The 103657-nt window shown below is 38.1% G+C and overlaps 5 protein-coding genes across 11 annotated transcripts; 1 reads left to right on the top strand and 4 right to left on the bottom strand.

The window, feature by feature from the left end:
• The first annotated feature begins 12369 nt into the window (after positions 1 to 12369).
• Positions 12370 to 17750, top strand: prlhr2b (prolactin releasing hormone receptor 2b). Of its 2 annotated transcripts, none has more exons than XM_079861771.1 (3): positions 12370 to 12641; positions 14198 to 14653; positions 16976 to 17750. In XM_079861771.1, the coding sequence occupies exons 2-3, from the start codon at positions 14226 to 14228 to the stop codon at positions 17610 to 17612; spliced, it is 1065 nt and encodes a 354-aa protein (XP_079717897.1). In that variant the 5' UTR covers positions 12370 to 12641; positions 14198 to 14225; the 3' UTR covers positions 17613 to 17750. The 2 variants fall into 2 exon arrangements, with proteins under 2 accessions (XP_079717897.1, XP_079717898.1); XM_079861772.1 differs by having other exon boundaries at positions 14195 to 14653.
• Positions 17751 to 20339: 2589 nt separating this feature from the next.
• brf2 (BRF2 general transcription factor IIIB subunit) lies at positions 20340 to 25773 on the bottom strand. Of its 4 annotated transcripts, none has more exons than XM_079861760.1 (6): positions 25619 to 25767; positions 25223 to 25372; positions 25073 to 25132; positions 23808 to 24129; positions 23550 to 23727; positions 20340 to 21638 (listed from the first exon to the last, which is right to left on the bottom strand). In XM_079861760.1, exons 2-6 carry the CDS (start codon positions 25368 to 25370, stop codon positions 21042 to 21044), a joined length of 1305 nt encoding a protein of 434 aa, XP_079717886.1. In that variant the 5' UTR covers positions 25371 to 25372; positions 25619 to 25767; the 3' UTR covers positions 20340 to 21041. The 4 variants fall into 4 exon arrangements, with proteins under 4 accessions (XP_079717886.1, XP_079717885.1, XP_079717888.1 ...); XM_079861759.1 differs by having other exon boundaries at positions 20905 to 21638; positions 25695 to 25773; XM_079861762.1 differs by having other exon boundaries at positions 20905 to 21638; positions 25560 to 25688.
• A 546-nt stretch (positions 25774 to 26319) lies between these two features.
• On the bottom strand, positions 26320 to 45802 carry rab11fip1b (RAB11 family interacting protein 1 (class I) b). Of its 2 annotated transcripts, XM_079861741.1 has the most exons (6): positions 45154 to 45802; positions 34543 to 34970; positions 32106 to 33705; positions 28832 to 30196; positions 27327 to 27438; positions 26320 to 27172 (listed from the first exon to the last, which is right to left on the bottom strand). In XM_079861741.1, the coding sequence occupies exons 1-6, from the start codon at positions 45501 to 45503 to the stop codon at positions 26966 to 26968; spliced, it is 4062 nt and encodes a 1353-aa protein (XP_079717867.1). In that variant the 5' UTR covers positions 45504 to 45802; the 3' UTR covers positions 26320 to 26965. The 2 variants fall into 2 exon arrangements, with proteins under 2 accessions (XP_079717867.1, XP_079717868.1); XM_079861742.1 differs by lacking the exon at positions 28832 to 30196 and having other exon boundaries at positions 45154 to 45687.
• A 5652-nt stretch (positions 45803 to 51454) lies between these two features.
• gpat4 (glycerol-3-phosphate acyltransferase 4) lies at positions 51455 to 62533 on the bottom strand. Its single transcript, XM_079860868.1, has 13 exons — positions 62368 to 62533; positions 60308 to 60845; positions 57096 to 57165; positions 56720 to 57002; positions 56127 to 56201; positions 54760 to 54849; positions 54514 to 54607; positions 54265 to 54380; positions 54112 to 54167; positions 53935 to 54020; positions 53721 to 53849; positions 53271 to 53350; positions 51455 to 53173 (listed from the first exon to the last, which is right to left on the bottom strand). Exons 2-13 carry the CDS (start codon positions 60473 to 60475, stop codon positions 53065 to 53067), a joined length of 1356 nt encoding a protein of 451 aa, XP_079716994.1. The 5' UTR covers positions 60476 to 60845; positions 62368 to 62533; the 3' UTR covers positions 51455 to 53064.
• A 1287-nt stretch (positions 62534 to 63820) lies between these two features.
• cabp1b (calcium binding protein 1b) lies at positions 63821 to 94138 on the bottom strand. Of its 2 annotated transcripts, XM_079861767.1 has the most exons (8): positions 90626 to 94138; positions 71232 to 71390; positions 69383 to 69413; positions 68526 to 68669; positions 68338 to 68447; positions 67039 to 67113; positions 66876 to 66948; positions 63821 to 65014 (listed from the first exon to the last, which is right to left on the bottom strand). In XM_079861767.1, exons 1-8 carry the CDS (start codon positions 91172 to 91174, stop codon positions 64989 to 64991), a joined length of 1167 nt encoding a protein of 388 aa, XP_079717893.1. In that variant the 5' UTR covers positions 91175 to 94138; the 3' UTR covers positions 63821 to 64988. The 2 variants fall into 2 exon arrangements, with proteins under 2 accessions (XP_079717893.1, XP_079717894.1); XM_079861768.1 differs by lacking the exon at positions 71232 to 71390.
• Positions 94139 to 103657: the final 9519 nt, after the last annotated feature.

Below are 103657 nucleotides of genomic sequence, written 5' to 3'. Positions count from 1 at the left end.
GCACTGAGTGGCGCGCTTCCCTGATTCTCTCGATGACCTGAGGCAGCAGAGAGACCGGGGGAAAAGCGTACAACGGGCCGCTGGGCCAGGTCTGGGCCAGCGCGTCCTCGTTCTTCGAGAAGAACTCTGGGCAATGAGCGTTGTCTTTTGACGCAAAAAGGTCGACTTTCGCTTTGCCGAAACGGCGCCACAGTAACTGGACTGTTTGGGGGTGTAGAGACCACTCCCCAGGGGGAACGTTGTCCCTGGACAGTCTGTCGGGACCCTCGTTCAGGTGGCCAGGCACATGCGCGGCTCTCAGCGAGCGCAGAGAGTGCTGAGCCCACACGAGGAGGCGTTCCGCCAGGGTGCAGAGCGTCTTTGATCTGACACCGCCCTGGCGATTCACATAGGCCACTACCGATGTATTGTCCGTGCGGACTAGAACATGGTGACCGTGGAGGAATGGGAGGAAGTGTTTGAGCGCTTTCTCGACCGCGAGCATCTCTAGACAGTTTATGTGTAGGAGATTCTCCTGGTCTGACCAGCGGCCATAGACCGGTCTGCCTTCGAAGAGCGCTCCCCAACCTAGGTTGGAAGCGTCTGTCGAGACAACTTTCCGGTGTGAAATCACTCCCATAGTCACTCCCGTGAGATACCATTCGGCTGCCAGCCAGGGCTGCAGGGCTGAAATGCAGCCCTGATTCACTCTGACTCGCAAGCCGCCGGCCGCCCAGGCTCGGTGGGGCACGCGCGCTTTCAGCCAGCGTTGAAGCGGGCGCATGCGCAGTAAGCCCAGCTGGAGCGCTGCTGCAGCTGAGGCCATATGCCCCAAGATACGCTGGAATGTCCTCAGCGGAACCCGGCTGCCTATTTGGAGGGATGCGGCGAGGAGGCGGATGCGGCGCGCGCGCTGCTCCGACAGTCTGGCCGTCATAGCCACCGAGTCCAGTTCTATTCCAAGAAAGGAAATTGACTGACGGGGCGATAGCGAGCTCTTGGTCCAGTTGACCGAGAGACCCAGCTCCTCCAAATGGCTGAGAAGCGCTGTTCTGTGAGACACAAGTTCCGTCTCTGACTGCGCTAGAATAAGCCAATCGTCCAGATAATTCAGTATTCGCATTCCCTGTTTTCTCAGGGGAGCGAGGGCCGTGTCCATGCATTTCGTAAATGTACGGGGTGCCAAAGACAGGCCGAAGGGCAGGACTGTGTACTGATATACTCGACCGTTGAAGGCGAATCTCAAGAATGGCCTGTGACGGGGAGTTATCTGGATCTGAAAGTATGCGTCTTTTAGATCGAGAGAGATAAACCAGTCTCCTGGGCGAATCTGCGCGAGGATTTTTCTGGTTGTGATCATTTTGAACGGCCGTCTCATGAGGGCTTTGTTCAGATGTCTCAGATCTAAAATAGGTCTTAACGCTCCGTCCTTCTTGGGTACGAGGAAGTAGCGGCTGTAAAAGCCCGACTCGCTCAGAGAAGGATGAACCTGTTCTATAGCCCCTTTGCGCAGCAGCTTCGCTATTTCTGCTTGAAGCAGGTGCGCAGCTTCTGAACTCACTCTCGTCTCCGTCTGTGCTGTAAAGCGCGGAGGGCGACGAGCGAATTGAAGCGAATAGCCGTGTTTTATAGTATTCAGCACCCATTCTGACGCGCCCTGAATCGCTTCCCATGCTTTCGCATGCATAGCTAGGGGTCGAATGGTCTCTGGGTTCAGATCGCCGCGCTGCGCGGGATGGGGAACCTGTATCAGAGAGGATGGAGCGGCGTGCGCGCCGCTGGTGCTCGAACACGGGGGCTGGTAAACAGTATTGGCCGACTGAACAGCATTCAGTAGCTCGGTCCCATCGGATGGAGCGTGATTTGCTGTCAAACATCCCAGGCGCGAGAGTGGCGTGGGGATTATAATGTCTAAAAGTGAGTGCGCGTGCTCGTGAGCGGGCGCAGAGTTTACACTTATGACATGGCCAGTGTTTGGGAGCTTTAGAGGGTCTGTGACCCAAGGTAACTGACTGGCAGAGCGAACAGCGGGTAGGTGTGAGCACAAGGCTGTGGGCACATTTTCTACACTTAATACTCGAGCGGCTTGCGTCCGCTTCATGAGAGAGCGCTCTGTGCGCGTTACCATGGGGACCCTGTTTGTGTGAAGCAGTGAGCACATGGGAGTGGGCACATTTTCTACACTTATAATACTCTCGGCCTGAGCCGTTGTTGCCCGGGGTAACCGAGTGACAGAGCGAGTTACGGGTAGATGTGAGCACAGAGTTGTGGGCACATTTACTACACTTAGTACTCGAGCGGTGTGTGACCGCTTTATGAGAGAGCGCTCTGAGCGCGTTACCATGGGGACCGTGTTTGTGTGAAGCAGTGAGCACGTGGGAGTGGGCACATTTTCTGCACTTACAACACCTTCGGCCGGAGCCGGAAAACCCGAATTTACACTCTTTCTGAGATTTATTTGGGCCGCCGTAAAAACGGCGTTTGTGTGCAGGCGAGCGAGTGGTATTACTGGCTCGTTGGCTGCGGTGTAAGCTGCTGCAGTAGCCTGTACTGAGGGGACTGACAGAGCTGGGCGTTTTGATGGCGGTCCGGCCGCAGCGGAACTCAGCCATCTTTTCCTCCCTGCGGGTGCTAGGAGGACTTCGCGGGCTCAGACTTCAGCGTTATCTTGGGACGCGGACCCCGGGGGGGCGGCGGTCTGTGACGGCTGGTTGAGCGCGACCTAGGGCGGCCGCCCTGGCGTCGCTGCGAAGCAGTTGGTGGCCGAGACGAGCGCTGTGTGGAGCTGCGCGCAGGAGGCTGAGCTTGAGAGCGGCCTGCGGCTGGGCTCGAGCGGCGGGGCAGGAAGAGATTCATAGCCTGCGACGCCTTCTGTACTTCAGAGAAGCGGTCCACAATCCCGCTGACCGCAGGGCCGAAGAGGCCAGTGGGCGAGAGCGGGGCGTTGAGGAAAACAGCGCGTTCTGACTCACTCATATCCGCCAGCGTCAACCATAAGTGTCTGTCGATGACGGTGAGCGCGGCCATGGATCTGCCGATGGCTTGTGCAGCGGTTTTGGTAGCGCGGAGCGAAAGGTCCGTCGCGCTGCGCAGATCTGTTAAGGCTGTGTGATCCGAGCCCTTCTCGTCCAATTCACGGAGGAGGTCGGCTTGCAGGATCTGGAGAACAGCCATCGAGTGCAGGGCGGAAGCAGCTTGGCCGGAGGCGGCGAATGCGCGGCCGGCGAGAGCTGATGTGGTCCTGCAGGCTTTGGACGGCAGGGCAGACTTTGAGCGCCATCTAGCAGACGGCGGGCAAAGGTGCGTTGCCACCGCTTCCTCAACGGAAGGGATGCCGGTATATCCTTTCTCGGCGGCCCCGTCCACCTGGGAGAGGGCCGAGGAGACAGATGAGCGGAGTCTAGCGGAGAAGGGCGCGTTCCACGACTTCGATAGCTCCGCATGGAGCTCGGGCAGGAAGGGTGCTGACCTAGAGGCTGGCGCTTGGCGGCGGCTAGGCAGAAAACACCCGTCGAGTCGGTTCGGCGCGGGCTCCTTGGGTGGGGACCAGTCCAATCCCAGTCGGTCGACCGCTTTGGTGAGGAGGCGGATAAGCTCCGCGTCAACACTGGAGCGGGACCTGCCAGACTCTGGAGTCGAGGAGGCGGAGCGGTGAGAGCCCGACCATTCCTCGCTGTCCGAAGCAAGCAGAGAGCAGCTGTCAGCGGCGTCATCTGCTTCATCCCCAAAGGCGACGGCAGTGCAGGCAGTGGCCGGCCGCTGCGCGTCGGTGAAGGGCGGGGGAGAAGGAGAGAGCGAGGCTCGCGGGAGGGGCTCCGGCGAGCGCTCAGCTATAACCACCGGCTCGGGAGGCCTTTGAGAGCGGCGTTTCTTCTTTCGCGGCCCTGAAGAGGCAGCCGGGGAAGGTGGAGGATCATCAAACATGGCGAGTCGAGCCCGCAGGGTCGACATCGGCAAGTCCTCACACTGTTCGCAGCCGCCCGTGGAGAGGGCGCGGGCTGCGTGGTCGAGGCCCAGGCAGAGAGCGCAGACCACGTGGCGGTCTCCGTCGCTGAGCGAGGCTCTGCACGAGCCACAGGATGAGCGAGGCATTTGCAACAACGCCTCGCGCTCTTTTAGATGCAAAGTGTGTCGCGGGGCGAACACACACACACATACAACACAGAGCAGTAAAGGATATATTCGCCGGATAGCGAAGCAGGCAGGGAAGGCTGAAGGCGGCGAAGGCGGCCGGCGTCCTCAGGCTGAGATCCTCGGCGTGCTGGTCGCTTGATTCAACGGCGGCTTCCTCGGAGAGCAGCGATGCGAAGAGCTTCGCTGAAAAGACAGAAATCAGAGAAGCAGCCTCCGAGCCCTGTTTATATACGCTAAGCCACACCCCCCTTTTCGCGGGCTGTGACGCAGTAAGCGCGCCAAGCGCGCTCATTGGTCGTGACGTCACGCCAAGGGCTCAGCGGTAGGCTGCTGCAGTTGCCGCAGGGCAGCCAATGGGCACGCTAGTAGCTCGCCCTAGGTCTGCAGGCTGCCGCACTGCGTTGACAAGATTATAAAAATTAAGGATAATTTTTGGCTTCAGTATCTCGAGAAAGAAAGGCTTTCCCGTAGCGTAGCAACTACGCAATACGAGAGAACCTCTCGTAAGAGAACAAAACTTTTCTTTAATTAAAAACAAGTCGCTGATCTGTTACCCAATACATTGCTTCACTTTTTAAAAAGTTTAAAGCACATCGTTTTTAACGTTTTAACATTTTACAAATGTATTTTCAACTTATACAACGTTTTAATGCCTTTAAACACTATGTAATCGTGAAAGTACAACTTTTCTTCAAATGTATGTTAGAAAATAGAACTATTTGCTTGATATAATTTTAATACATGTTGTTTTAGATGTTTTAATTCTAGAACATGTTTGCAATTCAAACTTTTTTAACATTTTACAAATGTGTGTTTACCACCCTTTGTATTTTAGTGATAAACATTGTTTTAATGTCTTTTTTGTATGTGATTGTGAAAAGTACAACTTTAAATGTGGACCATGGGAATTTTCCCACATTGGAGGGCTCAGTCCAAAAGTGAGGTGGGTGTGGGGTGGGTGTTTGAGTGTACAGAGTTGTAAATTAAATATAATTTCTCCTGTGACATAGACGAAGCAAAGCATAGCAAATTTATTTATATAACACAATTTATACACTGGCAATTCAAAGTAGAAAGGATTAAATAATCACAAAAATGTATTCAGCCAATCGATGCTTTTCTTTGGGTATCCATTCGCTGCAGCCGTTAATCCTATTGGTGCGTATATCCATCAACAGATCCAAATGTGTCGCTCCATTTAAAAAACCTACGTGATTTTAGAAAAATCTGTTCCAACACAGGTAAACCTTCCATTGAAACATGAATTTTAAATCGTAGTAGGCTATTTTAAGTGCTCATCCTCAGAAATAGACCACGAACATTCGGGTACATCCATTCCAAAAAAGTATGTAAACGTAATCCACGAGAAGTCGGTTTCGTGTGGCCGTGGTTAATCCAGCCCACTCGCCAATAAAGAGATGCATATCCATTCCGTCATCTCTCCATACTCCTGTATAAAATAAAATCCAATTCCTTTCCGTAAAAAAACCCAAATTGGCTTCTCTATTGATTTAGTCATAAACATACGTAGCCTACACGCACGTCCTCCAGACAAGTGAAAAGTATTTCACTTGCGCTCCGCCGGCTCGAGGAGAAATCGCGTTAAACAAGGTCCATGTGCATCTTTTTTTTTCGCGGCGCTATTGAGAGTGAGGAGTTGTCGTCACGGTATAGAGCCCCTCCCCTCGATCCGCCATGTTGGCAGGATTCCAGCGGCAAAACATCATTGTTTACGTGTGTTGTTAACTCGGTAGTAGAGGAGGTTTTCGCAATTCCGCACTGTTTTACCATGTCTGGAAGTAAAAACTGCTCCAGTGTTTGTCACAAGAAGCCAAGCGCCGACATTAGGCATTTCTCAATAGCAAGTACGCAAAGTTCGGACTTAAATGCCAAGTCCAGCTCAGGAGAATGACTCCCGAGGACGCGCGTCACTCAGCTCGCTCTGCTACTCCGGTTATCTCACTCTGTATGTACATTTTAGGCAACAATAAAACGAAATATGTTATAAAACACTACACTGCCTCTTTTCGTTTTCATTTAAAAAAATCTTAAACATTACACAAATGTGGTTCAGGCAACGCATATTTATTATATTCACTACATGTAACGTTAGCATATTTATAACAAAACTTTTTTTTTAAATTGTTATATTTAAATTGTTCTTTTCGTTTAAATTTTAAAAATATTAAACTTATTAATATGGTTCAGGCAATATATTATGTGCATTTGTACTCTGATCATCACTGTAATAAAATTTAAAAAAAATACAAAACTAAACCCTGTCTCTTTTTGTTGAATTTCAGTTTTATCAATAATAGCCATTATAAAAGTAAGTAGCCTATAAGTAAAAAGTACAAGAAGCTATACAATAAGAAATAAAGCAAACGATTCAGTCAAACATACAAAGTCAGCGCTCTAGTCTAACATTACAACAACGGTAAAGTTAAATAGCCTAAATATAAAGTTATGAAATTTCACTTAGCCCTCAGTTTGGCCAGGGAACAAGATTCACAAGACCAAAGATCGCCCGTTAGGTCTACACAAGACGAATTATATCTCATGTTATCTTCTCTAAATACCGCTGTTTTGCGCTTGGTGTGAGCTTGTTCCTGTAAGGTCCCTTTTCTTTCGCTTTATCTTTTTGCATTGCTTTACTTTCTTCCTTTTCTTTTTCGTATTCGTAGATCAGTCTGTGTCCCGCTGAAATAATAAATAGCCTAATAATAATAGCCTAATAAATGCGCAAAAATGAAAGAGCTCTGGAATGTTTAGTCGCGCTTCTGTGTAGTTCTGAAGGCGTTGCCCCTGGCAACCGATAGCGTCTCCTTCCATCATGGCCGACAGGCTCAGACCCCGCCCAAATCAACCCAAGTCGGCACGTGACTCCTCACTCTCAATAAGGTCGAATCCTCCATAGGTTGTCTCATCGTCTGACGTAGCCATAGTGTTCTACTTGAATAAAACCACAAGTAGCCTATCTCGGGTCATGTTTGCGCTCCTTTTTAAACACCTCATGTCATGTGACTGTGACGCTGTGGGAGGGGGATTCCCGTGAGTGATGTCATTTTAGGGATGTTCTTAAATCTAAAATAACCTCTCAGCTTTGAGAGGGGTGTGTTAGGGGGTGTGGTCTCTTTGAGCCGCAACACCGGTTTTCTATGGCCATTCAAGTCCGACCAAGGAGCTGCGCGGTCGCTTTTTGTATTTGGGAGCTCGAAGGGGGGCGTGGGAAATTCCCACGGTGACTTCTGAGGAAACACTTTTATATCTTTTAAACTCTGAGTCTTTAACAATTGGTTATGTAAAAACGTAAAGCTTTTTAAACTAGTTTTATGTAAAAGTTTTACAAATAGCCTACTGTATGGAAGTTAGATCTTTTTTTTTTTTTTTTTTTTTTTTTTTTTTCTTATTTCACTGTTGTTTTAACGTTTAATATGTAATGAGTGTAATTAATGCACATATGTCTTCTTAAATGAAAACACTGTGATGTCACGTCACATCTGTGTCATCCGGAGGCCTCCAATGAGACATAAGTAAAAAGATCTAATACTGAATTAATAACTAAATTAAATAAAACGTACAAAATTTAAAACAATGTTTTGATTAAGTATTTTTTCTTCTTGGCTTCACAGACCGGATTTCTCATTCATGTTTTGCTTTCCGAGCGCATGGATGCTTTTGTGAGACAGTGAAAGATATATATATTATAGCTAAAAACTAAACAAAAGTTTATAGTGAATTTTAATGTTTAAAAGTTTTGCTTAAAAACTATTCACTTCATGTATTATTTTTTAACTGTTGTTGTTTGATATGTCTGATATAATGTTCACGTTTAAAACATAATTTACCATTTTTCTGCTTAGTGAAAGACATTCTATAACTTGTTTTAAATGATTTAACGTTGACTTTTTGTTTTTAACAGTGTTTTAAAATCTGTATATGTAAGAAGACATTGTTTACATTTTTCTGATAGGCCTAACGTTTTAAATACTAGCCTACACCTATGTATTTTTAACTAAAATCTAGCTATTAATTCTAGCTTTTTCAGATAACGTTGTAAACGTACGAATACTAAACCATTGTATTTTAACTTTATACATACATTGTTTTTAAAAAGTTTTTAAATGATTGCGGAAAACAAAACTCTTTTTTAATTAAAGCAAAACATAGTTGGCTTGGGAGGGATCTTGATGTAGGAGGGGGTCTAGGTGTGGGAGGGGTCTAGGGGTGGGAGGTCTCTAGGGGTGGGTGGTCTCTAGGGGTGGGAGGGGTCTAGGGTGGGAGTGGTCTACCTGTGGCTACAGGGCAGATGTCACAGAGGTCAGTCTAACTTTTGGGATGTAACCGTGTGGACGCTTTTTGCTGAACTCCTCACGAGACTTTGTAACTTTTGTAAATAAAATCTCTAAACCTATGGTTCCGGATATACCCTTAATGTTGGATAAACCTCTGGTCTTGGATATACCTTTTGGATATATATTTGGATATACCTCTGGTCATGGATATATCCTTGTTGTTGGATAAACCTTTGGTCTTGGATATACCTTCTGGATATACATTTGATGTGGTAAATACCATCGGATATACCTTTTGGCTCTCTTTCAACAAACGGATTTACAAAAACGTAAGGATTAGTATTTTTAGATACTGTGATTTTTAACATGGTGTGGTTTTAATATTATGTGTTTGAGACACTTTTTAAACTAGTTTGTGTTTTATGTAACAGTTTTACAAATACTGTATGGATGGATGCACTTACTTTTCTGTAAATTATTGATTTTTAACATCAACTCATTTTTAATAACTCTTTTAGAGAAAAATGCAATTTTAACTTATTTCATTAATGTTTTAAAAGTGATGGACACTTCATGTAATGAAATTACATCTGCCTTCTTTAATAAATAAAAAACACTGATCTCATCCCTGATCATGTCTTTATTGTACATTTCTTAAAAAAGTTTTAATATATATTGCCATAATGTTATTTGTTAAACAATATGATGTTTAAACATTATTGTAACTGAATATATCTTTGGAGATAATGAGACTTTTCTACTTCTTTCAACAAGTGAAATTGTAAAAACGTAAGTCAGTTTTTAAATGTACGTATGTGTTTACGCATTTGATATGTTTTAATATTTGTTTAATGTTGTTTTAGATGTTTTAATTCTAACACATTTTGCTATCTTTAAGAAAATGCAATTTAAACTTTTAAAGATACTTTATGTAAAATGTAACATTTTATAAATAATGTGTGAAAGTTAAATGCTTATGGATCAACATTTTTAAAAAATGTGGGGAGGGGTAGGGGTGTTTGTAGGGAAAGGGATCATGGGAAAATTCCCACGGTCCGGAGCTGAACATTGATTTTTCAATGTTTTAACATTTATGTTTTAACATAAAATGCTGTTTTAGATGTTTTAATGCTAACACATTTTTTTTTTTATATCTTTAAGAAAATATACACTTTTAAAGATACTTTATGTAAAATGTAACATTTTATAAATAATGCATGAAAGTTAAATGCTTATGGATCAACATTTTTAAAAAAAATATCTTTTTGTAATGAAAAACTCTCTTAACTTGTTATACTCTCCTGTAAATGACTGAACCATGATTTATTTTCAATGTCTTTAAGCGCAATGTAATTGTGAAAGTACAACTTTTTCTTGTAATTGTGAATGTACAACTTTTCTTCAAATGTATTAGAAAATAGAACTATTTGCTCGGCATAATTTTAATACATGTTGTTTTAAATGTTTTAATGTGGATCGTGGGAAAATTTCCCACGGTTTATGTTTTAACATAAAATGTTGTTTTAGATGTTTTTCATTGACATTTTAAAGTTTTTAATGTGCAACTAATGTGTTTTACAAATGTGTGAGAACACATGTGTATTTTAACTTTTATACAACGTTTTATATTATTAAATATATTATTTAATATATCATTTAATTTATAATATCTCCCTGGTTCTGTTCACGCCCATATGGGAGGAGCAAGCGTGGGAAAATTCTCACGGTCACGTGACCTGTCCGGAGGTGGGAGGGAGGGGGTAGAAAGGGGCGGGGCTAGCGTGGGAATTTCCCACGGTCAAAAAGGGGGCGGGGCTTAAGGGCAATAAATCACTCAAAGTGACATATGTTGCCCTATAACCTCTCTCTAATGTCGTTCCAAAACTGTTTTCATACACTAAAGGAGACGAAGAGATTAGTCATGGTGCTCTATCCATATTGATCACTATCAATCAGTGTTAGACAGTTTCATGTGAAAGCTCTTTTATATGTGTTAATCGACTGCAGCTCCATGGCTTACTGACACATGACGTCAGATGTAAAACTTGAGATCCACAAAAGCTATGCAGAAGAGATGACAGTTTTAGATTAACAGCAGACAGAAGGGCAGTGTATGAAGTAGGCAATTCAATGACTTTCATTTCGGCGACTTTTTATATGTCTGTCAGTAAATTTCTGTTCATGGTTTTTGAGGTTCGTCTCGCGCAACCGAATTGTCTTTTGGCACCACTAGCGGAGGTAGCTTGACTTATAGAGCTGGTAAGTCCCGCCCATCCGTAAAACCCCAAGTGGACCTCTAGGTTGAAAAATCGTCAATGCAAGTGAATGGGAGAAAATAATTATTTTCTGGTCCCGTTTGAATTGTGCCATGAATGTGAACATATGTTGTCTGTGAATTTTTTATATAATTTTTCATGTTACGAGTTTGACAGTATATGGTATGATTCTTCGGCTAGCAGTTGTGGAAAAGACATAACGAGAAAGACTACATGTCGCCTATGTGACGTCACCCCATAAAGTTGACTTACCCGTGGTTTTCGCCAACCTCAACGATTTTGTCCTCTCCCTGAAATAAGGCGGTGAAGTGCACCAAAGACACAGCCATGTTTAGCGGGATCCGTGAGCTAGTGTCCGTGTGTGAGTGGTGGTGACGTTTCAAACGCGTCGAAAGCAGCGAAGAGTTGTAGTCCACAAAGTGCTCTCACACAAAGTCTAACCGTATCAAACTTCTACACGCTAAATTGTAGCATTCTTTACACGAAAAGTTATATAACAAAATTCACAGACAACATATGTTCACATTCATGGCACAATTCAAACGGGACCAGAAAATAATTATTTTCTCCCATTCACTTGCATTGACGATTTTTCAACCTAGAGGTCCAGTGGGGTTAGCGGAAGGGGCAGGACTTACCATTTCTATAGTCGGCATGAAGAGAGGTCGTCTTGAGGAGGGAGGGAAGGGTAGTGTATTTGATTAAAGATTATAAGGGTACATGAATTTTAAAAAAAATAATGAAGTGCACAGATAAATCATTTATAATAAACACTACAATATTACATATAAAAAGAAGATTTGTCAAATTTGATTTCATGCCGACTTTAAACTGTTTTAGATGTTTTAAACAAAACAATAACATCCTTAAAACAAAACAAAAACTGTCCACATTTGTGATGTGTAAATTTATAATGTAGCCTAATCAATTTTGTCAAGGAGCGAGCTGTTTGTTGCCTCCTCAGTGAATAGGCCTACCTTAAAGAAAAGTGCATTTAGGCCTATTTTGTGGAAGAAACTGTGTTGTGACTGTAAAGATAAATAGGCTATTACCCTTAGAGAAGCCTGTTAGAGAGCCACATGTCAATTTATCTGTTAAATAAAATACCTTACTCACCTGTTTAGTAGGCTAATAAAAACACCATCTCCATGTCCTTTTTCAACGTTTCAAATCCCAGTTCTCGCCATCTCCGAAAAGCCAAGCCAATGTTGATTCTCGTTTTATTAATGTTCAGTCACATTCTCATTTTCCCAGCAGACTTTTTTTTAAAAAAAAGGTGATTCCCTGGAAGTTATCTGCTCATTAGCTGCTCCATGTCTTTCTCTGTCAGTATGCCCTCAACTTTTCTCTGTTTACTGATACAAGGAGACATAACGTTACCGGGCGAATGACGGAAGTATGCAATTTCTCGCGAAAGAAGGATGATGACGCATTGACTCATTATTTAAATATTGTTTACTTGGGGGGTAGTCTAAAAACTGTAGGTAGTCTATATTCTAATTGATAAAATAATCGTAACCAAAACCGTTTCCTTGAACTCCTTTGATGAATTTCGCGCCTTACAATTATAACCCTTTTGTGGATACAGCGTTGTTTAAAAACGTTGTCGAGTATCCTATATATTATTATTAAAAAAATTAACCAAAACCTTTTTCTTTTCTTTTTTTTACCTCTTTTGACGAAGTTCGAGCTTTAATTAGACCCCTCCTAACCCTTCCATTCGCACCCGCAACGGTCTTCACTGGCAGGGGGACAGAAGTTGCTGGGCTTCAGGTTTGCTTGAGTAAACGAGTGGCAGTTGTGGAGCACTTGTTCCTGCAGCACATTCAGTCTCTCTCATTTGTGTGGTTTGTTTCTCGGAGCAGAAGCTGCGCATCAGATGCTGAGAGACACTCGGAGAACCACACCAGAGAAACGCTGCTTTCACACACTTCTCAGAAACAGTATTGAGTCTCAGGTAATGTATTGTTTTTTATTCTAACGCAAATATCCTGAAGTCTCGTTGATCTAGGCTACTGCTAATTTGACTCTACTTCGTATGTTCTTATACATTTTAGTCAAATGATATTTAAAGTATGCAAAGGCTATATATTTAGAAGATCCAGGGGCTAGTTGTCACTCTCCCCGTCACACAACACAAGGGCTATATCTCAGTAACTAAGGTTTTGATAAAAAAAAAACAGCACTGGCTCTGCATGTTCGTTTCAAGCATGAGGACACGAGAATATATTTTTAGTTCAGCCCTGAAATAAAAATAAAAAACATAATAAAAAACAACCCTGCAAAACCTAACAATAGATATGTATTTGTGATAGCTGTATTATTGATTGATGGACTGATAGATTGATTGATTTTTTTTTAGAATTTCATCATCAAATCTATATTTTGGCTACAGGTATCAAGGGTGGATCAAAGCTGTGCATCTGTTTAATTTAGCAGTTTGTGTGTGCTAGAATGATTAAATGTAAAAAATAAAATACCGTAAATAAAAAAACACTCTATGGATGTAACCGAGAACAGAAGACTTTATTTCTGACTGGTGAAGAAAGTTCTATTATCAGCATTATTACACTGACAGTAAGAGAATTATGGTATTGCAGATTCTCACCCATAAATAACATAATTGCCCTGTCTGGTACTAATTCCTTCTCAGACCATATAGATCCATATGACATGACCTTTATTCTCATGTATAGTCTATATTTATTCAAGTAGCTCTTTATCTGCTGTCCTCATTAGATGATTGCATGTGATAAGAGGCTGTCCTGGTGAATATGATGAAATTCTGCGATTCAAAATGTCTTTAGAGATGTTAATGAACTCCAAATGTATGAATTTTGAAAAGTACAAATATTCCATGCAACCTCTCAATTAACATGATCACACAACCTGCATGCAAATGAATGATAGAGGAATAGTAAAATTCAGTTTAAAACAGTTTAGCCTGTTGCACTGCAAGAGATCTCAACTTTATAAAATAATTTAATGTCAACTTAATAGACATATCTCATAATTCTTCCCATATCCACCATGGATGTTTGAAAGGGGCTATTTTATGAAACTGCAAATGTTTCATTTTTGCAAAACTGAACTCAGCAAGAACAGAGAACACAATGCCAATTCATCAAAATGACTGGCATTCGAGTTTAAACTAAACCAATTTAGCATTTACACAGATGACGTGAGCGCAACATTTGGATTTAAGCAGCGTTTACCTGCTACGTTTTGACATTCATCATTCTTGTTTTGTCTGACTGTGAAAGTAGATTAATGTAGGACGATTACAAAGACTCTTTAGAAAAATACATCACTGCAGGCACACTGTTGTGCTTTAAAATGCTGGGATGCTGGAACAAAATAAACGAGAAGCTTTTTTACGACCTTCATTTTCTATAGTCGCTTTCAAACAGGTACATTAAAGCACTTTGATTCATAAATGAGCAGCCAGTTAAGTAACAAAATATTCAAGACTGAGTGAGACCTTTGAAAAACCCTTGTGTTTTCATCCAGCAGGTGGAGACAGAAGTGTTTTGACTGAAGGATGGAGGGTTCTGGTTGGCAAGGTGGAGAAGAGCCTCCTGGAAGCCACGTGTACGAGGTGACGGTGGTCCAAAACGCCACGGCCCCTCACAACTTTCCCTTCGCAGACGTAGCCCTGCTGCGGACCTTCAAGCCGCTTATCATCCCCTGTTACGTTCTTGTGCTGCTGGTGGGCGTCTTTGGCAACTACCTTCTGATCTACGTCATCTGCCGCACGAGGAAGATGCACAACGTCACCAACTTCTTCATCGGTAACCTGGCCTTCTCGGACATGTTGATGTGCGTGACCTGCGTCCCCTTCACGCTGGCCTACGCCTTCAGCGCTCACGGGTGGACGTTCGGACGCTTCATGTGCTACCTGGTGTTCTTGATCCAGCCCGTCACTGTATACGTGTCCGTCTTCACTCTCACGGCCATTGCCGTCGACAGGTGAGTGAGGCCACCGGACCTTCTAATGATCTCACTAATGACTCGGACGCTAGATATCAGAGCTGAGTGGGGTTAAAGTGGGTCAGATCACTTGAGATGAAAGGATGTCCAAAGGATGTGCACTGAATGATGGCTCTTTTGAAAAGGGTTTTGCGTCTTTGGAGACCATTAGAGGTCTCTAAAGTGAAGTCTGCAGTTTGAGAGAAGGTCACTATCCGTGCTGTTTCCCCACTACTGCTTTGATGTTTGTTGACAAAATTGAATTGTTTCTTGCTTTCTTACCTCACAAAATGTCATATTTCACTCAATAAATCGAATACTGAAAGAAATAATTATATTTTATTGTAGAAAAATTAAGCCTATTTTAAGATCTTTGAATTGACATTATTTCACATTTTCTCATTACCATAATTAATTTGTTTTACTATAATCTCAATTAAAAAATAATAATAATAATATGAATTTTACTGTTTTTATATTAAAATGAATTAAGAAAAATTATTTAAAATTTTGTAGTGAATTAATTTATGTTGATTTAAATACATAAAAAACAATCTATTACTGCTTTTTCACCATAGTAAAAATATAACTATTGATTTTAAATGTACAACAGCATACAATTATAAGTATTTGAGGGTTAAAAAGCTTTATATATATATATATATATTAGAGGTGGGCATAGATTATTTTTTTTAATCTAGATTAATCTAGATTAATTTTGAAATTAATCTAGATTAATCTAGATTAAAATGGCTCATTTGAATTCTGCCGAAGGCATTCAGAGTATGTGTGCTACCCAAATAATGACTATAAAAGTAAGTCTTTGAGAACGGGTTTCTCAAGCCAGGTGGTGCATTAGACCAGGTGCTCATCTCCTGTTTCCAAAATGCATCACAAACTGCTTGAGAAAGCTGTTCTACTCATAGACTGTAAAAGGTTACTACTGTACTGTTACCGTCCGTAGGCAACATTAGGTAGGCCTATGTTATTATCAACTACTATAGGCTATCAATTAGGGATGGGCGATATGGCCTAAAATCCATATTGCGATATACATTGCAGCCTCTTGCGATAACGATATTATAATTAAACCATTTCAGAACAGGTTACACAGACCCAGCTAAACAACTGCTAAATGGAATTTTTTTTTTTTTGTTGTTGTTTTTTTTTGAAAGGGTGTATGTAGTTTTGAGAACATATATTGTGCAAAACTGTAAGTATACAACATAATTTTGCAGATAAATAAAATTTAAGTACACTAGCTGCAGAGACTTAAGTAGGTCTAATGTTTATTATGGCTTGGAGCTTATGAAACCCCAAATTTAAAATTAGAATATTGTCTAACTGATGTCTTTTCAGTTAAAAAGAAACACAACAACGATTCTTAAAATCGGGCGCTTTTAATAAAAAGAGATTATGTGCTACACCACTCACTGCACTAAGATATATTGGGAATAATACGCGCGCTGGTATTCAGTGATATGTTTCGTTTTGAATTTGAGGTGGTAGAACGGATTAGTCGTGTGTTAATTTACCGAACTGTTACACCACACAGTCTACGTCGGACGGCTTAAATACAAACCAAGTCCAAATAATGGATGTTGCACCGATCTTTTACACCAGCTTTCACTTTCAGCCGTGTTTACTTAAGATGACGACGAATATGATGCGTTGCAGCCGGGTGTTCCTCGCGGCCGCGGGTAGATTGCGTCATCATAGCTTGTGTAGCTTGAGCCAGCTCCCAACGCTCCCAACCCAACTTGGAGAATAGATTAACGGCGATATTTTTTTTAATCGCGCGATAAGAGTCTCGCGTTAACGCAGCGCGTTAACGCCGATAACGGCCCACCACTAATATATATATATATATATAAACAAACATATTAATGGTTCTGAAGACAGGCTTCATTGTCTTCATATGAAACATGTCTTTTAATTTAATTTAATTTTGGGGTAATATCTGAAAGAAAAAAATTATAAAAAAAAACTTTGCTGCATTTTTTACTGTAGTAAAAATAACTATATTGATTATTTTGAGAATTAAAATGATATTTTAATATAAATTATGATTATGAGAATTATTTATGCATTATTCTTTTAATGAGATTAACAGGAATTAAACGTAAAATGTCCAGAGGAATGACAGAATTTGAGTTTAAAAGTGCTTAATGGTACAAAAAAACAGGCTTCATTTTCTTTATACAAAACATAATACGTTTTTTTCTTTTGGGGGGGGGGGGGTAATTTTTGAAAGAAAAAGACTTAATAAAATAATGAAATATATTTTATAATATGATATAAAATCTCTGTGTGTTGTAACAGGTACTACGCTACAGTTCACCCTTTGAAGAAGCGAATCTCAATGGCGGCTTGCGGTTACGTTCTGTCTGGGATCTGGCTGCTGTCGTGTGTGCTAGTCGCTCCCGCTGTGGCCCACACGTATCACGTGGAGTTCAGAGAAGAGGGTCTGACCATCTGTGAGGAGTTCTGGTTGGGCCAGGAGACCCAGCGGTTGGTGTACGCCTACAGCACACTGCTACTGACCTACATCCTTCCTTTATCCGCAGTCTGCGTCTCTTACTTCTGCATCTCCGTCAAACTCCGGAACTGCGTGGCCCCCGGACACCGCACGCGGGACCAGGCCGAGGCCCAGCGGGCACGCAAGCGGAAGATCTTCAGGCTGGTGTCTCTAGTGGTGGCGGCGTTCGCCGTCTGCTGGCTGCCCATCCACGTGTTCAACGTCCTGCGCGACATCGACATCCGCCTCATCAACAAGCGCCATTTCCTGTTGATCCAGTTGTTGTGTCATCTGTGCGCCATGAGCTCGTCCTGCTGCAACCCGTTCCTGTACGCGTGGCTGCACGACCGTTTCCGCGCAGAACTGCGCAAGATGTTCACCTGCCACCGTCGCATTGGCATTCCCGCCAACCACTGCGCGACGGCGAGCGTCGTACTATGACGTCACTGTGGGCTTCAGAAAAGATGAAAACTCGTGAAGTGCCATTTAATAAAGGCCAACAAAATGTAAATACAAGAAAAGACATGATGGATGGAAACACTTGAGGCCCCTCACAGCGAAACCCTTTTTCATTCTTCACTTAGGCAGCGGTATTCAGTTAGCGAACATCCCAAATGAACTGGAGAGTATTTCCACATCAAAGACGGTGGAGCAGCAGAGCCACACCTACCTATTATGATGTCACCACGGACCAATGGAAGTTCAAAGGTGTTTACTGGCCGGAACAAACTTTTCTGGAAAGTTCACTGTTCTGAACTCCCAAAACTAACTTTGTTTTAGCGTTTGTTCACAATAATGTCACACCAGTTCGTTCTTCAATTTTGCTTGTGGTCTTAAAGGAATAGTTCACCCAAAAATGAAAATTAGCCCTTGATTTACTCACCTTCAAGTCATCCTAGGTGTATATGACATTCTTCTTTCAGACGAATACAATCGGAGTTATATTAAAAAATGTCCTGGCTCTTCCAAGCTTTATAATGGCCGTGAATGGCCGTTTCTGTTTTGAAGTCCATAAAAGTGCATCCATCCATCATAAAAGTAATCCACACGGCTCCGGGGCTTAATAAAGGCCTTCTGAAGCGAAGCGAAGCGTTTGTGTAAGAAAAATATCCATATTTAAAACTTTATAAAGTAAAATAACTAGCTAAAAATATGTATATATATTGGACCACTGGTGCGTCACTATTCCATGAATGGTCTAAAACGCAGTTGCCCTCATGTTTTGCCACAGGGCAGCAATCTTTTGTCATCTTTGCAGGAATGTATGAAGATTGTACAAAGTAAAACATTTATTTTAACAATACTATGAAAATGAAACAGCAGGCACAACAGTGCCGTAATAACCATAGTTTTGTGTTCATGCGTGAATTGTATTAATATTGACTACTATTTTGAAGTGTTGTGTAATGTTCTCTAACTTGTGTGAGGTTCGCTACTCATGTCTTGTGTGCTTTCTTGCTGCTTACTAAGGGGCTGTTTACACAAAACCATTTTCAACTAAAAACAGAAAACTTTTAATGCGTTTTGGCCGTTCATTTACATGACAACAGCGTTTTGGTGACCTGAAAACTCAAACTTTTGAAAACGGATGTCTAAAGTACGTTTATACGACAACGATGTACTAAAAACGGAAAAGTTTTTCCTTTACGTTTTTTCACGTACAGTCAACAACGTTGTCGAAACGATCCCCAGTCACACAGATCCACGAAAACGATTTAAAAGGCTGCATTATTCATTCCAGGCCAGTAGTTGGCGATGTCACTTTGTAAAGAAACACTAGGTGCCTATAGACTGAACAAATAATAAGCATGTCACAGTTTTCACAAATTCACATTTTTGTAGTTTGCACGGAGATGATAACGGTATCGCTTTCAAAAACTTGCATTTGAATCCTGTTTCCAAAAGTTTGTGTTTTCAGGCCCCCAAAACGATGTTGTCGTGTAAATGAACGGCCAAAACGCATTAAAAGTTTTCTTTTTTTGTTGAAAATGGTGAGTAAACAGCCCCAAAATGCAAGTTTTTGAAAACCATACCATTATCATCTCTGTATAAACTACAGAAATGTGCATTTGTGAAAACAGTGACTTCCTGCTCGTTTTTAGTCGTTCTCGCGGATCTGTGTGAATGGTTATCGTTTTGAGAGCATTGTCATCCTTAACGCAAAAAAACGTTTCCGTTTTTTGTACATCGTTGTCGAGTAAACGTACTACTCCTAGATATCTACTGTATGGGTACAATATGCGTCACATGACTAAACATGCGTCATCGTGTTCAAATACCTGTTTTCACATCACTACAACGTGAAAACGGCATTTTCAAATGGATGGACTTGATTAGTGTGGACATAGTCTTAATGTAATTGAAGGATGCTCCATTAGGACGGCTGTGTTAACTCGACTGATTCATTACTGCTATTTATTGACATTGTAACAAATGATTCTAACATTGTTAGGCCGTTTTCAAAGGATCCACAAGGGTGAAATCAACATGAAATAGCATTCACAACCAATTTTTCTTCTGCAATGTTATGTTTTTATGAGCGGAACAGGAAATTCAATGGATATTCATCAGGGAAAGTGTCTCTGGTGACTTCAGCTATTACATTTCACTGCGAGATGACATTGCAAAAAAAAAAAAAAGCTCTTTCTTTGAAATAATGCACAATAAAACCAGATACCTTTCATGTTGACTTTGAGAGTCCAGACTACTTTTTTGCCATTCACTTTTCCATTAGCAATTTCCTGCTTAAGGATTTGTAATCATTCAATGCACTAGAGCTCTGTGTATGTGCAGTGCATAACCAACAATGCTAAAGTCTGATGCATCATGATGGAAACCAACAAAAAAGTAAACTGATTCATCTGTGCTTCGAAGACAAAGCTTCTGCAACAAGCTGTTTAAATTATTGCATGCTATCCATTAAAGAATAAATAAAGATTTCCTTTTAATCAATTGGTGTTTTGCTGATTTTTGGATGTTCAGTGTACACTACCATTATAACCAGACCCTGACTTGACGCTAAGCACTTTTCCACATCAAAGACCGTTTTAATAAATATGAATGTTGGAGTGGATTTCAGTGTTTGCACAATCTAAAATCAAATCTGCGCGTACGCACGCTTTAGAAATGGGGCTCATGCATCAGACATCAGAATACAAGTCCTTGAATGAGCTCAAATTGCCAGAAAGCCTTTTATTCAAAGCAGCTATTGATCTTAAACGAAAATATCTCCTGAAGGAGCACACAGATACGACAACATAATGAGAACAAGCACTTAAAATCATTGTAGTCAAGATCACACACCTGCAGGACAATTTAAATGGTCTGTATCACAGCCTCAAGCAAATGAAAGAATGAAAACGGCTGATATTAATGATTCCATCACACACACACACACACACACACACACACACGACGTGAGCAGGAACAGCTGTGACTTGGACGCTAATAATATCAAGGTCTCGGAAATGAACTATCCTGGAATAATACATTCGATGGACGATGGCAAAGGAAAATCAATTTGTTTTGGACACCGGGGCGTTAGAGGCTGTTATTTACGTCAAAGGCATCCAGCGCCAATCAAATAATATGAAATCACAGGCTCCGGCAAGATTATAAACTACTTCCTGCGCAAGCAGCTATTCATAACAGCACTTATTCAATGATTCTAACCAGGATAAAAGGGCATTGCTTTGCAATCTAAAAACAGTACAAAAATAATAGAGAAATATATCAGTTCAGACAAAAATATTTTTATTAATACAAATCTGTACGATTTACAAAACAACTAAATCCATGTAACAAAAAAGAAATAACAATGTAACGAAAAACGAATCAGCAGTAATTAATTATGTGTAAACGAAATGACAATTACTCTTGCTTTAGCTCCTTCTGAGCCTTTAGATACAATTTAATCTCACCCGGAGAGCGAATGTATGATTCAATTTCACTGTCCGATATGTCTTCGTCTCCGGTCACTTCCAGCTGTGGAACGTCCACCCTCTGCCGCTTGCGACTCTTCACGCAGGGGGGTAAAAACAAGTGGCTTTTACCCCAGTGGCTCGGTGGAAGTTGACAATCCGTAGCTTCTTCATCAGCAGGGTTCTCGCATTCGGCCTGGTCAGAGCTCTCTGAGGAAGGCGGTTCGCAGCGGTTCGACTCTGATGGGTCGTCGTCACATTCTGTCGTTTGGGTCTCTGAGAGTTGATTTTGCAGCTGTTGTTGGTATTTTTGAATGGCCCTCGAGAGCAAAGCCCTGCGGTGCTTCAGGATGTCCTCCACCAGCGTGGTCACGGTTTTGGGCTCCACCGGGACGCCCCTCAGCCACGGCAGCTCTCGGCCCAGTTTACACAACACCTCCAGCAGCTCGCTCACACGCTTCAGGGCCGTATCTCGGCTTCTGCGCCACGACTGCTCCGGTGCTTTTCCAATCTTGCAGAACTTAGTGAAGGAGTATTTCATGCGGGCCTGCAAAAGATTCAACAATCGTGAATAATTCGATCAACATTTCCCTTCAGGAAAAACCAGTGTAATGTAATGTTTATGCTTTTTTTGCAAAAGCTAAAATTCACTTTCTATTCATCACAGTCACTCAAATAGAATAAATGCATGTTTAAACTACCATTCAAAGTGTGGGGTTGGTATATGTTTTATGTGGTTATGTTGGTATATGTGGGGTTTTTTATGTTTTTGAAAGTCTCTTATGCTCACCAAGGCTGCGTTTATTTGATCAAAAAATGAATTTAAAATAGCTGTAATTTTCAGCATCATTAGTCCAGTCTTCAGTGTAAGGAAGCCCATTTCCACCGCATAATTATGACAAATTGAAATTGACTAATCGAAACTGACTAAAAAGTCAAAATTACCATTTAAAAACTTAGAAATGGAAATACTAAATTGAAATTATGAATTAAAAATTCAATTATGAGATAAAGTCGAAATTGACATACTAAATTTAAAATGTCAAATTTGACATCAAAATTGAGAACAAAAGGTCAAAACCTAGCATTTAAAAAGTTTTAATTTAAAATTTAAATAATAAACTGAAATTATGAGATAGTCGAAATTATCAGTCAATGAAACGATTCAAAATGACACAAAAAGGTGAAATTAACGTCAAAATTATGACATACTAAATCGAAATTATGAGATTAAAAAGTCAATCATGATATGGCTAAAAATGTAAATTATGACATCGAAATTATAAGATTGTCAAAATTGTGACAAATCAAAATTTATTTAAAAAAAATAATAATTATGACATTAAAATATGAGATTGAAGTCAAAATTGTGACTTAAAAGGTCTATGAGATAAATACAAATTCTAATTTGTCTAACTAAATTGAAATGACATACGAAGTCAAATTTATGACATTGAAATCATGAGACTAAAAAGGCAAAATTGTGAGACAAAATTGACAATTTCAAACTTTTTCCCCTTATGTGACAGAAATGGGCTTCCATATCAGTGTCACATGATCCTTCAGAAATCATTCTAATATGCTGATTTTGCTGCTCAAGAAACATTTCTGATTGTTAATGTTGAAAACAGTTGTGCTGTTTAATATCACATTATATACTTTCAACAAAGAACTTCAACATTTATTTGATATCTTTTGTAACATTATAAATGTCTTTACTGTCACTTTTGATCAATTTAAAGTGTCTTTACTGAATAAAAGCATTCATTTCTTTTAAAGAAATTGTTTTTAAGGACTACAACAAACGGCTGGTAGAGACTACACGAGATTCCTCCCGGGTTAGTGACATCACCAACCCTAAAATGTACATAAACCCCACCCCCGGGAGCGCGATTTATAGATTATCATGACAGAATATGCTAATCAATGACTAGAAGATAACTAACCAATCAGAAATGTCCTGTTGCATTCTACGTTGTCACTACTTCTTGAGTCTCTCCATCATCGACTGACTCCAGTTTGAACATAAACATTGACATTTCCAGTGCATGTTTGTGTGAGGTAAAAGGACACGAGCTCTTGAAGCTCCGCCCTCTGTGCCGGGAGCAGCAGCTCATTTGCATTTAAAGGAACACACACAAAAACGGTGCGTTTTTGCTCACCCTCAAAAAGGGACAATTTTAACATGCTATATAAAAATATCTGTGGGGTATTTTGAACTAAAACTTCACATACACTGGGGACATCACAGACTTATTTTACATCTTGTGAAAAGGACATTATACCACCCCTTTAAAAAAAAAAAAAAAAAAAAAAAAAAAAAAAAAAACTTCTGAATGGTAGTGCACATTTGTTTTATGTTGCCCGATTTCATCATCTTACAAACTGCATCGTTTTCTTTGAACACAAATGTCTCGCTTTCAGAAACACACACTCATCAGAATATTACGTCACTCACCGAAGGATTGAGCGACTGCCAGGCCACATACACTGATCCCATGAGAAGAGGCAAAGGCTGGCGTCCCGTCACGATCCAGGTGTCAGAAGCAAGTTCAATCAAAGCAGACATCCGGTCCAGCAGCCGCTGGGGGGTTTCAGAGAGCACCTCCTCAACCTGTTGAGGACCCAGCTTAAAACTACAAAAACACTGCAAGTAAACAAACAGACTTTTACATTGATTAAAATATTGTGGAAGTCGAGATGGCGTCAGCCTTACTCGTAGCAGAAGCTCTCCATCAGGTCTGTGATGCCTGTAGTGGTGGCCTTAATGTTCAGACTCTTTATGAGCTCCTGATATACCGTGCCTATCACCGAACTGTCCGCCCCCAACAGGTAAGCAACGGTTCCCATGGAAACAGGCCAGTTTCTCTGGCGACAGACGCAGAGTATGCAACAGCCTCCCAACACTTCTTTCTTGGTTATGGTCACATGGAGGAAGTTCGGGAGATTGTAAGCGCGCTCAAACAGACTCACTACTTCCGACTCCATGTCGTTGGATAACCTGAGGATACGGCACATCGCACGCACCCGAATGAAGCCTGGAGAGACAGAAAAAAAGAAGAGAAAAATTGGTTACACTTTATTTTAAGGTGTCATAATTCTATATTTAAGTACTCAGTAATATTAATTAACTACACATACTTGCTATAGGGTTAGGGTTTGGTTTAGGGTTAGTTGCATGTAATTATGCATAATTTTCTGTTCTTACTATGGTAAGTACATGTAACATATGTAACAAGGACACTGTAAAATAAAGTGTAACTGAAAAATTACAATTGCATAACAAAATTCAAAACCATGAAAAGCCAGCAAACCCTTTAACTTTTGTACTAAAACTATTAAAATAAATGTAGGTAACAAATAAAGCTGAAAATAAATCAATATAAGATGAAAATTTTAATATATTAGAAAAAAATGTTTTAGAAATGCTGCCTTTGCAACTAAATGAGAAAGATTGAAGTACTAAAATTACTAAAACTATAACAGAAATAAAATAGTGCTTGTAAGAAGAAAAGCGATATAAATACCGTTCGTTTTCTCACACAAACCGCTCGTTTCGTGTCTTAGGCCATCAATGTGTACTTACGATGGGGAATTGTTTAATTTGGACGATGGGGAATTGTTTAATTTGGACTCTGTGCATGCTCTTTGAGACCGTGACCATAGACCTGCATTATATGACTGACAGACAAGAACGGTTTGACCTAAAAATATCAAAATTGAAACTACTGCGGAAAAAAAGACACCTACATCTTGGATGCCCTTGAGGTAAGCTAAAACTTTAGCTAAAATTTAATTTCAAAGTGAACTATCCCTTTAACTAACAATGAACAGTTGTATTTTTATTAGATAATATTAACAAATATGAATAAATACTGTAAAAAATATATTGCTCATTCATTGTTAGTTAATGCATTAACTAGCGGGATCTTATTGTTAAGTGTTACCCAATGATGATTAAACGTGAGCCATTGATCTTACCAGCAATTAGATTTCTGCACGGTTTCTTGATCTCCTCCGTGGAAGCATGATAGGGCACATCTGGATAAAATGAAACAGGTGTTAAAGCAGAAGCTTTCAAGCAGAGTGAATTAGGATCAGTTCAATGCGAAATATCCCGTGCTGGGTTACCTCTGCCCTGGGTCTCATCGCTCAGTAAGGTAGTCAGAAGGCCCTCCTCGACCACTGAGCCACAGTCCTCACACACCCACTGCCTCTGAGAGTACAGATCATCCTCCACCACACTGGACGAGCCACACTCAGGGCAAGAGCTCGGCATTCCTGCATGAGAAGTGTCAAATATAGTCCACCATCACACTCTTAATGCAAGCATTGCAAATGAGAAAACAGAAAATCTCTATATTCTTATTAAAAGGCATTTAGCAGCGCTTAGTTTCTGATCAGCAAATGACAAACATGCAATTTATGCAATATGAGACAAACGAAAGAGAATCACACTGTTCCGCACGTATCAATACAAACAGATTTATTTATTATACAAATATTTGGGGATTTTGAAGATCTTACTGGTGGCAGTTGCTCTTCAAATGGTCGGCGGAGTATTACTATGGCAGACAATCAAAGTGCGTTGCTCCTGTTCTACTTCTGAAAGCGGCTTCTATCATCCTTCCTTGCGACATATGAACGTTTGTTTTGAACGGGTTGCCGCCGCGCTTCTTGATGACGTTTTGGTCCGGGCGGAAAAAAAGACTGTTGTCAATAAAAGTTCCTTTATTATGTACATATGTTCGAGAAATAATAATAGTAATAAAATATAAAAAAGAAAACTGTCATCATAATTTATTAACACAGGTCTCTTACATGACAAAACTTAGCACACTAGCAAATAATATTCTCTTGCATTTCTGATGTAATAACGGTTATTTTAATTATTTTGTAGTTGGAAAGATTTTATTGTTAGTTAACCATCATGGGAAATTAGTGTCCGACAAGATATCAGTTTAATAAAATAATTGAGAATACAATCAAACTAATGTAAAATGCAATGAGTAAATAATTAAGTGTGAACTAGCAGGGTAATATTATATTAACCAGTTATCGTTGCGAATGTAACTAAATAAAAGTGGCTAGTCTTCCTCTAAGAGGAACAGCAGCATGTAAACATTACCAAGAGTGCTGTGTGTAGACAGTCATCTGACATTCACTCAATGCTTTTCATTATAATTAAAAGCTTAACCTGCCTTCTTAAAAATGCACGTAGACAATGTTGTAAGGCAGGCCACACCTGTGACATTCTTTATTTCAAAAGCAGAATAATACATTCTGAGAATAAGAGAATAATAATGCTGTAAAGTTACCTGACAAAAGGCATAACATACAAATGATCACATATTCATTATTTACAGATGACCTGATTCTTTTAAAGTGCTTCAATATGTATCAATACAGTGCTCTGTCTACAAAACATTATACAGCTTCATAAAGAATATAAAATATTTTGCATAAAGAATGATATTTTGTTTACTTAGTGAAAATGTGGGGATCACTTCCATTGAATGCTTTGACCAAAACATTTAATAGATGATAACATGAAAAAAGAAAATCAATCAAAGAATATTAGCAATTCAAATTGAAAAAGTGGACAGTAAAAACCTTTGGGGAAAATACTTAAATTGTTGAAATAAATCATATGTTATCAGTTACATGGTTAGGTTGATCTGCAGCAAGCCAAATAATTTGTCACCATTTAGTGTGAGATGTCAAATCAGGTATACATCAACCTGATCTTCAGCTCAGTAGTGTGGTTTAGTGAAAGGCCTCTGTGATTTGCCCACAACCTTGTATTGTTGTTCATCCCATATTTGTGATAGTGCACATTAGATACAAAACCCTCTACTACAAAAATACTGTCCCTCAAACGGATTTCTTCATCGAGGTCAAGGACATTAAGATTCCGGGGTTCTCCTCCATGACACGGACTAGAAGATTGTCTATATACTGCTCCAATTCCCCTATCTTAGAGTCCTTTTGTGAAAGCTGCACCTTCTGCTTTTCCAACAAGTTTATGAGTTCTTCGTTGGTTAACTGGGAGTACGGCCCTGTCCCTTTAGCCTCTGGGACCTAAAAGATAGTTGGAACACAGAAATATCATCTTTAAAAAAAAGTCAAGTGAGAGGAACAACATCTTAAACACCATATCAAATTTCTGTTCAATGCATGGTAAACGGCTGCACAATAGTAGATGAGAAACAAAAAGAAAAAAAGCTTACACTACCTTCATTTTGACTTGCACGTCATCTGTAATTGTAGCAGATCTGGAATTGTCTTGGGTCTCTCTGAGGTCTGGATGATTGTCAGTGGCGCTCAAGGGTTTTACTGCATGCGGCCTGACAAGAGAAGGAGAGCTGTAAGTCTTACAGGCAGATCACAAATTACAGGGGTGGAATACAAAGCAGTCAATCGGAGGAAGACTCTGCAAGAAGATAATTATAAAAAATACATTGAGCCCTGAATTTGTTGGCTTTAATGCAGTGTTTCCCAACCCTGTTCCTGGAGGCACACAAACACTACACATTTTCCAACTCTTCCTAATCAATCACACCTTAATCAACTCATCAGCTCGTTAGTAGAGAATTCAAGACCAGAAATATATGGGTCAGATAAGGGAGACATCCGAAATGTGCACTGTTTGGTGTGCCTCCACGAGTCGAGCAGGTTTGGGAAACATTGCTTTAAATGTACGACTGAAATTTGAAACCTTTATTTCCAAAGATGAAAGTGTTCATATCTGTGGTTTTCAATGATTGGATAACCATTTTAGAGTTAAATGTAAAAGGAGAAGGTTCACACTGGGATATTAAACACCCCATCCATTTCACCAGAGACTCTGAAAAGACAAAGTTTATACCATTGTGTTTTTAAGAAAGACTAGCAATGTGGAACATCACATGGAAGTCCCAACAATGAGTAATCTAGGGTCCAGAGTGTGATCTGATGTAGACCAATATGCACATCTTGCAGTCAGGCAATAAGTTACATGAACTTTTGTTGTTGTCTTCAACAGACACTATAATAAATAACTTATAATAACCTCGCTACTTTTTGGGAAATTACACAAACATTATAAGAGCCAATTATAAGAGTTTTTGATGTTACTTGTCTAAAGAACAAACACAGTTGGCCACATCAAATGAAACTTCAACACCCAAGCAAAGGGTTATGTTGGTTATCAAACACACAAGCAGTAAGCAACAATTCGGCAAGACAGGGGTCTAGATCCTGCTTCAGGAGGGCCAACTTCCTGCAGATTTTAGCTCCAAGCACAAATAAACACACCTGGACAAGATAATCAAAGTCTCCAATATTGTTAGAAACTTCTAGGGCTGCATTACCTAAAAACAAGTAGATCATAGACCACTAGTGCCAATGGTTTTTACGATCTACTTATGCTTTTGGGAAACGCAGTCCATGCCAGTGTGTTGCGGCAGGTTAGAGCTATACTTTGCAGTACAGTGGCCCTCCAGAAACTAGGTGTGCATCATCTCACAAAATATTCATGAGCCAAGATCATTCTAATACTACGGTCTGCTCTCCATTGAAATTGAGTAATTGAAAATTACAAAAAAAAAAACTTCTCTAGAGAGTAATTCTGTGTCGAACATTACTTCAAACTTTTCAATTCTCAAGAACTTTGAATTTTAACTAATGGCTAACAGGAACCTACCGTCGACATCTGCTACTACTTCTAAAGGTCTCTAAAAGTTCTACGAGAGGCCTCACCTGCAGAGTTTGAAGGCAGCAGTATCACCTGTTCTCTCATGTTCACTTCCATTATTCTGCACAGTGATGGACTTAACATCAATCGGTGAAACTCTGGCCTGTGGCAGAGACCGGTGCCCTGACCCTTGGCCTGCTTCCACTCTCAGAGGAGAATGTTCAGTCTTAGTTTGCACTTCATTTTTCTTGAGAGCTTGATTCAAGATTAGAGAAGGGTTTCCATGGGATTGGGTAAAACATGAGGTTGACATGCTACTATTAATAGTTAATGACTTGTCTTGATCTGGTCTGGTGGGTTGACTGGTTGACTTCAGTACAGCTTCTGGTTGCTGGCTTGAGCTCTGGTTGCCAGTTGCTGCTGAATTGGCAGGAGGCAACGGGGCCCGACTCTTTTTGGAAACACCAATATCAGGCATATGGTAAAGAACTGTTCCAAGGATTGGTTCAGACCTTAAAGAAATGTCCCTTTCAAGAAAGTCTAGTTTACACTTTGCTGGCAAATCCTCTTGTCTACTTTCTCTCAAGGAAAGGTCATCAGAGTGCACAGACTCAGGTTTGATGGAAGGCTCTTCAGATACAAGCTTTCCAGTAAACTGGTTTGAAGACTCATCTAGTTGATCAATGCAAGAGTTTGAGGTAGCTCTGTCTTCAACAAGGGATACAGCACGTTCAGTCAAATAGACGTTACGAATGGCTAGGTTGTTGGGTTCAGGTTCAGGTTCAGGTTCAGATGCAGAATTCTTGCATGTTGTTGACTGTAATAAAGGCTTTGGAGCTGGACCCTTGTTGTGTTTATTTACTTTGACTTCGGGAGATATAAAAGGGTTGGTTTCTTGTCTGTTACTGGGATGACTCTGGCTAAGATGTGATAAACTGGTGTTCCTAAAATTGTTTGCGTCAAAAGTCCTTGACTCATCCTGCGAGACTGGGCGCTCTTGGTCCATCTGGTCTTTTTCCTGGAATCTAGTAGTTCTCCATTCTCCAATTTGAAGAGTCGTCGTAGATTGGTCTGCATGTTCGTTTTGCATTTCTTGCCTGTTCTTTGAGACATCTGGTAGTGAAGGTGCGGGACGTTTGTCTTGTCGTAAACTGCAGGAATCAGAGTCTCCACCTTCCTCAGATGCTCTAGATTGAAAACTTTGTGTGGCTTGAGGAATTGCTGGTGCTCTTGGAGGGATGTCTGGTTTTTCCATCTGCGCCTTGTTCTGGGGAGGCACCGGGGCACGTCGTTTCTTCTCTGATCTTTCTGTGATGTTTCTGAGACTGACAACGCTCTCTGTGTTTCCGCTAATAACATCAGAAACATCTAAGAATGGGTTGGTGTTTGGCACAGATGCTTGTGAAAAGAAGTTTCCAGAAACAGAAGAACTGAAGCAGGAGGATAATGAGAGGGAAGATTAAACTCGATCAAACACATCTGCTAAAAGTCTAAATCCGTTGCAAGATAAAGCTACTTTGCTCAATAGCAATCAAAACCACTGAAAGCATTAAACACATTAAAACTGACCCTATTTACTTTCATTAAAAACCAGGATTAAAATTATGCCATAATTTACTCACTCTCATGTCATTCTAAACTTGTTTGGAATAAGTCTATGGACATTTATTGCTTTCTGAGACAAATTCAGAAGGAAAATTTGAGGACAGAACATTCTTTCTTGCTAGAGATAACTGGTTTAGATTTAAAGAGCCACCCACAAATAGTGTTGTCTACTTCCAGTCTCCTACACATTCCAGAACCATTATGAAGCCCTCAAGTCTAAACACATGATACAGAGAAAAGGAACTGCTTGATCAGCTGTTTTCCAGGGAAACAGATTTCTCCAGTTTCCTCTGGGTTAGACCTCAATTAAGTACCACACAAGAGTTAACACAATGAGGGTTAGAGACCTTATAAATATCTGTCAGCATTAATGCATCTCAGCAGAAAATAAATAGATAAACAGATACGACAGCAAGAAAGATTTTGTTTATTCAGGTTTTTGTATTTCATTTGGTTAAGGGTTATTCAACTATGGCAATCATCTTCAGAAAATATGACAGAGAAAGACTAATAGAAGTTGTACATGTCAATATTATACTTGGAGTCCTTGAAAAAGTTTCAAAACAACTGCTTCTCATGCCAGACGTTTTTAGGACACGAACAGACACGCTCACAACAACACACACACACACACACACACACACACACACACACACACAGAGTACTGCATATTTCATAATGGTGCCAAAAGCTCTTAGAGGACGGTGTTAATCATGGCAGCGTGGTGTTATAGACCCTACCACACTCAAATCGAGTCTAAGCATACCACATAAACACTGAGAGACACTTCCATGCCTTTAATATTAAAGCTGTGATCACAGGTCATGGATTTGCCTTCCAGCAGAATTGGTAAAAAGGAGAAGTTTGGAGAATGATTTGAAACAGTTCTGTGAAATGATACATGAATGAGTTATGAAGAACATGGTCTGTCAGTAAGCTCCAAAGACGTTGAGTTGTTAGAGTCTGCTGGATGTCTGTCAAGCCACAAACTTCATGAAAAAGAAGTGCTTCCTTTTGGTTCTGATTGGTAAACAAACTTGGAGGGACGGGGACATTAAATTTAACATTTAATTTAATATTCAACAATAATATTGATCTGCCTGCATTGACACTATTATACAAGAACTGAACTGAGCTGGACGATGACGTCACGGTTTATATATAAATGAACTAAATTAATAACTTTTTTTGAAAAAAAAAATTTGGACTGTGACGCTATTTTCTTCTGGAAACAAACTTTTTTGCATTATTTTCCTGTTATCTCTGTAAAGCTGCTTTGAAACAATCTGTATTGTAAAAAGCGCTATATAAATAAAATGTGACTTGACAAGCTAAATACATTCAACTGACTGGTCAATTTGCTGTCAAGTAAATTTTAATTTAAAAAATTGAGTAGTTTGCTTATTCATATTTTAGAACGGTTTATGCAAAATCCCATTTGTCCAAAATCTACCCCACATACAGTAGCTGCGTATTAAACATAAAAAGTGTTCTGACTGGCTGATTTTAACACTTCCCACAGCATTTTGCTTTCACTGAGGACAGAAAAATTAAGTTGTCATGTTGTGTTTCAGGGCCTGATTCATGTAACACAAGCAGATATTCTGTGTAAATCATAAAAAAATTAACAAAATTCTAAGTATTTACAAGAAAAATCTGTTCATGTTTCATGAATAATGCCGAAGGGTGTAGTTTAAATACACAAGCTTCTGTGATTTCAGGTAACAAACTGACCTTGGCTTGACCGCAGACACTTTGGTTGAGCGACTGAGGGCTTCAGGTTGAGGAGCGGTGGCTTGCTCGAAGGGATTGGTGGAGCTCTCGTCTACTGAGAGAAGGTCTTCAAAGGGATTGGTGGATGGGGTGAAGTCGGAGTTGATCTTGTTAGGTGCTTTACTTGTATTCAGTCGAGCACTCCTTGGTTTCACCTCGGGCCGCTGTTCTTTCTCTTTCTTCTGTCTCTCCATTTCTTCTTTCTCTTGCCTGATTCTCTCCTGGTCTGCTTTCTCTTTCAGCTTCCTCTTCTCCTCTTCCTCAGCCATTTTTCTCACCTGCTCCTCTCTCATCCTTTCTTCCATTTTCTTTTTCTCGAACTCCACCTTCTCTTTTTCAAGCCGTAACCTTTCTTGCTCTTTCGTTTCTTTCTCCTCAGTCATTCTCCTCTCCTCTTCCCTTTTCCTCTTTTCCTCTGCTTCCACCTTTTCTTTTTCCTTCCGTCGTCTTTCCTCTTCTTCAGCGCGTCTTTCCATCTCAATCTTTCCCGTCTCTCCTTTTTTTCGCAGCTTTTCATTCTCAAGTCTTGTTCTCTCCTCTTCATCCATTTTTCTCCGTTTATCTTCTTCCTTCCTTGCCTTTTCCTCTTCCTCCATTCTCTTCCTTTTCTCCTCTTTGATCCTCTCCTCCTCAACCCCTCTTTTTTCCTCTTCCTGTCTAATTCTTTCCTGTTCTTTCTTTATTCTGATCATTTCATCCTGCTCAATCCTTTTCCTTTCTGTCTCCTCTTTCTCAATCCTTCTTCTTTCCACTTCCTTTTTCTCTAGCTTCCTCTTCTCTTCCTCCTTCTCCATCCGTTTCTGCTCCTCTTCCCTCTCTATCCTCTTTCTCTCTTCCTCTCTCTCAATCTTTTTTCTCTCCTCTTCCTGTTTCTCTAGCTTCCTCTTCTCTTCCTCCTTCTCCATCCGTTTCCGCTCCTCTTCCCTCTCTATCCTCTTTCTCTCTTCCTCCCTTTCAATCCTTTTTCTCTCCTCTTCCTGTTTCTCTAGCTTCCTCTTCTCTTCCTCTCTCTCCATCCGTTTCCGCTCCTCTTCCCTCTCTATCCTCTTTCTCTCTTCCTCTCTCTCAATCCTTTTCCTCTCCTCTACCTGTTTCTCTAGCTTCCTCTTCTCTTCCTCTCTTTCCAACCGTTTCCTCTCCTCCTCTAATCTCTTTTTTTCCTGTTCTCTCTCAATCCATTTCTCCTCTTCCTTTTCAGCCTGTCTCCTTTCCTCCTCTAGTCTTTCCCTGACTTTCGCTTCCTGTTTCCTCTGTTCCTCTTGTTTTCTGTGCATCTCTTCCACTGAATTGTTTTGAGTTTGCAGGTCAGAGGTTTTAAGAGAGTCCACTGAGGTCTTCTGGTCATGACCTCTGCGCAGGTCCTCCATGGACCCATGGCCTGAGCTGTTCAGGCTGAAGGTGGAACCAGCTCTGTTCTCTTGCTCTTTCGTGTAGACGTGACTGCCATTGATGCACACATTGCCCTGCACCATGCCCGTTCCAAGAGAGCCGGTACCTTGGGAAACCTTGCTGTCGGAGCTTTCAGTCCGCTTGTGCTTCAGAAATTTAAATTTCTTTTTGCCTTTGAAGATAAAAAGAGATATCAATAATATAACACCACTGAAATTTCTCACTAATTTAAAGATTTTGGCAGACACCTGCACAAAACAAAAATAGCAGACGGACTGAATGAAAATGCAAAGTCACTCTCTGACAGTAGGTGGCGCTTATGGAACAGCAGCGGTTTCTTTAGGTTACGCTTGTACACAAAGCAGCGCTGCGCTGCGGTAAACGCTATTTTATACGGGGGTAAGAGGAAAAGAAAATGCAATCAATTCAATTTTTATATTTTTCTTCTCATATTTTTAAACATTGTGAACAGAGAGCTTGTTGTGCCTGGTACAGTATTTGCTCTGCTGGCACGTCTGCTCTCTTCTTCGCATCAGTCTTCAGCGTGTCCCGTCTCTGTCCTGTGCTAACGTCCTGTTTACAGACTTCGAAATATTTCCACACAAATGAGATTTTGGTAAATGATTGCAATGCAGTTTGTGTGCAAGTCCAGAATAGAGATCGGCCAAAATAAAACAATATGTATGGCCGGTCGACTGGTGCATCTCTATTAATATAGGTCGGAATTTTAAATGAATATGACTTGATTCCTTATGTCATGGGGAAATACTTTATAGTTTTAATTTTAGAATAAATAAATATGATTTGATTCCAACTTCAGCTAAATCAGACTAAACCAGTATAATTAATAATGGATGATATCAATATTTACATTTGGCAGATACAAGAGCATATATTAATCAGTTTATGATTTAATGGCATTGCTACATTAAACTGTACTAACCTACAGTACAAGAACAATATGGTAGCAGATATATCAATATTGCAGCAATGCATTGTGTGGTGATACCTTCAGGAGACTCTACATTTAGGCCAGACGATCTGCTCAGACTGATGGCCGAGTCTTTTTCAGGCAGGGTGGCAAGTGTGGACATGGACTGGGACATGTTACGATGCAAACCCGGCTTGGGTGCAAAGAGAGACTTCAGTTTATTCTTCTTTTTGGCTCCAGGTGTGACGTCAGGTTCTTCCTCACCCTCGCTGTCAGTCAGTACCTGTCCAAATGAAGGCACAATGGCGGAAGCTGAATCTGACATCCCATCTTTCTTTTTCCCTTTAAGCTTATCCTTAAGCTTGCCAAGCCGTGAACGTGACTTGTCCTGCCCGGAGAGGTCGTACATGCTGGCTGTCATGTTGTTCCTCATGAACTGAATATCTAGGAGCACCTCACCCCGGTCTTTGTCAGCTTTCCCCGTCTTGCCCATCAACTTAAACCATCTGTTGGAAACAAATAGCACAGGATGTTTAGTTTCAAGCATTTTTCATTTCCCAGAGAACCCCCATCAAAGAAAAAAGAAAGCCAAAGGCAAGATTGAGATAAAATATGAGATTTTAGAATAAGATTGTGTTGTGCCTTGTAGTTACACTTTGCAAAACTATTCAGAGTTAAAAAAATGACAAGGTTATTGTGAACTCAAAGCTATGGGATTCCAAAGTCCAAGTAAATAGTTTTATGTGATTGTTGACATTCCTCAGCAACTAAACCAGAGTGGCATATTATGGTTCAATGACCTAGACACTGACTTGTTATAACTCAAGGACACTGGCGGAGAATGATTTCAGGGTCCAAAACAAAAAAAAACAAAAAAAAATTGACTGCATTGTACAGTTTGAATTTAAAACCCTGAATTTTCCTTTTGGGCATCAATAAAATAAGTCCATCAATCTAAAATGCCCAAAAAACAATGTACAGCCTTGAGCAAGCCGTTTCTGTGCAACAATAAGAGACATAGCATGTTGTAGGAAATTAATGACTGAGCTACTGAGCTAACATGACTGTAAGAAACAACAAACTTGGATCCATGAAAAACAGAGGAATAAGATGAGGACACAAGGTTGCTGTAACGGCACACAAACTTCATTTTATGGAAAAGCAGTGGCATATGGCTGTGAGAATTGAGTGGGTGGCTTAGAAAAGCAATTTAGAGAAAGCTCTGTGAATGACACATTACTGACACTCAGGGCAGAAAACACACTTTGGCATATTAGGGTCAGATGAGGAGTTTACGAGGAAAGAAAATGGCAGTTCACTAAAACCTTATAAGAGCCAAACAGGTTTCTTTAAACAACTTTAATCATTGCAGGAAAACCCCATATAAACAGACAGATAGTGCCCGGCATAAGGTTTGGCGATAAAATAAAATAAATCCCTAAGTCTGTGTAAATAGATTCACGTGATTGTAGACATTCCTCAACGGCAATAAACCAGAATGGCACATTACAGTTCAATGACCAAGTGACTGTCTTATCGTAACTCAAGGACACTAGCGGAGGACAATGACTTGAAAAGTCTACTGCATAGAGGGATAATTGTCTCAAATAAAAGTGCATTTTGAAATTAAAATCTGCATTTTAGACAAAATAGGAAAAAGCCATATATAGGCTAAAATGCGAGTGCCTTGACTTCAGGGTTTGGCAATCAAAATGCTTGGATAATTGTCTTGTTTTCTTCTAAGAGGTCCAGGGAGACCTGGTAATGATCACAGACCTTAAAACAGCTTGATGGTTATTGAATTGAGACTTTGTGTCTCAACAAGCCACTTAAACAGCAGCTGCTACTTTAAGGCTAAGATTAAGCCAGGATTAGACATTTAAGTAGATTTTTAATCGTGCCTTAGAAAGAAAGAAACATATTACTGGTGTGCATCTTGAGACAAAACAATGGCTGACATATTTGAAGATATTTTTCAGTTAACAGCTCATTTTAGTGTGTGAAACCAGGGGTTTGTGTTCATGACGACAGAACATGCACTGGACACAGTGAGTAATGCAGAGATAATGCTGTGGAGAAAATAACATGTTGGGCGTGTGTTTAAATACTCTGTGTCTATCTGATGAATAATACTGTGATGACTCTGGAGCTAAATATAGCATCTAACCCTGGGATTATTAGTAAATGATCTCTGCCGCTCTCCTACGCCTCAACAACATTTAGGACCATTACACAGCACATCTACGTCAGAGAATAACATACTGGCTAGTAAGAATGGACAATATTGCTAAAAACAACTCCATTTCGGCCATGAAATTTATATATTTGCTCTGAAATGGCACAAAAAGCTGGGGGGGGGGGGGGTTTCAGAGAAATCATAATCAAAATATAGATTGTTGTTGCCAAGCAGAAGTAAAACAAGAAGTACACCAATTTAGTTTTATAAAATACTCAAGTTTTGTTTACCACACTGATTTGCATTAAATTAACTTGAATGATTTTTATGCAACATAATATATCTAAACAGCAATATTCACCTATATATTAAGTAAAACATTTTAAAAGCATGTACAATTTCAAGACCATTTCACTACTAGGTTATCATTCAAATCATCACAATGTTGGTTAATTTTGTTCTGACAACAAAGCAATATTGAATATGCAATAAAGATTTTATCACCAGGCTTTTAATGTCGCTTGACTACATTTCTGAATCACAGCATGGATGTTTTAATGTTTACAACATGGAAATAATCTAATATTTGATATGGCAGAGTTTTGGCTTTACTAGACTAAAAACTAAGAGCCTGAATAACTGAAATCATGGTGTAAAACAGGAATTTCAAGGCATTAAAAAGAAGTGGTTAAAGGGCTGGTAACCAGAAAGTTGCTGAATCAAGTCCTGGAGAGACTGAACCATAAGCAATCACAATTATGCCTTTAAACAATACATGTTCAAATTGTTCAAATCATGTTCAAATCCTCACTAATTGCACAATGACAAGAGAAACGGCTTTGCACATCTGGGAGGTGCTCATTTGACACGACATGTTCGGACAACACCTCACACCCATAGAAATGCACTGATGCAAACTGTGATGTCAGACCGCGGTCAACTGCACACAAGTTGCATTACAGCTCTGTTCACAGAAGGGAAGTTACAACAGGGTGTTGTCTTGTTTGAGAGGGTTTTTTTTTTTGTGACACCTTTTAGATAAACTTAACTAGTCAAGAATGAACCTAACATGAAAACAAGCTATTTTGTATTTTTAATAAAAAATGTAAAGTCTGCCACACACACACAAATGTGTGTGCATTAAAATCATGCAATGTCATTACTTTAAAATAATATATTGAAGTGATATTTACTTTTGATGTTACATCATGATTTCTCCATTACAAAAAGATTTTCTTAAAATGTTCCTCATAAAATTCACTCTTAAAATTCTCTTTGGAAACAATTGTCTATACTATTATGGTTTGTTAATACTTTGAATTAGGTTTTTACTTTTAAATGTGTTTCTTTAGGTTTTATTTTAGTTTTAGTATTTAGTTTATTTAGTTATTATAAATTTAGTTATTATAGTACTTCAACAAAAAAAAGTATTATTTCATATCAGTTAATGTTTACTTCATTTCAAGTACTGTACTGTTTATATATATATATAGTTTTAGTTAGACATCTAAATAATCTTATTCTATATTCTCACATTTTACATGGTCAAGCTCAACCATACAGCATAGGACAAAGTGATCAAACTATTTTTTTTTATTAATTTATGTGAAATGTACACTTGTCAAACCAACATGTCAAGTCAAGTCAAGTCAAGTTTATTTATATAGCGCTTTTCACAACATAGGTTGTATCAAAGCAGCTTCACAGTAATAAAACAATACATCAATGTTTGTTTCTAGTGGAACGTCCACGTTTGGTAATGCTGATCAATAGTATCGTTGATTGATTAATTAAATTAAATATTCCCAAATATCCCCAACTGAGCAAGCCAAAGGCAACAGTGGCAAGGAACCGAAAAACTCCATCAGGTGACCTAATGGAGAAAAAAAAACCTTGGGAGAACCCGGGCTCAGTCGGGGGCCAGTTCTCCTCTGGCGTTTATGAACTAGAGGTCGGATTTAACTGTAAGATTAAAAGTATTATATGAATGCCTGGCTGAAGAGATGCGTCTTTAATCTAGTTTTAAACTGGGAGAGCGAGTCTGAGCAACGAACAGTATCAGGAAGGCTATTCCAGAGTTTTGGAGCTAAATGTGAAAATGCTCTCCCTCCTTTGGTGGATCTGGATATCCTAGGTATGACCAAAAGCCTCGAATTTACTGACCTTAAAGAGCGCAATGGATTATAGGGCGATAGAAGATCCGTTAAATAAACTGGAGCTAAGCCGTTTAGGGCTTTATAAGTCAGTAGCAATACCTTGTAATTAATACGGAACTTTATAGGTAGCCAATGTAGTGATGATAAAATTGGAGTTATATGATCATATTTTCTTGATCTAGTTAGAACTCTAGCGGCGGCATTTTGGACTAACTGTAGCTTGTTTATTAAGGATGCAGGACAACCAGCCAATAAAGCATTACAGTAATCTAGTCTCGAGGTCATGAATGCATGAACTAACTTTTCTGCATCAGAAACAGATAGCATATTACGTAGCTTAGCAATGTTTCTAAGGTGGAAAAAGGCTGTTCTTGTAACATATGAAATATGATTTTCAAAAGACAGGTTGCAGTCTAATATAACACCCAGGTCTTTTACTGTAGAGGATGAAGTAACAGGACATCCTACGATGTTAAAGTTGTATTGTAAGAGGTTTTGTGGGTGGTTTTTTGAACCGATGATTAGTACCTCTGTCTTGTCTGGATTTAATAAAAGAAAATTGCGCGTCATCCAATCTTTTATATCTTTAACACACTCTGTCAATTTGGATAATTTAGCGTTTTCATCCGGCCGTGATGAAATATAAATTTGAGTGTCATCAGCATAACAATGGAAACTAATTCCATGTTTCCTTATAATATTTCCAAGTGGCAGCATATATATTGAGAATAATAGAGGGCCTAACACAGATCCCTGCGGCACTCCATAGTTTACTGGAGTTATGATCGATTTTTCTCCATTTAAATAAACAAAATGGTAGCGGTCAGATAAATACGATCTAAACCAGCTTAGTGCTTGTCCTTGAACACCAGTATAATTTTGTAGTCGATCTAAGAGTATTGTATGATCTATAGTATCGAACGCAGCACTAAGATCAAGTAAAACTAGTATTGAGATACAGCCTTGGTCAGAAGATAAAAGTAAATCATTTGTAATTTTAACGAGCGCAGTTTCAGTGCTATGATGCGGCCTGAATCCAGACTGAAACTTTTCATAGATGTCATTTTCTTGCAAGAAAGAGCCCAGTTGAGCGGACACAGCTTTTTCTAGTATTTTAGACATAAAAGGTAGATTTGAAATGGGTCTATAATTTGCTAGATTATGTGGATCTAATTGTGGTTTCTTAATGAGAGGTTTTATAACTGCCAGTTTAAATGTTCTTGGAACATAACCTAAAGATAAAGACGAGTTAATAATATTGAGGAGAGGCTCTTCCACTACAGGTAACACTTCTTTCAAAAGTTTAGTTGGTATAGGATCTAGTAAACATGTTGTTGTTTTAGATGAAGTGATAAGTTTATTTAACTCTTTTTGTTCTATAGTTGTAAAGCATTGTAATTGTTCTTGCGGGGTGATAATTGAGGCTGAATTATAAGACGCAATTGAGGATTGAACGTTTACAATTGTGGTTCTGATGTTTTCTATTTTCTCAGTGAAGAACTTCATGAAATCATTACTACTTAACTGGAACGGAATATTTTGTTCAGGAGACATCTGTTTATTTGTTAGTCTAGCCACAGTGTTAAATAAGAACCTAGGATTGTTTTGGTTGTTTTCTATTAGTTTGCGGAGATGCTCAGCCCTGGCCTCTTTTAGGGCCTTTTTGTAACGTGACATACTGTCTTTCCATGCGATTCTAAAGACCTCTAAGTTAGTTTTTTTCCATTTACGCTCTAAATTACGGGTTTCTCTCTTTAGAACATGCGTAGTATTGTTGTACCATGGTGCTTTACTTTTCTCTCTAACCTTTCTTAATCTAATGGGTGCAACAATATCCAATGATCCAGAGAGAATGGTGCTCATAGTGCTAGTTAATTCCTCAAGTTCATCTGTTTGTTTAGGTTCACTGAGCAGCTGAGACAGATCAGATAAGCTATTTGAAAAATTATCTATGGTAGATGGAAGGATTGTTCTGCCTAATCGATAACGCGGCGCAGCATGACATATTACAGGAGTACGTAATATGCAAGTTACCATGTAATGGTCAGTGACATCGTCACTTTGTGGAATGATATCTATATCGGTTGGATCGGTTCCATGTGATATAAAAGTTGTGGTAATAAAGTTGTAAAACAATTATTATTACACTAATTTAACACATTAAAACATGCTCATATAATTGTTTATATGACCGATGGTTCATTGACCACTGAAGTGACTATTTTGTACCCTCCTTATGGAAAGTGTCAGGTAAGCAAACAAAATAAGTAAAGTTCTTGATAAGCTCATGTTCTGCCCTGAAAGATCCTCAATAACAGCTGTGCCCTGACAGGAAGCACTCACAGCATCAGATGAATCAGCACTGGATGTCTCATTGTTCCAGTGTGTCTCTCAACAGCTTGACTTCCTGTATGTGCCAGTGCGCTGATAAGACCGCTGACTGACAGGACTGTTTTATCACACACAGCAGCGCAGGGACCTTGCTTCACTTAGTCGTTGATATTCAACAAACTATGTTTCTCAGAGATATTTTGTCATGTGACAAAAACATGATACTTTAAAGGAACTTATTGATATTTCCAAACCAGTAACTTTATGTAACAATGCAAAGTGGGTTGAAAATAAACAATGTTGCTAGTATATGTAAATGAACAATGTTTACTTGTTCTCCATGTTACCTGGGCTGAGAAATGTATTTGTCGGAAAAAACAACAGTTTGAAATGTTGATTTCAAACACTGATTTTCCATGGCAAATTTCTCTCCATATTTACGACTCTTTACAGCCTTTAGTCACTGCCACTACCGGATCCTTCACTGGAAACCGCAAGTAACTCACTCCCGCTAAACGTTTACTATTTGAATTCCTGCACCAGGTCACAGTACAAGTCGAAACCATTATGAATAAACGTTTGCTATAAGTATCTCCCACTAAAGCAAGGCGATAATTGACTCTGGTAAGCCTATCCATAGCAGACTGGTGGAAGCGGCCTTGGACGGCAACATGTCCAGTTTTCAAACCAATTTAAGTTTTCATAATCTTGAATTATTTCTGCTGAAGTAAAAGACATTAAATTTAGCAGCTATTGCGCAGCTACTGTGTTTCTCAGGAGCGAATTACCCTCCTCCCTCCCCAGCTCCTCCTCTCATCAGTCAGGGTTTGGTATTCTGATTCCCTTTGAATCAGACTAAATTCTCGAATGATGTTGTACAATAAAATCTTGAATTAATGATATCTGCAATACATTCATGTTGGTTCTGTTCTGTTTACCCTAAGGGGGTTATCGCTGCTCTCCTGCTCTTATCCATGCTAGGCTGCATAGATGCGCAGCGAGTTCTCGCCCAAAACAGAACTATACCACCAATCCAAACTGTATGCTAACTGTCAATCGTATTTGACGATAGTGGTTTTGACAGAACCTGTAATGTTCAAAGGAGACAAGACGACAAAAGACTGCCAACAACGAAAACTTTGTTAGCAGTTGGAGAAGACGTGCTCCCATTCTGCCTGAGTTACTGTGTCGAAGTCTCAATGGATAAGGTCACACAGAATGAAACGGCTGATGCCTTTCGGGAGCTTCTGTATTAGCATGAGGCACTTAGCATATTTTAGGCATATCCTCTGAATCATCCTCTATATGTATGACAGAGAAAACTAAGTGCTTTCTTGACGTATGAAGCAGTTGACAAGCCTTGACTTTATGCCACGCTAACAGAACTGGAGTTATCAGGCAACGTGTGTCAAAGCCTGAGAGAGAACTGGGGCACAAACAGAACAATCAGAAACCACAAAAAGGGATGTTAGATATTTGACCTTCTCCAAAATACTGTTTTATTTAAATAACTGCACAATATAACAGGGGAATCTGAGTGTAAGTTTAAATGTGCACAGAAGGGGTGTGAGTTACACACCAAGGCTCTGATGGGTGTTAAAACACATACACTGATGTTTAAAAGTTTAGGGTTGGTAAGGTATTTTAATGTTTTGAAAGAAGGCTCTTATGCTCAATGCTGCATTTATTTGATCAGAAATACAGTAAAACAGAAATATTACAATTTAAAATAACCATTTTCTAATATTAAATATTTTAAAATGTAATTTATTCTTAAAGCTGAATTTTCAGCATCATTACTCCATTCAGTCACATGATTCTTCAGAAGTAATATGCTGATTTGCTGCTCAAAACATTTATTATTGTTATAAATATTCAAAACAACAGCATTTATTTGATATAGAAATCTTTTATAACTTTATCAATGTCTTTACTGTCAATTTTGATCAATTTAACGCATTATTGCTGAATAAAATCATTCATTTCTTTAAAAAAAAAAGAATAATCATCAACTCAACTGACTCCGAACGGCAGTGTAACTGACTCTGTTAGCCTTAACTAATACCAAAAATATATAAATGTTAACTAATGCCAAAAAAATAATAAACATTTTATAAGTAAGGACCTTTATTTTCTAATATTATGATAAAAGAAAACTAGTTAAGAACAGTAGATAAGAAAATACTGATATCAGTGAAATTGACAGCAATGAGAAGTACAGGAAATAATTCAAGTTTTGGCAGAAAGAATGAATCAGCGTCTTGGAAATTAAACAATACACTGGTTTCAATACAAGTTATGCTTAATTGATGTAGCATAATGTTGATTACCACAAAAAAAAAAAAAAAAAAAAAAAAAAAAAATCTTAAAAATAATTTAGGTTAAACTTACAATTGGAAAAAATAAACATTAGATTTAAAAAAAAAAAAAAAATTATTAAAGATTCACATTTCTACTTTTAGGTCCTCCAAAAATTGCCCCCATTTAACCTTCATTTTATTTTATTTTTCTAAGAAAAGGAAGGAGATGTGATGTAAAATCAGTGAATTTTGTGGTAATCGACACTGCCGCAAATGCTGTCAATTGAGCTCAACCGCATTGAATCTTGAATATTCAAATGAGATTTTCCAGCGATAACACCCTGTTGATGTCAGTCAGCCACAAGATTGGCAATCTAATCCTTTAAATCACCATAAGAATGGCAGATCAGTTCACAAGAAACACAGAGGTCCAGTATCATACGAGTCCGCTTACTTCGAGACACCTGACTGTGTTTCCGGTTCCTCTGACCTGAGGAGAACAACAGCCCACGCTGAGACAAGATATCACTTAGTTAGCATAATAAACTATCACATCACAACAGGAAACGTCTCAGTCAGACTCAAAAGAGCCTGACAGCATAGAAGCCAGTTCATTAGAAAACAGCTTTCATTCTGACTCAACAGTGAGATGAACTTATAGAGAAAAATAATTATTCGGCAGAAGGCCAGACGTGTCGCTGGCTGCCTCTGAGCATGAGATTGAATTAAGTCTCGTAATGAAAATGACCAGACGAGGTGTACTCAAAAGCTTTATGCATTTACAAGCAAACAATGAAAGTCATTCAGGGAGCATGGTGAAGAAAACAAGCTCTTTAAAGCAAGCTCTTCAAATCCAGAAGGTCTGAATGCTGTGACGGATTTGTGTGCCACTTTTTAAATTTCAGTTCTGACCTTTGCTGATTTGCCTTGACTTATGTTACAATGATGTCACAATGATGTCTAGAGCTAAACTAATTTATTCATGAAGTCTGTGCATAATGTACACCGTGTGGCTCTGGATTACAGCGAGATGGAACGATCACCAGATCTTTTGTTGGTTTCACCAGACCTTTAACAAACATTCCAATGGAATGCCAGTGGAATTTCCATCAAACAATCCTAATAAGCTCAAACAAGAATCACATATTATCCCACTGGATAAACTGAAGTTCTGAACAAATAAACCCAAAATAGGAATTTCTATCCAACAAGTTATTATCGGTTTGATCTTATTATGAGTTTCCACATTCCATTAGCGTTCATTTAGGATTTTCTGATCCTTAAAAATAAACATGGAGGGCTGTGACGGTTCTGGTTGAGGGGGGAAAAATCCTGTTTCCTTCGGTTTAGTCTACCATGACCAAGTGTGTGAGAGAATGCCAAGCTCAGCTCATTATTTCCATATGAGGAAGATTTGATGGCATCCTTCAGCACAGCACAGAAGTATGCTTGTGAAATACCATTCAAACACTAATAAGAAGCAGAGAAAAGTTACATGCACTTGAGAAATGCCTAAGTTTGTCAGAAGGATATCAGATATCCTCTGCCAAATGTGTGTGTGTGTGTGTATATGTGTGTGTGTGTATATGTGTATGTGTGTATATATATACACATACATAGCCTATATAAAATAATAAAATGTTTCAGTGTAATGGATTTTATGTGACGCAACAGAACTCAAGAATGCACAAGTCATCAGGATACATGTAGAGTCACGTTCACTCACTCTGGTTTATTACGGGATTTATCGTCCTGGAGCTCCAGGAGGTTGACGGTCGCCTGACCGAGTGTTTTATCGGGTCCCATCAGAGCCCGGTGCATCACACACACCTGTAGGGTGCAGCGCTCCGCGTTACTGGGGTGAAAGAGCGGCAGGTCGAACGCGGCCTCCTCTTTCCACACCGGCGCGACGCTCTTCTCGGCCACCGAGGTGGAGAACTTATCCTTAGCCACCTGCATGATGGCGTACGCGTCGTTGGTGCCATTCTTCCCTTTGATCCGCAACCCCCGCGCCTGGAGCACCGTTACCTGGACGCTGGTGGGATACCACTGCTGGCTTTGCTCTGCCAGAGACATTTCTGTGAAAACCTAACCAGTTTCCACTGGAACTGAAAAAGCCAAAAGGACGCGCGAGCCGTCCTGCGAGAAGAGAAGTTGTGTCAAAGGACCGTTAATGTTTCGCTGGAAAAGTTTCACTTATCCTGTGAAGCAACAAGTGAGCGTCATTCTGAGGCCACGCCCACACGCCTGTTCATGTGGAGCAACTGCGTGTGGGCGTGGCCTGTTGTGACGCAACGAATAATTGTTTCATTGGGCAGAGCTGGAAACAATCTACCCCGCACTTATTTTATTTTTATTTTTATTTTGATGGTGTAAATTTCACATTCATAAATGTGCATTTAAAAATGAAGTGAAGAATTATATTAAGTCAATATTGCCCTCGAATTTGACAAACATGTAGGCTACATTCTTTAAAGTATACCTCCCCCTAGCATTTGAAATGTATTGAATTTGTATTGTTTGTTTTGATATTTCTTTAAAAAAAAAAAAAAGGTAACTCTCTGAAAAAGGCTTACTTTTTGTGCTTCTTTACTATATATAGCCTATATATATGTATATATCATTTTGATTTCTAAGGAAGGTTTATGGACACTATCTCTAAGATTATATTTACATGACAATGCCTAAATTAAACCATGACTAATGCTTCTTGCAACTTGTTTTTAGCAGCAAGCAACAACTTGTTTCATTGCACACAGGAGTACCCAGCTACTTTTGTATTTTGTAGCTTAAAATAATTGATTCTTTCAATTATGACACTTTTATAGAGATGTATAATTAAATTGTCTAAATTTAGACATTGGAGAACTGCACAGTGTCACAAAGCAACAATTATACTAAATTGTCATGCTGGCAGTGACCAGTTCTCATTGTTCATGAAAAAAGGAACACAAATGAACAGGATCTATTCTGTTCTTATTGCAAAAGAGATTTAAACCTTAAAAGAAAGACTTTTCTGCAAAGAACACAGTCCGCACTCTGATATATAGAGCAAACCAACAGAGATAAGCCATTTAAGATACTAAAACAAACACTTCCACCCTGATTACTTCAAATAAAGTTTTATAATGACCTAATATAGCGATAGATTCAACCAAAACAAAGAATTGTTTGTGGGAGTTATACCATTGTGTACCGTACAGCTGAAATTGAAGTTGTGACGAATTTTACAACATGTATTTTCCTGTTTATTACTGTGAAACTGCTTTTGAAGCAATCTGCATTGTATAAAGCGCTATATGTGACTTTACTTGTTTCATAATTTATAGTTGTATATTAATCTGTTGTTGTTCTACAAAACACCAGGTATTAACACAAAGTCACCATCATACATTACTGATGAACCTTCATTGTCATTCAGGGTTAGTAAACATGAGGAGGACAAACACCAGTTCCTTCGTGAGGATAATGCGTGCTTGCATTGTTCCTGAAACCTGTCGTTCAAGGCCTTCATAGTTCTGCATGGGGAGTGGAAGTCAACAGGGCACGGCCGTCTAACTCTTTATCATTGGATTCTTTTACATAATAAAATGAGGTCAGACTGCAGGCTGTTTGCAACAGCAAGCAAAAATACATTCACACTATAAAAAGCATCTATGACATGGCTCTCTTTTTTTCTATGGCCGTGGGATGCGTTCCAATGATGTAATCTCTTCCACAAAGATGCCAGAGACTAACTGAAATCATAATTGTATCATTCAGTCACAGACTGCATGGATTGAATTACTATAATGCAATAGTGAATCATGAGAAAATACTGCCCTCTAGAGAGGGTTAAGAACCAATGCAATATAGGAAAAATTCTGCCAAAAATCTGAATTGTCATCATTTACTCATGGATTTTTGAAACCATAACTTTCTTTATAATGTGGAACCCAAAGGAAAACTCATGAAAAACACAAAGCTACTGTATGGTTTAAAGTTCCCCTGTAGTCAATAATTTAATCCCTTAAAATTCATCTTTGATCACCAAAATGAAATATTTAAATAGCTTGAATGTAACTCCTTGCCTCATTTAGTATACGCGGTTTTATGAATATGCAAATGAGCCCCACCTCCACTCACTCACACCAGCTCAGAGATTCACTTGTTGACGATCACACGTTGATCTGGGGTCCGTTTCCCGAAAGCATCGTTGGCCAACTATGGTCGCAAGTTCATCGCAATGTCCATTGAACTCTATTGGTAACGACGGAACTTGCGACCATAGTTGGCCAACGATGCTTTCGGGAAACCCACCCCTGATTGGTTACCAGGTAGTTTGTGACGTCAGAAACCGTGTTTTTAAAACTGTCATGGTTCACTGAAAATACTCAGCAATGATGTTGACTTGTTTTGTCTTGTAGAATATTAAAAACGCCACATAGACATAAACAAAAGCTTAACTTTCACCACAGGGGAACTTGAAGATTTCAGGACATATGATGCTTTAATGGTGCGTTGTCGTTTTTGGAGCTTGATAGCCATGGTTATCATCCACTTTCATTGTTCTGTAAAGTAGAATAAGACAGAATTTTTATTTTAGGTGAACTTTAGATTATATATTTGCCACTATTATAAAAGTTTTGGAGCAACTGTATTTTGATGAGCATCATAAAAAACATACACTTGCTAAAAACCAGGGTTATAATAGCTAAAATGCTAAATGCTAATAGCTAAAAAAATACAAAATTGACTAAAATGAAAAGGAAAACTGATCAAAATGAATTAAAATTATAAAAGACATTTAAAAAAACTTCTAAAAATGACAAAAAACATTGACTAAACCTTTAAAATAAAAATTAAATGGCAAATATAAAAATTTAAACTGACTCAAATTGTAAATTGAGATGTAATAACATCTCAATGATACTAAATAACACTGCTTAAAACATTCAAATGAACATATTGAAGGGTGCAGGATACTTAAAACACACTTAAAATTAGACAAAATGTCTAATAAAAAATAATAAATTAGATTTGAAAGAAAAATCACTTTTCCTTCTTGTTGAGACAAGAACATCCATTCACTCGCAGGATGGAAAAAATATAAGCTTAATTTAAAGAGGCCATATTAGGCCTTTTTTCAGAGTCTTGATTTTGATTTGGGGGTTTAGTAGAATAGTAGAATAGAATAGAATTTTCATGCTTGAATGTTCAAAAAGCATTTTTTATATATATATATTATATTGTTGCAGCACCTCTCTTCCCAGTCTGTCAGTAACGCTCTGTTTAGTTCTGGTCTCTATAAAGCCCCTCCTTCTGAAAAGCGCAGTGTGCTCTGATTGGTCGGCTGGACAGCCGGTCAGCCGTTTCGAATTTGTTTCGGAAATGTTACAGCCCTTACCATAACCGTGAGTTTCAACACACTACTAACGCAACTCAACCAGGCCTCACTTCTTTTTTTGTGTATGTTTTGTGCAGGAATTATTTAAATGAGCGATATTGTGACATGTCCATTCCTGTAAGAAAACTGAAAACTGAAGACTACAATCGAGGAGTTTCAGGGAGTTCAGAATCAGTGCGCACTGATCTAGAGAATAGATAAACTTTGTGCTTTTGAAGACCCTTTTCATGCTCAAACAGCAACATTACACACTAAAAAAAGTAGAAAATGTAAAAAAGCATAATATGTCCTCTGTTTTAGGGTTCTCACACAATGACGTAGCCACATCTCTCACAAGTGCGGAACCTTTGATTGTGCTGGATCGCTCCAGATGGCTTTGAGAGGTTTTAATGCAAGAATGAATCATATGATAAGAGACGAGTGAAATGAAATACTCACGTTCTAGTCCTTCCTGTAGTATTATCAAACTAAGTGCTGGACTGTCTGGGTCGCTGAGGTTGAACTTGCGTCCTGATTCCTGAGCTCTTCAGATAGCTCCATACTGGATAATTAAAGCTCACCCTGAGACAAGAGTCAGAGATCATGAGTTCAACAAGACATCCTAATGTTCTTTTATGTTCTAGAAATTAGATGTATCACTCATGACAACTCTCTGAATAGTTATAGCATGTTATTGAATATGGCAGTGTTAATGTATTACAAGATGATTGAATTTCCTGCTGCTAACAGACACACAGACACGTTGCTGTGATCAAAGATGCTGCTGCACAAATACTAAGACACATAAATCATGTAGCAGATCTAGGCAGGTGGAGCTGGGGGAGGTGGAGGATTTCAGAGGAACTCTGATAGCAGGACTAGCTCACAGCAAATGCTGAACCAGACTATTTAAATTTTGAGCAAGCAATCTCATTGGCTGCAGGATCAGCCAATCAGCTTGTGCCATGCATGCAGTAACGATGTGATTGCCTGCAGAATGCATGTAAAGGACCTGAAATAAAATCAGCCTGCGCCCTAAAGAGTTTCATGACTGTATATGATGGTATTACCTTTTCTTGGTGGTCTGTGATTTAAATATTGGAATCCAATCAGATGCGAAGTTGTGTCCTGTGGTGGAAACCTTCTGAAATTAATAAACAGAAATATTATTGTTAACAAAAACCATAAAAATTCTCATTACTTAAAATAAAAAAATACTATATATACTAATATATTAAAAAGTATATATATACTTATTTTATTTCATCTAGTTTAAGTTGAAGTAAAATAACAAAAACTAAATAAATTAAAACTTAATAAAAATCTCTCTCTTTCTCTATGTGAGAGAGGTATATACATTGATATATGTATAGCCTATATAAATGACAAATATAAAAATGACAAAAACACACAAAATTACTAAAACATAAAATGAAAATAAAAAAGATAATATAAAAATAAAGTGTAATACAAACTATTAGCAAAAACTACAATAGTCTATCAGTGATTCTAAAATAACACAAGATGGCAGCAAAGCTTTCAAAAGCCTTCAACATGAAATTTTGTCCATGTAATGGTATTAAACTAAATGTACAAACTTGAATTGAAGGCAAACATTATTCGTGTGTAATATTAGTATTTGCATGTTGTTTCAGCTGTTAGGTCTGCAGTTTCTCTCCAGTGGGGCTTTGAAGCTTTGAGAACTGCTGAACACATGAACAATGAGAAACATGTGATGTTGTTAGACAGCATGGGTCTAGTGCACTAAGCTCTTGGACTGGCCTTATCTCGACTCATGGGTTTGCTTTGGCCTGACTGACGCCTCCTGGGTTGAAGAAGAACAGCAGGAAGTTGCACAACAGAAAACTGGATTCTTGTCACAATGCTAGCTTTACTCAAACAAGCTAAATGGGCCTTCACTGTAGCAACATTTAACATTAACTTTATGTTCACAAAGAGCTGGCCAGTTAACTGTGTGAATAACTGACCGAATGAACAGGGAGTCTTGGATCAGGGTGAGCACAGTGCTTTTGCTTAACACTTTCAAAATGTTTTGTTCATAAGAAAATGTGGGCCACATGTGTTCAGCTCACCTTCGAGACAGTCAGAGTCCTCTTGAAGTCTCTTCCTCCACAGATACGATGGTGGTGGACCTGTCAAATTCATCTATCTGCCACAAGCTTTGAATCGAAAAGCCGAGGTTACATTTAGTAACCGGAGATGTTTAACTTCGTTAAAAAAATTCTTCAAGAGTTAACTGAGTGAATAGGTTTTGCACCGGGTTAAAACCAGCACAATCTAATAAAACATGATTCAATGATAGAGTTTTGAAATAAAGAACATGTTGATGGATCTTCTAGTATTAAAAACTTGTGTGTCGTCCTTGAATGGCCTATTCTACAATCTGTTTGAGAATTGATAGAAACTTCTTCCAACATGGGGCTGATTTCATGGAGTTTGTTCATAGTATAACTAGGTTATAGATCCCATGTTTGCCATCTGTTATTAATAGGCTATAGGAATAAATTATTGGTTTTAGATCCATGGGAGGTACTGTGCAAATTTCGACATCTGCTGAAAATGCTAATAATCAAGCTGACAAGCCTATATTTAACAAGTATTCAGAAATTAAACGTTTTGTAAATGAACACCATTTTGCATAAAAGTATGCTTATTTTTAATAGACTATAAACACACAAGTTAGTAAACGGCGCAAAATGTAGAAGGGAAGAAGTTGAGTTCGCCTAGGAATCGGCAGGAACATCTCAAAATACCCCACAGATATTTTTATATAGCATGTTAAAATTGTCACTTTTTGAGGGTGAGAAAAAACGTACCGTTTTGTGTCTGTTCCTTTAAATGCAAATGAGCTGCTGCTCGCGGCACAGAGGGCGGAGCTTCAACAGCTTGTACTCACACAAACATGCACTGAAAATTTCAAAAACTTTTAGCCTTTTATGATCAAACCGGAGTCAGATCATGATGGAGAGACTCAAGAAGTGACAACACGTAGAAGCAACAGGACATTTCTGAATGGTTATTTGATGAATTTATGTAGCTTATGTGTAGTTATCTTCTAGTCATTGATTAGCATATTCTGTCATGATAATCATTAAATCGTGTTCCGGGGGCGGGGTTTATGTAAATTATGGGGTTGGTGACGTCACTAACCTGGGAGGAATGTCGTGTAGTCCCTACCAGCCGTTTGTTGTAGTCCTTAAAAAGCGATTTCTTTAAAAGCAGATATCTCCCTTTGCTTTGAACTTTGAATGTTGTAACTTTGCAGATCAAACAGCAACATTACACACCAACTAAAGTTAGAAAAGTGAAATCATAATCAACCACCCCTTTAAAAGTTTTTCTGTATAGGCCTGGGTCACGGCCATTTTGCTGATAAAAATGCGAGACAAAGGTCAGTGGAATGAAAAAAGTATAAGGTCTAGAAACCCTTTGACCCGCCATTCTCACTTAAACGATTTTCCTTTTTCATTACACTGCCCTACACTTTATGGATATATCACAAAGATAATTAGTGTTTTGTTTTGAAAATTCTTAAGAGATGATGACTTTGTGCAAGGTGAAAATCAGGCCCTTTTGGTCTTGATTTAAAAAAAAAAAAAAAACCTTGTCCTTTCAGAATGGTTAGACATTAACCTTTCATTAGCGTTTGAATGTATACTGTTTGAATGTATAAATGAAAAAGTAAACGAAGACAATGTTAAAAAAAAACTACTGTATTAAAAAAAGAACAAACGGCACACTAGAGAGGCTGCCATGAGGAGATGATCTGAGCAGCTAAACCCTTAACAGACATTGTTCTTCATGGTTCTACCGACATTACAGTTCTACGCACATCATCCCTTCACTTTTTTACACAATCTTAAATAAATCACTTCAAACTCTTCCACTCTTTCTTCTCCTGGGACATCATGCATTACATTAACAGAGCACAAAAAATCAAAACTGAAACAGACTGTGAAGGAAAAAATAAATAAATATAAAAAAAAGAATTCACTCAAGTATGCCATGTGTAACTCTCACTCCAAACGGAAATCATAGTCAGCCCAGGAATTGAAAGCAACAGAGACAATCGTGCAACAATGCAAAAGCTCCTGAGGCGCAGCAGTGAGCCGAGGGTCTGGCGACACAGCTTTCCCACCGGCTCACGAATGACTTCATCGGTTCAGTTCTACAGCTGTGTCCGAGCAGGTTCAGGAAGGGGCCAGTCTAGGGCCGAGCAGCACGTGTGAAGTCAAGCAGAGCTGCATCTCTTCAAGAGCGACTGCGGTCTTCGCTGCTGCCCACTAAAACCTTGCTGTAAAGTTTCTGCTGCTCCTCTTTGAAAACTTCTTTGACTTTCCCTCGTTTCAGTCCACCATCCCTGGGAGCATGCAGAGCACAAAAGGTTTAATGTGTGTGTTCTTTAAGTCCCAACTCATATTACATTTGTGTTTGACACTTTTTAAAGAGGAACCAACCATAACAAGTCTGCCAGTCCTCCCTTTCTAGCGATGGCTGCTTTAACCCTGTTGGCAAACTGCACAGCGTCCTCTCCTTCCTGGAAAAATAAACTCACCTAAATATAATGAAGGGCTGGCAAAAAGCTCCAAGATGCAAAGAGAAAATTAAAATACAATACCATTCAAAAGTTTGGGGTCTGAAAGACTTCTTAATGTTTTTGAGTCTATTATTCTCCCCAAGGCTGCATTTATTTGATCATAAATACAGTACAAATATTAATATTGTGAAATATTATTACAATCCAAAACAACTATTTTCTATTTTAGTCTATAATAATATATTATTTATTAATATAAATGTCTTTACTGTCACTTTTGATCAATTGAATTCATCCTTGCTGAATAAAAGTATTGAAAACAAACTTTTGAACGGTAGTTTTTCATCTCTTTTGAAGCTTCGCCACTCACCATTCGGCTCATCGGTGGAAGGTACCAGACGCTACACACAATGGCCCAACTGCTCATCATGTGCAGCAGATAGTTCACCATCCCAAATTTGCTGCTATTCCAGAACGCATCACCAAAGCGAGGATCATACTGCCAAAACAACAGCCAGAGGAATTGAAATCCACTTTATAACGATGAAGACAACGTTTAACATAAAAGAGGAGGTTGTTCTTACCTTTATGGCCACAGGATAAACTGTGCAGCCGATCTCAAAGCTTCCCTTCTTGAACATCATGACTGAAGTGTTGTTTATACAAGTTCCTTTAGAAAAGACAAAAAAAAGTTGATTTATTCCACACATACTTCACTATGAAATGGGTATTTATTTATAAACAGGAGTTTTAACACTCACCCTCTGGGAATATAAGGATTGGTAGTTTGCTTTTATCTGCAACGTGGTCACTTAAACTATATATATAAAAAATATATATATTTGTTTGAATTTGTGCCAAACAGAAATGCTCAAATTGTAAATGTAAGAAAATGTGAGTAAATGCACTGTTACCGTTTGGCCACTAGGTGTCGGTCCTTCACTTCAGACCTATCAAACCAGATGTGAGGACAGGCCTTCACCATCGCCCTCTGAATGACCCCCATCAGACCACCATGGACCTGACCCACCTGATGCACACACAATTATTAATTGCTAATGTAATTGAGGCCAGCTCAGAGCGGTTGCGATTAGAACCGGAGGACTCATTTTACATTAAATATCAATACTGAAACAAAGTCATAAACACAAACATCACACTACCATAGCATAGCATCCGTCACTGGCCAGAATGATGACGTCGATAGGCGAGGTGTGATTGGCCACACAGATTCCTCCGTTTTTGGGTTTATTCTCACTTGAAGGAAAAAAAGTAAGTGGATAGTAAGAAATATGGAAAATAAAACAATGCAACAGGCATACAGATGTGTAGCTGTAGTCACCAAACAACATGACAACTCTAATAATAATGTTTAACACTAGAATATTGAAGTGTTTGTGTGTCAATACCTGTCATGATAGGTAATGATGGCCGTGAGGGCTCTTACACAGATCCGGTAACACATTAAATGAACCTTGTCGCTGAGATAATTCTTCATTCTGCACATTAGAGCACAGAAAACATTGTAAACAAACCACTTTTACATTGGAGATTGAATGTGTCTTTGAGAAGGTTTAGATCAACTAGCCAATATATGCATGAGTTTATATCTTATTACTAAAGACAATAATTTACTAAAGATGTTAAATTATTGTTATACAGCTCTTGATTGATTTTACACTACCATTCAAATGTTTGGGGTTGGAAAGATTTTGATATGTTTTTGAAAGAAGATTTGATTCAAAATACAGTAAATTATATGCATTTCATAATATATTACAATAGAAAATTGCTAATTTATTCCAATGATGGAAAAAATACAGTAAAACCAGTAATACTCTGAAATATTTTTACAATCCAAAATAACTTTGCTATTTGAATACATTTTAAAATGTAATTTATTCCTGTGATCAAAGCTGAATTTTCTTCAGTCACATGATCCTTCAGAAATCATTCTAATATGATGATTTTCTGCACAAGAAACATTTATTTTTATTATGACAGTAGAAAACACTTGTGCTGCTAACATTTTGGTAGAAACAGTGATAAAGTTTTTCAGGATTCTTTAAACAGAAAAGCATTTATTTGAAAAGTAAATTATTTGCATCACTATGAATGTCACTTTTGATCAACTTGAAGTGTCTTTGCTGAATAAAAGTCTTTTTAAAGGTTATTAATTATAAAGGTAAGATGTTTGTAATAAAATATTCAAAAACCACTTTCACAGTGTGGTATTTCATGCAGTTGTTTTCTTACATTATACCAAAAGTTCCCAAGGATTTGTAAATGAAGAGAAATTCCAGTTTTTAATAATGGCTCGTCCTTGGTCATTGTCGCCTATTATGACATAATATCCACGCTATATTTTTTAAATAATATATGTTTTGAAAATGCGATCTCTGGCGGCAAAAAAAAAAAACATATTGGAGCTTTAATGATCCCAAAATTTTGAACGGTAGTGCATATTATACATTTTTACAGTTTTCATTTAATCACAGCAAAATTGAGCCAAACTGCTGCATCACATGACAGATCATAGTCTAAGAGACCCAAATTCAGTCATAACTGAATTTTGCCAAAGTGTAGTTAATGTTGTTTTTGGTGTGGGCCAGAAAATTTTAGTAAGTAGCAAAATAAACCCTTGCCCTTATCCTGGTAACATTTTTGGTATTTATTTAGCAACTGTAAATTTTCCCTTACATGTAGTCAAAACAAATACAATGATTAGATGTTGTGACCAAGTATTTAAACCCAACTCAACAGCCTCGAGACACACCTTCCATTCGGAAACAGGCCAACGATTGACGACTGAACCACAAGAAGACCGACACCAGTAAAAGCAAGCGTGACCCTGTAAGAGGAACACGTCAAATGTTAAAAGCAAGATCTAAAAAGGACACAGCTTAACATAATCACAGCACAAACATTATGTCTGCATTAGAGTAATCATCCTGGGCTAGTGGAGATTACAAACAGCCTCAGGTGATTTGCACATTTTTTCGGCATAGTTCTTTTGAATAAAAATACAAGGTGTCCGTTTATCCTTCAGCACTTAGCATTGGGCACCGTAAGGCCTTAAAACTGCTGATGCCTTAAAAGTGCTGACAGTTTAAAACCGGTGAATCCTTAAAGTCCAATCTGTTTTTAAGGTTTGGAATCGGGCCACACAGAACTTCGACTATTTCTCACTTAGGCTCCATCAGTTTGCTAATATTTCTGCAAGCTGGAACCGAAACACAAAATCTTTTCAGAGCCAGTTCATCACGTCTAATTGATTGAATAGTCCCATTTGAAAACCACTACTCTGGCGATTATCAACCATATCCGTCCACAAAGCATTCATGCAGTATCCATCGATCTCCCTCTCACCTGAGTGGCAGTAGAAACCCATATCGGATGAGCACGCCCACCCCCCAGAGTGCCGTGAGCCTGGTGCTGATGTGGTGGAAGTTGTAGTTGCTGCGGGTCAGCAGGTTCCAGGACTCCAGCTCCTCCGCTGTGAAGCGCTTGGTCACCTCGTCATCGACGATGCTCTCCACGCCTCGCCGGCAGAAATTGAAGATGTCAGACATGTCAAACTCAGGCTCTGCACCGCCACGCCTCATTTCCTGGATCTCCTGTTCGAGGGACGCTGGTTCTTTAGCAATGATCCCTGTGGGGGGAGAAAAAAAAGAGCAGGGTTACGACAATGTCGAAAATATGACGTTGGTGGGAACTCATGTGAATGATCTTTTTAGTGTTTCACCATTGCTGTAGGGTTTGTAGAGATGCTGATTTTTCTCTCTGGCTCCTCGCTCCATTCTTAAGGTCGCCCACTGAAAGAAGAATGAGAATTATTCAGACAAATAAACTGCACACTGTAATGGTTCAGAACAGTATCCTGCTGTGTCCATTGTAGTATCGCAGTAACAAAGCCTCAAAATAGTGATTTTATTTCCAACTGTGGTATTTGTCCAAATTAAAGGTGAAAATTTTATTTTATTTGACCATTTCATCTCGTTATGGACGCGTTTCATTATGGAATTACATGACATGAGTCTTAATTGGATCACTTAATCTTCCTTTTGTTATATTTGTTTTGTATCCCCAATGGCGGGCTGGTCTGCGACCCCAAAAGAACCCACCCAGCTGTCATGAGGACGGGGAAACAAACAACATTCAAGCGATAAACAGCCTCTGGGGCGCCAATTCCACAGAGATACAGCCATTGGGGAGGAGAACACAACGGCTGATCCATGTGTCCTTGTGGAGACCTGGAGTTCAGCCAAAGCCCCTGAAAACCTCATATGAGCCCATACACACCATCCACTGACAGTTCAACTTTTAAAAAGAATGGGTCAGCAATGAACGAATCGTTTTGTGGAACCAGTTCTTTATGATGATTCAGTCAAAATGATTCACAAAGCATCTTCCAAATCTATAAAACCTATTTGAAACCAGAGCACTTGACAGATTGAAATGAACAGGCTAAAAGAACCGCTTTGTCTTAAACCTTCCACATCACACTGAACTAAATACAGAGTATCTGTGTCAAATTTAACATATTTTATAAGACCTGCACAAATAAAAATTAATATTGTATGTCCATGCATGCATAAACTCAATCTCAAACTCAATCTCAAAAATTAATCATGCATCTTAGATTCTTTTACTTAGTTCAATTTGTATTGAACTTGGCTTATGTACTTGTATCGAAATATGTACGAATTTGAAGTTGATCGATATTGGATTTTGCTGATACAAAAATAATCTGTTTAAAGAAAGATAAGATACAGATTACTCTGCCAATACTAATAAAATCTATATAATGAATGTGTTAAATGAAGTTCTTTGGAGCCGTTCACACAGAACGGGGTTTTCCATTGTTTTATTCATTCCACTGACCTGGGTCTCACATTTTTAACAGCAAAAACACGTTCTGTGTGAATCCTGTAACCTTAAATTTGATTAAACTGAATTTGAGACACTTGCGTAATACGTATTTTGCCTTGTTTATGTATACCTGCACATGCATGTACATGTGTGCGGTGTGCACTCAACATTTGATGTTGCTGCATCTGAATTTCCCCTAAGGGATCATTAAAAGTGGATTAGTCAAGCAAGGACAGCAGCTGAGCACCGAGTGTGGAAAGATGTCCTTTCGCTGTGTGAAAGTAAACAGTGACTCTCTCGTGGTTGCTGATGATGCTGTGACTCAGGGAGTTGTGGATGCCACGGTCGGGATGGGGAAAGAGTGAACAGTCAAGCTGCTTGTCAGACTAAATTTTGCTCCCCTGTTCAGGGTCACCGGACAAAAGAGTAAGTGGAAGTTAGTCACTGAAAAACAGCCATCTGGAGGTTCTTAGGGAGTCTGGAGACTGTCTGAACGAGTGACTACATCAGTCATTTAGGCACCTCATGATTTTATTTTAATTGATTTTAAGTGATTCTTGATGCATCTCAATTTTTCAAATTACAGTATAGGGGAGCAAAATCTTTTTGCATTAAATCGTGCATTAGACCTAATGATTTGCTTCATGTTTTTCAAAGTGTGCGATATCTTTGATGCTTGCTGTCAGTTCCAAAAAGAGAAACCCAAGCATCAAGGACAGGCCGTCGTTTCTCCATTTCTGAATGGAAACATGCAATAGGACTTAGGTTATTTACAGTAACAGTATACTAACTGTTTCTACAGGATACGGTATGCATACTATGAACAGTATGTCAATTCAATCTGTGTGCACATAACACACAGGTGACCTACTAAATTGCCAAAATGTGCAGTATTACAATTAAGAATTACAGTTACACTTCATTTTAAGGTGACATAGTAAAATTATAATAACTCATAAGTACTGAGTAATATTAATTAACTACATGTACTTACGGTTAGGTTTAGGGTTACATGTAATTATGCATAATTTACTAGAGTAAGTAAGTACATGTAGTATCGTGTAACTACATCACCTTAAAATAGTGTTACCAGAATTATTTAAATTAATTCATAAATGAATGCATATTGATGCAAAAGCATCAGAACCTACCTGTGAATCAAATGGTTTTTTAACACAAGTTACTATTTTCAAAAGTTGTTTTAATATTTTTGAAAATCTCGTGAAATATTATTACAATAGCCTTTCTATTTTAATATTTTATTCCTATGATGAAGAAGCTGAAATTTCAGATGCCATTAGTCTGTTATTCAGTGTCACATGATCCTTTAGAAATCATTCTAATAATCCTTATTATTTAACATTTCTTATTATACTCAATTGATGAATAAATATAAATTTCTTTATTGTCACCTAAATGGCCAATTTAATCCATTCTTGCTTCATAAAAGTATTTATTTCTTTCAAAAGATAAAAAAAATCATACTGACCCCAAACTTTTGAATGGTAATGTACCTGACCCATCAATGTGGGATTCACAATTAATGACTTTATGGGGTTTTTTAGGCTTATATTTTCACCTAAATTCAATCAAAGAGCTACATGCTGATGATCTGAAGCAAAACGAATTATTTCTCTCATGTGGTTAAAAAAAACACTTTCTAAAACGAGTAGTCGGATACTTTCCGGGGTAAAGTTCACACATTTTCAAACCACTTTAAACCAACGCAAACTGCCAGATTCCTGCCAGATCAACAATGCATGTAAGAATATGTGACAGCACAGGTTAAAGTCTGAGGCAAAGTCAAATGACAGCCAGACCCTCCAGACTTACTAATTCAGTCAAACGTGAATGTGTGTTCTATTATTAGCCTCTGGCATCTTTAGTGAAGGGAGAGAGTGCTGACTTCTGAACTAAGTAGTAAAACAAAGAGCAAAAGACTCCCTGAATGACCTTCCAACTTATATCATGAGACGTTTACACCACAAACAGACCATCTCACCTGGTTTAGCTTTCCACAGCTCCTCTGATATTCTTGTTCAGTCATTTAATCATGAGATAATCACTGTAAATGGTCTCACTCACCTCAAAAAGCTTGATCAGTGACTTCATATACAGTCTGCGGATCCCGAAAGACACGCCGAGGATTGCGGGTACGATGATGAACACCAGCAGAAGGGTGAACCACACCGTGAAGGAAATGCCCAGAAGCATACAGATCAGGCTGTCGAAGGGGAAGAGGTAGGACTCCATCTTGACCAAGACGCAGGGAAGGAACGATTTAAAAGTGACGAGATTACCTAAACTCAGACTGATGGATTCCTCTATAGTGCCTCAATTTCTGAAGCCTACGCTGAAACACAGCCTTCATGGGCATTTAGGGGAAAATTATCATTTTATATCCATATCCATCAAATGAACACCTTACGATGCTACAGACATGTCTGCGGGACACATCAGGGTTAAGAAAACCCTGAATGAGACAGGAGTGTTGGAAATATAAATAAATGCGCATAAATGTTCAATCTTTGCTCCTTTCACAGTCTCTTGGAATGAATATTTCTTCATCAATGACCTATTTGAAAAAGTCTCACATCACCGTCCACTGCCATTTCTGACATATCTAGGAAAAAAAGGAGGGGAAAATGTTTTTGAAGAGTTCCACATCATGGATGCATATGGGTAGCAATATTCAATTTGAAATGTAAAATGCAAAATGACAATGCAATATGTAAAATGGCAATGCATTTCTGTATTAAAATTTACATTCTCCATTACATTTGTGCAACATTTGGTGCAAAATGAAAATGAAAATTAAATGATATAATTTACATTTGCCATTTCATACACTAGCTTTAATATGTAAATTGAATACATATTTTAACGCTTTAAAAGTTGCTAAATTAAAATGTATTACAGAAATTATTAGATATGTTTAACATGTTCAAGCAAAAACTGTAGCAAAATGATCATTTAAATCATTTAAAAATTCTTAATTGTATTTACACTCACAGTTAAGACACTTGCGATTGCATTTTCGTTAAATGTCCCGCAATTAATGTAGCAAAATTCAGTGTGCAAATTGAAAATACATTCCGAACCGATCACGCCCCCGGGCCCTCCCAACCTGTCAATCACTGCGTGAAGTTGGCCCCCCCCCCACTCCTTCAATCACTGCGTGAAGTTGGCCCCGCCCCAAATTCACGCAAAATAGTCTTGTTTGTTTGTGCTGTTTTGTGCCGGTAAAAAAATGTTTAAAATATTAGACACTGAATTATAGACGATGACGTCACCAGCCAACCAGGCCAACTTCACGCAGTGATTGACAGGGTGGGAGGGCGCGGGGGCGTGATCGGCTCAGAATGTATTTTCAATTTGCACACTGAATTTTGCTACATTCATTGCGGGACATTTAATGAAAATGCAATCGCAAGTGTCTTAACTGTGAGTGTAAATGCAATTAAGAAAAATAACATTTAAATAATAATTGTGCTGCAGTTTTTGCTTGTTTTAACATGTTAAACATCTAATAATTTCAGTAATACATTTTCATTTTAATTTAGCAACTTATAAAGCATTAAAATATGTATTCAATTTACATTAAAACTAGTGTATGAAGTGGCAAATGTAAATTTAAATACAGAAATGCATTGTCATTTTACATACTGCATTGTCATTTTGCATATTACATTTCAAATTTAATATTGCTACCCATATGCTTCCATTCACAGTTGTCCACATCAAATATTTTGGCATTATTCAATAAATAAAATGATACATGGCTTTTCCCCCTTTATGATTAATCATCTAAAGCAGAATTAGATTCAGAGTAATGAAATGTATTGATGAACACTATTAAACGACTATAATGAGTATTTAACGGATTGTAACGGACAATACAACAGCACTCTAAAAGCTAAATATCTATATTATTACACCTAAAGCATAATCTTCATCTTAACATCTGAAATAAATGTTAATTAGATCTTAAATGAACCATAAATGGGTTAAAACTGCAGTTGTATGAAACATTGTTTGTATGCAGATGTAAATGACTGGATGCTAAAGCGCTTATCAACAGCTTTAATCACGTAATTAAACTCCCAAACGTCTTTAAATGTATGAAACCCGCTGTTTATACTGACCTGTTCCCTGAAGATGGCGTTTAAATGCTGATTTGTCCTCTCAATAAAATACTAATTTGACATTTTAGCAACGTGAGACGCTGCTGTTGTTGTTGTTATGCAACAAGTTTAAGAGCATCAGTAGCGGCGCGTTGCTCGATCAGCAGCATCCACAACTTCCGCTTCCGGTGGACTGAGGATGTTTGCCCCTCCTACCACTGATCTCCGAGCAGTTGTTCATTTACAGTCTATGGTGCGCTCGTGTTTCGGGAATAAATAGTTGCGGGGATAGCCGATTCTAGACCAGCCGGCGTCTGCATTATTAATAATATTTTGTTACAAATATTTAGGCCATATATTTTTTAACTAATAGTCCACTTTCCATGTTGTTAGGCTATACAAAAATCACACTAAAATTGTCTTGTAAACTTACCATACTTTTAATTTGAAGCTTTTAAAATGCATTTTATGTAGATTTGATTGATTGACTCTTGCCCAGACCGTCCAAGACCGTTCAAACTCTGAAAATCCAATCCGTTAATCCATCAAAAACTATTGAAAAACGATCATATATTTATTTAGATTTGTATGTATGTATTTCGATTTTTTTTTAAATGAAATAAAACGGTTCTATTAGTGATGTAATTTCCACCAAATTTAACAATTTTGCCCCAATAAACATTAGCGTACTTGGTCACTGCCTAGGAGACAACAGTGTCTGTGAAGAGCATTCCTGAGACATCTGTGATAAAGACAAGAAATAAAAATAAAAAAGGTAAATATATCTGTGCGTCACTAGCTTTAATTTGTCAAGTGTGAAAATCTTATTTAATCGTATGTATTTAGAATGCATAAAAAATGCAAATTTGAATAGCCTTAAACAAATAAGTTGGCCATTTTGTTATAGAAATGTTTAAAATGTAAGTTTCGCCACAGAACGTTATCAGAGTGCATGTGATGTTATGGAAATAATGCGGTGGAAATGTTCATGAATTCCCCATGCACTGACTGTTGGTAGATAAATGAATTAATCTAGTAAAAGTGTGAAAATTTTGTTCAATAGTTTTTTTTTTTTTTTTAAGTTATCTAGTTCCGATTCATTTCAAATGTTTATACGGTAAAATTTGACTGCTTCTTATGTTCCAGTCTGACCTTCTAAAAATGGTTTGTGTCATTCCTATTACAGAGAGCATTGTGATTGTGAACTTGACATTCATAAATTAAATGTTGGATACCATCATACTGCAGAACCATCTCTGGCCAGATGCTGGAGCTGGAACTCTAGTAGTTGATTGAATTTGAAATAAAATATATTATAACAACAAAAATGTATTGCACTTAGTACATATGACTTATCCTTTGATATACAATGTGTCTGTTTGCGACATTAAATGTGGATCAGTAATTCAATTGCTTTATTATTTTCATTGTTTGGTCTTGGTGTTTGAAGAATACAAGGTAAAACAAACTCTTTGATTGCACAACTCTTTAATGAAATCTACACTCTACAAAAAGTTGTTTTGGCATGCATAGAATAACTCAATTAAGACAAACTTGAAATCACACAAATAAGATACAAGAAATCCAATCCACTCTCTCTCTCTCTCTCTCTCAAACACACACACACACACACACACACACACACACACACACACACACACACACACATTCTCAAAGAGTGAATTAAGATCAAAGACGCTCATCTGACTGTTAACTAAACTCACAACATTTAAATACAGGACAAAACTACACAAAGTATGCTTACAGTAGGCTACTCTGCTGTGTTGACTCATAATTGCATCAGCACTAGCATTCATGCAAGGACAATGTGCAAAAAAGGGCAGTTTAATGTTTTCTTTATGGCAAATCTTTCTCAACTTTTTCAAAAATATGTCCACACATACAGTAGTGCATAGGTCCGATGTATTGTACAATAAATAGCAAATGATTGATAGCAAAGATTTCCAGCATTTCCCAGTACATTGATATATAAAATAAAATCTTTGTGATAATCTAATATATCATAGGCTACTGTAAAACAGCCAGAGTCTTTTAAAGGGAAACTATACACACTCATCTCTATATACTTTACAAATATTAATAAATAGCTTAAATATGAAACAGCAATGTTATTGCACCCTACTGTCACAAAGTAGGTGTGAGATGCCAGTAAATGAAAGTATACTGGATATTTTGACGCTTATTAACTCAGCAATTTGATCACTCGCTTTTTTTTTTTTGAAAGGTTGCTTTCGGGGCGTTTTTTTGCATCAGACACATTGCAGGCTTTTTATGGGGTTAAAAACCCGTTTCACAAATATATATCAGAGATCACAGTATTAGTGAGGCATCCTCTCATTGCCACTGTTATTCTAACCTTTATTTTACCAGGAAAAGAAGCACATTGAGATTAAGAATCTCTTTTACAAGAGCGTCCTGTTGGCTTCTGGGCTTCATGGAGGGTTACAGTGCAGTTCTTTCATTTGTGCTTTGAGGTCAGAGGTCATATTCTGGAAGTTCCTCTTGTGAGGCTGCTCCCTTTTCCTCCTAATCTTTCCTCTCCTCTTCATCTCCTCCATCCTCATCTTCCTATGTCAGAGCACAGGAGATCCAGTTTTTGATGTGGTTTGTCCAGCTTTCCTCTAGCGAGACATCATTCGCACAAACTCTGGAAAAAGAAAGACCAGAAAGTGGTTTAATTTAACACACACACACACACACACACACACACACACAATCATTTTGTGTTTTCATGTTTTATGGGGACTAAAAATGTCCCCACAAGGCCAAGGATTTCGAATATTGCCATCTTTGTGGGACATTTGATCCTCATAACATAGGGTTTACCAGGCCACACACACAAATATCCATAAATATATTAAAATGAAAATACAGTTTTATAGTTCATTCTTCTTCATGTTATAATTCAAGTTTAAGGTTTTGTTGTTAACAATAATATTTCTCCCCCTTTGAACTTGACATGTCTATTTATTCTGTACAAACTGTGGATTATTATTATTATTATGTTGCCTTGTGTTATTTTTACATTTGGCATTGTTTCCCCTTGCTGTCTGTGACCCAGTTTTGAGTCGTAACCCATCATTTGGGAACCACTGCTCTATAAATTCTTGCTTTACAAATTTCCTCTGCAAAAAAAAAATGAAATGTACTACTGACCTCGGATGAGTCAAATTTAGCCCAAGCTCAAAATACAGCAAGAGGACGTTAAACTGTCACACCTCCAGTCATCAACAGGAGTAACAGCGCTAGCTATTTCTGTCCTTCCAGTTTTCATGCTCTTTTTGCGCGTGGTTAATCTGAGAGGTGAAATAATCCCGTGGTTAAGAGATAATCTGGTTGACAGCTCTACTACTGTCACTTTACCGCCCTCACCATGATGAGATTCACTAGCAGCTAAACTGTGTGACACAGCGGCTCACAGCAACAAGCGCCAAAAGAAATAATAATAGATCCAAAAATAGGGATCATTTGTCTCAGTCCTATCTTTTGCATTGCATTTTTCCCTGAAGTCCACTTATGTTAGTCAAGGTTTCTTCAGTCTTCCCTCTGAATGAACCATGGTCTGGTTAGTTTGGGCTGTGAACGTAAGAGTATCTATGTATTTTTTATTCTTAAAGGGATAGTTCACTTTGAAATTAAATTTTGGTATGTTTTAGCTTACCTCAAGGGCATCCAAGATGTAGGGGTCTTTGTTTCCGCAGTAGTTTCAATTTTGATATTTTTAGGTCAAACCGTTCTTGTCTGTCAGTCGTATAATGCAGGTCTATGGTCACCACCTCAAAGAGCATGCACAGAGAAGTCTAAATTAAACAATTCCCCATCGTAAGTACACATTGATGGCCTAAGACACGAAACGAGTGGTTTGTGTGAGAAAACGAACAGTGTTTATATCGTTTTTACCAGGAAGCGCGCGTGCCCTCAGATCACTTGGACGTGGTTGTGTAGAGGTAAAAACAATATACAGTAAATACCGTTCGTTTTCTCACACAAACCACTCGTTTCGTGTCTTAGGCCATCAATGTGTACTTACGATGGGGAATTGTTTAATTTGGACTCTGTACATGCTCTTTGAGACCGTGACCATAGACCTGCATTATATGACTGTCAGACAAGAACGGTTTGACCTAAAAATATCAAAATTGAAACTACTGCGGAAACAAAGACCCCTACATCTTGGATGCCCTTGAGGTAAGCTAAAACATTAAAGCACAAGAATGCTTGATACTTTAGGTTGATTGCTACTTTAATAACTTTGAAAACCAAAAGAGAACAAACATATAATTCAATTTGGGATTTACCCTGGAATTATGATTTATTATAATTACATTTCACTGCAGAAACACTGAGGGAACGTGAATCTAATATTTTTTGGGTTATAGCGGACAGATCATTTTTCTCCCAGGCCGCATAAACTGATTGAATCGAGCTGTTGCGCAGCAGTATAGACACTGCAGCAGTGAAATTAGCATTACTGATTAGCAGCGCAAAATCAACACAAGGTGGCTCACCTTCGAAGTCGACGTGCCCATCTCCGTTTAAATCGATGTCCCGCAGAATGTCCTCCAGATCTCGGTGACCCACCTGAAGGAAAGAGGATCAATAAAGCGATGAAAAGAGAATTGGAGGAGAGCTAAAAGCTTTCAGATGGTTCAGCATAGTAAATAACAGCACCTGCTGGCCCAGCAGTTTCTTCATGGCCTCTCTGAGTTCTGCTGTACTGATCTGACCGTCTCCGTTAGTGTCAAACTGAGAGAAGGAGAACAAAACAAGAGTGTTCTCTAACATGTCTGGATCCAAATCATCCTGCTTTGAATGGCAGTTTTAAGCAATTTTACAGTGTTTTACAAAGAAAGCAGGAAGTCTACACAGAAACGGTACATGTTATTTGTTATTTGCTAATGTTATTTCTTCATTTACCCCTTGTTGTTAATTTTCTGCCATTTCATTTGTGAGCTATTTTCATGTTGTGTGTCGCCTTCACCTTATGGCTGCACTATTCATTAACCAAAATCATCACAACGGCTGCGATTTAATGAAATATATATAGCATGCGCTACATGTTTCAGTTTGAGGCGCGACACTGTGTTCTTACACGTGGGCATTATTAATGCCATACAGTGTTGGCCAAATTGTGTTGCACAGCAAACCTGGGATGTTTTTAAAATTGCATTTTAAATCACAATAGCAATTTTTATCAGAAAAATCACAATTTGATTTTTACAGTTGTACTGTAAAATAAATAATTATATTATCATTATATTTTTCTTATATACTTAATATATAAATATTAATATAAAATATCACATTATCATATTATTTTTCTTATATACTTAATATATAAATATTAATATAGAATTGTTTTTATTGTATAGTGAAATATTACAATAGTAATTGTAAATGATATAGTAAAAAATATTATATAGTAACAAATATATTAATAGTAAATTATATTTTATATAATAATCATAATTTATTATTATCGTTTTATAATTGCTATAAAATAATAACAACAACTACAACAACAATAATAATATTTATTATTTTATAGACATACTGATATAAAATCACTAAATGTTGGTCAGTTGTGCAGCTCTACAAACAAGTACAGCAAACCTGGAATTTTATCAGAAAAAAAGCAATTAGATTTTTACAGTAACGTAAAATAAAATATTTATTATCAGATTTTTCTTAAATACTCCATTTTATGTGCAGTGAAATATTATATTAGTAATATTTCTTATTTAATTTTTATTTAGTATGTTTTATATGTCTATATAATTAATAATAATAATTATTATTATTATTTTAAAGCCATACTGATATATAATTTCAAAATTCTGGCCAAATTGTGCAGCCCTACAAACAAGCACAGCAAACCTGGAAAGTTTTTTTTAAATCACATCACGATTTTTATAAGAAAAATCACAAATTTGATTATTTCTCCAAATCGTGCAGCTCTACCTCACTCACCTCTTTGAAAGCGTCTCTCAATTCCTTTACTCCGATCATATCCGCCGTCTCAGCCAGAAGTTTGGGGCCCATCAACTCCACAAAGTCCTCAAAATCCACATGCCCCCCCACTATAAGACAGAGGACACTTAGTGAGCTTCCTATGTAGGCAGCATCAAACAGAGCCATGTATGTTGAAGAAAACCTACGGTTCATGTTGATCTGCTGGCTCAGTTCGATGAGCTCCATCTCAGTGGGCATGTATCCCATGGTTCTCATGCAATTCCCCAGGTCTTTGCAGCCAATGAAGCCGTCTTTGTCTTTATCAAACTCTTTGAAGGCTTCTCGTAGCTCTGTGAAGATGGAAAGCAGGTCAGAGGACAGTTGAGAGGGAGTCGAGAATATTTTATAGTACATACTTCCCTCATGCAAAACAATTTTGAAGACAATTGCAAAGCACTTACAAAGCCCAACAATGTATCTATGAATGACCAAAACACTTGTAACTAAATACTTCTTTGCAAACCCTCTCTACTCGAAAAAAATAAAAGCTCTTCAAAATAAAACGAAACGATTGACACATTATATGCTGGGAAATTTCATAGCAAGAATTTTCACACATTAGAATGCCAGAAATTCATGATCAAAACACTAGTTCAGTTTAGTTTAATTTCAAACAATCAATCTAATAACTGCATGTTTACTATGAATGGCTTATTTATAATGCATTTGCAGGGAACGGAGGGTGAGATAATCTTTATTAAAATGCTTTATGAAAGACGCTTATCGAATTAAGGGTTGGAATGTTGAATACTCAAAAACTTGAGTTTTCAAGGCAGCAAAATAACAGTGTTTTAGGTAATCTCAGGTTTTATAGATGCAAGAAAGACAACTGTCCTTTTTACTAGTGTAAAAACAAAGTACACACACACAATTTATTCCTGTGATGTCAAAGCTGGATTTTCAGCATCATTACTCCAGTCTTCAGTGTCACATGATCCTGCAGAAATCATACTAATATGCTGATGTTCAAGAAACTGATTATTAGCAATGAGCTAGAACTTACCATCCATTTCCTCTGGCCTCAGCTCTCTGTTCTGCAACAAAATAAACAGAGTAATCAACAACAATCCACACAAATGTGCGCAGTTTTGTTCCATTGATGACATCAGCTGCGTCCTTCTCCCACTGTGAAGAATCCAGTCATTTAATTCAATGCGCCATTCCCTGCTAGAGAGAAGCAGCAACTCATTACAGCATTAGGATCACAATGGCACAAGTAAACTAATACACCCAACCTTTTCATGGTTTCCCTTAGTCTCTAAGGGAATTTACGTCTGATTTTTTAATTCGATCTTCCCATTTGGATGAAGTAATCTGGAACAGCACATATAAACTCAGGATTGATCTCTCATAATCAGCTTAAGCAGTTAGTTTTTATATGATCCCAGCATTCCCTGTTCCACACATCTCCTCGAACACAAGCACACACACAGTGCTCACCTCCAAACACTCTCTGACACCCTGCAGAGGAACTCAATCACGTGACCAATAAACGCAGATCCCTGCGATTCACACATAAACACACACGCAGCACCGCTTCTTTATGACGGTCTGCAAAATGTCTTCATTTGAAAAAAGAAACAGCCTTGTGCTTACCATATTTTGCACAAGTATATATTCAAAAACTATATATATTAATATTGTTCATAATATTATATGTGTGTGTGTGTGTGTGTTTGTATTTATACATACACAGAGACATTAACCACTCAAATGGGTTCAGTTCAGTGAAGGAATTGTCAGATTGATTCAAACCAGTAACTCATTTTTTTAACTAAAAGAACTGGCTCATAAGAATGATTTGTTCAGAAATCAGACACTGTTTTAGTCAATTCAGAACCAGCTCCTATTCACTCTTTCAGGAATCAGACTAATTTGGTTGTGCTGTATGTTTTTGATTCACTGAAAAGAACCGGCTCATAAGAGTCACTAGTTTGGGAATCAGATTGGTCGCTCTATATATTTTTGATTCATTAAAAGAACCGTCTCATCAGAGTCATTCATTCGGCAATTACACTACATTGGTCGCGCTCTATGTTTCTGACTCAAAGAACTGAGTCATAAGAGTCATTCAATTGTGAATCAGACTGCAATGTTCATAGAGTCAATAGAGATTGACCATTCGGCGGTACACAGTCATAACATTCAATACAGTCTATGTGATATTGTATCATATTCAATACATACTTTGAACTCACATTCACAACTCGGTTAAAATAGGATTTATTTTGCTGTATCGCTTAAGATTCATCAGAGCGGAAGCACAGCTGCATTTATAATGTGCTTTCCCCCCATCCTTTTGCCTTCATTAGTCCACTTTAACTACAAATAATCTCTCAGTGAGCTCATAAAAGCAGTTTACATAAATAATTACACATTAACTGGCAAAATGCTGTTTAAACTAGATAATATAGCATGTCACATCACAGAAAAAAGGATGTCAAATCCCCATTTACAGATGATCTCTGTATTTTTTGACCATTTTTATGGATACTATTTCCGAGTACAGATTAAATTTCTGAAATATGTTTTAAATGTATTGCATGATCTCTGGAATGCTTGATTCTGGTAGTTCCTAAGCTGTATATACAAACTTTGTCAATTTATATATTTAAACTAATAACGTGTATTCTTTTTATTTATTTTATAGCGTAAAGTCAGCCAGTCGATATTGCAAAATAAACTCTTTCAGGATAATACAACTTTATTTAGTGATGATGACTGTACTTAATCCCTTATATGATATTCAATGCATATAGTGTGTTTTCTGAATTCTGAAATGTAAGAAGATAAGTGAGAACTTGTTTTGCATGATCATATGTGTGTAGATGTGCATGTCCAGACTTACGTACAGCCTTCCGGCTCTCAGCGAAGCCCTTGCGGAGGAAGATGCAGGCAGGCCCGAGCACATTGTGCATGTATGTCGAGTTCTGAGCCAAGGCCGCGAGGGCCTCTCCAGATGTCACCCCTTCCTCACATGACTTCACTGCTTTGTAGCTGCGCTTCCGGTCCTGAGGGCAGCCATCATGTCCCAACGGCCCCGGACAAGTAAGTGAAGAGGGAACGTGGTGTAAAGACACAATTAGAAACTACAAGGTTGTCTGACACAATGGATGGACAGGTCAGTCAGTCAATTCAGTCAAAAACTTTTTTAGTATCTTTCCGTGAGCAGAGCTCTATCTTCAGACTGTGCGCTTAATGTGATTTACCCAACTGGATCAGCATATTGCTTTCAGGGTCTCCTGGGAAGTTCCTATTTATGAGATCATGGTCCTTGTTTACGAGATTAGAGTTGGAATAAAATTGATTCTCTTGACAGTTTCATAATTCACTTTCTCTCTAATCGGTGTATTACTCCTGTGCTGCAACAGAGCATGATGGAAAATGTATTTTATAATGAAAAAATGAAAAAATAATGTCCGCACTCTGAAGTTACAGCACCATACTATATATATTTATTTATGAACAGTGCAACGTTTAGATCGATCAGGTCTTCATCAGGCACGTGCACCTGGTGCCTCATCTCGGTGTGGGCCGAAGATGCAGTCCAAAGAAAACTTGTCGACTCTTAACATTATGTTTTTTTTTAGCAGAACTCTGATGCAATGTTAGCGCACATAAACATTTAACCCTTCCGCTGGTGTTTTGACGAAAACAGACCCGCCCATAGACCCTACCCTCGAAGTAATCAGGACAGAAGCAGTCCACAGTGGACAAAAGAGACGAGTTAAAACACCAGGTGTAAACGGGAATGAGTCTCCCTTGTCTACCTGTGATCCGCTCGACCAAACCGTCTCTGGCCCTGTTTACCCCTGGTATTAAAGGCAGAGTAGGTGATTTGATCCAGATTATTTTTTTGTTATGCTGGTTGAAAGTCTCTTCGCATCCTGAAAGTAATCACTAAGTTAAGTGGTCTAAATGTATTTATGTGTATATATATCATCTGCGGAAGGTGTAGGGCCATAAAATGTTCGTCCAATCCTTGCATTAGGTTCGAATGCAATGATTTGATGTCCTACCTGCCTGTCAACAGATGTATTTTCTTCCCTCCGCGCACCTGCTTGCGCAGACATCACACGTCATCAGACCGTTTCATACTTTGCAGCGTTAGACAGACGTTAGTCACCGAGCGCCACAACCGAAACAGCAGCCGCCTTTTACAGTTCCTCCTCAACCAAAACAATGAGCTTATGCTGCATTCACGCCATAACTACTGAAATATGGAAGAGATGGAAATCTGTGATGTTATACTCGGAGCGGTTTGTGACTCGAATTATTTCAATGGCAACACTATCAACGGCTAAGTGAATCTGCAGCAGTCAGGTGGAACAGGTCAGTGCTCTTTAAGTTATGTTCATTATTATTGTAATGTTATGTGCTTTGAGACATGAGGTAGTTTAACGCTGTCTCTAATTATGCTTTTATTTGCTCCCTGCTGTATGCGTTCATGTGTTTTGAAGGAGGCGTAACTTTGAAAATGCTCTGAAGAGAGGGTGGGATCTTATGCTTTAAAGCTAGCTTGCTATTACAAGCCTCTCTGAAAATTGCCCAGCCTACCTTTAAGATGCGTCGATTAGACCACAAGTAGACGTTTTCACGGCTTGATAAATATAAGCAGCACGGCACAAAGCTTTATGTGCTTGTCGTCTCCTAGTTAGGACCCAAAATAGATAAATATTAAGTCTGCTTTTTAAAATAAAGAAAAGAAGCGATGGAAGGATAATGCTTAGTATGTGCCAAGAGCGGGAAACTCTATATTTGTGCAGTGTGCGCATGTCAGAAGATCAATTCCAATTTGAAGCTTGTGACATATAAACACGCACATCAACACGATCATTTTATTTAGCATTCATGTAAACACTATGTTCAGATTCATCGAACATAATGATTTCATTCAAAAACAAATACGGTAAACCATCTTTTTTATTCTAATCGCAAGCATCAGACAACAGAACAGACAACTGAATCTACATATTCAGAGGCCAGAGATATCGGGTAGCAACATCCCACATCCGAGTTTGCATGAAATGTACCATTAGGGATATGGTTGTTTGACGGGAACATTGTTCCATGCAAGACCAAGAAAGGCTGTTTATCCAGGAAAATGTCCTATCTGGGTAAATCACATTGTGCCAGACTTTGCCCTCTATTCTCTCTTCCCTTTCAGCAACTGACAGAACCTTTAAGATCAGATATCATTCAAACTGAATAATTCATCCACTTTCATACTCGCGGCACACAGCTGCAATACCATGCCATTTGATTGCTGCCATAAAAACAAATGATCACACTAAGCTTAAGGTATTTTAAAAACAAATCCAAGTGGTTCTCGCCAAATAAAACTCACTGATCACGAGTGTTTCGATCATTGATGGGTAAAGATGTGGACTAACTAACATCATTATATGAGAGTAGATTCTCAAAAAACCAAGTATGTTTTGAGAACGTATAATTGCTCATGTTTAGTGGAGGGCTAATCAGGATAAGAATGAAACCAGTCAGCCAGCACATTATAATGACCAATTAGCCGACAGACAGGAGAGGTGAAGAGCACGCGGAATATAACTCACAAACACACAAAGAGCATCTCCCCAATTACTGACAGACCCACGGGTTAATTAAAGAGAAGACCGACGTCATCTAAGAGCTAATCATTAGCTAATCAACAGCTCTAATATTGCCCACAACCCATTGTGCTTTTTTTGAAGAGGATTTGGTTCAGAACTACAAACACAAATAAAAAGTGTTCAAAAATTACAAACGTGGTGGACGTGCAAGGCTGAGTAGAGAGGTTTAGGTAAAGGGGTTTGAGTGATCAATAATAAATACTACCTGACGGAAAATATTTAATTAATCCGCAACAACATTATGAACTTTTATAAAGATACGTTTGGTCATTAACTATTAAATGCATCATTATGCAAAAAACATGAGGAGAGTATTCAGAGTATTCAGACCCACGACTGGCAGATCAACGTGCTACTACTTTTCTGTCCAGTACGGTAAGAAGAAGTGTTCAGTAGTGTAAATTAAATTAACTGAAATGCGGAGTGTTAACTTAAAAACTATTAAAAACATTTTTGTTATTTGAAATAAAATAAACTATAAGCTAAAGCTAAAATAAAATATTAGATGAAAAACTTAAACTAAATTTTTTTTTTCAGTATTACTTTCATAAGTTTATAAAGCACTAAAATGTAAATTAAAAACTAAAACTGAAATTAAAAAGTAAATTAACGTAAATAGTAATATTTAAATTTAAAAAACAATAAAATGACTCAAATGTACCATTAAAATAAAAACTGAAAATATAAACATAAAAGCTCATTCAAAATATTAATAAAAACTATAGTATATAAATAATACTAAAATAACACTGGTTTACGGTAACAGGATGCAAATTATGACGTGGCACAGTAGCATGTCCCAAAACTCGCCTACTCTTCTGGTACACACTCAAAAGTATGTACTTTTTCTTCACAAGGTAAGAGTACATACTTTTAGGGCATAGTATGTATAGGTGAATTGGGGCGCAGCAATTATAGGGCCCTATTTTAACGATCTGAAACGCAAGTATCAAACGCGAAACGCAAGTAACTGTGGGCGGATCTTGGGATAAATGACTCTAGGGCGTAACGTGAAATAAACCAATCAGAGCGTCATCTCACTTTCCCTTTAAAAGCAGGCGCGCTTGTTTCATGGCGGATTGCTACTATAACGGCGGAGAGAAGTGACATTGTATGGGGATGGGAGAAACCCACCCAAATTAGCTTCGGTTAAACAGGCGTATAATAATTTGGGTAAATGTGCCAGCTATTTATGCCTATTTTTTCAGATCTTCATGGACACCACAATGATTTCCCTTGTGTGGTAATATTTTTCCTTGTAATTATGTATGGTTTGCAAAAATGGGAACTGCTGCCTGTGTCTGTGCAGATGAGAGAAGCAAAGTGTATGCGCGTTGTGCACAGGCTACATTATAGCCAAGCATGCGCCCTTAAAATAGCATCTGAACGCACCACTGAAACGCGTGCCACTGACTTTAGACTAGGTTTTTCCTGGTCTGTGGCGGAATTGTTTTCTGAAACTGCAAAACAGCACCAGGGAACGTTTTACCGGAACACGCCTCTTTTCACTGAACCGCCCCCGGGAGCGCAAGTTCATTCCCTAATTTACCGACGTGCGTCTGTGGAGGGAAAAGTCCACTGTGCGTCGGGTGCAAAATAGGAATGATACATGCGTCGGTGTACAAAGTCAATTGCGCTGGGTGCAAGATAGGGCCCAAAATCTTTCATCAAAATATAACAACTTACTTCTGAAATGACTTTCCTTTCAGATGATGTCATGAATCCCCCTCCAGTCACATGACTCGCTCACTTTTTACGATCCAATCATTTCCTGATTGATAAAAGTCTCACTTTTTCTCACTGAATATCCTGTTTTACTTGCAAATACAGATTACAGTTAAGTGGGTTTTTACGTTGACATCAAACTGATTTTATTAACTTTTTTCTCCTTTAGATCTAATTTCTATTCATTAGATCTCTTCCTGCCATCCTGTCCTACCACATGCGGCTACAGTAATCTGCATGCGACTGCTGGGCAAGATTGAGGTATACAAGCACAAACAGTCTCATTTGGCCTTATATACTAAAGATCTTGCCATGAAGCTTCTGACACTACTGGTCAAGCTTTTTTTAAATGTTCCCACTCTAATGTGGTTGCATGATGCATGCACATATATGTCTGTGCAAAAATGTGAGTTGCATCTCCCCTCTATTTGCACATGACCTTCACACTCCATCTGTTGCCAAGGCTGTAAGGTGCCAGCTTGTATATTCTTCCGAAGAAACCTGTGCCATTGGGCTCTTAGCAGGTGCCAGCATCTGATATCTCATGCTAATCCTTGATTGTGCACATTCCAAGTTATCCAGAGATGATTGAGAAGAACTTCTGAAACCTTTCAGAACAGCAACTTCAGACATCATTGTCAAGAACTTTAGGGTATAATATCATTAAACGCAGTTATATTGCTGGTATATTAAAGGGATAGTTCCACAAAAAAATTTAATTCTGTCATTAATTATTCACCCTCATGTTATTCCAAACCCTTAAGTCTTTCTTTCATCTTTAGAACAAAAATGAAAATCTTTTTGATGAAATCTGAGAGCTTTCTATCCCTCCATTGACAGCTTCACAACTGACACTTTGACGCTTCAAAAAGTTCAGAAACGAATCCATATGAATCGAGCGGTTTAGTCCAAATATTTCTAAGAGACTCGATCGCTTTATATGATGAACGGATTGAATTTAAGCTTTTATTCACATATAAACTTTCATCAACTTACAACTCGCAATCTTACGCAGCCCGTTTGAGCTTCAGCAAGAACCAATGAGGTTAATTCTCGTGTTACGCAGCACGTTTGAGCTTCAGCAAGAACCAATGAGGTTTATTCTCGTGTTACGCAGCATGTTTGAGCTTCAGTAAGAACCAATGAGGTTCATTCTCATGTTACGCAGCACGTTTGAGCTTCAGCAAGAACCAATGAGGTTCATTCTCATGTTACGCAGCACGTTTGAGCTTCAGCAAGAACCAATGAGGTTAATTCTCGTGTTACGCAGCACGTTTGAGCTTCTGCAAGAACCAATGAGGTTCATTCTCGTGTTACGCAGCACGTATGAGCTTCTGCAAGAACCAATGAGGTTCATTCTCATGTTACGCAGCACGTTTGAGCTTCAGCAAGAACCAATGAGGTTAATTCTCGTGTTACGCAGCACGTATGAGCTTCTGCAAGAACCAATGAGGTTCATTCTCGTATTACGCAGCACGTTTGAGCTTCTGCAAGAACCAATGAGGTTCATTCTCGTGTTACGCAGCACGTATGAGCTTCTGCAAGAACCAATGACGGGTTTGGAACATGAGGGTAAGTAATTAATGACAGAATTTTAATTTTGGGTGAACTATCCCTTTAAGGCAGCGTGATCTAGCATATCATTAAACATATTAATTCATGAACATGTCCAGTAACTTCCAAGGTCAAAAGCGGCAACCAAACATCCAACATCCTGATGCAGGACAAGTTTTTTCCATAGTAATGTTTTTGCTACTCCAGATTGGTTTCTTAGGTTTTCTAGTTCTCTTTAGCATGCAAAAACTCAATAAATTCATCAATTTCAAGTTCAGTCAGTCCAGATTCTGTTTCATTGAGAATTACCATAATATTACTGTATACAGCTACACTCAGTGGAATTCAGAGTATGACTATTAAACTCATCTTTGACAGTCCATGCAACACAGTCCAGGTCTGGGTCGAGTCCGTAGCCCACACACACACACACACACACACTCTCAGCTATCAGAAAGAGCATCTTACCTTTTTTGAGAAATTCTTAAGCGGCGATTTAACACAGTTTCCCATAGTAAAGTCCCTTCTGCTAATTTTGCGCGCTTGAGAGTCAAAGCGGCAACATGCGCGCGTGTGCATGCATCCACATGTCTCCATGCATGGATTACAGATGGTGAGATGAGGTCTGTAGGCTTATCTTCTAGGAAAGATGGATTTTAGGGGAAGGATGTAGATGATCCAGGGGTGGCGATGCTGGATGTCAAGGTGACAGGAATGAAGGAGAGAAGAAGTGGATGGAGGGATCAGGAAAAGGAGACATGTGTCTCAGTGTGAAGGGATGCTCAGAAGAGAAAAGCCAAGATTGCTTGTTCACTTGCTTGCACTCTCTCTCTCTCTCTCTCTCTCTTTCACCCTCCCTTCTTTTCCCCCACTCTCTCTTCCCCTCATTTCCCTCCCTCTTTCTCTCTCTCCCTCTCCCTCACTCTCAGCTGCTCAGTTTTAAAACCGTCCATCCAAACAAGGCGAAAAGAGACAAAGAGGCTCGCATGGACGAGCGTATCACCTTCCCCCAAGCAAGATGCTGAAGACACTAATACAAAAACACACACGCGAGCGAGTGAACACAGTCGATTACACACATACGGATGTTAGGCTACAGAGCTAAAAATACACACACTTGTAGTCGTGCCGCCCAGCTAAGAGTGGCAGTGTTCAGATCAAAGACCGGACGTCAAAACACAAAAGCCGCATGTGAAAAGTTGAGGTTGGCACCAGACACGGATGCGCTAAGGCTGCCAAAATGCAGAGCACCAGCCGAAGGCCACTGCAGGTTATTAGGGGACAACAGGAAGCCCTTCCCAGAATTCACCTGCTGAGCTGGCATTCGCCTACTTAACCCAATGGTTTCCTGTTTAGGCCACTCTCGCCTCACAATCTCTCTGTGTTAACAGGAAACAGGAAAAATTACCAAAAAAAAAAACTTTAACCTTAAATGATGCTCCTAGACAGCAGTGAGATTAATATTAATCTCCATTTATCCATCTAATATTATTAAATATTTTAGGTGGATTATTTATGTATATACAAAATTATATATTTGTGATATTCAACCACTGGAAAGTAAATTGATATCTAATATTGGCCAATATATTGATTATTGGCTTCAAATGGTGAGTATTTATCAGTTATCTGTATCACACAAAATGTGCATAGCCAATCAAAAAAGATAGCGATGTTTATTTGGACATCTTGCATGCATTGTTTTAGCATTTGCATTGTTTTATGCAAATTAAGTGACAGCATAAACATGCCCACCATTGCAACACAAACATCTAATTTGGTTAAAATCTGTATAAATGCCTTCTTATAATTCTCTTCTCAGCAGTGTCTGTTGGTTGGGCATGTGATTGGGCAATTAAATTAATCTGGTATCTGATTTTATTATAAATTACACTCATAATAGTTGAAGATGTACACATTCAGTTTTTATAGAATCAAATTTTTATTTAAGGGAAATTTATAAATGCAAGAGCATTAAAACAAAGCTATTTATTTCAGTTTTTCAAAAAGAATTTGAGTTAATTTTGGAATTTACATTTTTTTAAATAATATGGTTTCCTTAATTATTTTGTTAATTTTCATTTTTAGTTTTGTGTAGTGCCTTGTTGTAATTGGCTGCATTCAAAATTGCATACTTCCCTAATATATAGTAGGCAGAAAACAGTATGTCCGAATTCGCAGTACTCGTAAAACATTGGCCAAAAATTACCCGGATGACCTACTATTTCCGGCGAGATTCTGAAGTGTGTATACGATGGACACTTTACAATCCCATGAGGCCACGGGAGAGGATTTATGAATGGCGGAGAAGCATCTGATGCTGGTAGGTCATATGATAATGACAACATGGCAGATGTAGTACGTCCGAATAAATTCATACTACACACATTCATACTATATAGAACATACTTTTTAGCAGTCGTGAAGTAATTACTTATCCAAAATAAGTACCTACTCAAGAGAGTATGCGATTTTGGATGCAGCCATCATGTTTTCAGCAATTAAAACGGTATGAGGCGTTTTTGATTAATCACTGCTGTTGTGATCACTACTGCCCCCTTTCTGTAGGCTGTAATAGCACAACATTAATTGTGTCATGCGACACTGATTTTTGTAATAAGGTGCAATCTATAATGAGCCTAATGTTTGATTTTGAAATAATGATAATTATTATACTATGCAGTGATATTTTTTTATGCATTTTTTATATGGTTAAACTGTATGGAAGCTTAGTGAATAAAGACGCAAGTGAAATGTTTAGCGAATGTTAAGTTAGTAAATGTGTATAAAATACATTTACAGAGAAACATCCGTTCAATAACTCCTAAGCTATGAAAAAGACATACATTTTCCCCTGGATCTATCAATATCTTTGTTGTAAACCCATTTAACCTTCCTGATTAATTCTCAGCTGATCTATTTGGTTTACTCATGTATGGCTTATCTCTCGCTCTCTTTCTCTCTCTGTCGGTGAGGATGATTCATCTAGTTGAAGCCAGCCTCTTCACCGGAGGCTCATTGTGAACTTCAGAACACATCAGAAATCAGAGCCAGGCGCCGTCCACTCTCATAACGTCAACTCCGCAAGAGAGAACGCACCAGCAGCGCAGAAACACACTCACACACATGAACACACACCCGCACATATCCATACATGCTCAGACCGGCTCTTGAACTGTCGTAATCGCATAACTGTGCATGAATGTATGCATAAATCATCCGCACATGGTCATTTAAGTCGTCTTTCCAGTACTGTAATGCTTACAGGAGTATGTCGAGGTTAAATAAACAGATATGATTTAGTGCTCTGGGTTCGTCACAACCTGTTTAGCCGGTGTTACTGTACGCTATGTTTACAATATTTCAGTGACATCAATCACACTTTTTTTCATGGAGAGCTGCATTGCATTCATTAAACAATAATCACAGTTACAGTGTGGCAATCTTACTGATAAAATCAACTTGGGCTTTTCAGAAAATGTTCAGTCTTCTATAACCCCTAAATTTTGCGATAAAACAACACTGTTGTGGTGTTTAATATGATTTGGGTCATTTAAAATATGTCTTGACTCACAATGTTTTGGCTGTCATAATACAATTTAAAAGGTGGTTTAAACTGAATAAAAACACCTCAAGGAGGATTAAGGTGGGAATGATGTTCCAGTGCAGTGTTTATTTAGTTACATACACACACACACACACACACACACACACACACACACACACACACACACACACACACACACACACACACACATATATATGTAACTAAATAAATACTGCACTGGAACATCATTGCCACCTTAATCCTCCTTGAGATGTTTTTATGTTCGATGTATTGATAATGAATGAACATCAGTTTTGTTTCAGAAACCGGTGTGGTGTCTCAGATGCACACATTTCAGTGATATACACTGCAAAAAAATTATGTTTTATAACATCCTGTTTTCCAGTACAAATTTAATAAAGCAAAAAAAAAAAAAACAAAAAAAAAAACAAACCCCTATACTGCCCCATTGCCAGATATTTTTTCTTGTTTTAAGCAAAAAAAAAATCAGAAAACAAGACTAATTGTATGTCTTATCTTCTCAAGTATGTATCTTGATTTGATAATGTTTAGATATTTGTATTGGAAAACAAGACAAAATACCAAGTTAATTAATCATTGTTTTGCAGTGTTAGGAACATTTTCCACATGGTTTAGAATATGCTGTCAACTTCTTATGATTAATAACTTGTATTTGTGTTGTTCCTCATTTGTTGCTTTGGATAAAAGTGTCTGCTCAATGAATAAATGTTAAATGTACTATGCTGTCGAATGACATACAAAAAATTCATTTTTCCATGACCTTAGTGTTGCTGGCTCATGCATTTGAGCTCCAGGAACTCAAGCGTTTGAGCCACACATGCACAAAACGGATCATTCTGACAGCAACGTTCATAAGCACTTCTTCATTTTAACGAAGACGTGAGGTCATGGATAATCCTGTTGGACACGGCGACGGGCTGCCAGAGAGACAGGAAGATGAGCAGAGAGATTCGTGTTCATCTTTACACACACAGATCAAAGAAACATCTCTGACCTTGGGAATATTAGCAAGAAAATATAAACTTGAAAAAAAGATGAAAATCATGAATATACTCGTAACTAGATTTTTATATTGTCTGAAGAAATCTGCTGGAAAGTCTTGAATTATTCGCTTTAATACACATTTTATGTCGGTTTCTCAAAAGGGAGCTGGATTTACACGCAGAACTCTTGAAATATTCATTCACCTTCTTTTAAGAGCATCAAAAATGTAGCAGCTCTTCAGAAGTGTTGTTCTTTTCACCCATCCGAACGCTTCATTAGCTCTGGTTTCACTCTGTCTTTCTCTCCGCTCGACCCTTCGCACTCACCTGCTGTATACCCGAGTGTCAATGCTCGCCTCGGGTAACCCGCAACGTGTCGGGTGACGCAATGTTTTGGTGCTATGAAGACTTGTGCTAAAAACAAATAGATGTTCTAAATAAATGTTTTACCTGAATGCACATTCCCTTACCACAGGAAAGAAAAATCCCAAATGGGATCTTTTTAATATTGCAAGAATTTCACATAGTGAGCAATGAGACTAAATGGAGAGCAAATTGAGATTTTTGGTTCTGTCATCATTTGCTCAATGTAACGTCTTTCCAAACTCATAGAACACAAAAGGAGAAATTTAGCAAAATGTCACTGCTCTTTTCCATACAATGACAGTGAATGGGGAAAAAAAGTATGACAAAAGCACCATAAAATTACTTTTTTATGTTCCAAGTCTTTCGCGCATTAGGTTTGGTGTAAAATGACAATTCACTTGAGAATCAATGGCATGTAATGACAAACCTACCATGATTTGAGTGTAATAGCACACAAGTCATACAAACTACTTTTAAATGGTGTGTTTAACTGTCATTTTTGGCCCTCATGCAGATTGTGGGGTTTCAGATGACATCTGAGAATATTTTCCAAATTCAAATGATATGCTATCCAAATCCAATTATTTGTATGCTCTATATATGTATTTTGAAAGTTGCACAGTTTGTCTATTTTCGGGTGAATATCACAAAATGTGTCAAGAACATCAAAATCGAGTTAAAAATCAATGAATCAAACAGCAATGATGTGTTTTGTGAGTGGCAAAACATGATGACAGAAAGTGACAATTCTACAGTAGCAGTCTGTGGAAGCCACAGAATAAAAGAATAAACAAGGTCATTTATATCTCACAATTATGAAATTGTCAGACTTGAGAGACTTGAGTTTTTAAACAAAACTATAAACATGTACTTGCAATTGCATGTTATAAAATACAAATTACTTATAAACTTGCGTACATGCAATTGTGAGAGCAATAGGTTCAAATATTAATACAAACTAACTGTTGGGCTGATACATTATGCCCTTTATTAACTGCATATATGAATATTATATTAATCTATTGTTTACATCAAATGTATGCTTTAATACTATATCATTGCAGGTTTCATCAGTCCAATCTCTCCATTTAATGACTTACAACCAAGTCTTTGACAATGGAATTCTAGAAAAAAAAATTTGCATTGGGATTCTGACATCCAAAGGCACAACAAGACATGTTTCCCGTGGATCTTGCATGTTTTCTTCTTGTTATTTGTTGTTTTTGCCATAACAATGCGCGTGCAGATGCAGTGACGTAACTGTGAAATCTACTCCCAAATTGGCTATAGGACCATTAAGATTTTGTGCATTTCATTTTGTTATATTTCATTTTTTTTGTGTAAATTTGATGTTTTTATATCATCATTTTATTAAGAATATATTTTAAATAATTTTATGACTTTCTTTTTCTGATTTTCTGGTGAAATGTGACCTGAACATCGTGACGATCACCTTTTTTATTTTTCCTGAGGTGAGAACTGAACGAAATCTCCTGAGCAATGAAAGATCAAGCTATGAGCAATAACGTGTTCCTTTGGGATGTGCCGAGGAAGGTATTTCAAGGTCTATTCTCTCTCACTCTCGACTACACAGACTGAGAATGGCTTAGAAATTTTGCATTTCCTCCCCTGCAATCCATGGGCTAATAAAAAACACACACACTGGCTTCTATAAATAGCACAGACTATGAGATTGTATGGGAGACAGAAATGACGTGGAATTTACGACACAGCTTGAATCACTTTCACATTTCTTTCTAAGCCTGGTTCTTTCAACTATCCCTCCGTTTGCCTTCCGCCCTCCCTCTTGTTCTGTATCTCTCCCCCCCCCTCAGACCCATGCAAGGTCGGTGTGACCCAAGTGGGATGGAGAGGGAGGGCGGGAGCGACTGAATGCTCCGGAAAAAGCCCCAAAAAAAAAGAGTGCAAAGCAGCAAATGGAGCCAAGAGAGTGAGAGGCAGAGCTAAAGTGGTTCTGCATCACCTGCCTCCGAACACTGAGTGTTGTGTGCTTCTTACATAATACATAACCTCTCACACTTGCACCTTCATATCCTCATCTACTGTATCCTCCATCCCAGTTTGGATCCAGCAGGGAGGAAGATTGCAAGCGACTTGACAAAGATTGACAGAGCGTCATTTAGTCAGACTCTATTGAGACGGGCAGCCCCTGCTGGCAGAGCGAGGGCATTGATCTGAAATCTCACTGTGAAAACAACGATGCAAAATTTGTTTGATTTTGATGTACGCAGCACATCTCCAAAAGCGGGTTAGTGGCATAATTCGTTATTAGTGAACGCAAGTCAGGTCAAGTTATACCAGCATTAGGATATTAATCTCTTCTGCCGAGAGAGAGAGAGAGAGAGAGAGAGAGAGAGAGAGAGAGAGAGAGAGAGAGAGGGAGGAAGATTATGAGCAGAAGAGGCACAAGACTTCTGCGACACACAGCGGCTGAAAATAATCTGACAAGGAAGCTCAGATTAATAAATGCTGTAAAAATATTTTGCTCAGCTCATGTTAACTTATGCATTAACTAATGTTAACAAATGAGACCTTTTTGTGAAGTGTTACCCATTAAAATATTACATGGAAATCAGTGAGGGCACACATTTGTAACACTGAAAAACTCATTTGCAATCTTTTCTAAAAAAAAAAAGAAGAAAAAAAGAAAAGAAGTGAATATTGTATATTATAGAGCTCGTAGTAAAATATGTCACGACGCTTCCTACGCTACGTCCTACGTCATACCGTGAAAGCGCGTCGACCGTTGCCGGAAGCCAGTTATTTTCATTTATAAAGTTTTAAATATGTATATTTTTACGACAAAACCACACGGATTACCCTCAGAAGGCCTTCGTTTATCCCCCTGGAGCCGGATGGATTACTTTTGTGAAGGATGCATGCACATTTTTGGGACTTGAAGGAGGTGGATCCCATAACTTGACATTATAACCACTGAAAGATCTAAAATAACTGAAAATGTGTTCGTCTGAAAAATGATTGACATATGCATCTCGAACGACTTGAGGGTGAGTAAATCATGGGTTTAATATCATTTTTGGCCGAACTATCCCTTTAAGTAGCAACATCAAAGCTTTCTGCACATGAACATAGCAGAAAATATCATATGAAAGCCATAAACCTGTTTTCCCATACCATTTTCAAGAATATAAATCTACGATTCATTTTTATATCAAGGAAATCTGACAAAAATGTAATCATTATAAGAATTCAACAATATTAAAGGTAAAGCTTTCAATTATATTCAAGTTATGTTTAAGTTTAATCATGTTTAAATAATGCTTTTTTTACATTTTCTGATTTATTTTATATTAATCAATATTTCTTCACATTTCTTTTGAGTTGCCGTAACTTTTCTATAGTTAGCATACTTATTTTTTAATACATTGTAGCATCGTAGTGAAAAGGTCCAGTCAAACTGACCGTTTCTCGTTGAATTCCAATAGGAATCTGCGCGATCTGCAATTTCACTTGACGCCAAAAAAGTTCCCTGAACAAATGTCCCTCATGTTTAAGTTGGCCATGTGAATTCGCTGGATTGAACAACAGAAAGCTGCTTGGTTTGCAAGTGATTCTTTATGAGCTGTGCTTCATATATCTCTATGCTATCAACCTTTTTTCAAATATCGCCATTTTTCGCTAATATGACCTGCACCGTTACTGTGTAAATAATTCTGAGTGACTGCTCATGTTTCAAAGCATTATGGGTATTGCTTTTGTAAAGAAAAATGTAGGACGGGGCTTGATTTTGTCCATTGGGAACTCTGATTGGATGGTTGTGGTTTGCTATTGCTGTGATGTCATGTGAGTGACAGGTTGTCCCGCCCTCGCACCAATACATTCATGGATCTAAACTGAACATTAAACCTTTAAGAGAGTACATATAACACACTGCTTGCATATTTAAAATACTGGTTGATTTTAGATTTAAAATCACACTTATCAATCAGTTAAACACTGATGATCATTTTAAAACTGATGCGCAAACAGATGTGACTACATATTCTATCATTTACATTTGATCAGTCTCGGCAGGGTGATGATACGCTCGAATCCTCTCTTCGTTTTCACGGCTTCAAACCCCACGTGTCAGGTAGCTAATGGATTTGAATTTTTTCACTCCAGCACAAAAGACAGCTTTCCCCTCTCCTCTCTAATCAGGTCTTGAGCTGCTATATTTAGCGCCTACTGGCGGAGAATGATTTCTGTAGGGATTGTATGCAGGCCTTGATGTTACATAAGGAAATATGAAACACGCACGGCATTTGAGGAATATCAATCCACTATGAGGAAAAAAATAGACACGACGGCGCTATAAATACAGCAGCGTTTCCGTTCACAGATGCAAGGCTTTTCTGGATACGAGATGAGCACAAGCAAACATAGTGTACGGCATCGCAATCGTGTGTCACGTCAGTCTTGGCTGAATGTTCTCTCAAGAAATGTGCATGCTTTTAAACTTTTGAGCAGGTCTTACACTGAAGGGTTGTGACAAAAAGCCAAAGACTAATGATGCCTGGGAGGCTCTTGAAACCAAGCAAAATGTCAAAACTAGGACCCACTCAGCCTGGTTGCTGGCAATACAGAATCTTGAGTTTCTGACTGAAAAGACAGATGCTTGGTGTCAGGATAGGCTTCTTGTGACGTTATCAGAGATGTGGTTCACAAAAAATGTGATGTGGTTCTGTATTACAGGTATAATGATTGATCAAACACATATTAAAATTCAAGGGCTACACTCTAGGGCTCTTTATAAGCAGCCCCCTTCTTTTCACATAAAAAAAAAAAAAAAAAAAAATCACTTTCATTTAAAATGCATTTCAGTGTTTTGTTTCATTCTAGCTCATGCACAGATTGATAAAGGGTTTCTGTTTTTTAGCTTGGCCTATAATTTTTGAAAGTATGCTCACAAAAATCGTAATTTGAAGTGCTCCAACTGTTTGAAATCATGTTTTGCTTTGAATCTAATAATGCCAACCGGTTTGTTTGAGGGTTACTGTATGTTTAAGTTAGGGCTGTAGCAAATATCATTATCTTAATATGAAAACCATTGCATCCTCACAAATATATAAGGTCTATTAGTGTGTGAGTGTTTAATTTTTATTGTAAATTGGAGGCAGAAATGTCTCAAAATGTCATCTCAATCTGATAAAACCACTATTTGTGACCCTGGATCACAAAACCAGTCACAAGTCGCACGGTTATATTTGTGGCAATAGCCAACAATACATTGTATGGGTCAAAATTATCGATTTTTCTTTTATGCCAAAAATCATTAGGATATTAAGTAAAGATCATGGTCCATGAAGATATTTTGTAAATTTCCTACCGTAAATATATAAACCATTTATTTTTGTGAGTGAATGCAGCACAATCACGGACATATATGGACAACTTTAAAGGCGATTTTTTCAATGTTTAGATTTTTTTCCAAACTTAGATAGTTGGATCTCGGCCAAACATTATCCTATCCTAACAAACCATACATCAATGGAAAGCCTATTCATTCAGCTCTCATGTGATGCCTAAATCTCAATTTCAAAAAATGTACCCATGTGACTGATTTTGTGGTCCAGGGTCACATTTGGGAATGTCCTTAAAGCTAAAAATGATATAAATGAGTTATACTTGAAGTAAAAATTGGGTTTCAGCCAGAACAAGGTCTTTCAAACATTGCTATTTAATAAAAATGTGCAAGCTACAACTTTTGCTTTTCTTTCTATTATTTTGTCCTTTATATGGAGTATCTTTCAATGCTATTGTGTTCTCTCGCAAAATTATTAGGTTCCCCGAGAGACTTTGCATTCTCTCGCAAAACATTTCCGTTCCACTGAGAAATTTGCAAAAGCACTGAAATACAAAGTTCATGAAACTCTAGATGGCACATGCTGATAGGTCCTTAACTCAATCTGCTTGCAATCACATCATTCTCTAAAGGGAAAGCTGATTGGTTCCTGCAAGCCAATGAGCTCGCTGTTCAACCTTCAAATACTTGATCAGCATTTGCTATAGCAGTTGCAGTGCGCTTTCAGAAACCCTCCACCTTCCCCAGCTCCACCTGTATAGATTTGCTAGATTTCGGGGAATTCATGTATGCTATATTGTACAGCAGTGTGTTGTGTATGTATTGGCAGTAGCCAAGCAGCAAGTCCTGTACGAAGTCCTGTACTTGCTCTGCAGCAGCAACAGCAATAACCATATTTGCTCTGCAGCAGCAATAAACAACAGCATAATTTATTCCGCCAAGACCAAACATATCAACATTGTCATATCCATTACCATGCCAAACACTCTGAGAGTTGTCATGACAGAAATACAGTTTTTCCTCTCATCCCATTTTTTTTTTGTCACCATGTCCCTTTAGGGGCTCCATACCTTCACACTTGTCTTGTGACACCCCAGATATGCGAGAGGTGTTAATTTGTTTGTTTTCATTTCTACAAATGCCGAAAGAAATCTTTTCGTGTGTAGGATTAGGGCTTTTTAGTTATAGTTTAGTTTCTTAAAGTCTCTGGTATGTCCTCATTTCGATAGCTAGACAAATATGTGCCATTTTGTTTCTGTGACCTATTGAAGCTTTAACCTGAATTAAGGTGTTATTTATGTGGCACATTAGAAGGATGGTTAGTTATTGTCCTTCAGAGATAGAAAGCAGCAGGAGAAAGCGGCATGAACTTACAGTGAAGATGAGTCATTGATACAGGTCCCGCTGTAACACACACTCTAAATAAAAGTCCTTAAATATAGGGCCAATGTACTGTGTTAATATGAAGGAAATTATTGTATTGATTTTTCACAGGGGTTTTACTCATATTTTGCATATGCATTGTGTTTTAGGGTTAATAAAATGTCCATAAACTTAACATATCATGTCCTGGCAGAAAATTACCAGGACAATTTCTTTCTTTTTTTTTTTCTTACAGTGTATTTGCATGAGAGTGTATATTGAAAAAGTCATAAGCAATTTACTCTTAAAAGTCAAAAAGTGTATTACTGGAAGTTTCTGTAGAGCCTCAAAAGATCTCAAATAATATCAATAGATTAAAAAATAATCCTCAGGTTACACCATGTATGCACTTTCAACCATGCGGTTACAAATTCTACAACAGCTCCACCCGTTTACTATATAATATGCATATTATTTATCCATCAGTGGTTTAAGATTGACCACCTTTTGAACTGAATTCAAACTGACATCTCTGAGACTTCTGTTTCACTTTAATCTGCAAATCCTCATGCATAATTCAGTTTTATCATTATCTGATCATAGAGAGATCATATCCCCAAAGACGCATGCACTCCAGTTACACATTCAGAACATCTTCTATGAGGCACTGTGATGCACAATGAAGTCATAATCCATAATTCAGATGGGCAGCATTAGGTTATAAGGAAGAACATTCATTAATGATAGTTATTTAGCTGACACTTTCATCTAAAGTGACTTAAAACATTTTTGTTTTGTCTTTGCACTAAATATCTGAGACAAAAACTTTAAAGCTGGAATGCAGAAAAGTGCTTACTTTTAAACTGTGTATTTCCATTTAATCCACTGACCACCTGTTGAGTTTTATTATAATTTCAATTTTAATAATAGTATTTTCTTTTTACTAAATTCGAACTTAATATAAACATGTTTGGAATAAAATCTACACCTTTTCTATGAATGCTATAATCATTCTGTTTGAACAATTCCTAATCAAGAGATTATTGAGTGAATCCAGCATTCAATGATTTTATGGTTCAGTATTCACTGCCTTCCCAGCATGCATCAAGGTATAAACAATAATTATGGTTTGACAGTTTGATTTACACTGTTGTTGTTGATTTTGTTGTAATGTTTGGTAATTTATTGTGATGTTGATTCACAGTTGATAAATTGATTGTTACCATTCTGCAGTGACATACTAAAAATATTATTAATAGTTTTTTACATACAGCCTACATACAGCTTTAATGACCTCATTTTAATAGAATAATTTTTAATGATATAGATATAGCCTATACAAGGCAATGTATCATGCACTGGTAAAAAGGCAAAAGGTGATTAATGATGCATCAACTTTTCCATATATAGGCTACATTTAAACCTAAAAAGATTGATGTGAAAAGCACTTTTCATAAATATATGAAGGTTATGGACCACATGAGATGAAACACATAACATAGAACAATTTAAAACCTTGTTACTCATTTTGAATCGTTCACTTTTTGATTGAAACTTGCTCAGTTGTAAACAGTTGAATTTAATTAGTCAAGTTGCCATGTCACTGAGTAGATCATAGTTTTAAATGCTCTAGTGTAAGTCACCTTAGATACAGGAATCAGCTACATAACTTATTTATATTAAGTGGTATCGTACAGTCACGTAGTCACCCTACCTGTCCAAAGACTGATTTGACTATGGGATGGAGGTCTGCATCAAGCGCGCCGCTGTACGCGCCAGCTCTCCCGGGGACGCGCGTGCTGCTGTGCTGAAGCGCTGGAGGTGGACTAGAGGTGAGGCTTTGATTCGAGCCCGTCCGATGCTTGCCCTTCGTTTCAAAGAACAGCGCGGCTTCCTCCGAGCGCTTGGATTGGGAAAGAGTCGGCGAAGGCGTCCGGCTGGTGCGGGAATTCCCGTGGAGTTGGATCGGAGGGTCAATGGTGTGCTGGTGGTGCCGTGACGGTTTGCAGTGTTCCAGTCCATCCTCCTGATGATATCCATCTTGGCCGCGGTGATTCTGGATCTTCTCCCCTTTCCGTCCGAGTTTCGGTTGGCACAAGGGTCTGCGGGCGGTGGCGTCGCACTCTTCGGTCCAACACGATTCCCCGCCGCCGCCTCCCGTGTGCCGGTGACCGTTGCGGTGACTCGCGGGGTCCGTGCGGACTCTCCGGTTCGTTTTGATGAGGGACGTGGTGGATTCGCTTTTTGGAAGCGAGGAGCTCATTTTGACACCCACAAACTCGTGAAGTTCTACAGTTCAGTCAGATGTAGCAGCAAAAGCCTGAATATCTAAACGTGTAGTTGGGCGGGTGGGAGTCTCACCGGTGAAAGCACAGTCAATGACTTTATAGAGCACGAGAGCATCACACAGGTCGCTCGCGCAGAGTTTTGTTCGGTCCCCTCGTGACCCCATTGAGCGCGCGCTACCACAAAAATTCAGCAAGTGCATCTCTCTCTCTCTCTCTCTCTCTCTCTCTCTCAGGATGAAAGTTACGTCAAACTGCCTCGCGAACCCATTGAAGAATAAAAGACCGTCAAAATATTAATAACTGTGTGACGTGACTTCTGCGCAGGTGAAATGAAAACCATGACATTTGGCTAATAAAAAATTATTTGAGTATTCCATTTGTATTCAAGCTTTGCAAGCCGTTTTCTTTTAATTAGGGGAGACTGGGGATTTTACATCAGTAAATATTTCATAACTTGAAGGCTTGACTACAAAAATAGTAACATTTTCACCGTTCTTGCCTACAAGAAAAAAATATATAGTTCATTAAATATCTGAAATTAAAACAAGCAAGGTTCTGATAAAACAATTTAGCAACAATAAGGCAACTGGGGCAGGAAAAAATCTATTCACAGCTTAAATTGCAAAGTGCAATTTAAGCTGTGCGTCAGTCGCATTCTGGATGCTGACTTTGAGCCATATTCATGTGTCAAAACATGTCACTCCTTTGAAATCTTTGCAACTGATGTCACAGAACTGCTTATAATGCCTGTATCTGAAGGACAGCGAGTTACTTTTGATGGACATCACAGTCAAACTGAGGTGTACTCATCTAAGACCAGTGACATCTTTCAAACTTCTATCACATTTAATGACTTTTTTCAGTGCAGATGTAAGACATGGATGCAGATTGCAAGCAGACGAGATGTTTCCTGTTCAAACAGGACCGTTGTAAGGTCCCATCTGGTTGCTTCATAGGGTTGCTTGCGTTCCTTCAGTCTTGGAGCAGCTGCACAGGGTGTTTAAGCACTTATATGCATTATGTCACTATATATGGACCCAATTAAAGGAGTAAAAAACTTCTTTCCACTGCGTGTGTGTAAACAGTGTGTGAGATGTTGGAAAGTGCCGCTTCTGCCCCACACAGTCTCCTGGGACTTTGTGTTCACTGACATCTGTGTCTCCCTCTCACTCGCTCCAGGGAAAGATGGCATCTTTCGCTTCATCTCACCATCTCTTGCCCCACATCACTTCCTCCTTCCTTTTTGATTGACAGGACTCCCGTGATCTCACTGTAACTCTAGGAATACATACTGGCTTTTTTCGCTTGAGTGGTGTTCAACTTTTTATTCAGCAAAAATGATGAATTTTTAGTTTCTTTAAAGAGATGCTCCCCTCCCACCTCTCTCTCTCTGCAGCAGGGGACACTAAAGCCCCAGGGTTCAATCTGGCCCATTTGCATTCAAGGGAGCAAAAGAGGAAAACAACAAGATGTGTTTTCATCTCACACTCCAGTAAACTAAAAAAATGAAAACAGACTTAGTTTCATGTGCTATATTAGCAAATCTGATAATCAGTGAGGATTTGAACAAATCTTTAACCTTATATTGAACTTTGGGTTCAAACAGTGCAAAATTCTTGCAACATTTGTGCTGTAATACCTCAAATTTCACTTCGCAACTCTTTGCAACAGTTAGGCTACTGTTAGAAATTTTACAGGTCTGTACTTTTTTTTTTTTAAGTTTTTGAAAGAAGTCTCTTAAGGCTGCATTTATTTGATCAATAATACAGGAAAAGCAGTAATATAGTGAATTATTATTACAATTTAAAATAACCGTTTTCTATTTTAATAGGCTACATTTTAAAATGTAAAATTCCTCCAGTCATCAGTCACATGATCCTTCAGAAATCATATGCTGATTTGCTGCTTAAGAAACATTTCTTATTATTATCAATGTTCAAAACTTAATATTCATGTCAAAATCAAACAAAATTTTGTTAGAATTCTTTGATTAGAAAGTTCAAAAGAACAACATTTATTTAAAATAGAAATCTTTTGTAACATTATACATTTACATTTACATTTACATTTATTCATTTAGCTGACGCTTTTATCCAAAGCGACTTACAATTGCTATACATGTCAGAGGTCGCACGCCTCTGGAGCAACTAGGGGTTAAGTGTCTTGCTCAGGGACACATTGGTGTCTCATAGTGGATTCGAACCCGGGTCTCTCACACCAAAGGCTTGTGTCTTATCCACTGCGCCATCACCACCCCATACATGCCTTTTATTGTCACTTTTGATCAATTTAATGCATCCTTGCTGAATAAAAGAAAGAAAAAAAGTCTTACTGTCCCCACATTTTTTAATGGTAATGTTTTAGTGCAATATGTAATATGCAAAATGTCACACCACTCTGTAAAAAATGATCGTAATTTTAACGGTAAAAGACTGTAAAATACAGTGAAAAACTGTTAATTGGTTAACAGAAAGTTTCTGTATATACGGTAAATAACTGTGATAGATCTAATGGTACATTTAATTTTTCTGTAAAATACAGTTAAATTTACAGTTTTTGAAAGTGAAAAAGAACAACTCATTGTATAATTTACAGTGAAAAACCGTAAATTGACATTCCCACAATTCCCTGTGTGACACTTCACATTTGATGTATTTTTGTTGAAATAACTATGTTTCTTCATAGTTTTCTTTGTTTTTTCTAATCAGTTATGTACATTAGGGTTTTATGTTACATTTAATGTTGTTAAATTAATGTTTATTGCATTTTTAAAATTTCATGTGTGTTACCATGATGGAGTTTAATGTTTGTTTGAATGACTCCGTGCAGTTTCTATATATTAGTATTAACTTTCTTGTGGAGGAGCTGCTTGTGATGAGCTTTGATTGATCATGTGACTCTCATTACTGCTGTGATTGGTGGTTATCAGTGTATTACAATGGTACAAAACAGATATTAATACTTTAATAGGACGGTAAATTCACATTATATCAGATAATAAAATATGGTTTATTACTGTAAATTTTAAGTTAAGTCTGTAAAACCAATAACGTTGCTACCGTATTTTTGACGGTAAAGTTGTGGCAACCACAGCTGCCGGTTTTGTACCGTAAAAATCTCGGTTTAATTTTTTACAGTGCACAAATCAAATTTATGTCCTTTTTTTTCTTCATTTTTTGGAATATCTCTTTAAAGCCACTAAAACTAAAGACACTTAAGTGTCTATTTTGGCTGAATAATGGTTAAAAGCCAACAAAAGTCTATCACAAGACTGATGTGAAAGAATGTGAGACATGTGAATCAAACAGGAAGGAGGACATGATGTATGCAGGAGTATATAATACTAAACCGTTTTTTTCCCCCTAGTAAATGAGCCTGTTGTCAAAATGCTAGTTGAGACTAAAGCACTTGGTGTTCCACTTGATAACATTTAGTTTAAAATTTCAAGTGCTCATCTTACAGTATCTAATGGTTCAATTCCCTCAGCTTGTATCATTTTTCAGACTTTCCGGTTTGAAATATGCTCAGTATGTTTACCTTTCCAACTGTTAAGAAAATCTTAACAAAACACAGGGTGTTAAACTGAGACACTACAACCAAACTACTAACCAGAAAGCAACATGTGTGTGTTCTTTACAGGACTGATGTTGCCGGTCAACTATCTGTCCAGGGCTCACCCTCTCAATTAACCCCAGTCTACTGGCACTGTCTGCTGGTTCTGAAACATTCATCAGAAGGGTTAATAATTGAACAGTCAGCAGCTTGAGACCCATGAGTTTTTGATGGGCTGAACACTGTACACTTGTGCTCCTGCATAAACACATCAGCGCCGCAGAGTTCAGCCAAATCTGGAGGCATCATTAGCCAGATAGCTTCACAAAAGCACAATGTGTGGCTTGGGCAATGAGCTTTAAAAACAAATTAGAGAATATGAAAGTTCTGAAACATTTATGAAGTTGGCCCAGTTGCATAAATTAAACATTATAAAACATAAGTGTGTGTAAACCAATCTTCCCACAATGCCAGTGGAGTTTCTAATATAGTCAGGAAACAGTCCGAAAGGATTTGAAAAAATCCAAAGAATCAAATAAGATTTGGAAAAATAAAATGTGATTCTTTGACCCAGTGTTATTTTAGTATCATTGAGATACTATTATAGTTTTTTTTAAATATTTTAAATCAGATTTATTTTTATATTTTCCATTTATATTTCCCATTAATTTTAGTTACTAATTTGATAGTTTATTCATTTTTATTTCTGATTTAGCTTTAGTTCATCAAGTTAAACTAAATTAAAATGATAAATGTTGCCTTGACAATTACCTGATATAAGTTTAAATTTTACATATTTTATTTCAGCTAATGTAAATGTTTTTTTTTTTTTTTGGTTTTAGTTTTAGTTTTAGTTAAATATAATAACCCTGCTTTGACCATTGGTAAACCAATGACCTTGGATCATAAAATTATGATTCATTTTAAATTATGATTCCATTTAAATACAAATTGTATTATTGACGAGGGGTTAATTGCTCAGATTTGGACTCAAATGCTTTTCTTGCGAAGCGAAATATTCTTCTTGTTGCGTATATACTTGCCTTTTAGACATCTATTTTATAATACTTTTTCACTCATTTTATTTATTTATTTATTTCCCCACCCCCTGCATGTATTCAGGGCTGAGTCAGTGGAATGAAGATACTTTTGGAAAGCATTTACGCTTGAGTGGAGGAGATGTGCATTTAGCTTATGTGTTTTATTAATTCAACTGTCTGCCCCCTAGTGCATTTAAAGATTGTCTTATGTAATTCCCCTCCTTAAAAACAAAGCAAGGCTGAAAAGTTTGAATGTCCCCTAATAAGGAAGACGTAAATTAATGCAGTAGCCAAAACAAATCTGGTGTTTCCTTTTAGAGGTAATGAAAAATGCAAATGCAATGCAAAAAATGCATAACGTGTTCTGAAGGGTTGTTGCTGGGAAAGCAGGGTAGGGTTTTTGCATGACGCAAAGGGGACAGAATAATTATTAAGTCTATTTATGGAAGCACAAAATGGAAACCACTCATACAGCCCATCTGAAACCTCCCTGGGTTCTCCTTTTCAATTTATCAATTTGGGTTTAATGTGATAACTGTAACAGGCAGAAAATTCTAATGAGCTTCAGCTTGTGGCTCAAAGGCGACATCACGACTGTTATAAAGCACTCCGTTTTTTGGCCTCAAAAATAGGTAGCTTTCTGCAATTAAGAATTAAAGAAAAAAGAAAAACTGTCATCATTTAAACCATATGACTTTGATTTGTAGAGCAAAAAGGTGCATGCTGGAAACACCTGCAGTGTAAAGTTAAGCAGATTCAATTTAATTTTATACTGTTAAAAATAACTCAAATCAGTTGCATAAGGTTTTATACTTTGGCATCAATACTTGAGACCTATAAATCAATATAAATAGAACTAATAATCCTAAGTTATATAATTTAGAGCTTTCATTCCAACATGCTTTATACTTAATATTTTCTAATTTCATGCTTGAACTAACTGATTGAATGTAGAACATACAAAATCTATTACATTTACTTCACCACAACATTATTGTTACAGTGAACACGAGGGAGGGCACATAATGACAAAATTATCATTTTGGGTGAAGCATTCCTTAACCCTATATCATATTTGATATTCAAATTTCTAATTTATAATGTATAAAAAAAATGCATAGAAATATGCATGACAGAAATATAAACATGATCAAAACTGAAAAACCTGATTGAAAGTTTATACTTACTTAAACCCGAATAAGTTGGCAAAACTCAAAAAATTTAAGGCAATCAGTTGCCTCAAATTTTTTAAGTTAAGAAATTCAAAGTTTAAGTAACTGTTAAGTAAATTATTTTCCTAAAAGCAGAACTGCATGAGATTTTTATTTTGTACTAATACATTTTAATTGTTCTTAACTTGAAATGTTTGAGTACACTAATTCATACATTTAACTTAAAACTTCCATGTAATCTCAATGTGAACACTTTTATTAGTATAAACTTAGCTAGCTTTAACAAGCTAGTTTGCTAACATACTAATTTGTTAACATGTTAACAATAGTATATTATACAGTAGCACTTGCTGTACGAGTACAGCAATATAAAGGTTTTATTTGCTCTCAAATCAAGCTGCATGCACTTCATGCACCACCAACTATCCTAAAACCAACATTAACAGAATTTTTTCTAAATTAGCATAACAAAACATTAATCACTACTAAATCTCCCACTTAACATTAATCTTGCACAAAAAAAAACAACTTAATTTTAGCATTTACTCTCCCTTTCGAGTGCCATCGGCAAAGCATGCTGGGAATAGACATCCCAGCCGTTTCAGTTAAACTTAAGTTCATCTAAATTAAAAGAAATAATTTCATAAAACTCAAAACAATGAAACAGTTCAGTTTACTTAAAATATATCAGTTCTGTGAACATGAAAGAAAAAGAAAGAGCTAAATACTCATAAAAGTTCATTTGACTAAACTAATTAGTTTAATTTAAGTTTGTCCTACTCAAACCAATTAATTATTTTGAGAGTTAGGGTTTACAGTGTTCCATATTCTCCTATATCATATATGAGCCATATATGATACTCAACACATATGCAAAAAAAAACTTGTTTTTGATTAAAGTTTCAATAAACTGTTCCATTTAAAAAAAAAAAAACACTTTTCAGACTATTGTTTTATATGTCAGGCTTTACAGGGTTAAAGCACTTTTCTCAGTAGAGCATTAAAATGCACATCATGAATGGATGCGAGTTTAGAGCAGATGGATTCATTCTCATGTTGTGTTTTACCTGAGGGTGTATGCTGTGCTGAAGGTGAGGTCAGTTTATTTGCAGCAAGGATGAACTAGGCCATGTTGCTTTTTAAAGAGTACATGTGGTGCATATGAGATGACCTGTGTGTGTGTGTGTACTTGTGTGAGAGTCTGAAGGAGAAGGAGAGAGATATCCTATTTTCATCAATGACCCATATCAGTGTGTTGTGCAGGCATCGGTTTTCACTCAAGCAATTAGGGAGCAAATCCCCTCATGGTTTAACCATTAGAGCAAATGATGTGAACGTGATACCCGACACCACTGAACTGCCAATGCACCCCAGTTTCATCAGGTTCTGTACATATGTAACTGCACAGCATGAATTATGTCAAACTAATGAACATAAGAGCTGGATTTCGAGTGTCAGACAGACCATAAAACAGGCAAAACATCTCCAAAGACTTGGGCCAGTAAACAACCACCTAAAAACACCCAGGACACCATAACTAGAAATGAGAAAAACATTGTAACTGCCACTCATAATTTCTAAAGAAATATACAAATATATAAAGAAATAGGCAAGGGATAATTCACCCAAAAATTCTCTCATCATTTACTCACCTTCATGCCATCCCTTATGTATAAGTTTTTTCTTCAGATGAACACAAATGAAGATTTTTAGGAACATAAACCATTTCTGTGACTCCACATAATGCAAGTGAATGGGTGATGCTCGGTTGACTCTTGAAAATCCACACACAGCGATAGTGACGGTAATTCACACGACCCTAGAGGAAGAATAAATGTCTTCTGAAGCGGAACGATAGGTGTGCGTAAGAAAAATAGTAATGTACTTCACGTGAGAAAGAAACACAGAAGCTTCACAATGTGACTTCACGCTTCACAAAGTTCCTCTCATAAACGCTAGTATGACAATGATTTATAGTTAAAAAGTTCAAAACATTCACATTTTTCTTACACACACCTATCATTTGTATCGATGTGTGTGGTTTTTCAAGCGGCACAAATTCACATGCATTACTGTATAAGGACTTATATTATTTTCCTAAAAAATCTTTGATCGTGTTTATCTGAAGAAAGAAAGTCACACTGTATGCATCGGTGATGGCATGAGGAAGCGTAAATGAGAGAATTTTTGTGGGCGGGGGGGGGGGGGGGGGGGACTATCCCTTCAATCCTCTTGAAAACATAATATATCTTAGAACTAAAGTGTCTTTTAATACAAATTAGGACAGAAACCTTACCGATCTCAGGTATTTCCAGTTGAAGGGATAATCCACCTAAAAATTAAATCTCGGTCATCAATTACCGACCCTCATGTCGTTCAAAACCGGTATGTATTTTTTTTTCTTCCGCTGAGGATATTTTCCTAGAATGGTGATAACATGGGAACCGAAACTGTTTAGCTATCAACATATCTTCAACAATTCCACAGAAGAAATTCATACAGGTTTGGAACAACTTGAGGGTGAATAAATGATGATGGGAATTGTCATTTTTGAGTGAACTATCCCTTTAAGTATTTTTCTCTATGAGGAACTACTAGACACTACTGCCCTCTTCTGTCATCAAGAGAGACTGTATCATTGTGCTCATGTAAGCATTTCAACCAAAAGTGAAGTTTCTTTATCATCCTTAAGTTAACTTTCATAAGCTCCCTGGATTTGGGCTTCTTCGTCTGTGCTAAGGAGGTTGTTTGCTGTCAGCTGAATGCAACAATTCCAGGATTAGCTGTATTATCTCTGAATAGGTAAGATGTAGAATGTTGAAGTCCTGCACCTGCAGTTCTCTTTCACTCTCTGCTTTGCTTTGAAAACTCATTTATCAGGGCTTGTGTTGAAGATGTGAGTTTATCATTAACAGAACGAAAAGGGGTTTGGATCAGGCGCTGCTGATCTTTGGTAAACTAAGCTGTTCACTCTCTGATTGACAAGCTTATGTAATGAAAGTCAAAATGAAACTCAATTTTCCAAGTACTGAGCAATATCTTTTGAGCTACAAAAGCACTCTTGCTCGTGTGATATGGCTTAAAGGGATAGTTCACAAAAAAAAAAAAAAATCTGTCATCATTTACTCACCCTCATTACAAACATCTATGACTTTCTTTCTTCTTTTCTCTCAGTTATCTGAATCATTCGGATTTAGAAGGACATGAGGGTGAGTAAATGATGACAGACTTTTTGGGTTATAAGTTATGCGTTTGTGTTGGATTGGTAACAATGTTCGGAGAGCTCAATATGGCATTTGTTTGGTGTTCAAATGAAGTTTAGCTCAGTTATGAATTAGCAGGAACTTGCAAAACATTTTGACTCTTTAAAGAAACTCACTAGCCAACTTTGGTTTGGCAGCAGATGCTAGTTTCAATTAGTGTCTGTTTGTATTCATCACATCTATCTCATATCTTAATCTTTAAACTGGCAATACAGAAGATCACTCATCACCAGATCAGATCAACCCCTATGTTTAACATTCTAACCATTACTGTTATCTTTGTAAGATTTACAAAACACAAACTGGGGCTTTCCAAGAGCTGAAATAGATCACTGTTGAGAACTACTAGCTAGGTAATAAATAAAATGCTAGGCAAAATAGCAAGGTAATATATATAAAATGACCTGATGATTATTTTTCCAAACCCACATATTCGTCACATATCCAAAACCTGATTTTTCTAGTATCCTCCACTTGTTTCTCTCAGATGTCTGCGTCTTTTCATGGGAACATGCACAAGATGTGACAGATGCTGAGTGGTCTAAATCAAAACAACTGCCTTCAGTCCAAGGACACAACAAATACTTTCAGTCTTCATATAACAACACACTTATGACTAGCAATTGCGCAGCATGATTTGTCCAACAAATAAAAAAATAAGTCTAATATTAAAGGGATAGTTCACCCAAAAATGAAAATTCTGTCAGTAATTACTCACCCTCATGTAGTTCCAAACCCGTAATACCTTCGTTCATCTTCGGAACACAAATGAAGATATTTTTTGATGAAATCCGAGCTCTTTCTGACCCCACAAAGACTGCAATGTAATCACAACTTTCAAGGCCCAGAAAGATAGTAAAGACGTTGTTAAAGGGGGGGTGAAATGCTATTTCATGCATACTGAGTTTTTTACACTGGTAAAGAGTTGGATTCCCATGCTAAACATGGACAAAGTTTCAAAAACTAAGTTGTACGTTTGAAGGAGTATTTTTGTTCCAAAAATACTCCTTCCGGTTTGTCACAAGTTTCGGAAAGTTTTTTTCGAGTATGGCTCTGTCTTACGTAAGATAGGGCGGAATTTCCTTATATGGGTTCTAAGGGCACTTCTCCGGTAAGATCGCGGCCGCGCGCGCACTCGTAGACTAGAGCAAGAGAGTGAAAGCAGTTCGCCATCAAAGCGCCCTGCCCGGCTTTTGGGAAGTCAATGTCACCAAAGAAGTGTGTTTTTGGTTGCCAGGGCAAGACAACCCTGCACAGATTCCCAAAGAACCCAGCGTTAAGGAACCCGTGGATGGAGTTTGTTTTCCTGAGCATAAACGGAGTTGTGTTGTAAGACTGTTGTTCCCTGCATTTCGACGATGATTGTTTTATGAACAAAGCCCATATCGACGGATTTGCAGATCGTCTAATGCTTAAGGATCGAGCAGTCACAATGATAAAGTTTCGCGGTCGTGCGTTGGAACCGGACGGTGAGTAAAACTGTTTGTTGAACAAATGTCTCTGTGTGTTGTCACTAGCTTGGCGCGTTAGCACAGCTAAGCTTCGCCCACACGGCCCGCCCCCAGCCGCTCGGTTTTTTCCGGAAAGACTCGGTACAGCCAATCTTTCTGTTAAAAATTTAATAAAACAAAAGACTTTTTGGAGATATGAAGGATGCAATATTACTCTATAGGTACTCAAGATTAACAGGAGATTGAGTGAAAATGAGCATTTCACCCCCCTTTAAAATAGTCCATGTGACAACAGTGGTTCAACCATTTTTCTTAGTGTGAAGAACAAAATCTAAAGAAACTTTTTGACTTTCTTCATGAAACCATCATTGCCAATAAATAACTTTTATGTTTAGAAAAGTGCACCAATAAACCTACCAAGTAACATTAACAACTTTTGTATCTCAAAAGAACCAACTCAAGAACCCTTTATCTACAGTCAAAAATCGTTCCAATCTAGAATCATTTGACTATTGGTTTCTTGTGTTGCTATATGTTTTTTGGAGCTTAGAAATATTCTTGATGTTACATTATACGTTATAAAGAACTAGAAGAATAACTTTCAAAACATGTTAAAAAGTTTTTTTTTATCAGGATCTAAAACCCTTTCTGGTTCTACTGAAGATCTTTATTAAAATGTGTTATGCTGGTTGAAAGTCTCTTTACATGATAGAAATCACTAAGTTACGTGGTCTAAAATGAAATGTATATATCGTCTGTGGAAGACGTAGGACCATAAAATGTTCGTCCAATCACTAAATTAGGTCCGGATGCAGTGATATGATGTCCTACCTGCCTGTCAGCGTATATATTTCCAGACCTCCACCACCTGCCCACGCAGAGATCACACGTCATCACCTCTGCATGAGATAAAACAATAGGTCACACAATTCAAAAGCCGTTAATAATCTTTTCTTGAGAAAAGGAAGTACAGACACTTTATTTGATTTGTTTATGATGTTTCTGACCTAACCGACCTTCCAAGGAATTGACAGGAAGGCAGCTGTGTTGAAATAACAATAAGAAGTGTTTTTATTAACACTGAAATCTTTTTCACCACGATTTGAAGGGAAATTATGCTTCAAACTAGAAAAAAGTCATTCTCTTTTAAAAAAAAAAAAATAGTTTATTGTGCAGTTTCTATACTTCTGTCATTTTTTTCAGGTAAACAAATAAATCAATAAAAATATTTCAAAGGTGCTTGTAGGCTTCTGGAATGTGACAACCTCTCACCAATAATATGTTCTCATGTGATAAAACTCCCCATCAACTGTAAATATTATGGTTGTGATCATTAAAGATAAGATGGTGAAGAGTTGATTGAAGTGAGTTCACAGACTCTTCTTGGCAAATGCATAAGTGCATTATGAGAAATCATCAAAATGAAATGAAGAGCAAGCTGAAGAGCAACTTCTCAGGTTTGTTTCCTGAGAAAGACGCATAACCGTCTCACCTAAAAGTTCATTTCAACGATTTCTCATAATGCACTCAAATTTGCCAAGAGTCTGTGAGCTAATTTCAATCAACTCATCACCATCTTATCTTTAATGATCACTCAGTCACAACCATAATATTTAGGCTACAGTTGGTGGAGGAGTTTGATCACTTGAGAACAAATTTATTCAAACTAATTATTGGTGAGAGGTTGTCACATTCCAGAAGCCCACAAGAAGTTCGGGACTGATTTGTATACTTTTCATTCTCTTTTAAATATGCTGTTTCTAAAGGATTAAGCACTGTGGTAACCAAATAGGCGCAAATGAAAATGAACGTAGGCTAGTTGGGTAAAACGACATAGCCTACCTACTCAAGGTCACAATATATTTCTTAACTTCAGTTAATTAATGACTTAAGTTATAATTTAATACGGAGTTGGTTTGCTTGTACAGTGTTAACAGACTAGATTCAAGAATTGAAAACAAAAACAGAAAATAAATATAA

The sequence above is a fragment of the Squalius cephalus genome (assembly GCF_949319135.1).
Source record: "Squalius cephalus genome assembly, chromosome: 24".
Lineage (NCBI taxonomy): Eukaryota > Metazoa > Chordata > Actinopteri > Cypriniformes > Leuciscidae > Squalius > Squalius cephalus.
The sequence above is the reverse complement of the archived record's forward strand: the minus strand, read 5'-3'. Positions and strand labels throughout refer to the sequence as shown.

Bases quoted from the DNA above. Each gene is read 5' to 3' on its own strand.
- prlhr2b (XM_079861771.1), top strand. From the start codon at position 14,226: ATGGAGGGTTCTGGTTGGCAAGGTGGAGAAGAGCCTCCTGGAAGCCAC. The intron at 14,654-16,975 runs GTGAGTGAGGCC...GTGTTGTAACAG, and splicing joins ACGGCCATTGCCGTCGACAG to GTACTACGCTACAGTTCACC.
- brf2 (XM_079861759.1), bottom strand. From the start codon at position 25,731: ATGTCGCAAGGAAGGATGATAGAAGCCGCTTTCAGAA. The intron at 25,133-25,222 runs GTAACCCAGCAC...CATTTTATCCAG, and splicing joins CGATGAGACCCAGGGCAGAG to ATGTGCCCTATCATGCTTCC. The intron at 24,130-25,072 runs GTAAGATCAATG...CTGTCTCTCCAG, and splicing joins GTGCAGAAATCTAATTGCTG to GCTTCATTCGGGTGCGTGCG.
- rab11fip1b (XM_079861741.1), bottom strand. From the start codon at position 45,503: ATGTCTCTGGCAGAGCAAAGCCAGCAGTGGTATCCCACCAGCGTCCAG. The intron at 27,439-28,831 runs GTGAGGCCTCTC...TTCTCTTGTCAG, and splicing joins GCTGCCTTCAAACTCTGCAG to GCCGCATGCAGTAAAACCCT. The intron at 27,173-27,326 runs GTAGTGTAAGCT...ACTATCTTTTAG, and splicing joins ACGTGCAAGTCAAAATGAAG to GTCCCAGAGGCTAAAGGGAC.
- gpat4 (XM_079860868.1), bottom strand. From the start codon at position 60,475: ATGGAGTCCTACCTCTTCCCCTTCGACAGCCTGATCTGTATGCTTCTG. The intron at 54,381-54,513 runs GTAGTGTGATGT...TGTGTGCATCAG, and splicing joins GTGACGGATGCTATGCTATG to GTGGGTCAGGTCCATGGTGG. The intron at 54,168-54,264 runs GTAACAGTGCAT...TTATATATATAG, and splicing joins CGACACCTAGTGGCCAAACG to TTTAAGTGACCACGTTGCAG.
- cabp1b (XM_079861767.1), bottom strand. From the start codon at position 91,174: ATGAGCTCCTCGCTTCCAAAAAGCGAATCCACCACGTCCCTCATCAAA. The intron at 68,670-69,382 runs GTAAGTTCTAGC...CCATCTTCACAG, and splicing joins GAGGCCAGAGGAAATGGATG to AGCTACGAGAAGCCTTCAAA. The intron at 66,949-67,038 runs GTGCTGTTATTT...TCTTTCCTTCAG, and splicing joins AGAAACTGCTGGGCCAGCAG to GTGGGTCACCGAGATCTGGA.